The sequence below is a fragment of the Panicum hallii genome, chromosome 4, assembly GCF_002211085.1.
Source record: "Panicum hallii strain FIL2 chromosome 4, PHallii_v3.1, whole genome shotgun sequence".
Lineage (NCBI taxonomy): Eukaryota > Viridiplantae > Streptophyta > Magnoliopsida > Poales > Poaceae > Panicum > Panicum hallii.
In genome coordinates, this window is record NC_038045.1 from 8,810,609 (window position 1) to 8,932,504 (window position 121,896).

At 46.4% G+C, this 121,896-nt stretch overlaps 9 protein-coding genes, 1 long non-coding RNA gene, 1 other non-coding gene and 1 pseudogene across 35 annotated transcripts; 9 read left to right on the forward strand and 3 right to left on the reverse strand.

Annotated features, from left to right (window-relative positions):
• Positions 1–16,870: 16,870 nt before the first annotated feature.
• On the reverse strand, positions 16,871–27,545 carry LOC112890887 (aquaporin NIP1-4-like; the record flags this gene model as incomplete). The annotated part of the gene is made up of 5 exons (XM_025957758.1): positions 27,147–27,545; positions 26,853–27,053; positions 26,688–26,749; positions 26,395–26,572; positions 16,871–16,882 (listed from the first exon to the last, which is right to left on the reverse strand). Coding segments are annotated over exons 1-5 (852 nt in total), but the record flags the coding sequence as incomplete, so codon positions are not given.
• Positions 27,546–35,872: 8,327 nt separating this feature from the next.
• Positions 35,873–40,619, forward strand: LOC112890187. Its single transcript, XM_025957067.1, has 5 exons — positions 35,873–36,192; positions 36,951–37,814; positions 38,719–38,919; positions 39,005–39,200; positions 40,212–40,619. Exons 1-5 carry the CDS (start codon positions 36,031–36,033, stop codon positions 40,406–40,408), a joined length of 1,620 nt encoding a protein of 539 aa, XP_025812852.1. The 5' UTR covers positions 35,873–36,030; the 3' UTR covers positions 40,409–40,619.
• A 1,014-nt stretch (positions 40,620–41,633) lies between these two features.
• On the reverse strand, positions 41,634–44,979 carry LOC112890918 (protein BZR1 homolog 3). The gene is made up of 2 exons (XM_025957799.1): positions 44,509–44,979; positions 41,634–42,905 (listed from the first exon to the last, which is right to left on the reverse strand). The coding sequence occupies exons 1-2, from the start codon at positions 44,752–44,754 to the stop codon at positions 42,084–42,086; spliced, it is 1,068 nt and encodes a 355-aa protein (XP_025813584.1). The 5' UTR covers positions 44,755–44,979; the 3' UTR covers positions 41,634–42,083.
• An 8,043-nt stretch (positions 44,980–53,022) lies between these two features.
• Positions 53,023–53,094, forward strand: TRNAQ-CUG. Its single transcript has one exon. It is a non-coding gene; the product is annotated as a tRNA-Gln (tRNA).
• Positions 53,095–53,137: 43 nt separating this feature from the next.
• Positions 53,138–55,073, reverse strand: LOC112889962. 3 transcript variants are annotated; one of them, XM_025956771.1, is made up of 2 exons: positions 54,338–55,073; positions 53,138–54,184 (listed from the first exon to the last, which is right to left on the reverse strand). In XM_025956771.1, exons 1-2 carry the CDS (start codon positions 54,488–54,490, stop codon positions 53,702–53,704), a joined length of 636 nt encoding a protein of 211 aa, XP_025812556.1. In that variant the 5' UTR covers positions 54,491–55,073; the 3' UTR covers positions 53,138–53,701. The 3 variants fall into 3 exon arrangements, with proteins under 3 accessions (XP_025812556.1, XP_025812557.1, XP_025812555.1); XM_025956772.1 differs by having other exon boundaries at positions 53,138–53,735; positions 53,939–55,073; XM_025956770.1 differs by having other exon boundaries at positions 53,138–53,735; positions 53,840–55,073.
• Positions 55,074–62,755: 7,682 nt separating this feature from the next.
• Positions 62,756–66,598, forward strand: LOC112889368 (ras-related protein RIC2). The gene is made up of 2 exons (XM_025955952.1): positions 62,756–63,115; positions 65,891–66,598. The coding sequence occupies exons 1-2, from the start codon at positions 62,892–62,894 to the stop codon at positions 66,315–66,317; spliced, it is 651 nt and encodes a 216-aa protein (XP_025811737.1). The 5' UTR covers positions 62,756–62,891; the 3' UTR covers positions 66,318–66,598.
• Positions 66,599–67,061: 463 nt separating this feature from the next.
• On the forward strand, positions 67,062–74,245 carry LOC112889756. Of its 19 annotated transcripts, none has more exons than XM_025956528.1 (5): positions 67,064–67,488; positions 70,103–70,174; positions 73,014–73,129; positions 73,527–73,566; positions 73,647–74,245. In XM_025956528.1, exons 1-5 carry the CDS (start codon positions 67,445–67,447, stop codon positions 73,690–73,692), a joined length of 318 nt encoding a protein of 105 aa, XP_025812313.1. In that variant the 5' UTR covers positions 67,064–67,444; the 3' UTR covers positions 73,693–74,245. The 19 variants fall into 19 exon arrangements, 2 of the variants coding, with proteins under 2 accessions (XP_025812313.1, XP_025812312.1); XR_003228185.1 differs by lacking the exon at positions 67,064–67,488 and adding an exon at positions 70,944–72,024 and having other exon boundaries at positions 67,496–70,174; positions 73,465–73,566; XR_003228195.1 differs by having other exon boundaries at positions 67,062–67,488; positions 70,104–70,174; positions 73,014–73,566.
• A 514-nt stretch (positions 74,246–74,759) lies between these two features.
• LOC112890698 lies at positions 74,760–80,141 on the forward strand. Of its 5 annotated transcripts, XR_003228324.1 has the most exons (7): positions 75,055–75,416; positions 75,509–75,901; positions 76,317–76,367; positions 76,522–77,111; positions 77,875–77,946; positions 78,735–79,122; positions 79,687–80,141. It is a non-coding gene; the product is annotated as an uncharacterized LOC112890698 (long non-coding RNA). The 5 variants fall into 5 exon arrangements; XR_003228325.1 differs by lacking the exons at positions 75,509–75,901; positions 76,522–77,111 and adding an exon at positions 74,760–75,048 and having other exon boundaries at positions 75,255–75,416; positions 77,875–79,122; XR_003228321.1 differs by having other exon boundaries at positions 76,522–79,122; positions 79,742–80,141.
• An 11,594-nt stretch (positions 80,142–91,735) lies between these two features.
• Positions 91,736–94,963, forward strand: LOC112890248 (annotated as a pseudogene).
• A 15,045-nt stretch (positions 94,964–110,008) lies between these two features.
• LOC112889645 (translation initiation factor IF-2-like) lies at positions 110,009–111,441 on the forward strand. The gene has a single exon (XM_025956375.1). It carries the CDS (start codon positions 110,319–110,321, stop codon positions 111,126–111,128), a length of 810 nt encoding a protein of 269 aa, XP_025812160.1. The 5' UTR covers positions 110,009–110,318; the 3' UTR covers positions 111,129–111,441.
• Positions 111,442–114,437: 2,996 nt separating this feature from the next.
• On the forward strand, positions 114,438–117,101 carry LOC112890986 (60S ribosomal protein L11). Its single transcript, XM_025957877.1, has 5 exons — positions 114,438–114,570; positions 114,683–114,790; positions 115,484–115,526; positions 115,622–115,817; positions 116,690–117,101. The coding sequence occupies exons 1-5, from the start codon at positions 114,568–114,570 to the stop codon at positions 116,886–116,888; spliced, it is 549 nt and encodes a 182-aa protein (XP_025813662.1). The 5' UTR covers positions 114,438–114,567; the 3' UTR covers positions 116,889–117,101.
• Positions 117,102–119,620: 2,519 nt separating this feature from the next.
• On the forward strand, positions 119,621–121,387 carry LOC112889614 (berberine bridge enzyme-like 27). Its single transcript, XM_025956339.1, has one exon. The coding sequence runs from the start codon at positions 119,641–119,643 to the stop codon at positions 121,204–121,206; it is 1,566 nt and encodes a 521-aa protein (XP_025812124.1). The 5' UTR covers positions 119,621–119,640; the 3' UTR covers positions 121,207–121,387.
• Positions 121,388–121,896: the final 509 nt, after the last annotated feature.

Below are 121,896 nucleotides of genomic sequence, written 5' to 3' on the forward strand. Positions count from 1 at the left end.
GAGGAGGTGGAAGGGCTACAGGAGGACATTGTAAGTATGACACAATATCAACATATAGCAATACAACAAAGCAGTAAGCTCTTACCCGGTAGATTCGAGTTCCTGCGCCTTTCGTTTGCGCACCAACCGACGGCCTTGCGGCACCAGCGGCAAAGCGCCGGTCAACTCCACGCTTTGCTCGGAGGAGTTGTCCCGACGCGCTTCTCCTTCAGCTCCCTCCTCCGACTGGGAGCTCACATCCCCGACGGATCCGCTGCTGCGCAGAGCTGCAGCAATGCGAGTCCTCTTTGCCTCAACAGCGGCACTGGGGAGGAGGTGGTCTGGCTGGGGGATGTCGGGTCGCGGCGGGTAGCTACGGTACAGCTCTGTGTGCCCCTGCAGAAGGTTCTTCAGTTAAGTAATGGAGTAACAGAGGTTATTTTCAACAAATAGAAGTCGAATACTCACCGGTTTGGGCGGATTTCGTGCGGAAAACAATGTTGGCACATACGGCACGGCGTCCACGTCTATCAACACCCGCTGAACTCGCTGGAGCGTGGCTTCATCTGACAATTCCTCTGCGCACATTCGAGAAGGATCAGCGGGGCCTGTGTACTCAAATCCCAGGCGATGGCATTACTGGATTGGCTGGACGTGGCGTTTGAAAAATGCGAACATGACGGAGGCACCGGTCACTCCCTTCATCTTCTGTGCCTCTATGATGTCCAGTAATTCCCTGACTTGGTCCATGTCTCCATCGGAAGGTTCAAGATTCCATTCTAGCCTAATCACAGGCGGTCTGTTTGATTTTACTGGGAGTTGGGGAGCGTGGTTCTCGATATAGAACCAGTGATTCTTCCACCCGGGAAGGTTGGAGGGGAATTTGTATGTGAGATATTTGTCGCCGGCCTCCTGTCGCAGTTGGATGCCGGTGCCCCCCGCAACGGAAAGGTTCTTTGATGTGGGCTGTGGTTTGATGCGGAAGAGGAAGCGAAAAAGATCCCAGTGGGGTTCGATTCCGAGGAACGCTTCGCAAAAATAGAAAAAAATTGAAATGTGGCAGATAGAATTCGGGTTGAGGTGATGAAGTTCAAGCCCGTAGTAATACAGAAGGCCCCGGAAGAAAGAACAAGAGGGGAGGGACAATCCCCGTTCGGTAAAATAGAGAAATGTGACGATTTCGTCAACATTTTCCATGGGGAAAGGTTCACGGTAAGAGGGGCGCCAGTTGACAAGGTTCTTTTCTTGCAGCAACCCCTCGGAAACTAGTTTGTTTAGATCGTTGAGGGAGCACTTACTGTGTGTCCACTCCGCGGTCGATGGTTACGCCTCCTTCTTCTTCCCTTCGATCTCTATCTTCTTGGGCGCCATCTCCGATTCGCTTGCCACGAGATGCTCGGGGGCTGCAGGGAGAGGGGCGGGGAGATCAGGGAGGGGGGATTTCTTTGGGGGGATGGCGGCGGCGTTTGGCTCTGATTGGGGATTTTGGTGGCTCTTGGCAAAATGCAAATTGAAAGCACAGTTTTTCTTACTGTTGCCGCGGGGTTAAATAACCAGCGGGGTGGGGAAAAGTTACTGTTCCGAAGTTCAAGAGTCGTTTCTTTGGGAATATTCCAAAGATGAGGGGTCATTTGGTGGACTGTTTGGATTAAATATTTGATTAATCATTTTTTCAGGGACAATTAGCTCAGAAAAAGAGGTTTTTCGAATTCATGATCTAATTTCCATCACTTGTATCATCACTTTGGTAATCTCTTAAGTTGTCATTTTTTAGCCTGCATACCACGGTTTTCGGATCCTTATCTCCAAATTTGTGGGATTTGGATTTAAGGCTCGTGGGCTGCGGGATACGTGGCATCGACTACTTATTTTTTAAATTTCTTTGAAAGATAAGAAGGATTACAGACTAATGGGACCCTCAGCCTGATTCTCCGATTCAACCTAAGGCTCGGGGGCTACTCTATATGGAGTGCGATTTTTAAATCGCACACCATAACAAAAATTCGGGCATGAGCACCTCATAGCTTCGATGCAGCCAAGCAAGTACTCGAAGAAGGACTTCAAGACGAAGCTTCAGAAGAAGTCGAAGACTGCTTCGAAGGTACTCGATGAGCCTGCAGTACTCAGTTACGAAGAGCTCGGGGGCTTGTCAGACCCGGGGCCACGGGACTGGGTACATGACGTAGTTTAAAGAGGTTTAAGAGATTAAGTCCGTCTTATCTCTTATTTACCTCGTTTATCTCTTATTTATTCCGTTTAAATAGGAGATAAGGCTAACCGATACAGGGGGAATCTACTCGAGATATGTTCTAATATGATTCCTTAGCTGGTGTCGGTTAGTATCTTTGTAACCCTGGCCTCTCGAATATATAAGGGAGGACAGGGACCCCTCTCAAAACACGATCTCTAGATCATTCTACACCAAAGGCAATACAAATCACCATACAGGACGTAGGGTGTTACGCATCTTGCGGCCCGAACCTGTCTAAGCTTTGTGTTCCTAGCACCTTCGAGTTCCTGATCTCGGCGTCTCCTCACCCAAAACTTACCACCTTGGGTATATCCCTCGGTGGGCAGCCGGTTAAACATCGACAGCGGGAGCCCCCTGGCGGAAAGGGAAGCCGAAGGGAAGGCAAAAAGGAACAACTCCCCCGGACCATCCGTGGAGTTGACCGAAACTCTACCTGTGGTTCCGCAGGGTTGTCGGGTAGCGCGCAAGCGGAAAGCGCATGTAGTCAAATCCTCCAGGTATGAAGTTGTTGCCTTGTTGAATTGTCAAATATCGGAATTGTTGCATGCTAACACTGTCTTTTTTGCAGTCCATCTGCTTCTTCTCCCGACCCCAAGCACCAAGAGGTGGCCGAGACCGGACTCGCCGGGGATGATGTTCCAGCAGATGAAGCCGTAGAAACTGCTGGGACGGACCCGTCGATTACTTCCGCAGGAGTAGTGACCATTGCCATGGCGGACACCGCGCAACAAGCTGGTGTAACCCACCGCCAGCAATGAGTACCGTGGTTGAGACACCACGGGCTCTAAGAGTAAAGAAAGCTGTCATGAAGAAATCCTCACTGTAAGATTAGATCTTTTCTTGTATAATGTAGATCCTATTCTTTTCGACTTGTGTAGTAACATAATTGATTCTACTGCATTAGGTCTGTGACTGACATGAGGTATAGGCCAAAGTCCGCCGCGGCTACTCCAGCCCCCGAGCCACCGGCTCGTGAGGAACCAGCCCCGAAGGAGGACCCAACACTGCCCGACCCAACTCCCCTCGAGCCCCAGCAACCCGAAGCCGGAGCTGGTGGTGAAGAACAAGTCGAGGCCACTGATGCCGCTCCTGCAGATGGCACAAGTAGGTGTCTGACCGCCCACGGCTAGCTGCTTAGACCACAGACATTATGTACCGAATGCATCTTGACTTGCAGGTACCCGACGACCATCAACTGAAGATGCTGCAGGGGCCTCAAGGAGCCCCGGAGATCTGCTGGTGACCGGAGGCGGATACCAGAACATCATCACCACAGATCTGGTGGATGATCCGATCCTAAGGGACAACAACATTTGATACTTCAAGAAAATCTCCAAAGAGATGTACAATTGTACCCTGGTAAGGCATGATAACTCCTCTGCCAGTATAAGTTGTCAGGTTGCTTGTCTTAATCTTTCTCCTTATGCAGGATGTGATCAAGCACTCGCAAAAGACAACCGAAAAACTGAAGGCAGACGTGAGTGGCCACCAGGAGCTCATTGCGAAGGAAAAACGCATATCAGAGGAGCTGACGTAGAACATTTATCTTCAAAGAGAGCTCGACAAGCTGAAGCTAGAGCGGACGCGAGAGACATGGCTCCTCAAGAACAATCTTCGAAATCTTGAGAAGGCCAACTCCGAGCTCCAGGAACAACTCAAAGAATAGAAGAAGGCGCACCAACGCAAGCCTTTTCTTCCCCTGAGTACTTTCATTTAACAATTTATCTTGAATTCTAAAAATATCTTCACCGCAGAGCTTAGGAAAATCTTAACATATAAAGAAGAGCTGCTTACTGATGTGAAGAACATACTGTATCGTTGTACAGATGACGTCGAGAAGCTGCAGAACGTAATCGCCGACACTAAACAACAGTTCGCCGATTGCCTTCAGCAGATCAAGACGCTAGGCGAGAAGGAGCAGTGACAAAAGGAGCTGAAGGACCTCAGGGGAGCCACCCAGAAGCTTGTGGACATGGTGGACCCACAAGAACATGGTGAAGCGGACGAGCGGCCCTTGCTGGAGCATCTTCTTGGAGCGCCGCAGAAGGTCCTCAGCTTCCTCACTGAAGCCCCCATCGCGTGTGTCAGCCATGCTCTGAGTTTTGTAAAATCATTTTGGCCAGAGGCTCGACTAGAGGCGTTCGTGTAGGGTGTGGCTGCAGAGTGCTCTGAAGAACAATTCAACGAGTACCTCTAAGAAGCCCAACCTGTAGCAGAAAAGATAGTAAAAAGTGTATTGCAGGATTGAGATGTAAAAACAAATACTCATTTCCTTGTATATATATTTTTATTTGATGTCTCCACTTGTATGTGCCTTAACTAAATTGTCATCCAAGTTCAAAGGCTAAGTAGTAGACACTACCCCAGGTGCAGCGACCCTGGAAGTAGTCGAAGTAGCTCCGAGTAGGAACCCATCCAACAAGTTAGGTATAACCTGAACGAGCAGGTCTAACCAGTTAGGAAAGAACGCGAGCATTGTCGCGTGACTGCCATACTTATGGCAAGAAATCAAAACTACCCTGAGTGCAACGACTATGGGCGTAGTCGAAATAGCTCCTCATGTGAGCCCGTCCAACAAGTTAGGTATAACCCGAACGAGCAGGTCTAACTAGTTAGGAAATAATGCGAGCATAGTCGTGTGACTGCCGTGCTTATGGCAAGAAATTGAAACTACCCTGAGTGCAATGACTTTGGGCATAGTCAAAATAGCTCCTCATGTGAGCCTGTCCAACAAGTTAGGTATAAACCGATCGAACGGATCTAACTTGTTGGGAAAAATGCGATCGTCATCGCGAACGACCATCAAAGGTCATGGCAAGAAGTCGATTCTTATGAAGCATGGACGTGACCATAGCCTCCGTCAAAACTCATGACAAGAAGTTGATTTATATAAAACATGAACGTGGCTACAGCCTCCGTATGTTAATAGAAGAAATTTACATTCCGAATTTTGTAACATGTAGCCTCCAAATTGATTCGGAAGAAAAAGGCCGCCTGGGCATCCGGAGAACAGCTGTCCCCGCACGTATCCTCATGGTTAGAACTTGCGCAGGTTCTGAATGTTCCAAGAATTCGGGACATCTTGGCCCTCGGGGTATTGTAGTCGATATGACCCCGGTCTTGTAACCTGCTTGATGATGAAAGGCCCTTCCCACCTCGAGTTGAGCTTGTGTAAGCAAGACTCATCTTGGATGAGGCGTAGGACCAAATCACGTATACTGAACGACCGTTCCCTAACGTTGCGGTCGTGATATCGCCGGATCCCCTACAGGTATCATGCTGACTAAACAAGAGCGGTGCAGCGAGCCTCTTCGACAGAGTCAAGCTCTAACTGTCTTGCTTCATCTGTCTCGCCTTCATTATACATTTCAACCCTTGAAAATTTCCACATGATGTCAGCCGGTAAGATAGCCTCGGAGCCGTAGACAACGAAGAACAGTGTTTATCCTGTGGCTTTGGACGGTTGAGTCCTGAGCCCCCAGACGACATGTGGCAACTCGTGTATCCACTTTCCTCCTTTCTTGCTATTTTCATCATAGAGTCTTTCTTGAGGCCATCAATTATCATGCTGTTCGCCCTCTCGACTTGACCATTGGCCCTTGGGTGTGCAACAGAGACATATTTGACCTCGATGCACGCATTTTCACAGAACTCCTAGAACTAGTTGGTCATGAAGTTTGATCCCAGATCTGTGATGATGGTATTCGGGAAACCAAAGTGATGCAAGATATCCGAGATGAAATCGACGACTCGATCTGGCGTGAGCTTGGCTATCAGATTGTACTCGATCCACTTGGTAAACTTGTCGATAGCCACCAATACATGGGTGAAACCGCCTGGCGCCATTGTGAAGGGCCCAATCATATCAAGGCTCCAGCAAGCAAACGGTCAGGATGGCGGTATGGTCATCAGACTGTGAGCTGGGACGTGAGATTGCTTGCCAAAGAATTGGTAGTTTAGGCATCTCCGCACGAGGTCCTCAGCATCAGACACTGCGGTGGGCCACCAGAAACCAACTCTGTATGCTTTCCACACCAGCGTTCTTAAAGCTGCATGGTTGCCGCAAATGCCCTCATGTATCTCCCGCAGTATGTCGTAGCCGTCTTCTCTCGTGACGCACTTCATGAGCACCCCTGATCATGCGCCACACCGGTAGAGCTTACAGTCGACTAGGACGAAACCTTTACTTCTGCGCATGACATGAGCTGCCTCTGTGCTTCTTGCGTCCATCCCAGCTAGCAGTCTTTGATCCCAGATGAAGTTGATATAAGCCTCTCTCCAGTCCTCTCCAAGTGTCATAACCTCCCGATCAGGCTGATGAAGGCCAGCATCAGTGGTTACCTGAGGTGAGGACTTGAGGGATGGCTGTTTCAACTCCTGGACGAAGACTCCTGCTGGAACCTGTGTGCGGGTGGATCCTAGCTTGGACAGTATATCTGCACCAACATTATGCTCCTGTACCATATGATGAACCTCCAGGCCGGAAAATTTATTTTTCAGCTTGCGCACTTCTTGTACATAAGTATCCATTGTCTCCTTGTTGCAGTCTCACTCTTTGTTGACTTGCTGAACGACAAGAAGTGAATCGCCATATACAAGTAGTTGCTTGATGCCTAGTGATATCGCCAAATGTAGCCCGTGAAGCAATGCCTCATACTCGGCTTCATTATTGGATACCTCCCAAATCTGGAGGACATACTTCAGTTGTTCGCCTCTTGGAGCTTGGAGAAATAAATAGGACTCTAGCACCGCTACCATCGAGCTTAAGAGACCCATCGAAGTATATGGTCTAGTGCTCTGGCTTGTCGACTGGAGTTGGAATTTGATTCTCTCTCCACTCAGCCATAAAATCGACTAGAGCTTGAGACTTGATCGCAGTGCATGGCTTGAAGTCGATAGACAAAGCCTCCAGTTCCACTGCCCACTTTGATATATGCGTGGCATCTTGATTATGGAGAATATCCGCCAACGGAAAATCTGTAATCACAGTGATCTTGTACTCATCGAAGTAATGGCATAACTTTGTCGATGTAATCAGAATTGCATATAAGAGTTTCTGAACTGCCGGGTACCGTACCTTGGATTCGAAGAGTACCTCGCTAACGAAATACACAGGCCTCTGCACTCCAAACGCATGGCCTTCCTCGCTGTGCTCGACTACAATGGCACTACTGACAACATGAGTTGTCGCCGCAATGTAGAGTAGTAAATCTTCTCCCGGCAATGGTGCTGTAAGGACCGGAGGAGACTGAACGTGATGTTTCAGATCTTGGAAGGCTCTCTCGGCCTCCTCCGTCCACTGGAACTTGTCTTGGCGCTTCAGGAGCTTGAAGAAGGGTAGTCCTCTCTCCCCGAGCGGGGAGATGAACCTGTTCAGGGTTGCCATACAGCCTGTTAGCTTTTGCACATCCTTGATTGTGGCTGGAGCCCCCATATCAGCGATGGCCGTAATCTTCACAGGATTGGATTCAATTCTCTGGTTGCTAATGATGAACCCGAGCAATTTCCCTGATGGTACTCCGAAAACGTATTTAGTTGGGTTGAGCTTCCACCAAAACCTACGTAGGCTGCTAAACGTCTCTTCCAAGTCTGCAATCAGGTCATCGGGATTCCTGTTCTTGATGACCATGTCATCCACGTAGGCTTCAACGTTCCGATGCAGTTGCTCAGCAAAATATATCTGAATCGCGCGCTGATAGGTTGCTCCTACATTTTTCAACCCGAAAGACATAGTTTTGTAAGCGTACGTCCCAAACGGGGTGATGAATGCAGTTTTGATTTGATCCTCCTCCTTGAGCGCAATCTGGTGATATCTTGAATAATAATCAAGGAAGCAGAGGAGTACACAACCTGCCGTCGAGTCGACAACCTGATCGATGCGTGGTAGCCCGAAGTGATCCTTCGGGCAATGATTGTTGAGATCGGTGTAATCAATGCACATTCTCCATTCATGATTATTTTTCTTTACAAGGACGGGATTAGCTACCCACTCCGGATGAATTATTTCTTTAATGAAGCCAGCCGCGAGGAGTTTAGCTACTTCCCTTTTAATTGCCTCACGCTTGTCATGAGCAAATCTTCGAAGGCGTTGCTTTTTTGGCACAGCCTGTGGGTGTACATTCAAACTATGCTTGATCAGTTCCCTGGGCACCCCTGGCATGTCCGCTGGTTTCCACGCGAATATGTCTCGGTTAGCCCAAAGAAAACAGACGAGCGCGAGTTCCTATTTCTCATCTAAGCCTACGCCGATGACGGCGGTCTTGGATGAGTCACACTCCTGGAGCTGGATCGACTTGAGGGCCACGTCGCCGGTCGACTGGATGCTTGACTTGCTGGCTTTTCTCGAAGGGATCTCAAGCCCAGCTTGAGAGAGCTGCTGCGCGGCCGCGAGTACTTCCCCTGAAGCATCTGGCACACGCGTAGTTGAAGCATACTGGATCGCCTCCTGGTTGCAATCATATGACTTCTTCAAGTCGCCTCGGAGAGTGAGTACTCCACTTTGACCTGGCATCTTAAGAAGTAGATAAACATAATGCGGCACTGCCATAAATTTGGTAAGTGCTGGTCGGCCTAGTATGGCATGATAAGAAGATTCGAAGTTAGCAACTTCAAATTTAATGAACTCGGTGCGGTAGTTCTCCCTCGTGCCGAAGGTGACTGGAAGAAACACCATGCCAAGTGGGTGCGCCACATTACGTGGGATGATGCCGTAGAAAGGAGACTTGCTTGGAACCAGCATGTCCGTCAAGTCCAGACCCATCTTCCTCAAACTGCTGGCGAAGATAAGGTTGAGACCACTCCCACCATCGATGAGCACCTTGGTGAGCCTGACTTCTGCCACCACCGGATCCAGAACCAGGGGGAACTTACCAAGCTCCGAGAAGCTTGTCCACTGGTCGTCACGGGAGAACAAGATGGGAACCACTGACCAACGGAGTGGTCGCGGTGCTGCCGGCTCGACGGACATGATCTCCCGGAGAAGCAGTTTTTGTTCCCGCCTGGAACCAAAGTCTCCATCTCCCCCAAAGATGATATTGATGGTCTTTGAGGCATCCTGGAACTTCGCGTTGTGCGACTTGTCCCCTTGGTCGTCAACTTCGGGTTCTTTGTCCACTGGCTTCTTGTTCTTCTTGCCGCCACCGGGATTGCTAAATGTCCTCCGGAGGTGGTAGCAATCAATTGCGGCATGCTTGGCACCTGGATGCCATGGGCATTTCTTCTGCAGGAGCTTTTCAAACTCCTCCTGCGTCGTTGTCTTCTTGCCTCGCGAGGGACGATCCACAGCCGCGATGAGATCATCTGGCTTGCGCTTTTGGGATGGACCCGAGTAGTCCCGCTGGCTCTTGTCATTGCGGTTGTCATTTGGACGCCTCAGGTTGCTATCATTGCGCCTTGGGAATCGCTCCCGCATCTTTTCTTCCTGCTCAGACCAGTCATGCATCATATCATGAAGCCCTGCAAAAGTTTTCGATCTATTCTGCCCAAAGTCTCTGTAGATGCCTGGGTCAGTGATGCCGTTGTAGAAGCAGTCGATGATGTCTTCCTCTGAGATATTCGTAATGGTAGCGTGGACGTTGAAGAAACGGCGTGTATGGGACTGTAGGAACTTGTTACGTTCCTGTTTACATTGAGCAAGATCGTGATGAGTACCTGCGTGAGTGATCGCCCCCTGGAAGTTGTCGATGAAGACCTTCTTGAGCCGCTCCCAGGAGTCGATCGAGTTGTTGCTGAGGCTCTCCAACCAAGTGAGCGGTGTAGGGTCCAAAGCCATTGGGAAGTAGACGACCTTGGTGATGTTGGAGCCCCCTGCGACTTCAATAGCGGTGGAGTAGCAACGTAGCCATTGCTGAGGAGCCTGCTTGCCATCATACTTGGTGATGCCGATCGGCTTGAAGCCCTCAGGGTACTTGTAACTGCTAAATCGTGCAGAGAAAGCTGGAAAACGGTCGCTGCAGTCAGTACCTTCTGTCTCGACTACTTCGCGCTCTCTGCGCCTGGAATCGATTACTGAAGCATCCCCTCAATCGAGGTGACTTAAATGTGATATAAAAATCAGTCCCAGGAGGCTGATACACATTTATTACATCAGATGGTACATTACCGTACAAACCTCCGAGGAGGCGGACACTCGATACAAACGATAATCAGTAATAGAATAGCTATGGTGATACACCAAAGCATGACCCACGCGGGATCCAGCTCGGGTTCAGAGTAACACGCTAGCAGAAGCATCTTGCGGAGGGCTAGCACCACAGGCAAGGTTGGGTGCGGACGCAACCTCTATTTGACGTCTTCAACAACAAAGTCTGGGTCTTCCTCTGAAGAAAACCACAAATATATATAGGGTGAGTACAAAGGTACTCAACAAGTCCCACCACACCCGCGGAGGGGAAATAATAAAGATCATGCACGGGTATATCAAGGATAAGGCTTGGGTTCATTTGCGGTAAAGCGAAATTTTACACATGCAAGGGTTCGTTTAATAAAAGAGTTTTCTCAAGACGGTTTTATAGTAATCGAATAATAAGTGGGGTTGATCTTACACAAAGGATCCTAGTTTTACTGCTACCGGACTCCACGTCCATAGTAGCTTACGGCACAGCGGCCGGGTACTTTTCAAAACAACTCCCGCCACAAAACCAACCATCCCAAAATATCTATTGAAGTGACCATGCCGTAACGCGTCCAATACCATGGACACGGCTATTCGAATAGATTTTTCACTCTGCAGAGGTGGTACACTTTACCCACAAGTAGGGTACCGCGCTACGAACACCTTAATGTCGCGGCGGATCCTAGCAAAGCCATTACCCACCTTCGCTGAATCTAACTAGCCAACACGGAACCTACCATGGGGTTGATGACCCATCAACCAGGTCATAACCGGGACATAACTCACACAGATCGTATTCCTTCTCCATGGTCTCCTGTTGCTCACCCGCTCTCTTTTTATTTTTGGCCAGTAGAACAACTAGTGGGGTTTATGCTAAGCCGTTGCCCACACAACGGTCGAGTGGTTGTACGATAAATGGGTTAGGCAAGATGACACCTCAGGTTATCCTTATATTGACTAGACCGATATCTCCCGTCCATGCTCAACCACAAAGGTACAAGCACGCTAGTGGCATTTCACACAGAAAACACCGTCCATCTCGTCAGATTATGTCTTTCTTTTATTTTTCTCAAAATCCCATTTTATCTTTTAAAACACTCGTACCCTTATTTTTGGTAAATCGCTTGTGGTCATGGTTTAAAATATAATAAAGGAATAATCAGGCAATAAGCATCTCTAGCAGTGGTTAACGTCTAACAGAGCAAATCCTAGGTCATCAAGGAATAGTCTTGGAAATCAAGGGGTGGCTATCCGACCATGTTTTGCAATAAAACGATGCATTTTATAAAACAGGCCAATAGGTTGCATTTATAAAACTGGGATAAATATGCATCAAAGGGTGGAATCAGACTTGCCATTCACAAAGCCTTCCGGGAAGTCCTGATCGAGGCACTGTCCTTCAGGTTCGGGCTCGCGGTACTGGTCCTCGGACTCTTGCTCGCAGTACTTCTCATCGACGGGTTCTCCCTCGGTCACTTCGTGATCTACGGCGCACACAAATAAACATTCCATAAAGAAGAGAAATAAAGATTTTATCTACAAGCCCGAATCAAGAATAACTTAAGAAACAATGGTAGAAAGAATATTTCTGGGAGGTTTCTTGATGGCGTGGCTGGCATTATGTTAGAAATGGCGTGGTAAAGTTTCGGGGCAAACGGAAGGTTTTTGGCGCATAAAATAATAGGCCGAGCAGGGTTTAGGGAGCGAATAAGGGTCCAGGGGTCTATTTGTAATTACTGTTGGGAGGGGAGGGCTTGATTAGAATTTTTGGGAATACCTAGGGTACTCTGAAAAGGGTCAGGAGTTTAATCGTAATTATTTTGTGTATTGGAAGGGTTTATTTTTCTAAATAGGGTGAACATGGGGTCTATTTTGAAAGAGGGAGTAAAGAGAGGGAGAGCTCTTAATGGAATAGGCAGGAGAGCAGGGGGCTCTGGGCAAAATCGCCCTTCTTCCTCCTCCCATTACCAGGAACAGAGGAGGGGGAGAGGAGCCGGCGGCGCCACCGATTCCGGCGGCTCTAGGGCGCGGCGGCGGCTGGGGGCAGGGGCAAAACGGAGAGGGGAGCAAGGGGGACCCATCCCACCACTCACCACGAGCTAGGGCGGCGCGAGGCGGCCTGCCCACGAGGGCCAGGGGCAGCGGGCGAAGGGCCTTGCGGCGGCGGCAATGCAGGGCCGGGGAGGGGGCTAGGGGCTGCGGGGGAGGTTGTGGTGGTGGCGGGGCGCGTCGTGGGGGTATTTGTAGGCCGGCGAGGGCGGGAAGGAGGGGGGGCGCGGTGGAGGCCGGTGGCGGCCAGTAATGGCGGTGGGGGCAGCGGTGGTGCTGGGTCGTCGCTGCGCAGGGCGGCCGGTGGCGCGGGGTCGTCGCTGCGCAGGGCGGGTGGTGGCGCGTAGCGGGGAGGGGCGGCCTGGGGACGTGCTGCGCAGGGGAAAGCGGCCCGTGGCGAGACGACGCGCGGCGGCCGGTTCTGCTCTGCCACGGCACGCCGGGGCAAGCGCGAACGCCGAGGCGGCAAGAGGGTACGGCGCGCGCAGAGGAGGGCCAAGTTATGCAGCTCCTGTGGAGTCATCAATGGGGGGGTGGTGGTGGCCGAGCGCGCGGCGTCGAGCTCTGCTCAGCATCGTGCTTCGCGTGCAGGGGAACGAGGGAAGGAGCAGGAAAGAGGAAAAGAGAAAGGGGAAAAAGAGAAGGGGGGGGGAAAGAGGATAAGGGGAGAAGGGAAGGAAGGGGGGGCTGCGTCGGCGGGTTTCGCGGCGACGGTCGCGAGAGTGCGGCGCGACGCGCGAGGTTGAGCACGCGGGGAAGATGCGTCGGCGGAATTCGCGGCGACGGTCGAGAGCGTGGGGTTGAGCACGCGGCACGGCGCGGGGGTCGAGGAAAAAAAGAAAGGATGGCGGTTAATTTTGGATGTCAGACGGCGAAAGGTCGGGAAATGTTTTGGGCGATTAGGAGCTCGGACGGTAAGGGTTTAGGAGCGATCTGAGCTTGACGAAAGAATTTTTCTAGCGAGCAATTTGTGCTGTAATTGAATGAGGTAAAAACGCGGGCGTTACAAACCTACCCCACTTAAAATGAATCTCGTCCTCGAGATTCGGCTGGTTCCTAAATAGATGGGGAAACTCCTTCTTAAGGGCATCTTCGCGTTCCCATGTAGCTTCTTCCACCCCATGTCTGCTCCACTGAACTCTGCAAATCCGTACTTCAGAGTTTCTTGTCCTTTTTATGACAGTGTCCAAAATCTTGACAGGCACTTCCTGGTACTGAAGATCTGTTTGTAAAGCTATCTCTTCCTCCGGCACCCGTTCCCTCTCGGGTACCCTCAGGCATCTTCTCAGTTGGGATACATGGAATACTGGGTGTATGTCAGCCATTCCTTCTGGTAGCTCTAGACGGTATGCCACAGCTCCAATTTTCTTCAGTATTCGGTACGGTCCAACGTACCGAGGGGCTAGTTTCCCACGTACCTGAAATCTTCGAGTCCCTCGAATAGGTGAAACCTTGAGATAGACGAAGTCTCCTGGATTGAAACTTACTTCTCGTCTCTTTCTGTCTAAGTAACTCTTCTGTCGCGATTGGGCGGCCTTCAGTTTCCCTCTAATTTCGGCCACTCTTTCTTCCACTTCCTTTATGAGTGCGGGTCCAACTAGGGCACGCTCTCCAACTTCCGACCACATCAGGGGGTTCCTGCACTTTCTCCCATAGAGAGCTTCAAATGGTGCCATGCCCAAGCTTGCTTGATAACCGTTGTTGTACGAAAACTCAGCATACGGTAAGCTTTGTTCCCAATCTTTGCCAAAAGTGAGGACACATGCTCTCAGCATATCCTCCATAATCTGGTTCACCCTTTCTGTTTGACCATCAGTTTGCGGGAGATAAGCCGAACTGAAGTCCAACTTGGTGCCCATGGCCTTATGCAAACTTTTCCAAAACCTAGAGGTGAATTGGGTTCCTCTATCCGAAACAATTCTGCTAGGCACGCCATGCAGCTTCACTATGTTGTCCACATAGAGCCGGGCTAGCTTTTCACCACCATAGTTCGTCCGTACAGGTAGGAAGTGAGCGACTTTTGTGAGCCGGTCCACTATTACCCATATGGAGTCATGTCCTTTCTGTGTCTTGGGTAAACCTACTACAAAATCCATTCCTATCTCATCCCATTTCCAAACCGGGATGGGTAAAGGTTGCAGCAGTCCTGCTGGCTTCTGATGTTCGGCCTTGATTCTTTGACAAGTATCACAATGGGCGACGAACCTTGCAATGTCCGCCTTCATTCCATTCCACCAATACTTTTGTCTTATATCCACATACATCTTGGTGGATCCTGGGTGGATGGAATATGCTGAGTTGTGGGCCTCATCCATGATAGTCTGTCGGAAATCCCCTTCCTTAGGTACGCAGATTCTATCTTTGTACCATAAGGTCCCTTTGTCATCCACTCTAAAATCCGGTGCCTTGTTTTCTCCAGTATGCATGCGGATCCTCATCAAGTCCTTATCTGAACTTTGAGCCCTTCTGATCTTGTCCTCCAAAGTGGGTTGAATACGCAACTTGCGACTGGAACTCTGGGGGACGATGTGCATATTTAATCGTGCCATTTCTTCTTGTAGGTGGGCATCCTTAGGTCCATAAGATTTCCAGCTTAAGGCATCTGCTACACGTTTGCTTTACCAGGATGGTAACGAATTACCACATTATAATCCTTAACTAGTTCTAACCACCTTCTTTGCCTTAAGTTCAAATCTGGCTGGGTGAAGATGTACTTTAAGCTTTTATGGTCCGTGTAGATCTCACACTCATTCCCAATCAAATAGTGTCTCCAAATCTTGAGGGCATGTACTACAGCTGCAAACTCCAAGTCATGGGTTGGGTAATTCTGCTCATGAGGCTTGAGTTGTCGGGAAGCATATGCCACTACCTTCCCACCTTGCATAAGGACACATCCTAATCCTTGATGGGATGCATCACAATAAATGACAAAGTCCCGTTGAATGTCTGGCAAGGTTAGTACCGGGGCAGTTGTCAGCCTCCTCTTTAACTCCTGGAAGCTTCTCTCACATGACTCGGTCCAGGTGAACTTCTTCTCTTTCTTGAGTAGCTCCGTCATGGGTCGGGTTATCTTGGAGAATCCTTCAATAAATCTCCGGTAATATCCGGCTAAACCGAGAAAGCTCCGGATTTCACTAACATTGGTCAGTTGCTGCCAATTGGAGACCGCTTCAACTTTTTCGGGGTCCACTGCCACTCCTTCCGCGGTCAAGATATGACCGAGAAATGCTACTTTCTCAAGCCAAAATTCACACTTGCTGAACTTGGCGTAGAGCTTGTGCGCTCTCAACTTTCCCAAAACCACTCGTAAGTGCTGCTCATGTTCCTCGACACTCTTAGAGTAAATGAGTATGTCGTCAATGAAAACTACAACAAACTTATCTAACTCTTCCATAAACACCTTATTCATGAGGTTCATGAAATAAGCAGGTGCATTGGTGAGTCCAAAGGACATCACTGTAAACTCATACTGCCCATAGCGGGTGACGAAGGCCGTCTTCGGAATATCACTTTCCTTAATCTTGAGCTGGTGATACCCTGACCTTAAGTCTATCTTGGAGAAATGCTTGGCTCCCTTCAGTTGATCAAAGAGGTCATCAATTCTGGGGAGGGGGTATTTGTTCTTGATGGTGACTTCATTTAGTGCACGGTAATCCACACACATCCTCATGCTCCCGTCCTTCTTCTTGACGAACAAGACCGGAGCTCCCCATGGTGATGAACTTGGTCTAACGAAACCGCTCTGTTGTAACTCTTCCAGTTGCTTCTTTAGTTCTGCCAATTCAGAGGCTGCCATCCTATATGGTCTCTTAGCTATAGGGGAGGTCCCAGGGACAAGGTCAATGACAAACTCTATATCCCTATCTGGCGGCATTCCCGGGAGTTCTTCCGGGAAAACACCTAAGTATTCATTTATTACTGGAACTTCTTCCAAGCATTTAGCTTCCATACTAAAAACCATTGGGTCAGGTCCACTTCCCCGGGTATGGCAGGTTACTTGTACTCCTTCGGGGTTGGTTAGGTGTACCACCTTGTCAGCACAACTTATAAGGCCATTGTGCAGGCTTAGCCAATCCATTCCAAGGATCACATCTATACCTTTAGATTTTAGTACTACTAGGTCTGCTAGGAACTCTACCCCACTTAAAATGATCCTTACCCGAGAACAACCCAGTCGGCACCTAATGTCACCTCCAGGCGTTCGGGTTAATAGGGGTGTTTTTAGTAGTACTATAGGTATATTGTGCTTTTCCACAAAACTTGAGGATACGAACGAATGTGATGCTCCAGAATCAAATAATATTGTTGCCAAAACCGAGCTGACTAGGAACTCACCGAGCACTACGCCCTGAGCGTCCTGAGCCTCTTGCGTGTTGATGTGGTTGATGCGGGCTCGTCCGAAGGACTGCTGGGGCGGCCCCATCTGTTGGTGGTTGTTGCCGGTATTGTTATTGCGGATGGGTACGCGGTTGGCTCCTGATAAAGCTGGCCTTGGTCCATTCACCGAGTTGGAGAGGGCTGATGCTGCTGGCTTGTTATTGGCATATGGGCAATTGGCAATGAAGTGTCCTGTCTCACGGCAGTTGAAGCATGCTCGGGCATTGCTGCTGGCAGTAACCTGGCTTGCATTGCTTTGTGGGGCCTTTGTGGTGTTCTGACTCTTGAACTGTCTAAGCTGGGTGCTGGGGGCTTGAGAGCCAGTAGCTTGTGACTGGGTCCTATACTGCATTGGGGCTTGGGACTTAGTCACTGGAAAGCCAAAGTGCCTTGGTTTCTGGAAACGGTCCTGCTGGCGGGCCTTGGTTTCTAGGAACTTACGCTTATTGTCTCTCTTTTCCTCTGCCATGGCTCTCTCGGTGATGATAGCCATGTTCATCAGTGTGTTGAAGTCTGGATAGATGCATGGGGAAAGTAGCTTTTTAAGTTCTGCATTTAACCCCTTTCTGAACATATCTTGCTTCTTTTCATCCTTGTCTACCTCTTCTGGTGCATAGCGAGCTAGTTCTATGAACTGGTGCGTGTACTCCTCAACGGACTTGTTGCCTTGTTGCAGCTCATGGAACTCATCTGCCTTGCGCTTCTGGCTGCTGGAATGTGATAACGACGGAATTCATCCACAAACTCCTTCCAAGTGATGGCGGAGGCATCCTGAACAGCTGCACAGTAGTTCTCCCACCAAGCCAAGGCAGTCCCAGTGAGCTGGTGAGCAGCCAAGCGGACCTTGTCACGGTCTCCATGCTCAAATGGTTCGAGCTTTCTCTTGACAGTACGTAGCCAGTCATCTGCATCCAAGGGGTTGTAGGATCCTGCAAAGGTGGGTGGCTTGGTCCTCAGAAAAGCCGTCAGTTTGTCGTTTGTACTCTGCTCACGGGGCCTTGGGTTGGTGATGACATTGGTCAAAGCTGCCAGTAGGAGGTTCTGGTTGTTCAATACTTGCACCAGGTCAATGGCCGGTGGGGGTGGGGCATGACGTGCTCCTACTTGGCTTTCTCCTCCTTGCTGACTCACTTCTTGATCTTCCTGATCTTCATGGCCGGGGGCTTGTCCTTGCATGCCCTGTTGTCTCTCCGTACTCGGAGTGGTATGTGCCTGTCTTTGGGGGGTCCTGTTGTTACGCCTGGGGGCCATCTGTGGATTGGGCAAAACCTTTATGAGACTTAAATTTGGATTTAAGTGATATTTATTTTCGAAAAGGCAGACTCCACTTACTGCCGGCAATCGCACAGACTAACAAGCATCAAGTGCAAATGGTTTTATTTATTACGCTGGGGTACAACACTTGGGAGGGTACGGCTAAAACAAGCACTACACGATCTGGTACAGAGGGCACGACAGATGGGTGGGCACACTCTAAGCTTGGGGCCGGAACGGCTTCATCCCCGGGGTACTTCCAAGGCATGCTACTCGCGGGGCGAGTCGTCTTCCGGGGCGGAGTGCACTTCCAGTGGAATGAGTAGCTCTTCCTCGTCATCCTCGAGGATCCCATTTTCTCGGGGCTGTTCGACAGCTCCTCCTTCTACGGCTGCGGCTGTCCTTCCTGCACCTTCAGGTGAAGCTTGCGGGGTCCTAAGAAGTCCTCCCCATCCTGTGATGGGTGTTCCAATTAGAACTTGGGTCTCCCCGATTGCCGGGACGGGCGTTCCACCATTGGTCCATTCTTGCATGCGCCGATCCTGGATCTGCCTGAGGCTTTCATGAGCGACGGCTTCGCTACTTATAGCAGCCACGGTCCTTGCTTCGGCTTGAGCCACCCGGATTTGGTGCATTCTCACTGCAAGCTCAGCTTGTTCAGCCCGGTGGGTTTCCTCCCTTAAGATTTGGGCCTGCTCGTCGAAGAGCTTATCCAAGGAGACGAGGTAGGCGACCACATGGTACAAAAGGTCTTCCTGATGGCGGCGCCGTTCCAAGTTCCTCATGCAGGCCTGCCAGACTTGCGTCCTGATGACCGGAGGAAAAAGCCTCATTGGTGTGGGAATGAGGTGTTCCTCGAAGATCCGGCACAGGTAGCGGAGAGCCTTTCTGATGGCCAAGGGATAGGCATCCCGATGTTGAAATCCTGTGGCAGTCACTCGCCACGGCTCGATGTCGGGGTGGCGGGTGCTTCTGGCGATGGAGAGAACCACCCTACAGCGGCAAGTACCAAGGTGTTCGTACTCCCTGCTGTAATACCTTGGGCGCTCGGTAACACCGAAGCGCTCCAGGGAGTTGATCAAAAGGCGGGGAAAACCAAGTTCCTCTTGGCAAATGCCCTAGGTCCACCCATTCTCGTCCATCTGAAAACAAAGGTAGAGTGAACAAGCTTTGCGCACAAGGTAGGGTACAAAAGGGACAGATGGTCTTTATTAGGATTGGGTACATTTTCCCAGGATACATTATTACTAAGGTGATAGCTCTAGTTTAGGTATTCTACTCTCCCCAAGGGAATCCTTCCCCGATCCGGTTAGGTCGCTTCTTTGGTGGAAGACATTGCTCCAATGCCTCCCCTTCGGTCTGAGTGCTTTTATCCCAGTGGGTTTCCTCGGGTTCTCCTTCCAGTAACCCAGCTTCTCTTCTGTGTGCTTCGACACGTTCCCTCTCTTGAGCGTTGCTTTTCCATATGTCTCGGAGAGAGGCTAGGAAACTCTCAGCTTGAGCTTCAGCTTCTATTGCTCTCCTGCATTGAATTTCCAACTCTTGCTCTGCCTTTTCTGCCCTACGGATTTGGTGCTTCAGTTGTTGTGTCTGTTCGCTGTAAAGTCGGTCTAGGCCGGTGAGGTAAATGGATAGGTGGGAAACAGTATCTTCTAGTTCTTCTTCTTCCCTCCCTAATCCTCTCATCCGGGCAATCCACGAGCGTCCTCTCCCTCCGGCAGGTGGGAAAAATCCCATAGGAGTTCGCTGAAGATGATGCTTATAGACCACGCGTAAGCGTTGCAGGGCTTTTCGGGCAGCCTTTCGGAAGGTGTCAGGGAACCCAAAGCCAGTGGTGGAGATGAACCAGGGATCCACGTCGGGGTGAAGTGTGCTTTTTCCCACGAAGATCATCAGGTCACACCGAGGGGTCCCTCTGAAGCTGTGCTCCCGGTAGGTGTACTCCGGTGGGTTCACAACTCCGACGCGTCCCAGGCTGAGTAGCAATAATTTCGGAAGGCCAGGCTCTGCGGGACAGATCCCATCATTCCATCCATTGTCAGCCATCTGGAATCAGACAAGGGCCAAAAGTGAGTGTCGTGTGAAAAGGTGGGCTAATTGGGGAAAGACCTAGCGGGAAATGGCTCAGAAAATGTCCTTGGTCTTAAGGGTCGCGTCCTACAGCCAACTTACGGCTCTGATACCACCTGAAGCGTCCCCTCAACCGAGGTGACTTAAATGTGATATAAAAATCAGTCCCAGGAGGCTGATACACATTTATTACATCAGATGGTACATTACCGTACAAACCTCCGAGGAGGCGGACACTCGATACAAACGATAATCAGTAATAGAATAGCTATGGTGATACACCAAAGCATGACCCACGCGGGATCCAGCTCGGGCTCAGAGTAACACGCTAGCAGAAGCATCTTGCGGAGGGCTAGCACCACAGGCAAGGTTGGGTGCGGACGCAACCTCTATTCGACGTCTTCAACAACAAAGTCTGGGTCTTCCTCTGAAGAAAACCACAAATATATATAGGGTGAGTACAAAGGTACTCAACAAGTCCCACCACACCCACGAAGGGGAAATAATAAAGATCATGCACGGGTATATCAAGGATAAGGCTTGGGTTCATTTGCGGTAAAGCGAAATTTTACACATGCAAGGGTTCGTTTAATAAAAGAGTTTTCTCAAGATGGTTTTATAGTAATCGAATAATAAGTGGGGTTGATCCTACACAAAGGATCCTAGTTTTACTGCTACCGGACTCCACGTCCACAGTAGCTTACGGCACAGCGGCCGGGTACTTTTCAAAACAACTCCCGCCACAAAACCAACCATCCCAAAATATCTATTCAAGTGACCATGCCGTAACGCGTCCAATACCGTGGACACGGCTATTCGAATAGATTTTTCACTCTGCAGAGGTGGTACACTTTACCCACAAGTAGGGTACCGCGCTACGAACACCTTAATATCGCGGCGGATCCTAGCAAAGCCATTACCCACCTTAGCTGAATCTAACTAGCCAACACGGAAGCTACCATGGGGTTGATGACCCATCAACCAGGTCATAACCGGGACATAACTCACACAGATCGTATTCCTTCTCCATGGTCTCCCGTTGCTCACCCGCTCTCTTTTTTTTTGGCCAGCAGAACAACTAGTGGGGTTTATGCTAAGCCGTTGCCCACACAACGGTCGAGTGGTTGTACGATAAATGGGTTAGGCAAGATGACACCTCAGGTTATCCTTATAATGACCAGACCGACATCTCCCGTCCATGCTCAACCTCAAAGGTACGAGCACGCTAGTGGCATTTCACACAGAAAACACCGTCCATCTCGTCAGATTATGTCTTTCTTTTATTTTTCTCAAAATCCCATTTTATCTTTTAAAACACTCGTACCCTTATTTTTGGTAAATCACTTGTGGTCATGGTTTAAAATATAATAAAGGAATAATCAGGCAATAAGCATCTCTAGCAGTGGTTAACGTCTAACAGAGCAAATCCTAGGTCATCAAGGAATAGTCTTGGCAATCAAGGGGTGGCTATCCGACCATGTTTTGCAATAAAACGATGCATTTTATAAAACAGGCCAATAGGTTGCATTTATAAAACTGGGATAAATATGCATCAAAGGGTGGAATCGGACTTGCCATTCACAAAGCCTTCCGGGAAGTCCTGATCGAGGCACTGTCCTTCAGGTTCGGGCTCGCGGTACTGGTCCTCGGACTCTTGCTCGCAGTACTTCTCATCGACGGGTTCTCCCTCGGTCACTTCGTGATCTACGGCGCACACAAATAAACATTCCATAAAGAAGAGAAATAAAGATTTTATCTACAAGCCTGAATCAAGAATAACTTAAGAAACAATGGTAGAAAGAATATTTCTGGGAGGTTTCTTGATGGCGTGGCCGGCATTATGTTAGAAATGGTGTGGTAAAGTTTCGGGGCAAACGGAAGGTTTTTGGCGCATAAAATAATAGGCCGAGCAGGGTTTAGGGAACGAATAAGGGTCCAGGGGTCTATTTGTAATTACTGTTGGGAGGGGAGGGCTTGATTAGAATTTTTGGGAATACCTAGGGTACTCTGAAAAGGGTCAGGAGTTTAATCGTAATTATTTTGTGTATTGGAAGGGTTTATTTTTCTAAATAGGGTGAACATGGGGTCTATTTTGAAAGAGGGAGTAAAGAGAGGGAGAGCTCTTAATGGAATAGGCAGGAGAGCAGGGGGTTCTGGGCAAAATCACCCTTCTTCCTCCTCCCATTACCAGGAACAGAGGAGGGGGAGAGGAGCTGGCGGCGCCACCGATTCCGGCGGCTCTAGGGCACGGCGGCGGCCGGGGGCAGGGGCAAAACGGAGAGGGGAGCAAGGGGGACCCATCCCACCACTCACCACGAGCTGGGGCGGCGCGAGGTGGCCTGCCCACGAGGGCCAGGGGCGGCGGGCGGAGGGCCTTGCGGCGGCGGCAATGCAGGGCCGGGGAGGGGGCTAGGGGCTGCGGGGGAGGTTGTGGTGGTGGCGGGGCGCGTCGTGGGGGTATTTGTAGGCAGGGCAGGAAGGAGGGGGGGCGCGGTGGAGGCCGGTGGCGGCCAGTAATGGCGGTGGGGGCGGTGGTGGTGCTGGGTCGTCGCTGCGCAGAGCGGCCGGTGGCGCGGGGTCGTCGCTGCGCAGGGCGGGTGGTGGCGCGTAGCGGGGAGGGGCGGCCTGGGGACGTGCTGCGCAGGGGAAAGCGGCCCGTGGCGAGGCGACGCGCGGCGGCCGGTTCTGCTCTGCCGCGGCACGCCGGGGCAAGCGCGAGCGCCGAGGCGGCAAGAGGGTACGGCGCGCGCAGAGGAGGGCCAAGTTAGGCAGCTCCTGTGGAGTCGTCAATGGGGGGGTGGTGGTGGCCGGGCGCCCGGCGTCGAGCTCTGCTCGGCGTCGTGCTGCGCGTGCAGGGGAACGAGGGAAGGAGCAGGAAAGAGGAAAAGAGAAAGGGGAAAAAGAGAAGGGGGGGGAAGAGGATCAGGGGAGAAGGGAAGGAAGGGGGGGCTGCGTCGGCGGGTTTCGCGGCAACTGTCGCGAGAGTGCGGCGCGACGCGCGAGGTTGAGCACACGGGGAAGATGCGTCGGCGGAATTCGCGGCGACGGTCGCGAGCGTGGGGTTGAGCACGCGGCATGGCGCGGGGGTCGAGGAAAAAAAGAAAGGATGGCGGTTAATTTCGGATGTCAGACGGCGAAAGGTCGGGAAATGTTTTGGGCGATTAGGAGCTCGGACGGTAAGGGTTTAGGAGCGATCTGAGCTTGATGAAAGAATTTTTCTAGCGAGCGATTTGTGCTGCAATTGAATGAGGTAAAAACGCGGGTGTTACAATTACAGACCTCGCATCGTGCCCTTCATTGATTCGCTGGCGCAGGTCTTCTGGAGGGGCCTGATGATTGGCCTGCCGCGGCTTACCCCCTGGAGGTGGCTGCTGCCTCCCGCCAGGGGCCTAACTCCCGCGAGCGTTGTCGTTGTTGCTGCGCTGAGGTCGGGGACAGCCGCCTGCCGTTCGACTATGAGCAAAGGAACAGAGGATCAGAGGACCAGGAACAGAGCTCACGCCACCCGCCAAAGGAGGGTCAATGAGCGCATGTGATCTATGCATCGCGAGCTTGACGCCGAATTCGCTGCCGTAAGTGAGCGGGGCTTCAGGACTCCAGTGGCCAACATCGCCAGGGTAATGGCTATACTCGAGCGCAGTAACGATCCAAAAGTGCGTCAAGCACTTTGCTACGCACAGAGGGCTTGGATTTAGCTTGATCAATAAAATCTAGCGTCTACCCTTAGGGCAACACATTCTGGCACGCCCAGTGGGACCATCTTTATCGACTACATCGACTTCTGCTGGTAGGATGATGAGGGAGGATCCGATCACGTACGAGGAGCTGCCTGCTGAGCACAAGCAGAAATACGACGAGATCAAGGCTCCCTTCGAAGCCGGATCCTGGGATGTTGACCGAGGGACCGGGGCCCACCAGCAGTCCCGGGAGCCTCCCGGCTCCTCGTGTTGCCTGTCGCTGCTCACCGGTGAGTTTTGACCGACAACAGGCACGAAATCTTCATTTTTTGGCATGGCCCGACCTTCTTCGTTGGAAGAATCAAGAGGCTTGCCTTACTAGAATGGGAGTTCGCTGGAATCGGTAGCAGAGAGGAGTAGGCTGAGGTCGAGTACTTTGGAGGATTTCATGCCCTTCCGACACCCGAGCCCGCCCAATGGAGTTGGTATGATCATCGGACCCTGGTGACTGCCTAATAAGGGCGTGGCGTCGTCATCAGAATCCGAGAAGTTGTGAAAGATGGAAGCCCCTCGATGCGCGATGGCTTCTCCTCCTCCGAGTTCTAGTAGGTAATCCAAGTCTTCCTCCAATGCGGAGAGGGACTTGGTAGGTGTGGCCTTAGGCCAAGTCAGACTCAATCTGGGGAGTTTTGGTGCAGCGCGAGTATAAGTCGGGTCGGACCTGGAACTTTGCTCAATTTTCCCAACTAGGTCAGTGGGCAATATCTCGCCGAGTTTGTTGATGAGGTCATCAAAATCATGGTTGAACGCTGCTATGGGCATCTCAGGCTCCTTGGGGTTGGAACACTAGAGGGTAGTCTCTACCAGCTTGATGCACTCGGTGATGCATCGGTCGACCCGATCAATTTCGGAGAAGATGTCGCCTAAACCGGCGAGGGGTGATGATGAATCTCAGAGCGATTTTGGGTCTAGGAACCTGGGTTGCCAGGGTGTTGAAGAGTGGCCCCCGCGAGCTTGATGCACCTAGCAATGTTGCAGCCCACCCGATCTACTCCGGTGATTAGATTGCCAGCATTGATCAGAAGATAGGGGATCGCCCTGAGATGACTTGTATAGTTCCTGACTAAATTGGAAAGTTGAATTTTGCCAGGTATGTCGGCTAGGGTGTCGACGCCATGGCTGGAGGCGGGTGATGGTGCCTCCGGCTTCATGGGGTTGGCAATGTGACTGTCGAAGCTACCTTGGCCGTTGGCGACGCAGACCCAGGGGCTGAAGATGAAGGTTGTACCATCCTCGGGTACCGTGGTGGAGTTGATGATTGCCATCGAGTTCTCCTAGGGATCATCGATGATCACCCCTACATGGCGCACCAGTTGTCGTTGCTTTACCGCCAAGCCCATCAAGGGATACCCCCGAGGTGGTAGGTTGTAGGTGAGGTGTCGCCAAGATCAGGAACTCGAAGGTGCAAGGAATATAAAGATTTAGACAGGTTTGGGCTGCGAGGAGCTTAATACCCTATGTCATGTGTGGTGGTTTGTATTGCCTTAGATGATTGTTTGTTTGAGGGGGTCTCTGACCGCCCTTATATAGTCTGGGGAACAGAGTTACAGATATTCTAGCCAGATATGAGTTTAGGAGTTCTACCCGAGTACTACTCAGGTAGTTTTCTTATATTCCGACTAGTCCTACTCGTATCCGAATAGCATACAACAGGTATAAGGTACGAGACATGCCCCATTCCTTATCTAGAATATTAATACCATGTGTGCGGTCCCGTAGCCCCGGGTCTGACAAGAACCTCCTCTCTAAAATGCCATGGAGAAGAAGAAGCCCGAGTTCAGTCAAATGGTTGGCTTGGGCTCAGGGAGGAAGAAGGTGCTAACATATAGAAGGCACGTTACTAAATGTTCTCTAAACTTAGTACTGGCTGTAGCCACCAGCCGGTACTAAATATTCTCGGCACCATTTAGTACCGGCTGCAGCCTCCAACCGGTACTAAGTTGCTGCCAGGGGGAATCTAGCCGTTGCCCCCGAGCGCTTGTGGCGCACTTTATTACCAGCTGGTGCCTACAACCGGTACTAAATGGCTCCCCGGGGTACTTTTTTTGACCCGATACTAAATGTGCACGTTACTACCGGATGAAAGACAGCCGTTATTAACGGCCGCAGACGATGTTCCGTTTTCTGGCGGTGTAAGCAAAATTATATAGGTTTCTCACTCGAGTGGAATATAGGATTCTCACTGATAAAAATGTCTGCATGTTTACCATATATAACAATTAAAATGCACACCTAGCTGTATATATAATCATAGACAAAACTCTGTAGTATCATTCGTAGAGAAAGCAGTTACCCATAGTACGCAAAGAAGAGACAAGAACACACAAATACTCCCAAACCAGTGCGAGACACCCGGCCGGTACATACACATTTCATATCGATTATCGCCTCATCTGGACTCTCATGGAAGTTCATTTGGAATATATATGCTTCTTATATGCTGATCATATATCGTGGATAATGCAGCACATACGTGCTTAGCTTAATTAGCTAGATAGCCAGACTCCGATCCGATCCGATCCGTCGTAGCTCATCATCGATCAATTCGCCGGCCGGCTGGTGGCGCTCTTGGTGATCTCTCCGAGCGTCCTGTCGGTGCGGCGGACGAGGTTGTACGCCCACGCCCCGGCCGCCGCGCCGGCGAACGGCCCGAAGATGTACACCCACAGCGCCTTGTACTTGCTCCCCACCAGCGCCGGCCCGATGCTCCTCGCCGGGTTCATCGACGCCCCCGACACCGGCCTGTACATGCCGTACGTCGATCAAACCACGCGGCCGGCCATGGATATCTTAAATGACGATTGCATGTGCAGACAGCAGAAGGAAAACCTAATGAAACCAAACGGTTGTCACGTACCCGGCGAACAGCGCGTTGAGCATGATGGTGCCGCCCACCGCGAGCCCGGCCATCTGCCCGACCTGCACGGCAGCAGCGGCAGGCGGCGTTAGAACGAAAGAGCTAGTAGCACACGCTTGGATAGATCAGTCATCCGTTAGATACGACGATCGATTTTATAGTTACCGCTCGGTCGTCGGTGGCGACGGCCATGATGACGAACATGAGGTAGAAGGTGATGATGAACTCGAGGACGAGCGACTGCATGTTGTTGGAGCCGGCCGGCACCGTCACCGGGGCGGCCTCGTGCCGCCCGCCGAACATCAGCCGCAGCATCAGGCTCGCCGCTGTCGCCGCCACCGTCTGCACCACCATGTACGCCGGGACCTGCGTGCGGGCATGGATCATATACGAGGGACGAGGCCATCAAGTTGATGGTAATCAATGCCGACGAGCACCATATGATTACTAGTTGCTTGCCTTTTTCCACGGGAAGCGGCCGGAGATGGCGAAGCCGACGCTGACGGCGGGGTTGATGTGCGCGCCGGAGACGTGGCCGACGGCGTAGATCATGGCCATGACGGTCATCCCCCACACCACGGCGACGCCCGGGAACGTGGCCATGCCGTTCTTCTCGTTCACCGTGATGACCCCGCACCCGGCGAAGATGAGGAAGAAGGTCGCCAGGAACTCCGCGATGAGCTGCTGGATGAAAGCAACTGACGCCGGCACGCCGCAGAGCGCGTCGCCGGCCTCCCCAGACTGCTGCCCGTCGACATCTTCGGCGTACGCCTCCGACTTGTCCTTCCTCCCTTCCTCCACGGACGCCTCCTCGAACACCGACCCGTTGGTGTACGAGTCGTCTTCTCGCCTCGCCATCAGCTGGGATCTCTGCTTCCTTCTGCTACACCTACAGTACTCGCAGGTGATGAACACCGAACAGACAGAATCCAAGTGACCGACTAAGATCTACAAACTGAAGAGAGAAGCAGAGAAACACTTATATATATGAGAATGCAGGTCGCTGTTCCATATGAGGTGCCGATCTTACTCTTGTCGGAATGCCTCAGAGGACTAGCCGTCATGAGCTCGTTTTTCCTCACCCATGCACTGTCGCTTCCTTCCGGCCTTCGGATTCTCAGAGAGTGCGCTTTCGGCGCTCTGCTACTTAACTAATCACTGGCAGTCCGGTGTGAAACAATAACTTGATACAAGATTCATGCCAGAGTAGTAGACGTAGTTGGCAACAAGGTGTTGGCCGGATGAACTGGACAAAAATGAACCGGGAACTCCCACGAGCCAATTGTACAGGTCGTGCGAACAAGGGGCAAGATCAAGGAAGGTTACAAACCCAGGCTCCCCGTCCCATTTGCGTGTAGACACAAATAGCAATCAAGCTTGGCCAGTGCCCATCGAGTAGGTTATTAGGTTAGTAGCAGTGGTGGAGGCTCGGAATGAATATGGTAGTGATGAGAACAGTGGCCCTAAAAATTCCCGTAAAAGTCTACATAGTATCAGAGCCAAATTTAAATGATATATACGGTGACCATCATGTATCTTCGACGAAGTCCACCGGCAGCGACCAGTGGTGGAGCCTGAGCGAGGAGATCACAAAGGTGCTATGTGCGTGGAGGCAGGCGCTAGCAGCCTTGTGGTGATTGGTTTTGTCAATTTGTGGAGAAATGAAAAATCATAGAGGATGTGATCTTGAGTTTGTCCTCTGCTCATGTGGAGTGCCAAGGGGGCAGCAGCAGGCCCAGGATCGGACAAGTGGTCCGGCGGTGGCGTGTGTCGTGTGGGGGAGATGGCAGCAACAGTCTAGCGAATTTTTTTTTATTTTTAACTTTTCCAAAATTTTATTTTAAAAATAACCCACCCAAACAAATATTTTCAGATCTAACCTTTTTGATCACGCCGGTGCGCGTGGCATGACAAAAACAGCGTGTCGCGCCACATGCATTGGCATGACAAGGTGTGCCACGTTGGAGCACACAGGAGGGTCACGCCACTCCTACCGGTCCAGCGTCACGCCATTCCCATCGGCGTGACAGTTCAGTCTTGTCACGCCACTCCCGCCGGCGCAACAAGGTCTCACCTTATAAAAATCTTATCTTTGTCATACGAACTCGTATGAAGATGATTTTTATATGAAAATTATATCTCTCGACGAGATCTACAACTTTGTAGTTTGGAGTTTTTTAGTTGAGGTCACTAAGATGCATAAATAATTGATTTAAACTTCAAACGGCATACTAACCACTTGTGCCTCTATTGGATCGTCTCCAACTTGACATTGACATGTTCATCATGGTTCCACCAAGAAAGTTCTATATAACATTTATATGAAATAGCATAGAATAACTAACAATAATTTGATAAGAACTAATACATTGAAAAATTAAGCTATATGGAATTTAAGGTAATACTCTAGATATTAATGATAGTTTTAAGCTATAACAAGTAACTTGATGAAGGATTAAGATCTTGAAATATGGCTATGATGGTAAAATATATTGCTCTTTATTTTCTTCTGAGGGTTTTGCTACAATAAGATTAATATTATACTAAGTAAAGAGGTACTATGCAAGGTTTATCCAACTAATCAATATAAATAAAACTTTATATGGACTTTCTGACTTAAGTTTTGCTATAAAATTTCACTAAGCGTAGATGCATAAATTTTTAATATTTTATCATCAAGCTTGATTATTAGCTCTTCACGACTAGAACAGAACAACCATGTTTATATAGCTTCCATATGGCAGCATGTGACCAGCAGACAAATATTCCATACTTTCTACTTTAATGAGATGTGCTTTGTTGTTGAAACTTCATTTACAAACTTTTACTTAAAATCTATTCAAACTTCCATGTCATTTCAGCTTTATCCCGAAATTGACAATCTTATCTAGTTTTATCTATTTGATACCAACTCAAATACTTTAATTTTTTATTCAAACTTTCTTCCGTGTTGTAGTACATGATTCATAATACAACTTTTATATTAGCGAAAACTTTACTGCTTAACTACATTTCAAACTTGAAACTTTCCAAAATGACTAATTTGTTGTATTTTGCTTCTTCAAACACTTGCCTAAATTCAATTTTTTTTAACAATTCCTGCACTTGCTTCAGTCATTTTGTTTAGCATTAACCTTGTTCACCTATTTATACTATTTTTTATAATTTCACATTTTATGTTCTCAACTTCCTCACTTTAGACAAATTTAGCTCAAATTTGGCTAGATTTTAACCTTATTATCACATGTGACTGTTTTTCTCTAATGTCACTTAGTCCATTCAAATAATCATTTATAACTTAATCGTTTGTTAAAATCTTGGGGGTGTCACATTTAACCATCTTTTACTCCAAATTTTAAAGTTGTTTTTCGTCCATGCTAAAGCACATGCTACAACTTTTGCATAGTAGGAAATTACAAAATCAATCCCCCTCAACATGGCTACTTGATAACAACTCTAGTACTTAGAAAATTCAGCTAATTATTGTAATTGACACTTTTTTCCAACTATAATTGCGACTTCTTCAAGTCGTATGACTACGACCAAGAGGAGACTTGAAGAAGTCGTATGACTGCGACCAAGAGGCTATGAAGTACGCCTCAACTACACGTGTGCCAGATGCTTCAACTGAAGTATTCGTGGTTGCGCAGCATCTCTCACAGTCGGATATGGTGATTCCAACTAAGAAGTTGAGCCAGTCCATGGTAAAGCCTACCAACGATGTCGGCGTGAAATCCATCCAACTGCAGAAGGGCGACCCATCCAAGACAACCCTAATTGGAGCAGGGCTGAGCGGCAAATAGGAAAGCATACTCATCAGCTTTCTTCAGGTCATGAGCACCTCACAGCCTCGAGGCAGCCAAGAAAGTACTCGGAAGACACCTTCAAGATGGATTTTTAGAAGAACTCGAAGACGCCTTCAGAAGTACTCGAAAGCCTGCAGTACTCGGCTACAAAGAGCTCGAGGGCTTGTCAGACCCAGGGCCACGAGATTGCGCATATAACATAAATATTCTAGAATAAGGGATGGGGCATGTTCCATACCATATACCTGTTGTAAGCTACTCGGACACGAGTAAGATTAGCCGAAACAGAAAGAAACTGCCCGAGTAGCACTCAGGTAGGACTCCTAAACTCGTATCTGGCTAGGATATCTATAACCCTGTCCCACCAGACTATATAAGGGCGGGCAGAGACCCCTTCAAACTAATACACATCTAAAATAATACAAACCACCACATAAGACGTAGGGTAATACGCACATCATGGCCCGAACTGTCTAAGTATTTGTGTTCCATGCACCTTCGAGTTCCTAATCTCGGCGACCTCGGGTGTATCCCCAGGTGAGTTTGGCGGTAAAACACCAACATTATTTACCCTCAATGGTTCCTAGGGAAAGTCTTTTCCTAGAGTTTTTTATCAGAAACTGTAGGGCACATTTTCTTTCCCGTCGAAATTATCCATAGAAATTTTTCCCCACGAAAATTCCTAGGGAAAATGTTCCTCTACAGTTATTTGGTCTTTTCCTAGGATTTAAATCTACAAGGAAACTTGTGTTTTCTAATATTGATCCTCTGGTTAGCGGGACACTCGTCGATCCCACCACTTTCTTGCGCCGGCCAAAACCGTCGCTTGAGGTGCCTCCCATTGAGCGCCGCCGCCGCCCATGTAGCCTCGACTGGCATGGGAGCCATTGTCGCCTCGTCTTAATAACCTCACCACACTCTCCCTACCTCCTCTCCACCTGAATCAATCCTATTGTAAGCACTAGGATTTCGTGGTGATGCTTACCACTCCTTCCCTTGAAATTGTTAATTAAATTATCATTAATATCTAAAGTATTACATTATATTCCATACTTAACAATTTCATAGTTTAATTTTTCATTGTATTAGTTCTTATCAAATTATTATTAGTTATTCTATGCTATTCCATATATCAAATGTTATATAGAACTTTCTTGGTGGAACTATGATGAACATGTCAAGTTGGAGATGATCCGATAGAGGCACAAGTGCTTAGTATGTTGTTTGAAGTTTAAATCAATTATTTATGCATCTTAGTGACCTCAAATGAAGAAACTCCAAACTACAAAGTTATAGATCTCGTCGAGAGATATAACTTTTATATAAAAATCATCTTCATCCGAGTTCGAATGAAAAAGATATAATTTTTCTAATATGAGACCTTATAGCGCTGGTGAGAGTGCCGTGACAAGACTGAACTATCACGTGGAATATACGTTGGCAGATCCCTCCCGCGTGCTCCAACGTGGCACATCTTGTTGTATCAATACATGTGGCGCGACAACCTATTTTTATCACGCCACGCGCACCGGCGCGATCATAACGGTTAAATCTGAGAATATTTGTTCAGGTGGATTATTTTTAAAATAAAATTTTAAAAAAGGCTAAAAATAAAAAAAATTCCAGACTAGCACGGTGAGGCTGTTGGCCAGTCGGTGTTGAAAGGTAGGCTAGAGAAAGACCCTATATATTTGTTGCGTTATGTGCATGAGGAATTGATATTGCCCAGCGGAACTTTGCTATTTGTGCTTGCTTTGAGAAGGAAGGACCTTTTATTTATCGATCTCCACACTTCGGGTCTCTACATATTCCCGTCGATGAAAGTACAACCACCCATTTTCCACACTTCATATCTTAAATTAGCAAATTACCCACATATATAGAGGAAGAGAGATTAGAACTCCATCCTCGACCATTCTTTCGAGTTCTATATTTTGAAGATTCCGGTATCTACTTCCAAGCCCCGATCCTTTGTCTAAATTCTACTTTCATAATGTGGATGGACCAAGGTCAAAGGAAACAGCTTCTCTACACACTACTGTATCAAAAAAACCAATCAAAGGGGAGTTGCGGTTAAGTTGCATGGCTGCTGGTTGCTTGGATTGATTAGCTGCTAAGTGGTACAAAAGAGTAGTGCATCGTCAATGGATTTTATAGTGAGATGCAGTGATTTCCGGTAATCCTATTTGTCACGTGCGCTAATTGGATACAGCATGTCGCACAAACAGCGAACGTAGGTCCAAATACACACTGCCCATGAGAATGTACAGGATTGACCACTTCTTCTCTCTTTTATTTTATTTATTTCATTGTTAGGCAGCAGCGGGCTACAACCTCCTTTGTCTAAGATAAACACACAGACGTTGTAAAAATAAAAATTTGAACAAAACAAATTTATATTTAACAAAAAATTATCCAAATCAATTTTTAATTGAACCATTGTGTTTGTTATGATGAGATTTTCAAAATTAAACTACACTTTACAATATTTAGATGATATTTTTCTAGAATATTTTTATTTGTTCTAGAATATTTGTTTTAGAACAATTTCATTCCTAGAATATTTCGTCTCATTCTTGAAATATTTTGTTTTACTTTTTAAACTATTTTCTATCTATATAACATTTTTATTTGTTTCAGAACTTTTTCTATTGTCGAGGGTGGAGTATTTGTTCCTCTTCACAATGAAATTGTTCCTACTTCACTACCAAATAATTCCAACTATTTACATGTGATCTTTCAGTCCAACCAGAATTCTAATTTGCAGAAGCGCTTTATGAGTTATTAATTTTTTAATGTAGATTGAGTGTGCTAATTATATGTTTACCTTTTGTTCCCTCAATGCATGGGCCCTGCGGTGACTTGCCTTCTCTTGATATCTGATGCGCGGAGAGCATTGGAGGCCTGCCGCCTTCTGCGACGGCACGGCAGCCAATAGTGTGATAGATGCCCCCGTGATTTTTGCAAGGAAAGTGTGTGTTTAAAGTATTGGCTGTTGAATGCAACAAAGATTTTTTTTTTTGGGGGGAGGGGGGAGGGGGAGGGGGTCAGGGGATTGGGGAAGGAAAAACCGGTTGATCCATTTGCCTACTGAGAAGAAGAATGAGGTTCTTCCATCTTCAAGCATAGAAAGTATACCATATATATATATGCAGTCCAGAAATTAGAACTAACGCCAAATGATGTCAAATTGGAAGGCATAAAAAATAACTTGGTTTGGTCTATAAGGGTGCTATCATTGTTAAAGGTGAAGAAACTTAAAGGCTTTGTCAATGGAAGACAGCTTAACTGGTGAAAAGGCTCGGGATGCTACTAACACTTTCGATAGTTGTCTAGTTGTTGAGTTCGATGCTGCCATCTATTGTAGATCAGTAGATACTATTGCTACCACATTTCATATATGGGAACCACTATCAAAAACATACATGGGTGCTGGGAATGTGATGTTGTTGGTGATACATATAATAAGGTATACAATCTAAAACTTAAAGATGTTGTGAGATAATGAATGGATTTCAAATAAACCTTACGTATTTATTAATTTTTGGTAGTTGAATATGCAATGATTGTTCCAAATGGATCCTATGTTGGGGCATGAAAGGAAATTCTTGTCTTTCTCAAAGTAAAGATCAAAGAAGAGAAAAGATAAGCTCACAAGATTATGAAGACCAATGTCAAAAAATCTTGAAGTACAATTTGATATATCTCTATGTGTGTTATTGTTGAGCCTTGATATATGTAAAAAAAAAGATGAGGAATGTCCTTGTTTCAAGTGACCGGTATGAAAGGTCAAAACTAAATACCTTCTTGAAACTATTCAACACTGCATCCTCATCAAGATCTAGCAAGATAAAATGAATAACAGCCATAAGCATATCAATTTATTTATGCTTGAGGATTAGAAAAAGGAAAGCAAGGCATTCATCTTTGTTATTGTCCCTAGTTGGGCTATTTGGGCTTATATAATTTATCATGAGATCCCTCCTTGATACGTACTATGCATCACATGTCATCCATAAAGCCATTGTGCATCAAGTTTGAGGCTCTTTTCCACGAACCAAACCTGATATCCTTTAGAAATAGAAAAAATAAAACTATTTCTTAGACCAACCCATCCAATGAGATACACTACTTATGGAAGATACTTCTTTAGAAATACTCTTCCAAGTTTCTAATACAAGACCAGAGTTTAACACACTTGGAGCATATTATTAGATCAGTCAAGTATGCATTCCTTATCCATTCTTAACAATTTGCTACTGAGCTTAACCCCACCAAAGGTCATACCTCCACAAGCTCATACTCCAATAAGCCGTTGAATATAGAGAAATTATCTATTTATATTTGATACTGGAAAATGCAGACTTCCATATTTGGCTCTGAAAAATTTCAACTTTCTTATTTGACACTTTAGTACATTCCTCCAGTTAACTTGTGTGAATCTAACACATGGATTCCCCCACTTTTCTTGACCAAAGCGATCTCCAAATCACCTCAAAAATTCATAAAATTTTTTACAGTTATATAATAGATGGAATTGAATCCATTTTGTATAAAAACACATATGTATAATTTAAAATTTTAAATCAAAATTCATCAAAATAGGCTAATTTAGAATATTACATGAACTTTTAGGGCACAACATTACTTTCCAAAAGTTATGTAAAATACCTAATGTTCGTACCATAGGATGAAGTAATTACTAAATTACTTTTTGTCGTAAGTTACTCTTAAGAATTTTGAAGTTATTTTAAATTTTACTTTTGTGAGAGAACTTTAAAATTTGTTTTTTGTCAAAGAACTACAAAATTCTCTTTTCTAACTTATGATATAAACTAATTTATGAATTATTTTATCCTACTATAGGAATATTATGTATTTTTCCATAATGTTTGGAAAGCATTTTTGTGCCCTAAAAATTGAATAACCTTCAAAAATAGCCTATTTGGTGAATTTTAATTTTTAATATTTAAATGGTACATTTGTGTTTTTATGGAAAACGTGTTCATCTCTATGTGTTGTATCAATACAAAAGCTTTGTTAAATTTTGTAGGTCATTGGGAGGTCATTTGTCAAGAAAAAGGTGGGATAATTCATAGGCTACTGTTCACACGGGGTAATCGACTGAATGGACATAAGCAGTAAATATATTGAAAGTTAAAGAGTTTTTATTGTCAAATAGAGAAAGCTCTATTTTTCTAGGGTTGAATGTGGAATTGTCTTAAGAAAACAATTAAAAAACTCTGTGTGTGGTGGTGATGGCTGTTAAATTGACTCTTTCTAACTCCAAAAGAAAAAAAAAACATTACTGGAGTAGTTTGCTAGTTTGCCACATAATAACTAGTCTATAATCTATCACGAAATTTTAACTTGTTCCTCCCGTCTCCCTCTCCTCCCCGGCTTCATCATCCTCACCCCCTTCCTCACGAAACAGTATTCCAATTTCCGGAAGCAAGTCCCGCCCGATTGCCAATCCTCCCCGAACTCCCCCCACGCGATTCGATCGGCCGGAATTGGAGCCGCCGAGCACTTCCGACATGGCGAAAACTGCTCGCCTCTACCCTCCCATCGAGCCGTACGACCTGGAGCCCCCGCAGGTGCCTGCCGGGGGCGGCGGCGGTGGCGAGGAGAAGGCTAGGTCTTCCGACCAGCTGGTGATGTGGGACGAGGAGCCCGACGCGTCGCCCGCCCCTGAAGCGGTAATCGACCACTCCCAGTTCGATTCATCTGATACCGGGTTTGAGTTCGCCTGCCCGGTAGATTGGAATAGCTTCAATATGATTTGTTCCTAGATTGGTGAGGTGAAGTACGGTTCTCGGTAGCATTGGTACTCGTGGTGGAAAAGGTGGGAGCTTTCGGGCTTCTGCTTGTTAAATTTGTGCAACGCTGTTGGTGTGCTCTGTTGCTGGTTAACGTGTTGTCACGCAGGTGCAGCGTTGTAATTTGCCTTGGCTCTAGAGCCGAGTGTTACCATAGGATTGATAAACAAAAATGCATGTTTGCCAAAATGCCAAGTAGTTTTTTTACTGTTTTCTATTTTTATCTGTGTTCGATACTTCGGTGTATATTTTTTTTACTGTTCTCTATTTCTATCCTATGTTTGGAAGCATGGGATGTATGTTCTTAGGAATGCAGTCCTATTTCCTAACCCATGATTAGTGTCTGGACTTGCTCCTTACTTTCTTAAATCTTCCAAAAGTGCCCCTACCTCATTTAGTTTGTGTAAAAGTTAAGCTATATTTTCATTAATCAGAAGCTCAGAATGAGGATTTAGGAAACCTACTATTTCATGATGCAGTATGCACACTTCTTAGTACACTTCTAAATCGTTGAATACGACGATAGTGCGATGCTCGGTTGGCTTAGATTGTGTATTTTAGTTATGCCTCCAGAAGGCTATCTGTATGTATGTATTGTCACCCAGATTATTTATGGTTATGTTTCTTGCAAAAACCAGGGCCCCCACATATTTGAGCCAGGAGCAAAGGATCGTCCTCCAAGAAATTTCAAGGAAGGAAGCCTTGGTGTTGTCAATGTTTGTGAGTTCAGTGATGAGATGACAACCATGAAAGAATCTGGAGAAAACATTTATGATAGTTTCCCACTATGTGAGCAAACAGGCATGTGGGTGCCTGCTTCTGTGCCACCAATGACAAAACATGATCACGAGGAATGGCAAAAAGGGTTTGGTTATAATAGTGGATGCTTCCCAGAAGAAGAATATCGGTGGGATATTGATGAAGAAAATTTGGAGATGACAATGTGGGATGTGCTTTCTGAGATGGTCGTTGCAGGAAGAAATAGAATATTATCTATTGCGTCATTTGATTTTGGGAGGTATGGCATGTCTATGGTTTCAGATTTTTTCCTTGAGGAGGCTTTGAAGGATAAAGCTCAAACACTTGAAGATATCAGTGCTGGTTCTGAACATGCTCTCCTTGAGACAGAACCAACAAAGTGGTTGCCTGATAGTTCTGCCCCTTCTTGCATGCTTTGCGGAGCACGTTTTCATCCAATAATTTGCACTCGCCATCATTGCCGATTTTGTGGTGGGATATTTTGTGGTGGCTGTTCAAAGGGTAGAAGCTTGATGCCCCCGAAATTCATGACTTCAGATCCTGAAAGGGTATGTGATGTTTGTGGAGTGCGTCTTGAGTGTATCCAGCCTTATTTAATGAATCGATTCAGTCGTGCTTGTCAACTTCCAACTCAAGACTTGACAGACCTGAGCACCTTGAGGTCATGGATAAACATCCCATGGGCAATCAAAATGGAGTATGAAATCTACAAAGCTGCAAATTCCATCTATGGCTATTGTAAGGTATTCATATCATACATATTTGTCTCTTATGTTCTTAATTATTTCATTATTTTTCCCTAGAAACCATTTGTTCCTATGCCTTTGATTCTTCAAACACATTTTCTGCTCAACCAGTGTCTATCCAATGCTATGAGCATTCGTTAGCTGTCAGTTAATAAATCTTATAGACAGTCCCAAATCTCCAGCCTAGCTGAAACTCTATAAATAATTTGCAACTACCATATACAAACAAAAAAAAACTTCTCCTGTTTGAATTTTGTTCCAAGATCAATTTCAACAGTTGTATCCAAAATCTATGGATTGTGGCATTCATGTTTCACAAAAAGGAAATTTTGATTGTGGCATTCATGCTTCCCAAGTATTTGGCAAAACATTTTTCTCTACAAACCTGTAGCAGTGCCTAGCTTCTCAAGGCACCTTGTATATGTGTGGCCAGTTATTACCAGGAACGTTTATCCTAGTTTTCACAATGTCTTGATTGCTCCAAATGTCAAATATTATTGTTCAGCAATTATCTTTAGACATACATAAGCTTTGCTCCACCTTAGGACACAAAATTAAGTGATCTAACCATGTAATATATCTTGGAAACCGCCTCAGGAATGGACTTATTGTTTTTCTTCACTTGTCAACACCATGATTAGACCATCCAAAGTCCACATTTCCCTTTTATAATACACTACTTCTGTAGTGATGCACGGCTGAAGCACTGCATAGATATTCCAGTCTTGTATTTACTCTTTTGCTGATTCCATTTATAAGGTAGTCATTTGCTTCTCAGAATCTCAGGGCCTCAGTAAAGTTTACTCTTTCTTTTGTTTTTATTTTTTGGCTGCATGCTGCTTGTTCGTTTTGCAGTTAATAAGGATGTAATCATGAAATGTTCTTTGCTTGCTGTATTCAGGTGGGAGAGCTAAAAGCTGAGAAGTCAATCCCTGATTCAATTCTCAGAGAAGCAAGAGGGCTTGCAATAATCACTGAGGTAAAGTTTGGAATGATGCTGACGTACAAAATTGGTACTGGACTAGTTGTTGCTCGCAGAGCTGATGGTTCTTGGTCCCCTCCTTCTGCCATCTCTACTTGCGGTCTTGGATATGGAGTTCAGGTGATCTTTTCACCGAGTTGTGTTTTTGTTATAACTAAGGCCTTCTTAACACTTGAAACATTTGTCTGTATTTTGTACCTTTCAGGCTGGAGGGGAGTTGGCTGACTACATTATTGTTCTTAGGAACACGGATGCCATCAAAACTTTCAGTGGAAATGCACATATGTCAATTGGGGCTGGTATTAGTGCTTCTGCTGGTCATCTTGGACGCACGGCAGAGGCTGATTTCCGTGCTGGTGATGGTGGTTATGCTGCCTGCTACACATATAGTTGTAGCAAAGGTATGGTTTGATGAATTTTCCTCTTTTAACTTTTACAATTTGACCACATTGCTGTAGGGAAAGTACTCTCCTAATGTTCCTGATACTGGTCACCAGTCAGTAATTTTTAAAAAATAGACAGGAAAAGGTTTATAGAATACAGCCAGTTTTGTCGTTAGTGACAAGCTGAAAGTTCCTTGACTGACTCACATTAATCTCGTATTGCTTGATTATAAACTCCTTATATCACAGTGGAATTAAAAATATGCCGTAAAGTAAAAGTAAAAAATTACTAATTGCATATTTTGTCAAATTTCAACCAGTTCTATCTATTTACGGGTGAGTTTTTGTCCGAGCAGTATGTTTCTGACAAACAATCAGACACTATACTTCCAAGTTCTCTTCAGTAACAGAATTTGAATATTATAATTGGACTTCAGCCATTAATTTCTTCTTTTGTGCAAAGTAGTTTGTGACTGTTCTTGAGCACATATGTCTAACATTCCTGAAGAGTCCAGTTTTCTATAATCATGCATAGCGTAGACCAAGATTTTCATTTCTGGAAAACATGTGGTCCATAGACCTTTAGCCATGTGGTCACCATGGTGGCCGCATTGGATATTGCGTATGGCAGCTACAAAAAGATGCTGTAGAGCTTCAAATTCCAGGCAGTTGAATAAAGGTAGTTTGATGTTGGAGATAGCTGCCTCGAAGTTGGACACATAGATAATCTATCAACATATGTTTCTGTAGGAAGGTTGAATCACTGTTAGCTTAGGCGTATATAGTGAGTGCTACAGTGGAGTAAAACTGAGCATCATTTGCTATCTTCATTCTTGCAGCATTATACAGTTCATACTATTTCATTAATTATTGATGAACAAGCACAGTGTTTCCAGTTTTCATTTTGATTGCTAATTTTGTACTATTGTGGTCACATGTCAATGATGAACATATCTGTTTAAACTCGGGTAGCGGTGTACTGCAAAAGCTTTGCTTTTTGTCACTATATGTTCTTCATTTCTCTGGCAGGTGCCTTTGTGGGCTGCGCGCTGAATGGAAGTGTGGTGTCCACTCGAGACTCGGTGAATGCCCGATTTTATGGTGGCCCCGTTAAGGCATCAGAAATCCTTCTGGGCTCACTGCCCAGGCCACCTGCTGCAGCCACTCTATACAAAGCTTTATCCGTATTATTCGATAAGATCGAAAAGGAAACCACTTGTCTTTAGTTTCTGCGACACAGTGTACGCCACCTGGTGAATTGTTTCGGGGTCTTCCCTTTGCCCTCTTTACCTTAATTCCTAGCTGGTGATGAAGCAGGTGTACACTTGGCCGTCCATTGTCACATCAAACAGATGTATTTGGGACCGCAAAACCACTCTGTAAATGTTGTAAATATGGCTGCATTTCGTGAGAAAAGAAAGGGAATCCATTTGTTCAGCTGGTGTGCCAAAGCTAACTCTGAATCCATTTGCTCAGCTGGAGCCATCTTCTTTCAGATGCGCAAGGCCTTTGGGTGCATATATTATAATATTATCATTAATGCGTAGTAAATATCTTCCTCGAGTCCTGTTAAAGTATCTTGGTGAGAGGAGACGGGCCGGGGACCATCTGTCGCGAGAACCTGAAGCTGGCAGCAGCGTACAAAGGCAGCCCTGCTCGTGTTTTTCAATATAATCCGTATGAACGATGGCATTAATATGTAGTGCTACAGTTCGTGAGACCCGATTTTATGGCCGTAGCGAAGCCTTTTTGTGTACGCTGCACGTGAGCACCAGTCCAGTGTCGTGCAGATTCAGTTGCCCCCAATCGTGAATTTTTCGTGATGGACAACCTGCAAGGACGGCTGCTTTTTGTCTTCATTGATGCCATGAAATTCAGATTCTGGTTTTGTATGCTGAGGACAAGCTGATCACCACAGAAACACCCCCCACATGATGGGCTGTTCTTTTTTTGGACAAGAAACATGCACTAACATGAAGTAGAATGGGGATTATATGAGCAATAAGGTATCTCCCCGTATATTACAGCAAAGGAGATGGCAAGATCTGTATTAGAAAATAAATAAATACCAGAAATTTTCAAGTCCACATGTCTTTCTCCTTTTTGTTCTGATAAATTTCTAGCCTATACCTTCTTCGGGAAAATATTATTAGTTAACTCGAGCTAAAATTGAGACCAGTGCTATAACAATAACAACACTCCTGCAAGAAAAATGCAAGTGAAATAACCTGACATGACTGGCTGATTCTGAAGAAAAGGATAAAACCAACCTAATACAGTTGCCTCCACGGGAATTTGGGTACCATAAGAAAATCAATGCAACAGTAGAATATGGCAGCACCAGGTGTTATCCTGATGCTGAAAATCCGGGGAAAGGATATCCGAAAAAATGGTACCTAAACTAAACATGTAAACACATTAATCAGCAAAGGCACGAAAGAACCAGTGAACGATCCATAAAATGTACACACTTTCGACACAAGTACAATGACAATAGCCATATCAAGGACAACTGGAGCTAATTTACAAGGGCACATGAATGCCACAGGAATCTCAGCTACTGCTAAAGCCTGACACCATTTCTTCAACTTTTCTTAAGGTTTCCTGCAAGCACTCGTTTCCCTTGCATTTTTTTTCCTTTTCATTTCTTGAGAAATTGAGAAAAAGAGAAACGAAGAAAAAATGAAATAAATAAGTTAAAAGATTTGCTTAGGCTAGAACAAGTTCAGATCCCTGAAAGAGGATGGATATCATCTCCAGAGGACCACGATACGATCTCTGAATCCCTTCTCTCTTTCTACAAACACTGAACCCATAAAATAGAGGAACACCGTCCAAATAAATATGAAAATTAATTCCCAGACGAATAAGAGGCACCATCTCTTGCGGCATGATCAGGACTCAGGAGGGATCGGCACGGGTCTTTGAGCTCCCAAGGGTGAGCTCCAGTTCATGCTCATCTGAGGCGCACTCTTCATGTATCCGTTCCCCCTCCCATGCCTTCACCAGGCCAGGCGATTCATTGTTGCCATTGCTGCTGCTCCCAAAGGCAAAGTCATCCGGTGCACCATCCACCATATTCACATCATGATGGATTGGCACACCACCCATCACCGGAGAACATGTTCCACTCTGTCCAGGGGTGCACATTCTTGAGGTGCTGGCAATTGTCTCCTTGAAAATACCGAAAGGATTCGGTGCCACAAGGCTGTAAGTTGGAGATGAAGGACCAGCAGATGAAATTTGAAAACCTGCTAGCCATGCTGGGTCTGGAGCAACCTGGTGCCCAGGACTTGGCGGTTGGGAGTTGGGAAGAGACGCATAGTTTGACACAGCCCATGGTGGCTGAACACTTGGGTTTTCCCAGTCAGTCTTGATGCGAGGAGTGCGAGTTGGAGAGCTGGATGGAGGTGTTACTGGTGCACTGATGGAGCCACCATTGAAGTAGAGATGATGAAGCTGTGGGAACTTGGAGGAGGAGGCAATTGAGGAACTCGAGGAAAGATTCTTCAGCCACGGGATAAGAGAGCTGCCTTCGACACCACCAATGAAGTTGTTCCCACCAAGAGTGATGTGAGAAGAGGATCCGGAGCTTGGAAAGGAGGAGGATGCAGGGCTCGGGTTGTATGAAGCCCTTGGACTAGGTTGATATGAAGAGCAGGGGCTTGGTGATGCAGACCTTCCAATCGGATCATGACGCTCTGCTGCTGTTGGTTTACATCCCTGAAACATGGAGAAATTCGTCACTTAACAATAAGCAATTAACTGTGCAATTGGTTCCATAAAAAATCAACTTTTAAGTGCACTGAAGAATTGTTGCCAAGCAGAAAATGAACGGAACGGAAATTGTCCTGAAGCAGCTGGCTCTAACAGCAATTAAGATAACAAATTGGACAGAACCATGCCAAGTTTAAACAATAATAACATGATAATTGCCAATGAAGTCAACAACTTTCTTATTCACCATGTTTTTGTAAAGGTCATGTATCAGAAGCAAGTTCAAACAAATTATACAGAAGATTTGGATGAAGTAGTTGCAATACTCTGCAATTTAAATTTCTTGGCTACAACTTACAAACAAGATTTACCTATTTTTCTATATGTAAATCAAGTACAAACCTCCAAATTTTCAGTTCTCAACAATAAATTGACAGAAGCAATTCAAAAGCTTGTAAAACTATCTTCAAATTAGGTTACAATCTGAAGGTAATATACTTGTTCGAGCAAAGCCCACCTCACCATTGGGGGAAAAAACAAGGCTGACACAAATAAGTAAATACAAGTGCTGCAAACTGAATAAACCAAAGACAACCAACCAACACACGGTATGGCAATTTCAAGGACTCTATCCTGGCTAAGTCAAAATTTGTGCTATCTGCCAAAACTGGAACAAGGCTCGAAAGCAAAGTAAAAATGGCTGCTTTTGGTTTCTGAAAGCAATGGCAGCATTTGCACATGGCAAAAAGATTGTAGCAAGAGAATCATTTTGGACTATGCTTTGTGCTTTTCTGATGCCAACCAGTAACCCCTTCTTTTACAGCATCAACCCAGATGTGAAACGCAGCAGTCTGTCATGCTCATGCTAGGTAGCCTATGACTTCACCGTTAACTTCAACCCAACTGACTCCTAAAATGAATCGAACCACCTCCTCTGGGACCAAGGAAATGTTGCAATTGAAAAAAAAAAAGAACTTCAGTTTAGCTCTTAGAAGATTTTGACCATACCATAAACTACAAAACCGTTATGGCAAACAAAGCAGGCCATTCCCAAAAATTGCCTTCAGTGCTTCAAAATAGAAGCATTATTCCTTTGACATATAAAAAGAAATTTTGGAAACGCTAATTTTAGAGCATGCCGAACTAATCAAGCCGCATTGCATTCCCCGTTGGGTGCAAATCGAGCTCCCATTTCCGTGACCCGACAGCAGTACAGCCTAATAGCACCAAGGAAAGCAATGCATCCCCAAGAAAGGAACGGAGCTGGAGCAGCAAAACTGGCTCGAATCCAACAGAATTCAGGGACGTGCACACCACAGCCTGCGCATCCAAAGATGGATCCATCGGACCAGCAAAGTCGCTGCATTGCGTTCCCCATTCGCAAACCCAGAACAGAGCAGCAAGTAAAAAGCCCAACAGAACGAAGCAAGAATCTCCCGGCGAAACTACCAAGCAAGCAAACACGGTGTAGCGCTGCTCAGATCGCAGCAGCGGCAGCCATGACTGCTCACGTTGCAATTGTACCGAGCAACCAAAACAGAAACAAAACGAAGCAGAGGCTAGTCCGGTGGAGCAAGCAAGGGCTGGAGAACAGGACGACGGATTGTACCTTGCGGTAGGTGGTGCCGTCGGGCTCGACGGTCCAGCCCGCCTCGTTGCAGAGCGCCTTGAGCACCTCGTTGTTGTCGCAGTGCTTGGGGAGGTTGTAGTTGCCGTAGGCCCTGAGCCCCGCGAAGATCTTGGCGGCGATCGCGCGTCGGCGGCGCTCCCTGCGGCGGTTATTCTCGCGCTCCCTCCACGTCGGGACCCGGGTGCCCCCGAGCCCGCCGCCGCCGCCCCCCGCGCCGCTCGTCATTGGGCGGCCCGCCGGATCTCGCGGATCTGCCCCGGCTGGCCCCCGAGCTGCTTGCTCCTCGCGGCCGCTGCTGCCCTCGCCCGCCCACTCGCTTTGTTTATTATTTCCGGGGAGGAATTGGGGGGAGGGGAGGAGGAGGAGGAGGAGGAGAGCCGGAGGGAGGGAGGGGAGGAGAAAAAGTAGTAGTCTGAACGCAGCCGCTGCTACGCTGCTGCTGCCCCTGTCCCTCCTTCCTATTGTAAACCCAGCTGGGGAGAGCGAGGGTGGCCGAGCTGAAAGCAAAGCCTGTAACGGTGATGCCAGTTACCGGCTCGCTCTTCCCCCCAGCGGCGCATGACCCTTCTACCCCCGCGACGGGGCCCGGTGGAAGCGATAGTTGCGCGCCGCGTCGCCAGGGGCAGGGACGGGATTCCTGCCGCCCCGGGGCAGGGAGGCGGTTAAACGTGACGGGGCGTGGGGCCCGCGCCCGGCTTTGTGCGAGGTACGACACGTCGCCGCTCCCTGACGCGCGGGGCCCGGGCGGGCGCCCCCATCCCCCCGCCGTGTCGCGGTCAAACGGGGGTGGGTGGTGGGGCCCGCGGCAGCCGCCGTCTCGTCAGAGCGCAATCATCATGCCGAGAGCGCCCCGGTCGGGGCCGCCGGGCCGAGGTGCAGCCCGGCGGGTTCGCGCGACCGAACCGGGCCTCGTCGAGCGGGGGCCGCGTGAGGGGAATGGGCTCTAGCGGCCCGGGCCCGGGCCGGCCGGGACGGGGACGGTTCGCTCGCTTTGCTCGCCCGTTTCTGCGTTTCCTGCCGGTTTCGCCTCGGGTCCGGGGCGGCTCCGTCCGGGCGCGTGGCCGGTGGTGGGGACCGCCCGGCGCGGCGGGGCGGGGCGAAAGGGTGGGAAACGGCTTCGGGATCCGCGGCGCGGGGGAGGCCCCCTACGGTACACGCTGCCGGTCACGCTCGCCACGAGACGACGCCGCCGCTGCCGGGCTCTCCTGCGGTGGCGGGCGCCGCAGTCACGCTGCTGCTGCGGCCAGTCGCCTGGCCGCTGCTTGGTTTTTCCGATTCCCCGGCGTCCGCTGGCCCGGCTTTGCAGGGGGGCCAGTTTCGAAGCGTTCCCGGGCGTTTCGTGCGTGGATCCGGGCGGCTCGACGATGATGCGTGTCGTGCACCGGGTACGGTAGTGTTGTCCGGTGCATCGGTACTGGTAGTGTTGTGCAAGTAATAGTTTTTTTTTCCCTCCGGGGATTGTGTTGCCAAATTAAAAGAACTTTTCTTTAGAGAGAAAAAAACAGTGGCTCGAATGGGTGGATGGATGGATGCTCCGCGCATGGCCTTTGACTTTGGGCGCGGAGCGTGAGCGTGAGAGGACGCGACGGGGTATGTGCTCGGTGGATGACGTTCCCCCTTTATCTCCGTGCTCTTTTACGATTTTGCCTTGCACCATCGTTCCTTTTCTTTCTTTCTTTCTTTCTTTCTTTCTTTCTTTCTTTCTTTTTTCCTTGCAGTGATGAGCATTTTCGGAGCTAAAGATGTGCAAGTCAAGTAGCGGGTAAGCAAATGAAACGGATACTTCGACGTTGCTATACCAGAGGATGATGATCTAACTGCTGTGAACTCCATTGCTTTCCCAGAAGATTTTCGAATGATTGATAGTAGCTATCTCAGGAGAGAGTGTGGAGATGGTTCATCAATTTAAGGCCAAAAGTTATTCTAGATCTTTGGGTCCCTTGTTTGTTGAGTATAAATTTCAACTGTTTTTCTGAGATAGTATATGGGCATAGGTTGTATCAATTGCGGTGATCTACAACTATTTTAGAACTAGTACGGTACTTAATCGAGAGAGAGAGAGAGAGAGAGAAAACTACACGTACATACATGTGCTCATGGAGGAACCATGTTTTTGAAGATCAAGCACTGCGTGTGGGCTAGACAAGTTCACTCTCGAGCCTCAGTGGCTTGGACATAGAGATGAACTCCCAACGTCCTCCTATTCTAGATGCTATCTCACTGCCACACCGCACTTCCACGCACCCTAGCTTGTTCTGTTGCAAACGGACTGTCTGGTCTCTTCTACTCCTACTTGCCTATCCGCCGCCTAGCTCAAAGCCTCAAACGACGTACGTCCATTTGTCAAAGCCTTGCAGACCTTATTTTTAATTAAAAAAAAATTTAGCCTACGACTTGCCATGCCACAGCGCATCACCACCATCGCACAAGCCATGCGTATATTTTGGGAAAAAAAAAGAAAAAGAAAATCACAGGCCATGAAATTGGCGAACGAAGCAGCAGGTTCATGCATGGCCCCTGCTCGCGGTGGTCGGCGAGCTCGATTTGGATGAGGATTAGCTGCATGCGCATGGAAACATCTATCGTTTTCCTGCCGCCATGGTCCGGTGCTCCTTCCCCTTGGGATCCCAAGCCAAATCGTGGTGTTTCTCTCTCTCTCTCTCTCTCTCTCTCTCTCTCTCAAGGCCCACAGCCACTACTGACCTGGGACGTGCCGTGACCACTGGATCCCTCTTCTTTTTTTTTTCTGTTGCTGACTGCTGCCGTCGGCTTCATCTGGCAGCAGTGACGAGCTGCTCTGCATGGTGTGAGAGGTCGCAGGCAGGTCACAGGAACGGATCACGAGGCGGATGGGGCGAAAGAGAGGACTGTAGCGTGGCGCTGGCGCCTGCCTGCCTACGGTATCTCCGTATCTGGGTGGCAGCACTCATGAGGTGACTCGTGAGAGGGGATTTCGCTCGCTGCATCTATGGCCCTGTTCGTTTCCTACCCTCTAAATTTTAGACCCATCACATCAAAAAGAATCTTATCATTTAGAAGTACTAAATAAAGTCTAATTACAAAACTTTTTGCACAGATGGGTGCTAATTCGCGAGACAAATTTAATGAGCCTAATTAATCCATAATTTGCCACAGTGATGCTACAGTAATCATCCGCTAATCATGGACTAATATACCTCATTAGATTCGTCTCGCGAATTAGCCCTAGGGTTCTGCAATTAGTTTTGTAATAAAACTTTATTTAATACTTCTAAATGATAAGATTCTCTTTGACGTGACCCCTCTAAATTTTATACCCCAGGAAACGAACACACCCTATGTATCTATCGATCCTTCCCATCAGACTTCACTTGAGCATGCATGCATGCGCACCATCTCCTTAATTCAATTCCTCTGTTTTATTTTTGGTTTCAAACCAACATTCCAATAGTGTTTCATTTGTTTTTGGTTTGCTCGGTCAGAATCAAGAAATCACCTTCGTTCAGACCTACATTCCAATGGCCAGATCACAACACAGATCATTCTTCACAGAAAAAGGAGTCAAACAGTTCGGAAAGTTCTATTGTATATAGTATTCCCTTCCGTTATTGCCTAAAGCCAAACTCAGACAGCTTTTTTGCCTGGAAGAAACATTATGGAGGGTGCGGTTATACCCCATGAAACAATACATGAGCTTCACACAAAAAAAATAAAATGGAGTAATTTTTAAGATAGACTTTGAAAAGGCATATGACAAAATTAAGTGGGATTTTTTACAGCAAACTCTTAGAATGAAAGAATTTGACCTAAAGTTGTGCTAGTGGGTTAAATTTTTCGTAGGAGGAGGTAATGTGAGGATAAAGGTGAATGATCAAGTGGAACCCTACTTTCAAACTAAAAAAGGATCTTAGGTGGCGGGTGATCCACTATCTCCCATAATCTTTAACATCGTTGTGGATATGTTGGCAATCATTTTGGCTAGAGCCAAAGAGGATGGTCAAGTGAAAGGGGTTGTACCAAATTTAATTGATGGCGGGTTGTCTATCCTTCGGTATGGCATATGCAGATGATACAGTTATTTTTATAGATCATGATATTGAACAAGCAAAGAATTTGAAACTGCTTACTTTGTGCTTTCGAACAATTATTCTGCTATGGGGATGCAAGAGACCATGAATATCAATATTCACAATTATTTGGTTGCAAAATAAGTTCTTATCGCTTTCGTTACTTGGGAATCCCCATGCATTATAGAAAGTTGTCAAACAAGGATTGGAAGGCAATAGAGGGAAAAAAGACTAAGTGGATGGAAAGGAAAACTCATATCCGTAAGGGGCCATTTGATCCTAATAAATTCTATTTTCTCTACCTGCCTGTGTTTATGCTCTCTTTTTTTGAGGTCCCAAGAGGAATCCTCAAAAAAATTGAATAATATAGGTCAAGATTCTTCTGGCAGAATGACGGGCATAAAAAGAAATATAGGTTGGTCCAATGGAACATTCTCCACCAACCAAAAGAACAAGAAGGATTAGGGATATGAGATTTATACGTACAAAACAAATGCCTTTTGAACAAGTGGCTTTATAATTGTGCAATGAAGAAGGTTTTATGGCAAGAATTGCTTAAAAATAAATACACAAAGAATAGAACTTTAAGGCAAACAAGTAAAAAAGCGGGGATTCACATTTTTGGTCGAGCCTAATGGGGGTAAAATACCAATTCCTAAATCTAGGAAGGTTCAAGCTGGTTAGCGGTAACCAAATCAGATTTTGGGAAGACAAATGGTTAGGTAACCAGAAGCTAAAAGACCAATTCCTATGGAGAAAACATGCAACTGTTGCAAAAGTACTTAGTTCGAACCCAGTTAATGTCTCCTTTAGAAGAGCTTTAGTTGGGGATAAGTTAACTGAGTGGTATAGTCTTGTACATATTAATCTAAATGAGGGGATGGATTTATTTATGTGGAATCTAAATAAACGTAGGACATTCACGGTTAATTCAATGTATAGGCACCTAGTCAATAACGGTTTGAAAGCTACGCAATAAATTTGGCGTATGAAGATTCCTCTTAAAATTAAAATATTTATGTGGTATCTTAAAAGGGGAGTGATCCTAACAAAAGACAGTTTAGCTTGAAGGAATTGGAATGGGAATAAAGCTAGTTGTTTTTGTAGTAAGCCGGAAACTATCCAACACATCTTTGTTGAATGTCATTATGCAAATTTCTATGGTGTGCAACTCATCTTGTGTTAGGTATACCACCACCAGTAAATATAGAATATTTTCTCAATAACCGGTCTAAACAGGGAGGGCACAATCACAATATAATGGTATTGACGGGAGCCGCCGCTATATGCTGGTCGATTTGGCTCACAAGAAATGATACTATGTTTAATAATTGTAGATCAAAAACTTTTTTGCAGGTGCTTTCCAGGGGAACATATTGGCTCCGGTTGTGGGCTCTGTTGCAGCACATTGGTGACCGAATGGAGCGGCTAGTCGAAGCATGCCAGCTTCTAGAATCTTCGGCTATGCAGTTCTTCGTGCCCCATGGATGGATGGCCCTTCATTTTACGTATTGGTCTTTAATTTTAAATACAGTGTGGTTTAAACTCTGAATATATGATTGTAATAATTGTGATATGATTGTAATAATTGTGGACTGATGTCTCTCCCTGGAGGGTTCTGAAGCCGGAACTTCTTCCATTGTCTAAAAAAATTGCCCAAAGCCGAAACATGTAGCGCTCGGTTTCTTTCTTCAGCTGCTATCCAGCTCCGGTGCAGCATGACATGACATGATGCCTCGCATTAGACGGATGGGCCTGTCATCCATGGATTTAATTTGATGGTCATGGAGACCCCAATCATAATTAACCTACCACTACCAGTGGCCAGGCATGCATGGAGCGAGCGAGCGAGAGCAGGGGCAGCACGCCATGATTTGCCTCCACATGTTTGGCGACCTAGAGGAGGCGCACATGCAGGGCGTCGATGGCTAGCGCGAGCAGAGGATCGGAGGCAGGCGGCCACAACCACGACCACGATATGATGCCGGTCAAACATACGCCCCCGCCGGGGCCACGAATTAGAATCCAAGATTTTGGCCAATGCATGCTCTGCAAATAGAAAAAGCATCCCGTACCAAACTAGGGGGGGGTCTAGCTGCGACACGACAGCGAGCTGCGAGTCGAGCGGACGCGCGCGACGCCGTTGCGGGTCCGGCCGGGGGCGGCGCGTGCGGCCACCAAGTCTCGCCGGCCGGCGTGCCGCGTGCCGCCGCTGCGGCCGGGCGCGCGCTCATCCGTGGCCGGCACGCGCCTCGGTGGACAGATCAGCCGGTCGCCCTCTTGTCTTGTCCTGCGTCTGCGTGCTTGGGTCGGGGAGAGACCAGGTTCAGCTTGGTGTGTCGTTCGTGCCCTGCCAGTTTAACCCACTGGGTGGCGGAATCGTATGTTTTTGTGAAGAGCGATTGTTCCCTCGCGGCCGACTGGGGGACGGCCGTGGCTAGAGATCGAAGTTGCAGAGATGCGTACTCTACATGGAAGCCCCACCGCCATGTCTTTCTCCGGGTGGTGGCCGAATAGAAAAAGGCGGCCAGGCAAGGGCAAGGCAAGCCCATGTGAGCGTTGGTGGCGACGCAATATCTGTTCCATTCCATTGCTGCTGCTCGCTCTCTCTCTCTCTCTCTCTCTCTCTCTCTCTGGCGCAGGAACCGAACATGCCCGATCGAGAGCCCCACATCTCATCACGTACCAGTGCCTAGCCGTGCGAGTGCCACGCTCTCGGGTCTCGGCAGGATCACATGCGCGGCGCCCGTCGTCCTTGGCGGCCTGGCCACGCACGCCGACCGCGGGGCCCCTGCGGCGCCTTTGCGCTTTGCGCTTTTGCCCGCCCGCCGGCCGGCCACCTCCACCCAGTGACCCAACGCGACCGCCTTTTCCCCACCCCACGCCGGCCGACCTCCCATCCCAAACGTACGCGCCTGCCCGTCCTCGGATCCCCCTCCTCGCGCCGCCCCCGCCGCGCGCACGCACACGACGCCGGCCGCGCGCCGGCATCTACGACGATCGGGCAGGCTCCCCCGTCCGGCGCACACGCGGCGCGGCACGGGGCCGGTGAAAGAAAAGGGCGGCGCGCATGCACAGAAGCCGGGGCAGGGCGCGCGGCGGGCACGGACTTTGGCGCCAGGCGCGTGGCCGCCGGCCCCGGGGCCCGAAAAGCGCCATCGCGTGAGGCAAGCTACGAGACCCGGCCGGGCCGGCGGTCGCGTACCGTCCATCACTGTGCGGGGGCAGTGCGGCTGTGCCACGGCTAGCTACCGGCTGCCGCAGGCAATCAGTCATGGTGGCCGCGCGCCTCGGGATTTGCGGCGGCGAAGGATCTGTCTCGGGGTGGAGGCTCTGTGCGTTTACCGCCTGTCTTATTCGCCTTCGCCCACTCGCATGTTGGGCGAACGTCTTTTCATGCCGCCGCCGGGCAGTGTGCGCCTGCGCCTCGCTCTGAAACGTCGTTTTTCTGGTCTTGGACGACCGGCCGAGCGACTCCTGCATGCTGTGGATCGCCTCGGCAAGTACGGCGGTGTGGGTGCCATTGCTTTGGGTACCAAAGCTGAGCGGCCGGCCGGAACGGTAAACTCGTGGACGGAGCGGCGGCTTTTTTCAACTCGAGTATGGTAAGGGAAAGTGACCGGGGCACGGCCATCGTCTCCCTTTTTTGTGGGTGCGGTAGAAAGAAGAAGAGCAAGCTGACGCGCGGAGGGGCTCGCCTTTTTTTTTTTGGTTCTGTTCACAAGCACAACCACGGATCGAAAAAACTGAAGAGGAATGCGCTCTGTTCTCTCTGTGGATCCCTGCTGGCCCATTGTGCTAGCCCAGCTGCTGAACCGCAGCCGCGGCCTTCGGACGCCGGCGGCTGATCGGGCCGTTTTGCCGGCCGCCTACTGGCTGGGCTCTCCGCTCGCTGCAACTAGCTGGCCCGATGCCGCCGCGGAGCATCACTCTCTTTTCGGCGAGATTCCAGAGGGAAACTTGCTTCACAGGGATGGAGCTTCAGGCACTTCCAGTGTTACAGCTTAAAAGGGTTCTGAGAGTTCAGATGCGTCCGTGCTTGAAGAAAGAATGCGATTTGGATCTACAAATGTTGGTACAATGAGAGGTCAGGAGGGTAAGGTTGCTCGATTGGGCAACAGAAACTTGTGATATCTCTGCACATAACAGCACGACATCTATCTGAAAAAGAAAATAACATGATAGCACAGACTGCAACTGAATGTAACCTGAAAGAATGGAGTCGATCTGCATTTACCACGTCAGCCACCCAGGGCTAAATAACTTGGCAAGTCCAACTCCAGAATCACTTCTGCTGCGGTGCGGCAAGGTCTTTCGGAGACGCCACCCCGTTCGTCTCCGCGGCTCTGCCCCTCCGGTAGGCGCGGCAGCTGAATCCGTGAGACATCCTCACAAGGTAACGGTCCAAGATATTAATACAGGGTTAGTAATGTAGAAAAACGTCAAAGGTCCCATGGTCTAGCGGTTAGGACATTGGACTCTGAATCCAGTAACCCGAGTTCAAATCTCGGTGGGACCTTGTTTTTACCTTTTCATTTTTCTACTTTTTTTTTCCCCTTTCAGCCTGCAAGTAGTTGTGTCCTGGAGTTCCCCTAATCCTTCGATTACTAAGGAACTTTTTGTAGTGCACATATTTTTGACCTTGTGACTTCGTACCATTTTTCACGGGAAACCGTGTAGGCTCCTTTTCCCCTCCAGCTATATTCCCCTCCAGCTATACAGTACAGGGCAGGATCTGTCAACCGTCGCAGAGTGAAGTAGAGGAACATCACAATGAATCTGCATGCTGGTTTTGTCTGTACCAAAAACCAAATGGACCAAAAAACAACGTGCAGCAAGAAGACTCAACAACAACAACAAAGGGTGTGGTTACATTACAGATTTACAGGGTGCATCCGAATGCCAGATGCACATGCCTCCAAGAATCATGAAAAGGCAGTGTACGTGCTGCGCTGCTACTGAATTACACGACACATGTCGTCGTCTTGCGTTTGGACTCTGCAACACCACACGCATAGGTACAAGCCACAGTTCACAAGTATTTGCTCTTGTAGATTGCGGAACAAATGGAGAGAGATTCGGCAGCATCCAGACGAATCATCCGTAGGCCACACCGACACTGCACATCACTCACCACCATCTCCAGCAGCAGCAGAGCGCCTGCACGAGAAGACCCGAAGTGAGCACCACGAACAAAGCCCCCCGCATGCTTCACCGTACCCGCAAGAAGAAAATTCGGTAGAGCGGCCGGAAGGTGCACGCACCTTCCTCCGCTTCCGGCGCCACCGGTGCCGCGGCCGGCCGCCGCCGCGGCGCCGGCCGTGGCCCGGGGACGAGGAAGACTGCGCGGCGAGGAGCAGGACCTCGTGGCGCAGCACCAGCGGCGACCAGAGCCCGCTGCGGTCGTAGTCGAAGTCGAACGCGCTGGTGTCCGCGAACTTGCCGAGGAGCCCGTCCGAGACGCCCCTCGGGACCAGCTGCACCACCAGGAGCCGCTGCTCGCCGCGGGCGACCGCCGGAGACGGCGGGTCATCCTCCGAGGACGAGCCGCAGCTCGCGATATCCGGCGACGGCGGCGGCATTGCACGGCTCAGCAAAGAATAATTATCCTGCACCGCCGCCCGGTGAGCTGTTGCGGTAGCAGTAGTAGTAGTATCGAAGGATGATATAATATATCCGCCTCTCCTTGTCTGCAGGAGGAAGAAAGCAGGGGGGATTCGCGGCAGACCGTGCGGTGGTTGAAGGGAAAAGGACGGACGGACCTGCTCGTGCCCTGGAGGCTGCTCCGACCACCCGTCCGGACGCCTCCTTCCATTCGATCCGTCCGGGCCGGGAGGAAGGAAGCGGCAGCCGTGGAGCCTGCTGCCTCCCTGCTGAATCCGTGCATGATTGCTTGATCGGTGTCGCTCGCTCATGGAGCCATGGTCGTGGGGGGCCACTCCGAGGCCACCTCTTGCTGCTTTCTTTATTGCTGTCTCACGTTCCAGTGTCGTCTCCGATCTCGCCGCTCACCTCTCTCGCAACAGGTGAGGTGACAGTGATACTCATGCGGCGGCCGATCCCTTTCTCTCCGTCCAGCGACCAACCAGCAGGCGCCTCCCCGGCATGTGACGCCTCTAAACACGGCCGCCGCTGGTAGGAGATGACGACGAAGCAGCCTCAGGCCTCAGCTCACTCCTAGCCCAGCCCAGCCAGCCAGTGAGCCAGGAAAGGGCATTAACTCGGGACAAGGAATCAAGGATAGCCGTGATGATGATGATGCTCCGATGGATGGAGATAGCGTGGGCACTACACTCACTGAATGCCAGCCACGTTAATGACAACGCGAATAGGAATCAGTAGTGCGTCGCTGCCATGTTCTTGCACTGAATAAACTAGCTTCCTTGGCAATTATGGGCATCCTTTCCTTTCAGAACGGATCTCGATCCGGCCGGGGTAGCTAGCGGGAGGGTCCACCTCAACCAGGATAGCAGCAGTCGAGCTGAGACTTTCTGTATCCTCGATCAGCTGTGGCCTGTGGGTGTGGCCCTGAGGATCGGAGTGCGAGGACGACAAGTCATGGTGGCAAAAATCTCCACAGGGGTGGATCCTTGCGTGTACCCGCCCCGTTACGAGCGGGGACGGGGAATTGGGGCGGGCCCTGAAATGGAGCTGGGGCGGGGTCGGGGCGGCAGTTTGCCCCGTGGATTCCGTGGGGACCTAAAAATTAAAAATATTGAAAGAAAACCCATATATGACCCAACAATCACTTCTCTCTCGACCTCAGCCTCAGCCTCTCCCTCTCGGCCTCTCCTCCTGACCTCCCTATCCGCCGCCGCCGCCATATCTGCCCGCTCGGACGCTCCGCATCTGCTTGAGCGCCTGACACCGGCGCCGGTGCGCCGCCCCCACCGTTCAGCCATGCCTTCTCCCCGTGCGAATCCCATATGCCCGGCGCCGTCCCTTGTCCTCAACTCCTCATACTCCTCCCCGAACTCCCCATCCGCTGCCGCCGTCTCATCTTCCCACTCGGGCACTGGCCTCGCCGCCTTGACCGTGGGCCGCTCATCACCCGACACTGATGCCTGCGCGCCGCCTCCAACTGTGCCTCCTCCATGCGGGCCCCATCAGGTATCGGGGATCCGTGGGGAACGGGATCAAGGGGAAATTTTACCCCATTAGTGATTTCAGGATCAGAGCAGGGATGGTGAATCGGGATCGCTCAGGGATGGGGATCGCTTCCCCGGCCCTGCCTGGCCCTGTTGCCAACCTGAACGACAAGCCTAGCGGTAGGGACGTGGGTCGTGAGCAACCTACCATTTGGGGCGGACAGGCTAATCGAAGATGATCTCACATCCTTTTCCGAGCCTCTCTCTCTGCTCTGGACAGGGGAGAATATGGGCTAGCTGATGGGACTCGTTATATCCGAGATCCAATTGGAGGATGAACAGGGTGAATTAAGAACGCAAACTGTTAGTAAAGTGAAGATGGAAAGCCACACAGATAGCCATGTTTGCGTCGCTGTCAGCAGTGGAGTGAAGATGGCCCGATCTTTGCGATCCCAAGTAGCCGGGCTTGTGTAGTCCGAAAGTCGTCGGTGCAAGATAACCATATCGCAAACTGTTCGTGAGATTCAGTCGACTGTGATCTCAAAAGCGTATGGAGGCCAGCGTGATCTCAATTAATCTTCATGATGTGCTTCTACGAGTTAGTTCTAGCAGGTAGGCAACGTTATATTATCATGTGAGACAGCCGGATCATACCAACAAAAGCTCTGTCGTAAGTAGTATGACCTCAACGTGATGCATCCAAATCTAGTTGGTTAATTGCTGCCTTATTACCTCTCAGTCCTCTAGGTCAAGACTTTTCATCCTCTGGATACACCAGAAGCTGTCGAGATGTGGAGCTAAAGTAGTTTGTGCCACTGCGGTGACAGAAGTGCAAATATGTTCGAAATAGCGGGCTGAGAAGCTCTCAAAAAATTTGAAACTTCGAATTTATCATGCATGTAGAACATGACAACACTTAGAGCTATGCAAACTTTCTTATGCTTTGAAGGATTTTATGTCATATTCACATGAACTTGCACCATTGAGCACATTTCTTCCTTTACAAAGAAGGCCATTTTCTATTTTAGCCAAAAAAATATTTCTACCAGCTCAAGGCATTTATCACTCCGGTAGTAGAATGACAACAGTAGGGAACTAGATTAAGGGTCTGTTTGGTTTGCACTTGCTTATTTTCAGGGACTTAAGTTTAGTTCCAATAAATCCTTAAAGTGCCAAACATGATGATTTATTGGAACTAAAGGTGCGTAAGTTCATAAGTTCCAAAGTTGTAATTTATGAGAGCTAAAAGATGCTTGATAAGGTATCCTTTATTTATTGTTGTCCCAACCCTCCTCTCTCCCGCACCCACGTTAGATGATCAGAGGTACAAGGGTCTTTGCACAACCACATTAAATGACTTTAGTCCTTATAATTAAACAGGGTGGGACTTAAGTTTAGTCCCTAGAGGAACCAGATGTAGCCTAAACTTAGCTAATTGTCTAATTTACTGTAGAAATTATTTGATCCGTGAATGAACATTAATCAAAAACTAATTCTCTTTGGTTAAAGGAACTGAAGATTGGTTCAATTTATTGACCATGATATACTACCTGGTACACCCCATTTTCACATATCAGGGCTATCAAAACTTTCGGGAAGCAACCAAATTGTATGTGTCAACACAATTTTCCAGCACTTTGAATTTAAGAGTATAACCAAAGAGTGCGAAGCCAAAAAAACTGTTCAGCTATTGAGGGCATCGGAGTTTAACTTGCAACTTTTTAAGAAGCAAAATGGTGAGAAATGTTAAGAGGGTATCTGTGGCAAAACCATCCTGAATTACACCGGCTCAAGTGCACTGATCTTTTCTCGGAAGTCAATAAAGGCTCAACTGCACTTCAAACGGTATAATTCCATGGTCTGTCGGGTAAAGTCTCGATAAAACAACCTAACACAGGATTAAAACAAGGTACCTCGCACGAAGGCGAGTCCAGAGATATAAATGTCAACCATTTTTACATCACAGGTATCATATTACATTAGTATTCAAACATCGTAGCAAGACCTAGCTAGTTAGAATTTATACAAGACTGTTCGGTCAAAGTATCTGCAGCGGAAGAACAAAACGCGACACTACTGGACGTCGCACCATGAATATTGAGTTAAGCCCAAGCTCAACATCACTCGGAAGGACCTGTGTTGGCCGGGGGCGGATCCCACTCCACGGACCAACCATCGGGAAGAGTATAGGGCCATGGCACAGGCAAAGTAGAGTCCTCAGAGGGATTACCTGAAAACAAGCCACAAAGCAAGGCTGAGTATGCTAATACTTAGCAAGGCATACCCGTTTCATGGTATACTTAGCCATATAGCTAGACTTATGAAGGCTTTAATGGTTCTGGGTAGAGTTTCAGCTGAAAAGCAACAAAGAGTAGGTCCTTAATTTTAAATTTTAGCTTTCAGATTCTAATTGATTATCCATTCTAGGTAAGCAACTATAACTATTCAAGTATGGTAGAATCTTTTAAATAAACATCATCTTTGACAATCATAAGGTTGCTTTTGTTACTCTATGTGGCAAAGGGATCAAGCAGTCTCAATCTCCGCGAGAAACGGACGATTCTGAATCGAATTTCACAACCTTGCAAGGGTAAACCTAACTCACACGCTTGGAACATCCAATGATCGTTCCGAAGCAACCGTTTGCCTTTCATTCCGGGTCGTGGATCAGATCCACCACAAGTGACTGCAGAACCATACGCACATCCAATGTGCAGGACATACGTCTGTAGCGCGACCACATGATCGTACTCCTGGTTGCCTTGCAATACGTATTCCCACATGTCGAAGCGAGTAACCGGAAAAAAATAAATACGAGTGGTGGGAAGTATGTCCACTTGCCGGGCCGATTGGTTACTGGGCTTACCGCTTGCCATATTTCGCGGCATGTGGCTATTACTTTCAAACGCTTAACCACCGCTACCACACACTACGACCTTATCAAATTTTCATCAACACAGACGGGGTTTTAACCAAGATCATGAATCATAATCACAACCCCGTCCGTCATCCTTATAGTGGTTGCAGAAATGTAAATATTGCAACTCTTATAAAGCTCGCAAGTGACAGGCAATCGCTCGACTTCTACCGGTCCTATTAGCATAGCAGCTATTCGGACTCAAGTTCTAGTGTTCAGTGCATCGGTTCCTGGGAATATGCAACTAGGGTTTCCAGACAATTCCTAAGAACTTAATGCACAAGTATATATATATATATAAATATAGATTGCAGTGTAAATAAAGTAGCGGGTTTATGTCCGGGGCTTGCCTTCGTTGGTGGAGCTGGGGTCAGAGATGTCAATATCTCCCGAACTTTGGTTCGGGGCTTCAGTTAATTCCTCGGTGACGTTCACTTGATTTCCGGAATTAACTCGTAGGTTCCGTCAGCAAGCGTAGTCGAATCTACATGATATGCAATAATTTAATTTAGATGATTTTTGAGTTAAGAGTCTTACTTCACGATAAAGTTGCAATCTATTCTATGAACACAATGTCACAAAACAAGAAATTTGTATTCAAACCTATTATTTGTATCTCAACTCAATTATCCTAATCAATGTGATTAATTGAATGAAATTAATAAGATGGATTTTTATTCTAAAATCTATAAAAGTTTGGTCTTGAATTCTTATGGGTAAACTTGTTTCTAGCAGAGGTGTTTACTATGAATTTTTCATGATTTTGTAAAAACAAACACTAAAGCATTTGAATTTAGTTCAAATATTAAGTTTAAATTCAAACCTTAGGTAAACAGTGCCATAAATTCTTGAAATATTTATTATGAACTACTTAAATACAGAACACTACATGATAAAAAAATCTAGGCATGAAAAACCTTAATATCATGTTTAAATGAACTTTAACCAATTCAAGCTTGATTTGTATAAATTCAATTTAGTTCAAGCTAGAGTGCATAAATTAAGGTGAAATTTTTACACAATCTTATATATAACTTAAACATGCTTCACACCAAAAATCACATAAAAGTAGGCTAAAATGCACAAGTTATACACAAGATACCCCTTTTGCTAATCATTAGAATAACCAAAAAGTATTCGGTTTCAAACCAAACTCTAGTAACAAAAGTTGTAGAATTGTGTTCAAGGATTTTAGAAAAACTAGTTTGACATTTTTCTGAATTTTCTACAAATTTATATAAATTTCTAAAGATCACTGATTTTGAATTGAGGGGAGGGACTGGAATCTTGTAGCCAGGCCCTCGGGAAGATTCAAATCAACGCAATTGGGTCCTTGCTCATCAGGGCAGAGATGTTGCAGTTCGCCGGCCAAATTCCGGCGACAGCGGTCGCCGACGGCGAGGGGAAATAGGCCAGGAAGATTCAGGGAACTAAGGCCAGGAAGATTCAGGGAACTAAGGCGGTCCTAGCTAGGGGTGATGTGCAGGTCGGGGTTGACCGTAGGAGGTAGAACGGTGGTGAACCGAGGCGGCAGCGGAAGAGCTTAACCACGGTGATGATGTTCCGGTGTGGCAGCTCACCGGCGGTGGATCGGAGGTAGGGGAATAGCTCCACGGAAGTGAGGCGGTTCAAATGATCACCTTGGTGAGGGCTAGGATAGCCGGAGAGGTGGGTTCCCACGGCGACCCGAGACGACGGCGAGAGGAGGAGCTTGTCGGCAAGGTACATGCGGTGCTTAAGGGCGGCTGGAGGGGACAGCGTGGCTTGGGAAGGGGTGGGGTGAGCTGATGATGGCGAGCAGGACTGCGGCGGAGTGGTCCGGTGGAGTGTTGAGCGGAGAAGAAGACGAAGAAGTGAAATACGTTCGCAAGAGTGGGTATAAGTAGTCGAAGCGGGCTCTTGGTCATGCTGTGAAACTAGGAAGAGGCACGGCGAGCACTAGCTGCTGCTGGCGGTCGGCGGCGCATCGTGGCGGCCTGGCGGCGCTCGGGCAGAGGCGGGGCAGCGTGGCGCGTTCGGAAGAGAACCAGAGGGGAGGAGCTAGAGCGGTGGCCGGCCTAGAGGCGACGTAGGGGAGCTACTGGAGTAGATAATGGCGCCAGCAGAGCAGCAGCGGCAGTGAGCAGCGGCGGCCTGTGGCGGCAGAGAGAAGGCAGTTCGGGCGGACGGTAGGGCATCGTGGCGTGCTCTAGGAGGGCCAACAGAGAGGAGCTAGGGCGACGGGCGAGCTCGGGGGCGACGAGTGGGGCGGCGCTGGGGCAGTAGCTGGCCTCGGGTGGCGTGGCAACGGCAGCGGGCGGCGGCGCTGTCGCGCGGCAGAGGAGGCAGAGGAAGAAGAAGAAGGGGAGGGGGTGCCAGGGACTGATTTGTGAACTTCAAAAGCTCCAGGGACTTCTCTATAACTCAAAATTCCCCACTGCTCTAAAGCTCAAATAAAGAGATGGTCAACATAAAAATTGTAGAACTTTTCAAATCCTACCTCTTTTATTTAGGGTTCACATTTCAAAACTCAAAGAATAGGGCTTTATTTAAAAAATTTGGACTCGAATCAAACTTTCCAAAGTATTTGTCCTTAGTTAGATAAATTTCATATAACTTTGGACTTAAGTGCAAGTTCAGGTAAGGTAATGATGACTAATATTTTACACTTTGACCCCTAGTGTAAATTAAGAGTTACCCTTATAATTTAAACATTTTACACAAAAGAACTCATATGTTTGAACTAATTACACACAAGTCCTTATTTTCACATATGCACCCAAATTTCACACATTCATCCAATTTCATTTAATTCAATGTATTTACATTTCATATTCTTCCTAATATTTTACAATTTTGACACCTAGGGTGTCACAGTATCTATCCTTAGTATGAGATAGGAGATTTCTCCTTAATAAACAACGTACAAAGATTGTTAAGTAGTGAAAAATTTTATCCATAAAAAAGTAGTGAATATTTACTTGATCCTTTCCTAATGAATATTCATTTCTTTTATGGGTTACCTAAAACTCATTAAAATATTATTGCTATGTTTGAATAGTTGTAGATAAATTCTAAAAATTAAACTAGGTATAGACATTGTTGCTGTGTTTGAGAAGTCATGGATAAATTCTAAAAATTATTAAATTAGGTATAGATGTTGTTATATATTTTTTTTGAAAAATAGCTGAAACAAAAATTCAGAAATACTTAGGGTTGTGGAGTTACCTTGACATGCTACTATGTGTTAAACGGCACTTTTTCCCAACTATGCCCCCTCTAGGCTGCCTTTTTTTTTTTTGGAAAAAGCACAACTAGACAAAATTACCTCAAGTTGGATTTGAGATTGATTCATGTCAAGTTATGTCTGATTTGTAGTTCAACGGCTATATTAGATGTTGTATAATGGAATTACTCAAAAAAGTTACTTGTTAATATTCTTCAATGTATAACCCGAGAACTTGCTTGCAACTTGTTTAAAACATATCTATGACTTTTCTTATTAATTCTAAAACTTGCTTGGTGTACTATATGCTTGACTCTTTCAAGTCTCTTGGCCGTTAAGAAAGCTCCTAAGAGGGATACTTCAACATAACTTTTTTCTCAACAGTTTCATGTGAAAATCAAAATAAATAGAATTCTACATTCATCATGAAATTTTGAATTCATAGAAGGGATGTTTGGTTCCGGATGACTAAACTTTAGCCCTATCATATCAAAGAGAATCTTATAATTTAGAAATATTAAATAAAGTCTAACTACAAAACTAATTGCTGAACCTCTAGACTAATTTGCAAGACGAATCCATGATTAACGAAGGGTTTTTGTAACATTACTGTTGCAAAATTATGAATTAATTAGATTTATTAAATTTATCTCATAAATTAGCACCATACGTGCAAAACAGATCCTGATTATGGGATCCAAATTTTGCCCTCTGGAACAAAATGGTGCGAGAGTTCAAACCAAAGCTTCAAAACTAAACGCGTTTTCCGCCTTGCTGTCGCGCAGAGAAAAAAAATCAGCTCTCGGCTCGGTTACCACTGCCGTAGCGTGAGGAAGCGGAAACCCCACACGGTCAGAAATGTAGCTCCACCCGACCAAAATCCCCCACCGCCGCACTCCACGCGCCCCCCCACCGCCCGCCGCGCCTGCTGCCGTGCCCGTGCCCCCTTCCTTTCCTCCACCCCCCCCCCCCCCCCGGCTCCTCTCCTCTTTCTTTCCCCACGCCCCCCCACCACTCTCTCTCTCCCCCTCTCCCGCTCGCTCGCCCCCCGAAACCAGATCGGCGCGGAGGGCAGAGGGGTGCCGGCGGCGTAGCGGGCCGGAGCAATGGCGGCGGGGTACCGGGCGGAGGATGACTACGACTACCTCTTCAAGGTGGTCCTGATCGGCGACTCCGGCGTCGGCAAGTCCAACCTGCTCTCCCGCTTTACGCGCAACGAGTTCAGCCTCGAGTCCAAGTCCACCATCGGCGTCGAGTTCGCTACCCGCTCCCTCCAGGTCGACGGCAAGGTCGTCAAGGCCCAGATTTGGGACACCGCCGGCCAGGAAAGGTACGCTCCGTCTCGCCTCGGGTCTGCTCTGCGCAGCTCGCCCTCGTATCTTCTCCTCTCCCCGCGGCCGCGGTAGCCGGTGCTGGCAGATCTGATCTGCGCCGCGGCTCGGTTGCTGGTCGCGTTTCCGATGCACGGGTGCTGCCGCGATTTGGATCTCGCTTGCCGAATTGCGTCGCGTGCTGGTGTCGATAGCCATTCGTAGGGTTCGGTGCTTCCGTGTTGCTGGATCCGATCCTGAAATGGGACCGGTAAGTTACGCGCGGATCAGCAAGTCGGGATCCTGTTCTATACTGAAGGTTTAGGATGCTAGGATGTTCCTCTACTCCCAAAACGGATTTATGATGCTGTTTGGAGCCTGGTTCCCTCGTAGGGTAGCATCGTGAGCGTGGCGTGGACTTGAGAGGACTGTTTGAAGATTATGTCGTTCCTTGTACGCGTGGCTAAGGATGGTCACTTGCTGCGCGAGACGGAGATCAGTCAATTTTCCTTTCTATGCATGCGGCTGCTTCTGTTCAATGGGTTAAAACAGTAAAACGCACACAATTTCAAAAATAGATGGCTCCTGCATACCATTTTTCCAGGCTTCACGCCCTTTCTACGGTTCAGTCACTTTCTACAGTTTCAGCACCTTTGGTACTAGTAAATTCTATGTTACAAACAGATTTGCAGAACATGCTCATCGAAAATTAGGAGTGATGCTTGCGTTTTCTAAGAACATAGCCTAAAGTCTCATTCCATTATCTTCACATCCCATATGTAAGCGTTGTCTTTGTAGGTTTTACTACTTGTGCACCCTAGGAAATGTAATAATGTGTTGAGAACTTGAAATGCTGATAACCAATCAAGATCACTGCATATGGCAGTCTTAGTTCATATGTGTTCCAGGCTTTCAGCAATTAAAAGTTAAAATTCAAAATGAGTTGCAACTTTCACACAAATATTAAGCTAGGAATACATGCAAAGTGCATTTTGAAGTGATTCCATATTGATGACTTATAAGAAACGTTAATTTAACAAAATGGATAAACGGGGTATACAGTGTCCGTTGTCCCTGTTTGAGGAAGCCCTAGGTTTGTGTTCCGGGACTATGGAGCATGCGCTTCAAAGTACCAGCTTCTGCCATTGCAGCTAAGCACCAGATGTAGCCATGATGACTCAGGAGTGTATTGTTTTTTTATTAGAATAGAAATAATAACATGAGTTCGTGTTAGATTGGGAACAGTTGAAGGGGTCTATGAGATGGTTTAAGTTGGTAGCTGCATTCAACATTTTGAAATTGGAGAACTGGAACCTGAATGAATGCAGGATGCCAGGATCTGACAGAGTGACAGGTGCACACAGAAATATGTTTGCATTTTGCATGCAGCAAGAGAAAGGAAAAATGTAGGGTCCATCGAATCAATTGTATTCAACCAAAATTAATAACATTGTCGTGTTTTATCTTTTTGAGTATTCCTTAATCAGTGAGTTTATCCTAGATAAGAACTTTTAATAACTTGAAATGGCATGCATGTGATATAGTCAGATGTACCACTTGATGAGGAACTTTGAGGCAAAGAATTCCCTTTACCTGGGCCGTGATGAGCTAGCTATGATCAGAATGCAAAATCAGCTACGATCCCATTGGGTTGTCTTAGTTTTTCTTGGGGATGAATTCACCAAATCAGAATGTGATTTATTTTCCAAAGTTGGAGGACTGGGACCTGAATGAAATGGTGCAGAGTGCCAGGTCCCGAAAGGTGCACACATAAATATATTTGCGGTTTCGCATGCAGCAAGAGGAAAAAGTGAAGGGTCCATTGAATGAACAGTGTCCAATAAAAAATGTTAATATATTAATATTATCTTGTTTTATCTTTTCAAGTTGTCCCTAATAACTGAGTTTATTTGTGATAACAGTTTCCCAGAATCTGAAATAGCATGTATGTAGTATACTCTACCATATCAATTAATGAACAATTTTAAGGCGATGAACTCCCTTTAGATGGGTGGATAAACTTATTACGGATTTCTTTGTAGTGTTACATCTGCTAGCCATCGAGTTGTCTTATTTGTTTAGTCATAGAATTCTGTATGAAATTTGATATGGATCCTAGGAAATGCTCTTGCCTCAAGTAGCACCATTGCCATTGTCTCATTGATGTTGTTGTAATCGGGTTCTTTGTGCTAACCATCTCAGTTTGAATCATTGTCTTCTTCTCATTGACACGTGATGATGTTTAAATATGATTTAGTGATTTACTCTGAATTTCCTCTGATGATTTTAATCAGCATTTGACTGACACAGGGCTTGGATTCCTTGTCCACCATCCGGTCAAAATAAAGGGAATCAGGATTGCCAAACTTGTAGACAATCAATTCTGAACAGACCAAACCCTAATTAATTTTGTTGAATAATCAATGTGGGATACAGAAAAAACTTGAAGATGACCAGTATATCGAATAAAACGGAAGATTGTGGACATTTGTTTCAGACTTTATTTAGTACTCCCTCCGTCCCTAATTGTAGGTCATTTTGGCAAATCTAGATACACACTGTTTGCTATGTATCTAGACAGTGTATATCTAGGTGCATAGCAAAAGCAATGTATTTAGAAATCCTAAAACGGCCTACAATTTGGAATGGAGAGAGTAGTTTTGACTTTATTGTGTAAATTTTATTAGGGTTCTTCATTTGATGTTTCATGGTACTGAATTTTGTTGCAAGTCAGCAGAGTGCTGTCATTTTGGTTTACTTATCTCACTGCATTTTGGATCTGGATCTTACTGCAGATATCGAGCTATCACTAGTGCATATTACCGAGGTGCTGTTGGAGCATTGCTTGTTTATGATGTCACTCGTCACTCAACCTTTGAGAACGTTGAGCGCTGGCTGAAGGAATTGAGGGACCATACAGATCCCAACATAGTTGTTATGCTGGTTGGCAACAAATCTGATCTGCGCCATCTCGTAGCCGTTCAAACAGATGAAGGCAAGGCATTCGCAGAGAGAGAATCACTCTACTTCATGGAGACCTCTGCGCTCGAGTCCACCAATGTCGAGAATGCATTCGCAGAGGTGTTAACCCAGATCTACCGCATCGTGAGCAAGAGAGCAGTCGAAGCGGGTGAAGACGCAGCCTCTGGCCCTGGCAAGGGTGAGAAGATCAATATAAAGGATGATGTTTCGGCGGTGAGGAAGGGTGGCTGCTGTGGCTGAGCAGCCCTGGTGTATTTTTTGGAGTTGTGTGATGTAGCTTATGTTATGGCTTTTTCCCAGCGACCGAGAATTGTTAGTGGCATTAGCAACTTCTATGTTACCTAGAGAGTTTATTGCCAAACTGGAAAACTGAAGGTTAGATCAGTTTAGATCTTTCTGTTATTGTACTGTGTATCCGGCTATAGGCATGGTATTGATTTTGCTGTGAATCCACTGCTACCATGTTTAAGCTTATGAACTGTTCAAAATAGAAATATGCTTCATGCTTGCCACATTCTCCATTCAGAATGTAAGAAAATTCTGCACATGGGGTGTGCATTTAGCAACTTCATCTCTATTTGTCTCCTTGAAATCTTCAAAGTCATCCTTCTCAATCTATGGACTGGGGATTTACTTGATTCCGCAACACAAAGGTTATATGATTTAGTGAAAATTTAACAAAATATTACTAACTGGGTTGTAAAATTGTTATGTACTGCACTGATTTACTTTCTGATTACAAAATTGTACACTTTGGGAACCACACCTTGATGTGTTAATAGAGGCGTGATACTTCATATACCAGGATTCAAATCATGATAAAAAGGCAGTACGGGCTTTGTTTGAGTGTGTTAATGCATTTTTTTTTTGCTTGTATGTGTTGTGTGCGTGTATGGTGGTATGTGGTATATACGTGTGTGCCATCCTTGTGTAGGGAAAACAAAGAGTTCGACGTTTTTTTTTGTTGCCCAATTTTAATTTAGCAGCAGCTGACAGGTGGACCCTTATGTCAGCTAACGGACACTTATATGCCGTAATAACCAGAACGAAAATTGACTGCCACGGTAGCGCCGGCGGCCGGCGCCTTTCCCGGCGATGGCGCCGCAGGGCTCCTCCGGCGATTCTCTCAACCAGCGCTCTGGCGGCTAACCCCTTTTCCCCTCTCCAGAGTCGCCCGCCTGCCTTTCTCTGTCGCGCTCCGGCGGTGGTTGGGGAAGTCGGGAAGAAATGGTAGGTTCTCTCCCCACCCAACAGGCCACAGCAACGTGTGTCTGCTTGTTTGATCTGATTGCAGATGCAACCCCCACTCGGTATCTCGTTCGATCCATCTGCTGTCGCAACGCTGCACAAGAAAATTTCATGGCGGTATGCAACCTAGGACTACAGGAGGATTGCACCTATCTATTTTCTGGTGAGAATCCTTCCATTCAAGAGATTTATTATGTTTGCAAAACCAGTCAGATGAAATCCGATGTCAAATCTGTGGACCACAGATGAATTCTTGTAATTTTCACGTGTTTCAGTCTTCTGCTGTTGAGTTAACCAGATGCATACACAGTACCATAGATTTGACGCTGATGGCAAATATGCTAGTAGTAGCAGTCCTAGCTTTCATGAACTTTATGTTTGTTGATATTGAGAAAATAACGGTAATGGCTGCCAATTCTCGACCAACACTTGGTTACATGCATGTACATTTCACTTTAGCTGTAGATGTTTACGTCTTCTGTATCCTGGGTATCTTTGTGCCTTGTGTTTAGGCTATATGATTCTGGTAAGAAATTAATGAACACTACTAAGTTGCTAACTCTGCCGGGTAGTTTATCCCCGGTTACACTGATTTGAGGAGGAGGTAATGGGATCACCAAAGCCTGTGCCTGTCATTTGCTTCCATTGAAGTCACTAAGGTGTCCAACTCCAGCCCCTGATCCACGGATTTGTTCCTTAACCTAAATACACAGCGCGGTCCTTTGTTTCACACAAATGAGGTTATGTACTGATCACATAGTTGATGAAGTAATAACTTTTTCAAGCATATCTTTCCTCAAAATATTAAACGTGAAGAGGCCACAGCTCAGCAGACAAATGACTTACTCTTCCATTAGGTTGTTACCACCAAAGCAAGCTTCCATTTGGGCTAAGAGAATTTTACTGACCCCTGGAGAGTGAGGATACACATTTTTCTGCATGTTCGAGAGAAAAGAAGAAAATTACCGTTCCTGGAAAGCCATTTTCTTTTCTCTAAGCTTTCTGCCTTTTGTCCTTCCCAGTTTCATGTAGGAGCAGGTGCAGTTTAACTGTACCTGCTGTTCCATGATGGTCTTAATGGTCAGCAATCAACATAGGCCAACTATAACTGCTTTATGTGTATATTATCCATTAGCAGAGAGAACCATCATATATTAACAGAATGATTGCAATCCAGTTGGTTAAATACTTAAATCTCATCACAATTATTCGTATGTTGAGATGCGGAGATTTAGAGGAGTTATTTTCAAGAAAACAAATGAGTAACAAGTGGAAGACTGCTCAACTATGCTTACAAATCTAATGGTGTTTTCTCCAAACAAACGATGGGCGGTTTTTGCAAAAGCGGAATTCATGAATATTGTTAATTGTTATCCTTTAGAGTTTGGAGTTTGGCTGCTCAATTGTTTGCTTTGATTATAAACCTGATTGCATTTGCATATCTATTTGCATGATTACCATGTGAAAAGTGGTTGTTTATTATGTTGCCCATAGCTAGCATAGTTAGTCAAAGGTCAAACAGTTAGCAAAATGTCGAATAGTATTCCGTGCTATAGAATGCACAGTCAATTGTTATGCTGTTCTTTTTAAGCAATGCTGTTTAGATGTTCATCGTTCTGTGGCTTGAAGTTGGATATTTCAAATTATGTGAATCTTTAGATGGTATGATCAGGGAAACACAATGATATATGGCTTCACAATTTTTATTCATCAAATCTTACCTGGAAGGCTGTAATAATCAGTGTAATTAACCCTTTATGTTATGGGTCCTTAAGCTCTCTAATATGATAGGGTTTCATCATAGGTAAATACATGGGACCAAAATACCTGCAATGTGTCTGTTTAACCTAGGTAAATACCTAGAATGTGTTTGTTTATCTTCACCTCCTCTTCTTAGCTGGCACCTATTATAAAGGTGGTTTTCTTACCTGGCGTTACCTAGGACCAAAAGAACTCGTCACTACTGTGTAATAATTCCTCCTTTGCAACTGTTGACTGAAAGATAGTCACCAATTGTTTCAAAAGTGTACTAATTAGCTTGTCCTAGACGTGATATATTTAAAAATGGAGGGAGTACTCTTCTGCACCTTGATAACCTGGCCCTATGACATAAGAATGCTAATGCAAAAAAGAGAAAAGTAGTTTATACCTTCATTTATTCAGAAGATGGATAGCTAGATGAACAAACAGCTCGGGTATAAAAAAAATCTGCTTCAAGTCACTGAGACATTTATTTGTCCTATTTGAGCAATTTTTAGCTCTAACTTTATCCTTGGCTTGTTAGACATGATGTGCTTTTTAATATAAAGTGTCAAGTAAGAGATGATGCTCTCATTGTGACTTTTGAGGTGTGCACTATACAAAATGATACTCTTAAAGCATTTTCTTTGCAATAATCATTTACGAAGAAGCTTGAATAGGATCCATATGGAATACCTTTGTTGCATCATCCATTTCCACCATTGGTTTTCAAATAGCATTCTGATGGGAGAGCGAAACTGAAGCAGGGGTATATACCGAATGGCAGGGCAATTCTCCTTTGGCAGGGATGGCAATAGCACTGCTCATTCTCCAATGCTTGCTACATTAGCCTCCATGCCAGAGGAGAACCACACTGTGATTCTCACCCTGAAATGCTCCCTATTCATCCTTGATCTCTCTCATTTCTTATTTTACAAGAAAGTCCATCACTCTGCTGTAACTAGGCCTTCATATTCTTCTTTTGTGCTCACTCTGTTTCTTGCCTTGCACCGTATGTTGCCATGGCAAATATATAAGACCAAGATGGGCAAGCAAAATCTGGATATGCTGCTGGATATACTTCCAAATCAGGACAATGCTTTCAGGAGGTATTCCTCTACCCCTACCTTTTTCATTTCTACTCTTTATTGAGTTAAACGGTAGAAAGAGAATGGCCCTTGGTCTATTGGCCTCTTGCCAACTCACCTAAAAGGCATAGGTCTCTCTTGCAATTTTATTCCCTGTCACTATTATTGGAAAAGAAGTTTGATGCTAGAATAAGCACGTTCCATCAATGATACATTTTGCATTAGAGACCAACCTCGTCTATTACTAACAGAAACTAAATCTTCTACCAGGTTATTTTCTAGGAAGTGGTTACCATCTCTATTAGGTTGCTCAAGTTACCTTATTTCCTTCTTTAGGTCATTTCTTTTAATCTGGTTACTGGAATACATCAATACAATTGGAGTTACGTAGAGTTCTCATTGCAGCAATGCTTTGCTGATTGCTATTGACTTCCTATACCTATTTATGGTTGAAAAATTAAAAATCTATAAAGTAATTCATTGTACTGTATTTTTCTTAAATTCTATTGGATGCAAATTTGCGACTATGAGTGTGTGTGCTGAAACATATTTACATTGCTTGAGCTTGAATAGAAGTGACTATGGTGCTAACCAGAAATGACTTTGTTACCATTGCAAAAATGAGACTTGATCTTGTGCCAAAGAACTAGTCCTCATTCTGTCAATTCCAACATGAAGGTCCCTAATTCAGCATCTTCTTCTATCAATTCAAACACCTACTTCCCTAATTACCTATACATGCATTGAATGCACACAATCAGATTGTATCATATTTGTTTATGCCATGAAGGTCCGTTGATATTATGCTTTGTCGCGGAACATCCCCATGGATCTTCTCATTGGTGCTGTTCAAAGCTGCCTCAGTTGAAAAATCCAGTAGGTATCTGATTCCATGAGCTTTGTAGAAAGGATGCACATTCTGCAAGTTGAACTGCTGCGGGCGTCGAAAGGCTGCATAACATTTCAATATATCTAATCTTGGGTCCTACACCCAGATGATTGTTTACATACTATTCCTGGATATTTATCTTTTTTGGAAACTTTGATTCATAAATATGCCACCTGTTTCTGCTGATTCTTTTTCTTGATCATTAAAAGTTCTAATCAACAGTCATCATTGACTACTTTTTTTTTCAGTTCCCCCCACAAGAACTACCATTGACAAGTTATAATACAATTTTGTTTTAACTAGCTAAAATTGTAGGAAGCAACAAGAAAATGACACATAGCAGGAATCATCAAAACATCGTTGTGCCATGTCCATGTCGCAAGTATTAGGTCTCGGATGAACGTGTCGGACCAACTAGTGTGAGCCTGAATTATCAACGTGTCGGACCAACTAGTGTGAGCCTGAATTATAACATCGTCGGAGAATGAATTGCGAGGTGATCCCATGGTGAGGAGAATAGATTGAAATTTTGCTAAGTGGCAAGTGAAAATCAGCAAGGTAGACAAGAAAATGGCACAATAGCATCACACTTTTTGCAGAGTGGAAGACAGTAAATTTTCTGAAGTACATAAGGAGAAGAGCAATGGATCCACCCTTTGAACACACCGAGAGTCTGAAGATGGCAAGTACTACAAACTGGTGGACATTACATTAGTTGCAAGTCAGTCGTTATGTTTACTATTGCAAAAGTGAAAACTTTCAACATGATGAAGATGCCAGTGGTGCTTGGAAAATATGCTTCTTTGTATCTGGAAGGCGCCTATCTGGAAATATGCTTGGTACCATACCTGTCAAGCAAAGAGAAGAGAAGATCAAGTGGATATGCTGATGCCAGCTTCCATGCCATAAGCTACTCTAGCAACGGTACAATGCATATAAATACAGAGTTGGTCGAACCTAGGATGCAGCAGCCAGTCATCAGGTAAGCCAAATAAGAAGAGTGCAATAGTACATTGGTGTGTGCATGGATGCAAGTCAATGATTACTGGGCCATTTTTCCTTGGGCAGAGTGATTAAACCTCTCACTTTGCTGGATCTGGTTTTTTCTGCCAAAGGAGATTTGTCCAGCGATCCACATTTGCAATCTCTTTAGTAACAGGATGGTTAATGTTGGTAGAATGTATTACTTATGTGTGCATATATAATGCACGTTCACCTGTTTGGGTTTGCACACTCATGCTTTAAAATGACGCTAATACTTCAATTTTATTCCGTTTAGTCTTGAATTTATCTCTTATTTTTTGTGAGTGAATATAAGGATATGATTAATATTTCTTCTAGTTTCAAAAAAGTGCCCCCCCTCCCCCCCTCTTAAATGCAATACATTAGAATCTAGTATCGTGACTCATATTTTCATTTACTTCCCGCTTTGGACTGACTGATGCTACTGCAGTACACATGTCATCAAATTTGTTAGATTATCAACGCCATTTTTCAATATATACTTTCAGATAAATGGTTGCCGCAATTCAATAACGGTATTCTTTTTACTAAAAGAGAATGGTTATTTGACTAATATATATTTGACATCATAGTTCGCTTAATTTTAGCTGAAGACTTTTGACTTTTGAGAAGTATTAATGCTAGAGAATATTGAATAAACTAGAAAAAAATTTAAAGAAATCCCTAGGAAACTTGCAGCAATTAATTATACATTGGATTTGCTTTTCATGTAAAGTTTGTAGTTTCAAATACTGGCTAACATTATAACATAACACCTTCAAGACTATAGCCCTAAGGAGATTGTTCCTTGATGGCTCGCTACAGTATTCAGCATAGTTCTCCTTCAATGCTGCCATTTTATAAATTTTGTGGAGAACGTGCATTTTTCATTAAGAGGACCATTTTATACATGGTCATGCATACACTTAGACACACACAAAAAAAAATGCATTTGTACTCCAATTTCAGAGCATACATGGCCTGCTTGGCTCCCCGCCACAAGCTAGTGGCCTGGTGGTTGTGGTGGCGCGACATCCAAGGCGTGGCGTGTTATGGCGTAGAACCAAACACGCAGACACTTATAGGTTCTGACCTGATAATTTCTCTTATAAATTCTTCATCTCATAGAAACTGTTCGTTTACAAAATTTCATTATCAGTAAGTAGAAAATGATCATATTATTTCTAATTAACTATAGCAGTTGTGATTAAAAATCGTATTGTTTATTTCGTTCTCTAGATACAAATGCATTGGAACATGAAAAGTAACATTTACTTAAGCATTTGATTGGCTCCATACCCTTCTCTATGCAATTATTTCTTGGTATTTGATATTGCTTTAATTAGATGGACTTTACTACAGTATAAAAGAACACTCTTTATGGGATAAAATTTGAAAGGTAAACGAACGGTCTTTGCAGGACGGGGACGGAGGGAGTAAGTCATCACATAAGTAACTCATCTATTTTATACACACTTTCAGGTTCCATAGAAGCCACAAAATGGAAGTTTCTTTTGCAATGGTAAATAACCTTATAACTTCTTTTGCTAAAACAGATATGGGGTGGAGCTAAAGCAGACTAAAGATTGTTGCTGGTTGCAGTTGGCTTCCTGATCCTGGTTATCAAACGGTCAATTCAGACATCTAAGCTGCTGCAGCTTTTGGCGAGCTAATTTGAGGAATATTTGACATAGCCCCAGATCAGTAGTCTTCAAATCTGAAGGCACTAGGTTCCATATGGGGCCGAAACACTTAGCTTCTAGTCAACAGTGCATAGGAGAAAGACATGCGATTGGTCAATATGAAATCAAGTGCGTCGGATGGCAGATCAGATCTTCACCCGTGCCTACCTCCTAGGGAGCTGCCTTTGAAGAGCATCTGATCAGCATGTGCCTGAAGTTCTTGAAGGCTGAAGAGCCACCGGATCTTCTAACGGCCGCGTCACACGTGAGACTCACATACATGCCGGACAGAATATAAGATCTCAATCTTGAAAAAGTACGGCTCCTTTGGCCACTTTGAAGCATCTGTTTATGACTGGATACTAGGACCGGCAACTCTTGTCAGCTTCAAGATATTTCCAAAAACGTTAGTTAATTATCAAAGGACAATGCAAGTTTTTTTTAATTTTTTTTTACTATACCTGAATTGCCCCTTCCAAATTGCGCTTTTGAATGAGAAATTTGGTCGATTGGATGAAAGTAGATTTGCTTTGTGTATTTGCTTTTCGCGCCCTTTGTTTGCTTGGCCTCCATTACTCCATGCACGCCGCAGATCTGTTGCTGCTGCTTCCTTGACAGGGACGAAGAAGAATGTCCAGTTGGATATCCGCTCATCAGTCTAATGGCGCGAATTACTTGAGCGTTAGGTGTTAGCTGGGTTGGGACGCGTTGATTTTGCTGGAATTTGCATAGGAAAAGTTTTAACCAAGATCTCCTTACTCCAAACGGGACCCTAAAACTTCTTTTCAGTTGCTCAACAAAATCATCTCCCAACACACAGAGAAGAGTTACATACAGAACATATAGTAGATAAGAATATAGTATCACAGGTAAACAGATGGTACAATGAACATACTCAAAGAACAATAACAGGGAATATTATTTTTAAATTATCATGAAATACTTGGGAAAACAGAATGGAGAAGAAAAGGAAATTAAAAAAGAGGCCAAACCAGCTCTTCCCGTCACTGGGCCACAAAGGAATAATGGGCCGCATGCGGCGTGCCCACTCTCAGCATGCTCTGTGGGCTCTCGTCTTCTCCGGTCGCAGCCTCCCCATCCCTCTAGCCTACCGAACTCGCCGCCCTCAAACACACAAACCGATGCGTCGCCGCTCAAATCTCTCTCCACCCAAAAAACAGAGCACGATCGCCGGATGAGATCGGGCTCTGCTGCAGCGATTTCAAGCAAGATCGGACATCTAACTCAATCTGGCCGGCGGCCGGCTGGGGCGAGCTGCGGGCGAACTCGAGCTCAATCCAGGCACGCGGAATGGTAATATGGTATGATGCTAGTACTGAATTGAGTCAAAATTATTGGTGGGTAGAATTAATTTGTAGATTTCTTTCCCCAATCCTGATGTAGTGGATGGGATCAGACATGCTAGTTTGGGGAAAATCCTCTAGTACTTGAAAAATAAACAGGGGGAAACTGAGAAAAATAGGGGTACTGTTTAAAGCTTGTCACTCATTGGAATTCATGCCTTCAGAATTCAGAATTTTGTGTTGCTCCCAGTACCTTGTTTAAGACGTGCCATCGCGGTCCAGGAAGTATATATATATATGATGCAGCAGGAACCGAGGTGGTTCTCGACGATGATGACTGACGATTGACGACGGCGAAGGCTGGTTCGCAACACATGGGGTACAAGGTTAGTATCCTCACTCATAAATGCTGCTCGGTTACGCCTTGTTTGGATTATAGGATCTCTAAAATATCCTTTTGTCCGTTGATAATGTTTAGCATCAAAGCCAGATGAAGAGGAAGCATACCCTCTATTGTATACATTGGACATAGGGAATCTGATGTAATAAATTCCACTACCACTTACTTTAGCGGTGGTAAGAAAGAAGAAGAGGAGGAATATATACCAGACATGGACACTTATGAATACGTAGGGGATAATTTGGTAGGAAAATCACAATTCCCTATCTTGGACAAGGCTAAGCAAAGCTGGCAAAGTTACTGATTTGAGCTTTGCCTTTCTATTCTTATTACTGGTTGCTGCTGAGTTACCATACTTTGTCACAGAAGAGCCTGAAGATGACAACATCCTTAGTACCAGAACATATGATGTTTGGATAACAAAAGCTCTTTTATCTTGCCTACAGGATTTGGTTAATTTTTTTTTAGTAGGTTAGTCCAACCATACTACGCTTGGTGTATCATGTATAATGACATTTATGTGAAGTCTGTCATAGGTTACATGTGTGTGGCGGACATCTCAAATGCATAATGGTCCAGTTTGTACCATACCAGCGAAGTTCTATGTATTGAACAGCTGGGCCTCTTTACACTTAAATTTCTAAAAACTGCATGTTTGGTGCTTGATGAATTATAATTGGCAACTGGCATAACGTACATCTGATTTGAGAAAGAAAAACCAACAAGTTTTTTAACTAGTTAATGGCTGCTGCCTTTAAGGTTTGCAACTGTTGATTATTGAAGCTTAGATTAACCAATTAGTTCAATTTGCTGTGTGGAAAGCACTGTTAACTTCTTATGTTCCACACTTGAATTGGAAATTATGTAACTAATTATCCTATTGCAGGTATGACGAATACTACCAACTCCAGGTGTCTGGCTTACTGGATATGATGAGGTAAATTTTGGAACTGAAATGCAATTGAGTTTTTGTTTCCTAGAATAGAGTACCCATTTCAGCCAAGTCATATTCAGAGCACGTCAATGCTTGTTCCACCACCTTGGCATAAGTTTCTGCAATAATTCTTGCAATGCCTATTTTCTCGGCACAGTTTATTTCATGGAGTACAGCCTCAGCTCCTGTTTGTAAAGCATCAGATGCATGAGGGATATGGCCTGCACCTGCCGCCAGGGCCTGACCTTCATGCTCCCTGATACTAAATCCCCATCCACCACTTTTGCTTCTCTCCCTAAAAGAGCCATCAGTGTTAATTTCGACCACCTCTTGTGCTGGTGTCTTCCATTGTAACAGGCTCGTTCCCTTTTCAACTAGCTTCTTTTCATGTGCTTTCTTGTATTCAACTGACAGCCTTGAGATTGTAAAGTTGAAATATTCAGTCGATCTAAAAGGATCTCCCTCCTCAGCTTTGTCCCTGTCTGACCACCAAAGCCACATGGAGATTGCAACTTTCAACTGCAGCTCCTTTTCTTGATGAAGAAACTCAGATGAGTTCCCTACTGTTAATACATTTTCCCAACTTTATTCTGGTCTCCTAATCCATTTGAGCTGTTTGCCATCTTTCTTTCACTGGCTTGCATCTGAAGAAAAGGTGACCACCATCCTCATTTAGCCTTTGACACATCGGGCATACTGTATGTGGTCAATCTTCATTCCTCTTCTGACAGGATTTGTTCTGAGAGGGTAGGTTGTTGTGCGTTGGTCTCCATAAGAAATGGATTAGCTTCCCTGGGCATGCCGCTTTCCACAGCTGTTACCGATTAACAGTGGTCTGGTTACCAGTGCCTGCATTCTATTATCTGGACGTGAAAAGAGGAACGTAGGTTATAACTTCAGAATATAGAAAGCTAGATACAAACAGCTAGGGTATAAAAGAACTGATTAAGTCAATGAGGCATTATTTCTTCTATTTGAGCAATTATGTTTGAGGCTTTGAGCATTAACTCTATACTTGACTTGTTTGGCATGATTTGCTTTATAATACGCAGTATCAAGTAAGAAAATAAATGCTCCCATTGTGGCTTTTTAGGCGTGCACTATACAAAACGATACTAAATGCATTGTCTGTACAACAATCATTTACAAAAAGGCTTGAATAGGATCCATATGGAATACCTTGGTTGCATCAGCCGCATCATTGTTTGCAAATGGCATTCTGATGCAAGAGCGAATCTGAAGCAGGATTATACCGAATGGCAGGGCAATTCTCCTTTGGCAGGGATGGCGATAGCACTGCGCATTGTCCAATGCCTGCTACATTGGCCTCCATGCCAGAGGAGAACCGCACTGTGATTCTCACCCTGAACACTCCCTGGCCATCCTTGATCTCTCGTTTCTTATTTTTTCCAGAAACTCCATTACTCTGCTGTAACTTGCCCTTCATATTCTTCTTTTGTGCTCACTCTGTTTCTTGCCTTGCATCGCATGTTTCTATGGCAATATATAGGGCCAAGATGGGCAAGCAAAATCTGGATATGCTGCTGGATATACTTCCAAATCAGGACAATGCTTTCAGGAGGTATTCCTCTAACCCTACCTTTTTAATTCCTACTCTCCCTTTGAGTTAAATGGTAGAAAGAGAATGCACCTTTTTCTCTTGGCCCCCTTGCTGGCATAGGTCTATTTTGCCATTTTATTCCCTGTCACTGTTGTTGGAAAAGAAGTTTGATGCCAAAATAAGCATGTTCCACAGATGATACATTTTGCATTAGAGACCAATCTTCGTCTATTACAAACAGAAACTAAATCCTCTACTGGGTTATTTTATACAAACTGGTAACCATCTCTATTAGGTTGGTCGGATTATCTTATTATGGTTTCTATGACATTTCTTGTAATCTGGACATCTGGTTACTGAAATGCAATTGGAGTTACTTAAAGTTCTCATTGTAGCAATGCATTGCTGATTGCTATTGATTGACTAAATTTATTTTTTTAAAAAAAATTAAATCTAGAAAGCAATTCATTGTACTGTATCTTTCACAAATTATGTTGGATGCAAAACTTGCAACTATGAGTGTGTGCTGAGAGCCTGAGACATATATATTTACATTGCTTGAGCTTGAATAGAAGTGGCTAGGGTGCTAACCAGAAATGACTTTGTGACCATTGCAAAAATGGGACTTGAGGTTGCGCCAAACTAGTCCTCATTCTACTGGAAAAAAAAAAGCTCGGAAATTGCATACTTAATGGGAAAAATATAAGCAATGACTCACCATCTTCTATCAGCTCAACATCTACTTCGCTAATTATACATGCATTGAAGGCACACAATCCGATTGTGTTCTATTTGTTTATGCCATGAAGGTCCATTGGTATTATGCTTTCTTGTGGAACATACCCATGGATCTTCTCATTTGGTGCTGTTCAAAGCTGCCTCAGTTGAAGAATCCAGTAGGTATTCCATGAGCTTTGTAGAAAGGATGCACCTCCAGCAAGTTGAGCTGCTGCGGGTGTCGAAAGGCCGCATAACATTTTAATATATCTAATCTTGGGTCCTACACCAAGAAAATATGCTTCCTTGTATATGGAAAATATTCTCGGTACCGCACCTGTCAAGCAAAGGAAGAGAAGAGAAGATCTAGGGGATATGCTGATGCCAGCTTCCATGCCATGAGCTAAAATCTAGCAACAGTGCAATGCATATAAATACACTGGGTTGGTCGAACCTAGGATGAAGCAAGGCAGTCATCAGGTAAGCCAAATAAGAGTGCAATGGTACATTTGTGTGTGCATGGATGCGAGTCGATGATTACTGGGCCATTTCTCCTTGGGCAGAGTAATTAAACCTCACTTTGCTGGATCTGGTTTGCTCTGCCAAAGGAGATTTGCCCAGCAATCTACATTTGCAATCTCTTTTATTAACAGGATAGTTTTTGTTGGTAGCATGTGTGGTTGTATAATGCATGTACACCTCATTGGGTTTACATTGCGCTTTAAAATAATGCTAATACTTCAATTATTATTTGTTTAGTCTTGAATTTATCTTATCTTTTGGTCAGTGGAATAAGGACATAATAATTATTTCTTCTAGTTCTGAAAATGTGGTAAAATATTAGTGCATTTTTCCTTTTTTAGATGCAATACATTGGAAGCTAGTACTGTGGCTCATATTTTCATCTATTTCCCGCTTTGAACTATTAAAATAATTGATGCTTGTGCACCAAACATTTAAATGGATTTTTGGGTCTGTCAACGTAATTTTCTCATATATTCTTTCAACAAATGTACTTTTTACTAAAAGATAATTAACCTTTAGGAACAAACCCCATCCTCAACCCTTCTAGAGACTAAAAGATTGTCGCTGGTTGCAGTTGGCTTCTTAGCTTGATCCTGGCTATCGAACAGTGAATTCAGACATCATAAGGTGTTGCAGTTTTTGACGAGCTAGTTTGGGCATTATTTGACAGAGCCCCAAATTCCATGTGGTGCCGAAACACTTGGCTTCTAGTAAAAATATATGAAGTTAGCTGTGTTCGGTGGCAGATCTCCACCCGTGCCTGGCTGCCTTTGAACTTTGAAGAGCATCTGCTCAGCATGTGTCTGAAGTGCCACTGGATCTTCCAACGGCCGCATCACATTGAAAAGTACCTCTCCTTTGGGCATTTTGATGCATTTATTTGTGACTGGATACTCGGACCGGCAACTTTTTGTAGCTTCAAGATATTTCCAAAAGCATTAATGAATTATCAAAGGACAATGCAAGTTTTTTTTAAAAAAAATCATTATACTTGTCCATATATTGGAACAAAGTTGAGATGTGCTGGCCTCCGTGCACGCCCCAGATCCGTTGCTGCCTCCTTGACAACAGGAAAAGCTCCAACGGGATCCAAACTTTTCCTCACTGGCTCCGCGAGATCGTCTCCAACACCGAGCAGATGATAATCTGGGCCTGCTTGTGGTTTTGGTTAATGGGCTGTTGGAAACAAATTTGGCCCGTCTCATGATTACAGGGGATAAAAACGGCCTTTTGCCAATCTAGGGTTGTTTTTATTAAAAAAAAGCTATATGATATTTGATAGTCTCTCAGTCCTCGCAAACAATTTTATTTTTTTTTTCTAAGTCAAACTATCTTAAATTTGACAAATTTTATATAACAATACAAAAATTTATGATATTAAATCAATCGTGTTGAGGCTTAGAATTCATGTCACAATCAGTCGTGATTGGACCGTGCCGGCGAGCAGGTGATAGCTCACATCGATCAATCCGGCGGCAACCGATACAATTGAGAGTCTGCCCACTGGTCATTTTCTGTAAATAAGTAGAATTCAGATTTTAAAAATGCCTGCTTGCATTGGTGATCGATTGCTCCACCCCACCAATAACAAGATGCAAATCACGACGATGATGATCACCCCCGGCCGGTACATGCATCTTGCAGCTTCTGAGAATTAGTAGGATTCGGATCACGTAGCAAGCCCAGCTACCCCAAATACAGAATTCCAGTGCAGCTTCTTTTTTGGAAGTGAGGTGGTTTCGTCAAATGCATTGAAGTTTTTTTTTTTTGAAAAAAAAGTTGTGTGGCGTGTCACATGGACTCACGTGCACGATTATTAATTCGCATCTGCAACCGAAGTTTCGTTGCTGCAATTAATTCGACAATTATTTGCGTTTTTCAAGTATGCTCGCGAATGAACCTAACCGGCAAGTGGGTTATACTAAATTCACGTTATCCGGCAAGAGGGCGGCGGAGGCTCAGCGTAACTGCACATAAGTGGCATGCATTTCCGTATAGAGTTCAGACCGCGTAACCACCTGCTCTTGTCAGTGATTACGCCTCTCCACCGATATGCAAGTTGCCGGGGGTGTGAATATTGAATGCTGACCCGGACCATGCATCGGCTTAGCACGATTCAATATTAGAGCAAGTATTATAATAGGCTGTAAGTAGGCTGAATGCTGAGGTGGAGAAGAGAAAGGAGAGGAAAAGTGGGCTGTAAGCTCGCAGCCGGTTTCGACACAGGAAGTAAGAAATTTTACGAGAGAGATAAGTAGACCATGTATTAATGGTGAAGAGCTAACTATTGTATAAATAGGCGGAGAGATAGGCTGCAAAGATGCTTACAGCTAGCAGCCGGCTGTATTATTAACATTGCTCTTAAGAGCGGAACACTGAGCCGGAGATAGTAAATAATCTGCAGCAAGTTGCTGGTTCTTCACTGAATTTCGTTGCTCCGGCCCGTTCGTTCCCTGCCCCCCATTCTTCACTGAATTTTGTACCAAGGGGCAGCTCTAGGTTGCGGTCCTCGCACAGTTTGCGATATAACGTTGGAAAATATATACGAAATAAAGACCGATCGTGATGGTTTGATGGAATTTCAAGGAGCGCTATTATTCTAGGAGGACCAACCAATTCTATTAGAAAAAAACGTCATCCGTGGTTAGTTGGTGAACAATGAGCCGGCTGATGTCATCCGTGGTTAGACGCACTGATCAACAATGGGCCGCAGCCGGTGGGTCCGACCTGAACCATGTGCTACCTTGATCGAGGTGACTCGGCGCGACAGCAACCTCCTGTCCCTCCTACCTTGTTGTCCTTGCCTGCCCGACCTGAGTGCGTGCACAATGACATGGATGCATTGGTTTTGATGAGCTTGCGTGTCTCGTCGTAGCTGCCATCGGCACCATCGCTTTTGCTGACAAGGATCCGATTCCTGTCCTATTCTTTTTACCCGCGGAAAGAAATTCATGCCCGATTTTTTCCTTACTAACTAGACCACGTAAGCCTTACTGTCTACTTTTTAATACTCCCTATATTCCAACTTTTCCAACTTTTAGATTGTTTTAAAAAATCTAGATATATAGTTTTTACTATGTATTTAGACATAACGTATATTTATATTTAGGAGCATATGAAAATTATATATCTAAATTTAGCAAAAACGATCTACAATTTAGAACAGAGGGAGTAATTAATAGCCACCTCTCGTCTCGGTCCGTCTTAATAGACCAAGATATCTCTGGTTCCACAAAAATACACGTCACCTATTGTTAAAAAAAAGAAGACACGGCCAAAAAGAAGATATTGTAGAACACGTAAAAATGTCTCCACTTTACCACCAACTGACATATAGAAAACACTTGGGATGGGATTACCTTTAATTTGGATCTATGGAATTTTGCAAGGACTCATTTATTGTTCACCCTATAGGTGTACGATATAGGAAAAAACATCCAAACACTATCTATAATTTTTTTAATGGTGCTCTCATGTGTAATGGAATTAAGTCCGATAATAGACTAATAGTTCTTCCTCTTCAGATGTTAAGGCTTGTCTGTTTTATCCTTGGGTTGGACTTAAAACAATTCATAGTTCAAACAAATAGACAACCTTTTCTTCTATAAAATTTCACAATCTATATCCCCAGAATCAAGAATCTACCCATTAATATTTTTCACCAGCTTTTATTACACTAGGTAACAAATATTTAGCCAACATACTATTACAAATATAACGCATACCAGTGAGCTTCCCTCCATCGCCCACACATGCCGCCGTGTTGTTCCAGGCTTCTAGCCCGTGCTGCTCGTCTGCCCACACCAACAAAAGAGGAAGTAGAAGAAAACAAAAAGAGATTGAGTCCACTGGAATCTAGATTCTTGGTGGGGGCATGTGCCCCCTGGACCCTCTACCTATACTATAGTTTAAAGTTGCATAGAGAAGCATGTACATATCATCAAAGGAGCACGCAATGCTATCCACAGAAACACTACTTCCCTGCTTTCCAGGTTGTTCCATCAAGTCCTGTGGAGATTACATTAAATCGGTCAAAACAGATGGCTTTACTGCGATGAGCCAAAGGATACAATGTTAGCGCCAGGTGATAGGTAGATTGGGGAAAACCACTCTGGTCATGAATTATTTTTAGCGTGATTAGACCAAATTCCATGTTCATGCGTGGATCACACCGTCATAGGACTACGCAAATGAAGGCTTGCTGAGGGTACTGCTTAAAAAAAAGAAGGTGCATAAACGACTAGCCTGGCTACCTTTTCCTATATATACGTGTTGAGAAAGAGGATACCCTCGTACGTGAACAAACAGCTACCAGATTTCCGACCTGCGACTTCTACAATCTAGCCTTTTCACAATCTGTGATATAGATTTTGAAAATAGCATAATAGCCTTTTAGAAATGTGTCTTTATAGACATATCCGAGCAACCAATTATCTTTTTTAGCGACCATGGTTGGGCATATTTTTCATTAAGAGGCGATAGAGCAACAAAATATGATAAATAAGATGATATTTAGGAGCTATTTGGAAGAGCTTCTTCCAAAAACTTCACCGGTGAAGCCAAAGTTGTTGAAGCTAAAAAAGGTAGCTTCATCTGCCTTCTAGTTTATTTTTATCCTGACTTGCAAAACAGTTTCACGCTACAGTATTTTGATTTGCACAAACAGATAAAGCCAAAGTCGGTAAAAGCTCTCCCAAGCGAGCGTAATCGGGTTGCTCGGCGACGAAGACTGTGTAGCCTGTGACTCTGTACACTAGCATTTTTGTATAGATCCTTGAGATCCTGCCAACGTCAGAGAGAGACGGCACCTCTCCGCCCAAGATATAGGGCTTCGTGTCACATTTACTCTAGGCTATGCTACGGATCTTGTCAAGCTCGACCCACAGTAAAAGCCCTAAGCTGATAAAAGTGTTAAACATGATTATCAAACATTAACCATGATTAGATTATACTTAGGGATGATAAAACTATAGGACTAAGTCCTGTCAAAATTATACATGCGGACGGTCCGCCCCTATAGGACGGACTGTCCTCAGTTAATCAGCACGTCTGACAGAGATCAACGTGATCGAGTCAATTTCTTCACCACGTCAACACCCCGGACAGTCCGTGCCCCACACGCGGACGGCCCGCTAGTGCCATCCTGATGCGTGTCAAGCGTGTAGAACTTTGATGCCACGTACCCCCACGGGCCCCACACGTCAGCCCGAGCTCCATCTCCACCAGAGCACCTCCTGCTCTCTCTTCCTCCCCATTCACTCAAACGCCTCTCTCTCTAACCCCAAGCCATGAAGAAGCTTCATCTTCTCCCCCACCATTGAAGCCCCTCCACCTCGCCGGAGCTTTACCAGAGGACGTCGGAGATCGGTGCCGACGAGCTGCACCACCTCGACATCATCTTCTTTCTTGGAGCTAGGAGCTTTCCCAAGCTTCTCCCTCCATCTTCTCCCCCTTCCTCAAGCTTCAAGCAGGAAAGACGAGCTCGAGCTTCACCAAGCCTCCTCCATCATCTTGCAGCCCTTACGGGTGTTTCACTTGTCGCCGGCGAGCTCATCCCCTCCCCGATCTATCCCCATTGTTCTAGATTTGGAAGCCATGAAATCGTTCTAGAGCCTAATCACCATTGATGACCTAGAGCTTTGAAACCTTAATGCATGCCTAGGAATCTTTAGGAACAAACCCCATCCTAAACTGTGGCCGGAATCATCGCCGGCCGGCAAACTTGCCAGTGAGCCTCGACCATGGTGCGGAAGATCCACCCATCATAAGCGGACAATCCACTAGTCACCCGACCCGACCAACAGAGCTTCTGGATATTTTTCGGTCGGCCTCCCAAAAATTTGTATGGCGGACGGTCCACACCTGAGGGGCGGATGATCCGTAGATCATTTTTCAGCACTACATAGAAACACACAGAAATCTTATTTTCAGCCAAAACAGTTCGTGGTTAACCAGTGGACGGTCCGCTTCTTCCAAGTCGGACGGTCCGCCTTTACTCATTTAATACTCATGCACTTACCCATAAATAATCCACCTATGTACTATATCTCTAGCTGCTTTTATCATAGTTTTGCCATGTTTAAGCATACCTTCTCATATCATTGCAATCATTCATGGCATATTTATTTATCAAGCATCATTGCACTCGTATAGAGACCGTGACGCCGCAGCAAGAGGAGGGTGAGCACGAGTCGGAGGTCGTGGGAGACGACACCCCGTTAAGAATCAAGGCAGGTACCTATGCATCTTTTCATCTATATTTTGGATCAATGAAGTATATATGTCTTGTTTGTGCATGAGTCACTATATGTATCAATGATTGCTTAGAACTTAATTGATGCATTATCAACTTTGCTTAGAACATTATTTCCTAGTTGAGCATGCTTGTTAGATGTCACAAATTATATTCTTAGCCATGCTTAGCTACCGTAGAAGACGAGAGGTGGCAAGGTCACTACCACACGCGAGCTGTGATTAGTCAAGGATGAATAAAATATGAGCAACTATTAATGATGATTCGAACTTGAGCAAGTATGGTAGAGCCATGTTGGGAGTGGAACTCAAATGGTTAGACTTGCTTAGGTTAATTAAGGACCGATGCGTAATCGCTTTGATACTTGAGCACTTCTCCGAACAAACCACATATTTAATAATGGGATGGTAAGCTCGGTAGTATAAGTGACACCTTGCCTTGAGTGGATTCGGTGCGGGTTGTGATGGAGTGTGATCGGCGGTTCTGGTGCACTTGTCCCTCGCGACCGTTCGCTCATAGCCGGGTATGTGTATGTGAACGGTTAAGGCACGAATCAACACTTATTCTTAGCCGTGGTATGGTCGTTGGTCTTGTTCTCGTGTGGAAAAAGTTGCACACCCCTGCAGGGTTCTTGATCTATTGCAATAGCCGCGCTCTCAGTCATTGAACATGCTCTTGTACTTTAACTTTAACGTAGAGTTATCGAGGAAGTTCATGAAAGATTGAGCTCATGAATTATGATCACTTTATTTATGCAATTGTTTGATGCTTGAAGTATATAGACCATAGATGCTATGTCTTTTGCTTACTTTCACTTGATCAAATGTAGATCTTTTATGCAAAATTTGTTACCATAATTTTTTTCTTGCTACCTAACCAAATGCATTCTCCTTGAGGTCAGGCAAGTATATACCTACATTGGATTAGTCCTGCGTATACCTTTTGTACTCGTGGTGCTATCTTTAAGTTGATGCAGGTGATCTACAGCCGGAGACCATCACGGAGGTGCGGGTGAGGAGTAGATGGCCAGTGGCTATGAGAAGTGCACTATCGGCATATAGTGTTAACCTTCTTAATTTATGTTATATATTGTATAAGCGCGATAATAGACTTTTCCGCTACAAAACTCTAAGACTTGTGTTATGTAACTTGAACCTGTTTATGTAATGTGAATCTCTGTATGAATATGCTTGCATGTAATGATTTTCAGCTTGTTGTGCTTGTTGAGTGTGTTTAAATCCTGGGTATTGCTTATGACACATTCTAAGGACTACCGGAATTGGTTCTCTTTACTTGAGTTGATCAATGGAGGATGATTAAATGGAATCAATTTGGACCGGTTCCTTACAGCCAGCGCTCGTTATTTCTTTGCCCCTTGGCTATACATAGCTTAATACTCCAATTACATGCGGCAGCATGTAACGAAAGTTGCACCCATCCGACAGCGGCAGGCGTGCGTGGTCAACGCCTATTTCCCACGTGCACTGAATCCAGCTCAAATCCGATCCACTGCCGCTGCCCCTTGGATCCATCGCGTGCCAGCAGCATCGTCTCTTGCTGCAGGCAATTTGCATCCATGTCCGCGCCGGCAGGGCAAGGTCGCAACTTGCTCACATGGTGTATTAGGCAACAGCATCAATTCAAATTGGGATCGTGCGAGCACGCTTGATTGGCCTCCGATCATCATCGATCATATCACCCCCTTTGTTTTTTTTTTGTTATCATCAATTCAGCATCGTCGCCCGTTGTCAAACAAGTTCGTCCGATCCCGTTGACATGGTCGCCGCCTGATAAAAATAACGGGAGTTAGAGGACAGCGTGGCCAATGGATCAGGAGCAACGCACCGTGTCGTTGTTGTAGGGTCTGAAAATCGACACTGGTTAGTTTGACGGGTTCGGATGATCCAAACCATTCAATTCTCCATGCCGTGGAGGGCATGCATGCTCTGGTCTGGTTGCACGAAGCTGCCCGAGAGAGAGAGAGAGAGAGAGAGAGAGAGAGTAGTCTTAATGAGTAGTGTAGCACCGTGTCTTAGAGCAAGAGTTTCCAAAAAAAAAAAAAACTGTAGCAGGGCAGTTCTCTGCATCTGTAATAGCTCGGATATATCTTATGAGAACGTGTAAAGAATGGTTCTCCTGTCTTCTAACGAGTCAGCTCTGAACGCTCTCTTGCCCTTCCGGCACGCATGGTTCGCACGCGAGAGATGGTGGAGACGGCATATCGGCATTTCAGGATGGGACTCCGATGCATCCTGTGCTCCCTCCTCTCGTTTATGGTCCCACGTCGCTTTCAGGCTCGCACAAGCTCAACGCCTCTGGAGAGCCTCGAGGACGTTAGCCCGGTGGGTGACCAGGAGACGGTCGGCTTCACAAGCCTCAAGAGCATGGTGCGGTCCCAGACCACACCACGTCTGCGGTTGCGTCTGCGTCCTCCATGGGGCCCGCCTGTGCTCATGGCGAGGTAGCCGCGCCCACCAGTGAGGGCGCGCCTGGCCGCGAGTCCACAGTGACAGCAAACAGAAGCCCGAACTTGCCGGCGAAGAAGATGGCGAAGACGACGGGCACGCTGGCGTCGAGGAAGGCGAAAAACAAAGCCAACAATCGCATCAATTGACGGTGAGCGTCTCGGCATTGTACCTCACGGGGAGTCGAAGCCGATTTCCCGACGACGAAGAGCGACCCCTCGGTTTCTCCTTCTCTTGTTCTTCTTCTCAGTAGCAAAGCAAAGTGCTGATAACGTGTTTAATCTAATCGCAAGTACACAGTGAAGTGAGAATGAACCGAGAGATTTTCCATTGATCCTTTGGTTACTGTTTATATGGATTAAAGTTGGATACTAAACTTTAACATATATTAGCAATTTTGTCTTTGCTAAAGTTTTTAAGCCTTGCTTAAAGTTTAGTCCACTCTATTAGCACTCCTATTTGGATGGACCAATATTAAATTTTAGCACTTTTAAACATTAGCATTTTGATCCAAACACCCTCCTGGAACGAACTACGTTGAGTTGGGCTCCAAAATACCTTCTGTGGCGCAGCTCGCCTCGCGGCGCGTCGCTCTCGCTAGATCAGACGAGATAGCAATGGCCCCCAACTGCGAGCTACACTCCATGGTCGGCTGGGGTCCGGCGCGTACCTGCGCAGCACGCACTAGGTTAAAACAATATAATGGTGACTCAGCATGAAAGCAACCTCCGGCCATGAGGCCTGGTCCTCCGATCCATGTCCTCCGCCAGCTCAGCTCACCAGGGCACGTTACGTACGTACGGGCGAAGTGACATGGGTGGGTGCCCGGCGGCCTGCTCACCTGATTTTGGGATTTTGGTATCAGTATGAGATGAGTTCTAACCATTAGTTATTGGGTATTTCTGTGTCAACATGAGATGTTGCGACTGTTATTTTGTGACGTTGCACCCGTCATTTGAGATTTCCTTTTACGTCAATACAAGATGTTGCGAGAGGTTTGCAAACTTATTCTATCAATATTTTCTATTCATGGAGTAGTAATTTCTCTTTTTTTTACGAACCAGACAAGAGAATGTCGATTATATAAAAAAGTAGATAAAGCCCACACTGGATAAACAACGGAAAGAAATAAAACTGTAGAGCAACACCGGCTGACTTGATTGGGGCATCAGCACACGCCATATAACGCTATTGAACTACTCAACTGAACTCAACGTCAGGCGGTCAACACGCGCCGAACTCAACTCATCTCCAACAACTACGGTTGATCGGATTGGAACATCGACAGACACCGCACACTGGTCGGTTGGATTGGGGCATCAACGTGATCACACCACTCAAACTCAAGAACAACGACCAGCTATCACCACTTGCACACCACCGCAAATCCATCCACAACTGCTCCAGGAAGCGGACACTAGAACTACCGCCGAGGGTTCCTCCAAAGCAATGCCTCCAACGAGGAAAACGTCATCCTCAAATGTCATCATCGCCGCTCCGACCGGAGCACGGTTCTCACCTAGAGGACCACCCATCAGAGGGAGGGAGAGCAGTCATCAAATCGACGCCTCCAAGGAGAAGTGCGGCACCCAAAGGTGTCACCATCGCAAGGCTTTCGCCTGATGCCGTGCAAACCCTACCGGCAATGTATCAGCTAGGAGCAAAGAGGTAGCCCGATGCTGGCCACCACACCTCCACTGCGTCGCTGACGCGCACCCGCTCAGCCGCAGCTAGCAACGCCACCACGAGGCGCCGCTGTCACACATCTGAGAAGACCACCGGCGGCCACGCCACCACGGTGCAGCAGCCTCTCAAAGCCTCCGCACTGCCGCACCAGCCATCCGCCGCTTGAAACACTACTAGAAAACGGTCTATCGGTACCAGCACGTTAGTGCCGGTCAAAAACGAGCCGGCACTAACGTGCCTCAACAGTGTCAGGCGGGCACGTTAGTGCCGGCTAGAAATACCAGCCGGCACTAACGCGCCATCCCCCCAACTGTCACACGGCTGCCACAACGGTCAAAACGCACGTTAGTGCCGGTCGGCATTTCTAGCCGGCACTAACTTGGTCAATTACAAGTTAGTGCCGGCTGTCAGCTCTAGCCGGCACTAAAAGTAGACAGTTAGTGCCGGCTAAAGCCACCAGCCGGCACTAACTTGCCCCATATATACCGGCCACCACATCCCAGCCCTCCCTCCATTTCATTTGCCAGAGCCCTCCTTCACTCCCATGGCGTGTTACAGGGGAGGTGCTGCCTATTTTTTCCCAAATTTGTGAGGATTTCACCCATCCAAGTGCACCAAAGGTTAGTAGCTTCTTCCACTCTTCTTTCACGGTGTTTATTCTTTGTTTCATGCTTTCTAGATAAAGAAAATAGTGATTTTAAGGTTGAGGAAAAATGAGCATAATTTTCCGATTTGTTCATTAATTTGAGCAAAATAGAATCCATTTGTTACTTTTTAGAGAAGGTTTTCTAGATAGTTTGACCATCACATATTTAGAATAATTTTTTTGAATTATTTCACGGGGACATGTGTATATGTTAATGTGCAAAATTTTAGGAATTTTAAGGATATCACGGCGAGTACATCTATTGGACAACCCGCACACAATAAATGCACAAGCCATATAATAATCTCTAGAAAAATTTCTGCAAATTATAAATATTCCGATGTATGTATAGTTCGAAGCTTTGCAAATAAATCTTGAGTAAAACTACAGAGGCAATTCACTGTAGAACTTTTCGAACTGTACGGCTACTATTGAATGCAAGTTGATAAAGATTTCGTGTATTTCCACTCAATATACATGTACTAGATGTATTTCTTCCTATCCAACAAAAGGAATGATGCCATATCTCATTGGGTTGATATTGCTCCCAAGTCCCAATCAATTCGAACTCAAATCAAAGCAATGGTATGGCATATATTATGAAAAATTGCACATTAACCTTAGATGTCACTACACTGAATAAATCCAAATGGCTGCAAATAAAAATTTCTCAAAACGATATATATGGATATTATTGTCATAATGCAAGGAGATTTATGTACTTAATACATAAGAATGGGAGGGTGTGAAGTGGGCACATGATTGTATTATAAATTTTTTAAGAATCATCAAAATCCTTCCCAAAACCATATTTAGAGGTTTCGAAAATGACATCCAAAAACGCAAGTCGTCACGAGAAAGCAACAGGGCAGTTGTAAAATAACAGAAATGACCCGGAACAACCGCCACCACGAACAAAAACCACCAACAAACTCGCAAAAACACAAGTCATCAACAAAGCAACAGGGCACTTGTAAAATCACATAAAATGACCCAGAACAACCGCAAATTAGAACTCGCAGTACTCGCCACGATTTAGGGTGTGTTCGTTTTCTAGGGCATAAAGTTTAGAGGGGTGACATGTGTATATGTTACTATGCATAATTTTAGGGATTTTAAGGATGAGGGACAATGAGCATGATTCACTAATTTGTTCATTAATTTGAGCAAGGTAGAATTGATTAGTTGCTTTTCAGAGAATGATTATTATATAGTTTGAACATCACACATTTAGAATGATTTTTTTGAATTATTTCATGGTGACATGTGTATATGTTATTGTGCCAATTTATTTTGCTATTTAGTTTAAATTTACTAGATAGGTGGCCTATGACACATTTACATTTTTTTAAATTACTTCATAGTAACCTGTTTTTAGAGATAATGAGCATGATTTTTTTTTAATTTGTACAGATGGACCGGCAATGGATGCACGGAAGCCGGAGCACCTCGGCGTGGATTCAGGGTTTAGATTCTTTTCTCAAGGCAGCAGTGGCAAATAGGTCGCCAAAGGGTTTAATGTGCTGTCCATGCAGTGTTTGCGAAAATAAAAAGGAATTCCGGAAAAGAGAAACTCTATGGAATCACCTGGCCTTGAATGGTTTTATGAGTAACTATAGCCTTTGGACTAAGCACGGCGAAGTTGGAGTTATGATGGAAGATAATGAAGAAGATGACGATGGTGATAACAATCTTCCAGATTGGGCATGGGTTCATGAAACAGGTAGCTTTCAAGATGAACCAATGGACGAGGGTGAAGCAAATGTTGAACAAGAGGAGCCACCTGACGAGCTAGGTCAGGCGTTGCTTGATGCACGGAAAGACAGTGACACTGTGAAGGAGGCATTAAAGTTTGAGAAGATGTTGGAGGATCACAAAAGGCCGTTGTTCCCTAATTGCAAACCGGAGCAGAAGAAGTTGGGTACCACGCTAGAGATGCTGAAATGGAAGGCAAGTAATGGTGTCACCGATAAGGGATTTGGTGAGCTATTAAAGATTGTAAAGAACATGCTTCCTGAGGGTAATGAACTGCCGTCAACAACATACGAAGCTAAAAAGATGGTTTGCCCTCTTGGATTGGACGTGCAGAAGATTCACGCATGTCTTAACGACTGCATCCTGTATCGCGGCGAATACGAGAACTTGGAAGCTTGTCCTGTTTGTAGCGCATTGCGGTATAAGATCAGGCGAGATGATCCAGGTGATGTTGATGGGGAGCCGGTAAAGAAGAGAGTTCCCGCAAAGTTGGTGTGGTACTTCCCTATAATACCACGTCTGAAGCGCTTTTTCAAAAACAAGGACAACGCTAAGTTGATACGGTGGCACAAAGAAGACCGTAAGGAGGATCACATGATCAGACACCCAGCAGATGGGTCCCAGTGGAGAAACCTTAACCGATAGTATCCTCAATTTGACAACGACCCAAGGAATATAAGATTTGCTCTAAGTGTGGATGGAATGAATCCGTACGGTGAGTTTGGCAGCGCTCATAGTACATGGCCCGTGACCCTATGTATGTTCAACCTTCCTCCTTGGTTATGCCTGAAGCGTAAGTTCATCATGATGCCGGTGCTTATAGAAGGGCCAAAAGAACCTGGCAACGATATTGATGTGTTCCTGCAACCCTTGATGGATGATCTCTTACTGCTCTGGAAAGAAGAAGGTGTACATGTGTGGGATGAGTATAAACAGGAGTCTTTCAACCTCCGAGCTTTGCTTTTTGTATGCATCAATGATTGGCCTGCACTTGCAAAACTTTCGGGACAGTCGAACATGGGATACATGGCCTGCACCCACTGTTATGATGAAACCGATAGCATTTATTTGAAACACTGTAAGAAGTGCGTATACATGGGCCATCGCCGATTCCTTCCTACCGATCACCCCCTAAGAACCGAAGGGAAGCATTTCAAAGGAGAGTCCGAAACTCGTCGTAAGCCTCTGTTCCGTAATGGAAAGCGTGTGTTCTCGATGATCAAGGATGTGAAGGTAGTATTTGGAAAGGGTCCCGGTAGCCAACCTGTTCCGAAGGATGACCAGGGACATGTTCCAATGTGGAAGAAGAAATCTATATTGTGGAACCTACCTTATTGGCAAGTCTTACAGGTTCGCAACGCAATTGATGTGATGCATCTATCGAAGAATCTTTGCGTCAACCTACTAGGCTTTCTGGGAGTGTATGGTAAGTCAAAAGACACATTGGAAGCAAGGCGCGACATGTGGATGCTAGCCGGGCGACAAGGCTTGCAACCCGAGAAGAGAGACAAAGGACGCCACTATTTAAAACCTGCCAGCTATAATCTGAGTAAAGAGGAGAAGGAAATCATGTTCGATTGCTTGAACAGTATCAAGGTCCCGTCTGGGTACTCCTCAAATATACAGGGCATAATAAATGTGAAAGAGAAGAAAATTCAAAACTTGAAGTCCCATGACTGCCACGTTCTGATGACACAATTACTTCCGGTTATACTGAGGGGTGTTCTACCGGAAAATGTGAGATTGGCAGTTGTAAAGCTTTGTGCATTCATGAATGAAATTTCACAGAAAGCAATTAATCCAAATAATCTAATAAAGCTGCAGAAAGACATTGTCGAATGTCTTGTCAGCTTTGAGATGGTCTTCCCACCTTCCTTCTTCAATATTATGACACACCTTCTAGTTCATATTGTAACAGAAATAACTATTCTGGGTCCTGTTTTTCTACACAATATGTTCCCTTTCGAGAGATTCATGGCAGTATTGAAAAAGTACGTGCGTAAACGTTCTCGCCCAGAAGGATGCATTGCTAAGGGCTATGGAACCGAGGAGGTCATTGAGTTTTGCGTTGACTATCTTCCCGATCTCAATTCGATTGGGCTCCCCGTGTCACACCATGAGGGGCGATTAAAGGGAAAAGGCACACTAGGAAAGAAATGTAATGTGCACATCCCTTGTAGTGAATTCAGCCAAGCAAACTTCACGGTTCTTCAGAATTCATCCAAGGTGGCTCCATATATTGATGAGCACATGAATATTATACAGTCTGAAAATCCACAAAAGAATCTTTCTTGGATTACACGCCAACATATAAAAACTTTTGACGGCTGGTTTAGACGAAAATTATTGGGCAACAACACAGTTGATCAAGAACTTCAATGGCTGGCTAGGGGACCATCAATCACTGTCCAGCAATACCAAGGGTACGAAATCAATGGGTATACATTTTATACGAGAGCTCAAGACAAAAAAAGCACCAACCAAAACAGTGGTGTCCGTATGTGTATAGTAAACAGTAATGGAGAAAAGAACAACTACTATGGTGTCATAGAGGAGATATGGGAACTTGAATATGGACCCATAGTTGTCCCTTTATTTCGTTGCGAATGGGTGGCTGGAGGAGGTGTAACGAAGGACCGGTATGGGATGACCATAGTTGACTTTAAAAAGATTGGATATAAAGATGAACCATTTGTTCTAGCCAAGGATGTGACACAAGTGTTCTATGTGAAGGACATGTCGAGCAAACCGAAGAAGAAGTCAGATAAGACGTCTGAAGCAGACAAGGCTGGAAATGAGCCGAAACGGCACATAGTTCTTCCAGGAAAAAGAAAAGTTGTTGGAGTTGAGGATATTTCGGACAATTCGGAAGATTATGACCAGATTGATGACCTTCCTCCATTCTCAGTTGACGTTGACCCTAGCATCCTCTTATCCAAAGAGGACACACCTTACTTACGCTGTGATCACGCTCAAGGCACTTTCGTCAAAAGGAAGATTATCAATGTTCCAGTACATAATGATAATGAGTAGTAGTTTTTTGTAAATTATGTATTGAATTCTCTCAATCAGTGATGTAATGTAACGCACCGCATCGTACTTATCTCAATTCTTGATATTATTTCTCCAATTATGACATAATATCATCTTCAGATAATATTATATTTTTGCATGGTATAAATATTATTTACATTCACAAATTTTGTATTACTAGAAGCATTGAAACATTAAATTACAAACAAATAATCAAGTAATATGAGAATTGATTACATCATTGTATAGGGTACTATTGAAAAGTTTTTTTGAAGAATTTTGCATGGATCAAAATGAAGTGTTTTCGATTTATTATCAATAACAGAAACATATACACATATAAACCCTTTACGCTACACATAATTGATAATGGTTGCATATTCGTTAATTTACTTCAATTACTATTATTATTGTGTACATATAATTACTATAATTATTGTGTAGCTAAAAATAAGATATAAATTTTTGTTATATTATTCTAATTATTGAGCCTATGTTGAATAAATTTATGAATACTGCAAATTTAGTGAAAATGGGAACTGGCCACGCCAGTTCCCGCGCGCCAATTCCCGCGCGGATGACACATTAGTGCCGGCTGGTAACCCTAGCCGGCACTAACCGTGGACAAGTTAGTGCCGGCTGGTAACCCTAGCCGGCACTAACTTGCCCACGTGACGTCAGGTGGGGAACTTAGTGCCGGCTAGGGTTACCAGCCGGCACTAACCGCGCCATCCCCCAACAAGTTAGCCCCTTCGCCCAGTTTTCAGATCGACGTCGCCCCAACTTACCCGCCGCCCCCGCCTCCTCGCGCCCCTGCTGCCGCCGCCCGAAGCTCCGGCCGCCGCGCACGTCGTCGTCCTCGCACGCGGCCCCTTCCCCGCAGCCCGGCCGCCCGTCTGCCTCTGCCGCCGGGTCCTCGCGCCACTGCTCCGCGTCCTCGCGCCCCGTTGCTGCCGCCGCCCGAAGCTCCGGCCGCGGCGCACCTCGTCGTCGTCCTCGCGCGCGGCCCGTCCTGCGCAGCCCGGCCGCCCGGCTGCCCGTGCCGCCTCGAGGTCCTCGCGCCACTGCTCCGTCTCCTCGCGCCCCATTGCTGCCGCCGCCCGAAGCTCCGGCCCCCACCGTCGACCCCTCCCTCCGGACCTCCTCCTCGCCCTCCGAGCGCAAAAACGGGTTCGAGGTGAGCACATCAACTTGCGTAAGCATCTGGTTAATTGCACATCAACAATGTGCCAACAATGTGCCGAGTTATGTGATACCCTGCTTCTTACTGTCAATTGCAAGAGATGGTGGTAGTAGACTACCACTGTATGTATGATAATGATACTATGTTTCTTAATATCACCACATTTTGACAGGCATAACTTTGGCTAAATTAACTTTTCCATTTCTTCAGGATAATATATGAGCAATCTGGCAGTTCCAACTTGTATTGGCAGTGTAAAATATATGCATCATGTTGGCTATTGTGGTTGAACAAAAATGACACCAGATTCGGCACATCTTAGTACCTAAAGCAACAAAGTTCTTTTTAATAACTAAGTTTTGGTGACAATACATCTGTGCTAATTGCCAAGTCAAGTGACTTTACCTGAGTTTCCTCTGTCAAACTGTACCCGCAACGAGTCTGCCCTGTTCCTCAAATTGGCATTATCATCAGCAATGTCAACTTCATATGAGGATGATAGGCCATTTTTGTGTTTGTTCTTTTCAGAGAAAGAGCATAGCTGCTGACTGGTATTGAGTTTAGAAAAATATGATTCCAATGCCTTCAGTTGACTTCTTTCTTTCCTTTGAGATGGACTAGAAATAATCTTATTGTCCTCATGGGCAAATCTGGAGCTGCAATTCTCTTCGACATCTTTATTGTTCACCTTGACAATAACACACTGTCTTGCCTTTGGTTGTAACATTGACTTCAAAGAATGTAAAATGAAATTGGCATCCTTCCATTAGTATAAATTGATTTGACCAATGTTCATTTAGTTTCTAAAAGCTACAATGATTATTTGTTGTTCTATGCAAAAAGCAAAACAGCGATTTAGTTTCTCTTTTATATATGCCATTAGTATAAAATTGATTTGACCAATGTTAATGACAGCTCACCTCGTCGTCCTCGGCCATTGCTGTGGCGCCCGAAGCTCCGGCCCCCACCGTCGACCCCTCCCTCCGGACCTCCTCCTCGCCTCTTCGGTAATTGGATCTTCTCAACTTTGATCATTAGTAGATGACTTATATTCTTAGCATCCCAGAGCTTCTCAAGGGAAATAGTTCATTTCTAAAAGCTGTAGATTTCATTTGGAAATTACGCTTTGATGGTTTAATAATTTTATTGCATGGAGTCAAGCTCGATAATGTTTGCTTGCCACCTATTCTAACTGTTGTAGTATGTGAGTGAATCTAGTTGCGCATAGTTTGTGCAAATGGGATACCAGTAGAAAAGTTTACATCATAGAGTTTACTATGTTAGTAGAAAAGTTGTTCTGGCTCAACTTTTTCAGTGGCACTATTTCTCCCATCCTCCCATCCAACATTGTCAACTAATATCATCTTTAACCATATTGATCACCAATATTTCATCTCCTCGAATGTTTCTATTTTCTTGTATTTGGTAAGAGTGAAATCTTGACGTTCGAGTACTAGCATTGCCCTCCAATATGAGTGACGAATGGCTCTAGGTTCTGTTAGTAAATTTGGAGTCTGAATTAAATTTAAGCATATGCATAATTGTGTCATAACATGATTAAAGGTGATCCTATCAACTCATGAGAAACAATGTAACTTCTCCGCATTTTGTAACCTGAAAATTCCACCACAACACAACTGATGAGGAAAATTAGCACAATTGTCTCTTATTGCCTGCACATCCTAAAATGGGACCAGTAGTATCTAGGATGAACCAAGGTGCTTTAATACTATCCAAGAATTTGGTTTGTTCTATATAATAAACCTCACACATGTTTTCTCCTCTTCAGGTTCTTGAGCTAGAGGGTGCTTCATTGGATGGTAATAACAGCACGTGTGCACACTTTTCGATATGCATACGTTCTGGATGGATGAGTTGTAATAAAAATGTTTGGATGTGAAGTCTTGCCTTTTGTTTTAACTAGATGGTTTATATGTTGCTTCCGCTGGCTCTTTTGTTTAGTTCCTTCTTGTTACTAGTGAGGCGTACGAATGTCCTGTTGAGTCAACATATCTATGTCATATTATATTAGTCTAATACAGTCATATTCACATAATCTATTCATTCGTTATCAAATTTCAGGGTATGTGCACATGAGCACTTATGTGTAAGTGGCACATGTATATCTGCCCTATGTAGTCCAGTGTGTAAGGGCCCACGTAGTTTAGTCCAGAATTATTTATGAAAGCTATTCAGTCTGAGACGCACTGGCCCCGATTCGCACACGGGAGGCTCGATTCGCACACGGGAGGCCCGATTCGCACACGGGAGGCTCGATTCGCACACGGGAGGCCCGATTCGCACACGGGAGGCCCGATTCGCACATGTATTTGTTTTGTTCAGTTGTAAAAGATATTAACTTATTCTGGATCTAAATAACCATGTGAGCATTTATGAATATAAACGTGTGTACAATATTTTTGCAAATACATACATTTTATTAGTACTAGAAAATACTTAATGTTTTTTTATTGTTTCGGGTAGTGGAAATGGATCCTACGGACAACCAAGACGAGTTAATGCACAAGCTCATTTGTGGTAGTACTGGGCAAATAGCTCCAGAGTTTCATGAGGACGAGAACGATGGCAGCCAATTTTTAAACTTGCATTATCCTGGCGACCAGGAGCAAGATATTAGTGGGGAGGAAGAAGAAAATGTCGAGGAAGCCGAGGTATGAAATTTAGTGATTCTTCCAGGCATCAGGATAAACGTTTTGTCAATACTTGCCGTGACGTACACTAGTTGCTAGCAACCCGCTTGATAAATTTGCGATTCTTTCAGGCATCAGGATCGACGAGGCCTAAACGGAAACGTGGCTCCAAGAGGAAGATGGTAGGATGTACGACCATCACGGAGATCAACGAAGCAACCGGCGAGCCACTAGCCCCTGGTCAAATTAAGACGACCTTTGTAAATCAATTGGGATATCTTGTTAGGGAGAACGTCCCCATAAAGTACAAGCTTTGGAAGAGAAATAAAGTCTCTGATCGACCTGAAGATATCGTGCCAGATTCAGAGAAAGATTTGTTATGGAAAGAGGTGTCGTTGCACTTCAACTTTCCCCCAGGCAAAGCTGACAAAGTAAAGGGATGGGCATTTAAGAAGATGGCAATTCAGTTCGCCTCGTTCAAGAAAAAATTGGTGGCAAACTTTGTGAACAAGGGCCTCACACCAGATTTTGATAAAGTCTGGAAGAAGCAACGAGAGTGGTGGAATGAATTCGTGAATTACAAGCGCAGTGCTGACAGCATGGCAGCCTCGATTCAAGGCAAAATGAATGCTAGCAAAAAGACAAACTTCCATAGACTTGGGCCTGGAGGTTATAAGGTTGCTGTTCCGAAATGGGAAAAGATGGAAAATAATTTAATTGCAAAAGGAATCGTACCGCAGACCTTGAGTTGGCCCAAACGAGCAAGGTATTACTTCTATGCTCATGGAGGCACACTGGACCCCGACACTGGAATGTTTGTGACTAGCGACGTACTAAGAGAGGCTGCCCAAAGACTTGACGAGGCAATGAGGCGTACGGAAGAAGGAACCTTCCAGCCCAACAGAGAGAATGACGAGCTGACTTACGCTCTTGGGAATGCGGAACACACTGGACGGACCCGAGGCATGGGCGTAGTTCCGTGGAAATATGGCTTTTCCGGAGATCTCGAAACCTACCGAAGCCGATGCAGAAGCAAGGCAGTAGTGGCAGAGAAGATCTGTAGCCTAGAAAACCGGATAATGTCACTTGAGGCAGCAGTTGGGCAACGCTCGGATCAACCAGCTGCCAATGTGGAGTTCAGCACCCCTTCCCAGCGTCGTAGCAGTGTTGCTTCCACAGAGCACCCTGCTTTGGGTGCCGACAGGACGAGGGACCCCATCGACGACATTACCGTTAGGACCCAGTGTGAGCTTCTGGTTCTTTATGGGAAAAAGCTCAAAGTTTGTGCTGAGGGTTATGCGGAAGTCCAAGAAGAAGGCAGTACAATACATTGCCAGCCAATTCCTGAAGGATTCGCCAGAGTCTTTGTTGACCGAATTACTGAAGAACGCTGGGAAGACTTGGACCTCCCGATCCCTATAAGTCCTGAAGAAACAGAACTACAACATGCCGTACACACATGGATTGCGTGGCCAAAGCGCGACATAAGATTGGTGCAAGCAGCCACAGATTCCGCTCGGTGCTCAAGGCAAAGATCACCAACGCCACCTGATGACAGGAATCCTAGTGTTGGCCCACCTTCTCCACCGCCTGCACGGGACCCCAGCATGGATCCGCCATCACCAGCCGCACAAAGCGAGCCAATTTCGGCATCATCACCAGCCGCACAACAGAATCAGAGTCAGCGACAGAAGGCATACACGGTACCTTCGGTCCAGCCATCTCATAAGCAGCAAAGAAAGAAGAAAGCGAAGGCTCCAGAAGAGAAAGAGGCAGAAGAATCGTTTCAAACCTTCTTGCTGAAGCGCAAGCTACTGAGGGAGGCTGCGAACAAGAAGCCAGAAATAGATCCGGCTGCGAAGGCACACTTCGTTAAACACTTCATTAAAGATCCCACCAAGGAGAAAGAAAGGGAGTCGGATTATGATCGGCAGATCAGAAAGTGCTATAACAATCCCAAGAATCGACGGATCAATGCAAAGACCGTTCCCCAGCTCGGAGAGCAGTCAAAACAATCGATCGCTTCGTTGATAGTGCCGCGTGAAGAATGTCCTGATGAATCAAGAGATCCGTTGACCATGGCTGGGATGATATTGCAAACTGATCTAACAAGGGCTCAATTGCTTGGGGAGGCCCTACAGGATGCCCGCGGCAGGAAAAAGTTTGTACTTGGTGAACCTTTGATATGGCCAGAGTTATTACCATTCCTACCAACGAGAATGGCCGAGTTACACAAATGGTATGCCGTGCAATCTAAAGCTAATCAATTAGAGATGTTCCCAGCCCGGATTAAAGATGAGCATTTCTGGCGGGGGGCAGGTGAAGTATATATCGAGTTTGAAGCACTTTACGATTTATACCATCAAGATGCCCTTGACAAGTCCCTCCTGAGTGTATGGTGCATGTGAGTATTGTCTCTCGTTTCATTATTTTTAGCCTTGTGTGTTGACTGATCCCCGTTTTTCTTGTGTCCCGTAGGTCAAAAATTCAAATTTGCCGAAAAAAGAACTTCCATAACGTCGGGTTCTTCGACCCCGATATTATACACGAGAAAACGGTAGAGCAAAGCCCTGAAGAAATAGTCAATATTATATACAGGGGGTTGCGTAAGAATAGCATGTGTCCCTTCATTCTCTTGCCATACAACCATCAGTGAGTCATTCTTTGTTAGCCTCTTGTTTTCAATCCCTTCTTATTAATAATACTATTTAATAACTATTTTAATCAACATTAATTGGTTATGCGTATGTATATGCACAGCTTTCATTGGATATTGCTTTGTATTCGGATTGAGGAGCACAAGGTCTTGGTGTACGACTCGTTAAGGCAAGATAAATCAAAGTACCAAGATCTCATCGAGGTGGTAAATACTGCATGGCATCGCTACCTCCGCAAACACATAGGCTTGCCCATAGGTGAAATCGAGCCTCTTTGTTGGGTGACTGATTTTCCGGTATGAATATACTCTCGCTACTAATGTCATTCGTAATAAACATCAGAAAAATTCTATATCTTAACCCACATTTGTCCATAGTGTTGGAGACAGGGACAAGGAAACAACTTATGTGGATACTACGTATGCGAGTGGATCAACACTTTTGCAAGTGAAAAAGGGCAAATGACAGTGGAGGCATTCAATGTACGTGAGCACAATCACATCTGCTCATCATTTTAATTCATTATCTTTTATTCTCATGTTTTTTCGAAAAATGTGACAGCATTGGCGGATGAAAGAAGAACTCATTGAAATGGCTCGGATCAGGGCAATTCAAGAAGCAATATGCGGATTCCTGCTCGATGAAGTCATAAATCCTAAGGGCGAATTTTATGGCGATGTCCGTACAAGCGTCGCCGAAAAAGATCCGACGACGGGGAATTTGATAAATTACTATAGTTGATGTTCTTACTAATTTGTAATATCTCAAGTACTTTTAAACTCCTAAGTGTTACATACATGATGAATATATATATATATAATATTAGTGTAATATGCTGTCCTAATATTACTGTGCAATGCAAAAAGTACGATTATGTAGTCGCATACGGTACAAATACGCATAGCCATACGTATAATGGAACGAAAAACGAAAAACAAAAGGTAAGAACATCAACCCTAAACCCTAAACCCTATACGTATAAAAATGAAAAACAAAAGGTAAACAAAAAAAGATTTAGTGCCGGCCAGTTATACCAGCCGGCACTAACCTTGCTGCCAGGAGCCGGGCAGGGTCGGGCAAGTTAGTGCCGGCTGGAGTAACAGACCGGCACTAACAGGCGCCAGTTAGTGCCGGTCAATAAAGCCGGCACTAACGGCTGTCACGTTAGTGCCGGCCATTTAGTGCCGGTCACAGGGACCGGCACTAAGTCTCCCTGTGACCGGCACTGATGTGCCTATCTCCGGCAGTGAAACAAGCACATGACCACCACCTTGCCTTGGCAAACTTGCCACCACCGCTGGGAACCCGCGTAGCGCCCCACACCAAAGCCCGCCGAACGGCCGCCCCGACCAAGAGCCGAAACCACCGCCCAGACCGAAGCTGAGGCCGAAGAGCACCACTACGCCGCTCCGCCGCCACCCTGCATGAGGACGCGAAGCGTCCACTGCAGATCCGCGCGGGGCCGTCACCTTAGGGGCTTGCGCCCCTGCCCGACCGCACCGCCAAGCCGGAGCGCCGCCCCCTCTCCACCGCGGTCGCGCGCCGCCCCTCTCCTCCGTGCCGACGCCCACCCAACCAAGCCTCGCGTGGGCGCCTCCCTTCTCCTTTGCGCCCACGCGCCGCAAGACTGGCCCTCTCCTTGCCAAACGCGACAACCTCGCGCTGGCGCACGCCCCCCCCCCTCTCAGATCCACCCAGCACGCGAGCCGAGCAGGAGAATCGACCCCACTGCCGCCTGCCTAGCAGGCCCACGGGTTTTCGAAGCCCTGCTCAGGCAGTGGCGAGGGGAGGCGAGGTTGGGGAGGGGTGGTGGTGGTGGCTAGGGTTGGGGTGCCGCCCATGCCACCCTCGGGAGGAGAGCAACACTAGGGCTCGCGAATATGGCCCGGCAAAGCGGATAAAATTTAGTAATTTCTCTTATTTGTTAACTCTTAGTTAATATGAGATTTTTCTCAAGTAAAAGAAACAGAAAAAGAAAATACACGCAATGTTGCCCGCAACAAAGGTTAATGTTTTAGCGAGTATTTGCACTATCCGATGCTTGCACTCGAGTCGTTCGGAAACTAGCAACTCTGTTTTAACAGTACTCGGTGCTCTTTTCAATTCAACTCAAAAGAGCTGGATTCTTGAATCCACAAGAATATACATGTCGCCTCTTCTTTAGAAAAAAGCACAACAAAAAATGAGACATAGCTGAATCCATAAAAAATCTACAATGCAGCACCTTGACATGTAGAAACACATGGGATAAGAATACCTTTGGATCTATGGAGTTTTGTAGGGACCCATTTATTTTCCATCCTACGTGAAAGATAAAGGAAAGAATCGTCCAAAAACTATTTATGAAATTTTCTAGTGCTGCTCTCGTGCATGATGGAATTTTATCTGATAATAGAGTCATAGTTCTTATTATTCTTCATCGTCAAGTGTCAGGGCATGTTTGTCTCACCATTTGATTATGAATTTAAAACAACCAAAATTCAAACGAAAGGCAGCTTTTTTCTCAGATTTTATAATCTACACCCAATACACAATCTTCCACCAGCTTTTATTAGATTGTGGTACAGATATTTACTATATGCTATTACAAATATAATTCATACCGGCTCATTCCTCTCTCTCATTCGCCCAAGGCAAGAGATAGTCTCGCGGCTTGTATGCACTCACCACCATGTGGTTCGCCCGCACTACCTGCTCGCTGTGCAATCTACCCGTGTGTGCGAGGAAATAAAAAAGAACAAGAGATCATGGGAAATCCGTTTCTACGATTGGATAAGCCCAATTAAATCTATCCAGAATTTTAGTGGGGGCATGTGCCCCTATTAGACAACTGAAACAAATGAGTCCTTAGTATCATGCATGAAGACGATCACAAGTCAGCACACACGTAGGTGGAAGCAACATGGTCGCGCTATGCGGAGGCGGACACCGTGCGAGCTCCACAAGGCGGATCGGAGCTCAAAGCGGCACGGTAGCTCGGAGTGGTGTCGTGGCGAGCTTGGGCGGTGCGGGTGCTCGGGGTGGCGTGGGGCGAACCTCGGTCAGCGCAGGCAGAACTCGGCTGAGGTCCGCGTGAGCGGAGCATTGCTGGCGTGTGTGGAGCCATGGACGAGCGAGGGGGGAGGAGGAGGAGGAAGAGAAGATTGGGTGACCGACATAGGGGTCCCACGTAACGGTGGTTAACAGAGTGATGATAGATCCATTCTCGTACCTCCAACCAAATAAGAAATAGAACGGCTCTATCCTTCTAACCGAACATGTAGTGTAGAATGATCTCATCTCTAAAATCAGGGATGGAACCATTCCGTCCTACCTCGCTCTCCAACTAATTGCTATCCTAAGCAACAACACCAATTGGGATCGAGCGAACATGCTTGATTGGCCTCCGATCATCATCGATGGGATCACCCGCTTGCTTTTTTTTGTCACCATCAATTCAGCATCGCCGCCTGTTGTCAAGCAATGCAAGTTCCTCCTATTCGGTTGACATCATCGCCACTAGATCATAACGGGCGTTAGGCCCTGTTTGGATCACCCTTGCTAAAGTTTAGTTCCCAGATTTTAGTCTTTTTAGTCCATAGGGCTCCAAACACAAGGACTATAAGGGGACTAAAAGTCCCACTTTCCACCCCTGCCCCTTCCACCAACCCTATCCACTCGCGTTGGTGCCTCTCCCCTCGCTCTCTCCCCCTCGCTCGCCAGGACCCGCCATCGCCGCCTCGGTCCTCTGCTCCCTTCATCGCCGCCACTCGCGCACTTACCACCGCCGCCACCCCTCGGTCCTCTGCTCCCGCCACCTCCTCCCCCTAGCGCCTCGCCCCTGCCGTATCTCGCGCCTCACCCTCGGTGCAACATCTCGGTCCTCTGCTCCCACCGCCACATCCCCTTGCGCCTCACCCCCTCCACCCCTCAGTCCTCACCTCCGCCACCCGCCGCTGCTGTCCATCCAACACCACATCCACCATGGCCGGTGATGGGGAGGATTTGGTGGATTTTTTCGCAAGGAAAGACAGTTTGCATGGCGGCAACGACAAGTACGGCTGGTCCTTGTACTCCTAGGCTTCTTCATCAATGCCGGCTACCCCCAACTTATCTGCTTGGCGGGTGGGAATGGAGCACCTCGACCTCAACTCCGATGTCTAGCCCTTCCCTGGACTTGAAGCATACCAGGAGCTCCATCAGCCCGCAGATCCGGCGCTTGCTGGCCATGGGCTACCTCCTCTTCACCGGAAAGGCAGATCCGGCGCCGCTTCTTTCCGTACCCCCTACATGGAGGGAGGTCGCACCAGGACAGGCCGTGGAGCGGTCCAAGGAGCAGGCGGAGGAGGTGGTCGCGGCAAGTCCAAGGCCAGTGGCTCTGCATTTGGCGGACGTATGCGCGGCTCGATCTTCCACGGCGCAGGAGGCAGCGGTGGCCGTGGGGGATCCATGTCCCACAGCACAGTGGGTGCAGCTGGCGGCGGTGGTCGTGGGATGCCATGTCCCTCGGCTCAGTGAGCGCAGCTGGTTTGGCTGGCCGTGGGACATTCATATGTCGCGGAGGAGGTGGCCTGCATGGAGCCATGTCGCACGGTGTAGTGGGTGGTCGCCCAAGGTCGACGTTAGCCTGGGGTGCAGCGGAGCTCGACAGTGATGATGAGATGGAGCAACAAGATGACATCGGCTATTTCCGGGAGGTAAGCTTGGTTTCTATCCTAAGGTTCATGTATAACTTGCATAGGAACTTGTTAGTTTGTTAGCTAGTTTGTGCCATATGAAATAGATTTGTTAGTCTGTTCTTTGATTGTTCCAGTCAAACTATTAGCTTGTTATCTATTAACTTTGTTTCGTTTAATTGAACCATTTTGACAAGGTAAATTGGTCCGAAGAAAATACACTCTATTTCTATGATGCAGCCGTTGAGCAAATTAGAGTAGGAAATTGCCCGAATGGGACAATGACTTCTAGAGGGTACAAGCTAATGAGGAAAATAATTTAAAATTATCTGGACTGAGGCATTCAAGACAATTGAGGAATAGGTGGACTCAAGTCAAGAGCCTCTATGTATTTTGGCTGATGTTGAATAACCACACAGCTTTTGGTTGGGGTCCTAATGGATAAATTATTGCAAGTGAATCAACCTAGAAGGAACACTACCAGGTAATGGTGCTGATTGCTTCATTTATTTGTCATGCTCTCTTAATATTACTTGTGCTAATTGCAATGTTACTTTGTGCTAATTACAATGTACTTTTGCTAATTGCAGAAACAACCAGGGCATAAGAAATTCAAGTACGGGGTCCTATCTACATGGACCAAATGTCAGAGATGTTTCATGGTGTGATAGTAGATGGTTCTTCCTCTTATATCCCTGGAGAGGTGGACCGAACATGTGGGGATGAGGATGGAGATGACTCTGATGAAAATGGGGACGGGGATGGAGATGGAGATGGAGATGGGGATGGATTTGAGAACAGTCCAATGAGCACCAACAGCCACAAGAGGGGAAGCAGCACTACAGATACAGCCACAAGTCCTATAAAGAAAAGCAAGAGTCCAATGGTAAAGATGATGCAAGGGCTCATACAAGAGTTCAGGTTTGAAAGAGAGCAATCAGAATAGCTACGACATCAGTTGGAGTCTCAACTTGAAAGGGCACAAAAAAGGGCTCAACAGAGATGGCAAAATATTAGAACTTGGCTGTGGAGTGTGGTGCAACTGAAGAATCAGTGGAATATTTTGTGGCCCCTAAGTTGTTTGAAAAACAGAGCCGAAGGGCCTTTTTTAAGAATACGAAAACAAATGAAGCAAGGTTTATGTAGTTGAAGAGGCACTGCCAGAACATGAAGTTGTACTAGTGCATGAATGTAGTGTTTTATCTTATGTTTAGCTGAATTATTTTATGAACTTGTAGTGATCTTGGTTATGTAACCCTTTAAATTGTTAAGTGTGGCATGTTAAGTAATTGTTGTGCTGATATTTGATTGTTGTGCTGTTATTTGATTGTTGTGCTATTATCTTATTATCTTGACTGGTTTGATATTACTTCATTGGGCTTTACATTCTTGATAACAACATGCTGTTATATTGTTGTATGTTGCCATTCTTGTGCAAGAAGATGGCTCGGCTGGTGGCAGTCAGGAGGGCCAGGATGAGGTGCACGGTGAGGGCCAGGAGGAGGTGTAGGAGGAGGGCCAGGAGAAGGCCTCACCTGAGGATGAGGGCATTGGTGGGGTGAATGCAGATGTTTTGTTGATGGCCCAGACAAGAGAGCTTTTGGAGAGGTCTCAGTTGAGGAAGAGAAAGTTGATTATGGTTGTTTCCATGATTGGTATATATTACTTTGATACTTACATGAAGAAATCTGAGAGGAGAGTAGCTACGGAGTTTGGAAATGACTGGGTCCTAAGTTCTCTAGACAAACATCTTGCTACAGTATGTTTAGGATGAGTAGGGCAGTCTTGAACAAACTTCATAATTTTCTTGTGGAATCATATGGATTAGAGTCCATTCAGAAGATGTCATTAGTGGAGGTATTAGGGATGTTTTTATGGATACTTGGTGCCCCTCAGTCTACTAGACAAGCTGAAAATCATCTTGTGAGGTCAACTGAGACAATTAGAAGGAAGTTTGAAAAGGTTTTGTCAAGTGTCATCAAGCTTGCAAATGATATAATTAGGCCTATAGATCTAGAATTTATACAGTGCATGAAACGCTACAGTCTCCTCATTTTTCTCCATACTTTGACAATTGCATTGGGGCAATAGATGGGACACATATACTTGTTGTGGTGCCAAGTACAAAGGTAGTTCAACATACGTCAAGAAAAGGACACATCTCAGAATGTCTTGGCAATATGTGATTTTGATATGAGATTCACCTTTGTCGTTGTGGGATGGTCTGGATCAGTTCATGATATGAGGGTGTTTAATGACGCACTTTAAAAATATGGTGACAAGTTTCCACATCCACCTCAAGATATTGACAAGATCAATTGTTCATTCTATTTCATAATTGCAAGACTTTCCATGCAACTAACAATAAGGTTATCATGTGTAGGAAAATTTTTATCTCGTCGACTCGGGCTATCCAAACCGACCGGGTATCTAGCACCGTACAAGGGTACGAAGTATCATATCCCGGAGTTTCGACAAGGCCCGATGCCAAGAGGTAAAAATGAGCTATTTAATTATGCACATTCTTCACTTTGAAATGTCATTGAGAGGTCTTTTGGAGTACTAAAGATGAAGTGGAGGATTTTGTTAGATTTACCGAGTTATTCGATGCCAAAGCAAAGCAAAATGATTGTAGCTTGCATGGTATTTCATAATTTCATTCGTGAAAGTTCTTTGACGGATTCGGACTTCGACATGTGTGATCGTGATGACGATTATGTTCCATTGGCCGAAGCTTCGTCTTCTCAAGGAAATGGAACTAATCCCCATCATGGCGACGAAGACCGAACTATTCATCAATTTCGAGATTGGATAGCTGATGGTTTGTTCGAGCTGAAATTTATGGTTTATTTGAACTTGTGGACCATGCAATTTGTAATCTTCAGCAGTACATTTCGAATGTATGGACATATTTTGTAATCTTGGTTTATTTGAAAATGGAATGCCAATGCACGAGGCCGGCGCATGGGCACCAACAGCAGCAGACCAGGCGCACCAGCACAACACAGCAATGCCGGCGCAGGGGCAGCACGAGTTGGCGCGAGGTGGTCTTTTTACTAGTGCTTTAATGACCCTCAGTCCCTGCTTTCAATCAGGGTAGGGACTGGACTAAAAAACAGTCCATGGAATAAAGGATCCAAACCGGGCCTTAGAGGACAGCGTGGGCAGTGGTTTTAGGGAAAGAAAAAAGAAACAGGTGCTTCTTCTGTGTGTTTCTGGGCAGACGTGGAATCGTTCTCGTCTTCCCGAGTCAACCCTGAACGCTTTCTTGCCCTTCTGGCACACGTGTGTTAGTAGAGATGATGGCATTTGAGGAGATGGGGCTCCATCCTCCTCCTCGTTTTTCTTTTTTTTTCTTTTGATAGTTCCTCCTCGTTTAATTGACCACGTACCAAGCATCTAACCGGCGACGAACCAACTAATAAATGGTCCCGTGTCGCTTTCAGGCTCGGCGGCTCGCGCAACGCAAGTACGCAGCGTCACGTAACCACCGGCGGCGAGTTTCTTAACCGGCAGCGGCAGGTCGCTCGCGCGGTCACGTCCACGGTCGCCCCGCGACCAGCACGCCCGGCATGCTGCCCGTGACCGCTCGGAACATGTCGCGCGCATGACGAATCGACATGGCCCCGGCGCGCGCACGCTTCCCCTCCGATCCTAGCTCCGCGGCGAAGAGTACTCGATCTTGCTGCTTGGAGCACAAGATTCCAATCGGAAAAACGTACTTGACGTGATCACCACGCACCACATTCCGCACCCGGCACATCATCGTACCCCAGCATACGTAAGCGAAGCAGAATAGTACGCGTACGGAGCCGCCATTTTTTTGAGAAGAAGAAAAAAGAAGAGTAGCTTCATTTCACGTAAAAAAAAACCCCCACAAGTGACGTGACGACCGCAACGCGCGAGCCGTAGAACCTTCCTGCGCCCGCGCGCGCCTAGCCGTTGACCCGACCCAGTCCGGCGACCACCCCTCCCTTCCCCGGCGCGTCACACACCCCCGGCCCCGACCGACGCGCGCCGAGCCGCAACGGCGACCGCGCTGGGCTACTGCGGCAGCGAGCACTGTATAAAACCCAGCCGCCACCGCCCGCCCAGCGCCCACAACCCAGTCGCGCCGCGAGACCCAACGCGCGCGCTCCCTTCCTCCCCCCACCCGCCCCTCCCCAAATGGAGCGGCCGCACCAAGCTGCTGCGGCGGTGGCTGTGGCCGCGGAGCGGACCATGGAGATATACGACGCCTGCTGGTTCCGCCGCCTCGTGCTGCTCCCGCCCCCCGCCCCCGCGGCGGCGGCGCCGGAGCGCGAGGCGGACCGCCCGCCGGCGGGGCCGGTTCCCTCGTCGAGCCCCACGGCCCCCGCCGGCGGCGGGCTGCGGCACCGGCGGACGCGGAGCGACGAGGCCACCGCGGCCGCGTTCCAGGGCCTGGAGCCGCTCAGGCTCCCCGACAGCGGCAACCGCGCGCGGCTCGACACCATCCTCTCGGGCAAGGACGGCCTCGTCGCGGCCGCGCCGCAGCCGCCGCCGGAGAGGAGGAGGCCGGAGGCCCGGCGGCCTGCCGGGAGCGGGCGGCGGCGGCGGCGGCGCGGGCGGAGCATGTCGGAGCTGGAGTTCGAGGAGGTCAAGGGCCTGCAGGACCTCGGCTTCACCTTCTCCGACGCCGAGGTGGACGCAGAGCTCGCGTCCATCGTGCCGGGCCTGCGCCGGAAGCGGTCCGAGGAGGAGAACCGGGCCGCCGCATCGGCTCCTGCGGCGCCGCGGGACGCGCCGTCGTCCTCCGCCCTGCCGGTGGAAGCCGCCGCGCCAGCCGCCCAGGCGCCGAGGAGGCCGTACCTCTCGGAGGCGTGGGACGACGAGGAAGAAGAAGCAGAGGTCAGGAGGGCGCTGCGGAACTGGCGGATCCCGCCGCCCGGCGACGGGAACGACCTCAAGGAGCACCTCCGGATGTGGGCGCACACCGTGGCCTCGGCCGTCCGGTGACGCCCGCCGCCGTGAGCAGTGAAGGCCCATCCCAGGTCTTCCCTTTTTGATTGATCCACAAACACACCATTAGTGGTTGCCAAGTTTGGTGACAAAATCAAGTGTAAATATCTCAGCGACGTGCTTGTACATCATTTCTTCAGGTTTTGAGCATCTATCTAGTATTCTAGTGTGTAATAGTCTAGAACCACGAAAGTGGAAATCTTTTGCAAGAAACAAAAGGAAATGAACACGTGAAAAACTAAAGGAGAATGGAAGAAGATGATTTCATCTGGGAAATGAGAGAGAGATCTGATCTGAACTATTCCTATCATTGTCTTTCGTACAAATGCAAGAAAGCATTTTGGCTTGCTTTCAAGCTAAGGGTTCCATAAATTCCAACAAGTCATCATATGATGGCGATGTGATGTCTTTGGAACAGTCTAGGTTTCCCGGCAGCTGATTTGTCAAAAATCCGGTGTGGTCACAGAACGAAAGGCTGCCCTGCAAGCTCCTCCTCCTCACCAGCTGCTGATGCTGATGCTTTTCCAAAATCAAGCTCATCGTTCCACTAACCCCCATGGATGCTTTCCACACCTTCCACGAGATTCCATTCCATTCCACTGCACCAACGGAGGTTGACGACGGGTTTGATCTGTTTCTTTTTTCTTTTACGTGAGAGTGGTTAGCACGTGCTCGTGCAGCACTAAACTATTCCGCGCACAGTGCCTTTTGTTTTTTTGCACGTGAGCTGCGAGGAACGGCTGCACGCAACGGAGGATAGATATTCCCTGTAGCTGGCTAGGTGCTGTGGTTGGGCTTTCAAAGACTCGTTAGAAGCGTGGGTCTCGGCAACAATGACACGCGGGGACCCTCCCCCTCTGCCATAGTCTGGGTCTCTACTGGGGGTGTACATCCGCTGGGGACAAAGCGAGGGTTCATGAACGGAAGTCGGAGATGCTCTTCGCGGTTCGAGCTTGGCAATGATAACTGGTTGTGGCCGCTTGCTTCGGAACCATCGGTCCGTCGGTGTGTGTTTCGTTGGTGGTCTGCTATGGGAAGTCGAAGCTGCTGGCGGCTTTGCTTCCATGCTCGCCAACGATGATCTATGACGGTGTGTCATGTTTTGTGATCAACCGCGTCACCTGGGTTGGTTAGCCCCTCGGAAGTCTACATCTCGTTGGGCTAACCTTTCTTATACATATTTTCTATCATCTTCATTGAGCGGTAGAGCTTCTGCCTTTTGTTTTTTAAAAAAGGACTTGTTAGAATACTGTGGCTGAGCTCTCAAGTATTAAATGGAACATAGTCTGGTATTACTCGGGCAAAGGGAAGCCTAACAAACTGCATTCCTAATCTAGCAAAAAGGATTATTACATTTTTGGAGCTTGGATCACTGTTTGATTCTCTAAGACGAGAGATATCAAAGTAGTAGTTGCGTTAGCATTCTGGTGTTTTCTTTCTTAAAATGGGGTTGGTTGCACCTGTACTTCCTTGTGATAAGTCTTCCAATGGCAAATGCCAGATAACCTGTAGTACTTCCTTCATGAGAATTCGATCTTCTAATGGCAAATGTCAGATAACATGTACTTCCTTGTGAGCTCAAAGTATAGTAAACTGGAGTACATGCGTGTTTCCAGGGCCGGTCCTGAGGTTTCACGGGCCAGGGCGAAACATAAAATAGGGTCCTTTAATTATTAATATCAATAATAATATTTTTATTATTAATAAACACTTAAGGTGCATCAAGAAAAATTGTTCATACCAAGCGTTTTGCCTTAAAAATTTCTAGAGTAACGAGTATATGAAAAAATATCTCCAATTGCAATTCAAAGGAAATACTATATTTTTTCTCTTATAGGCCCTCCTCCTTGTCAAGATTATCATAATTTCTTAGATCATAAATCTCTAAGGTAAAACCAGTTGTTCATCAAGTGCACTACAGTTTAGAGTATCTTTGGAACACAGGTTTCAAAAAATGCAGGAAAATATAAGATGTAGGAACAGAATGCGCCTGCATCTTAACTGCTGTGAAATGAAGAAACAAAGAAAATTGTCAAAATGTTCGTTTGGATTAAACGCAGGAGAAACATAGAGTGCCACATAAGAGAATTTTCCATGATGTTCAACCTCCTGGTTTTTATATGGGCATTATGCGACCAAATCTCGCATTTTTAGCAGTACCAATACCATGGAAAGTTAATTATGCTGATGGCTTCCTAGTCATGTCCTCGGTGCAATCTCTATCTCTACATGGTAAAGGATCGGATGAGCTCAAATTCATCAGTCTAGCAACTATCCGACAAATAGCGTAAAAGAAACGAAAGCTTTTAACCCAGAAAAATGATATTTTTTTTAGCTCGACGAGATCAATGCGATCGATGAGACGCTGCATGCAGTCGCTGAGTCACACATCTAATTCGGTCACCTGCACACTTAAGCCCAAAGACAAAGGGTCCGAGACGAGATATTATTCTCATTGCATATTTGCATCGCGTGGCCCTTAAAGATGGAGCCGTGCGCCCTGCCCTATCAGCATGGCTCGGACGCGACAAGCTAAGGCGACTGCTGCTTGTCATTTTCCTGCACCTGCTTTCTGCTCTTTCCAGGTGGCCGGTTAAACTATAGTAGCAACCATAACCCTAGCCATCGTTAGTGCAAAGCACGGCCACAACTTGGGGTGACGAGGCATGCATTGTTTACGACCTGAACCCAGAGCCGGCCCCCACACTTCTCCTTTCCTGTAAGAAATGGCTGTGGTTGTGGATTCGAAGTGATGGGCTCCCACTCGCGGGAGGCGTCAGGGAAATCAGGTCAACTCGAAAGAAAGATGAGGGGGGGGGGAGATCATCATGGTGTATGATTGGGTTCGTCGGCATGGAGCAGCTGCGTGCGTAGCTGTTGGTTGAAGGTGTTGGTGCGATTCTGACGTGCGAGCTCATAGGGGTTGCCAACCCAGGAGCGGGAGACATCCGTCGTGGACGGGCGCTTTCTGACGAGGACTGGTGAAAACCGACGTGGATATTATCTGCAACGTGTCGAGGAGAAAGAGGGAATGCGCATCGTTTTCTTCAGGCCAGGATCGGCCTAGGTTACCACTGGGCCCAATTATCTTTTTTTTGGTGGAAATGGGCCCAATTATCCTAGGCAGGCTAGTGCAGCAGGCTCGTATCCCAGATTTAATTGGGCCACATCTGTATTTGCACAGGTGGTCTGGGCAGAAGGCCAGGCATTACAGCCCAATTTTTTCTTCTAAGGGTCACATGGAAAGCCCATAGGTAAACCAAGTGGCCCAGCCCAGCGAAAGCCCCCGCTTCTTCCTTCCCACCCCCCAAGCGTCTCGCTAGGGTTTCCCTCTTTTAATCCCCTGCCGCCGCCACCCGCCACTCTCGGCACCCGACCCTCCCATCTCCTCGCTCCGCCGCCGCCGCCACCGAAGGGTCCAATCGCCGCGTCGCCCATGGTGAGCCTCCGCCCTCCTACTCCCACCGTCGCGTTTCGCTGCTCTGACTCTGTGCGGAGCTAACCCCCTTGCCTGCCTGACTGCATGTTTGTGTGTGGTGTTTTTTACGCAGGCGTCGGAGAAGAAGCAGGCGAACCCTATGCGGGAGATCAAGGTGCAGAAGCTGGTGCTCAACATCTCCGTCGGAGAGAGCGGGGATCGTCTCACCCGTGCCGCCAAGGTTGGGTCCGTGCACGTTCTTGAGTGTCAGATCTCTCTCTGAAAGCATTTTTTTTTTGGGTTGCCGACGTCCGAGTAGCTTGCGTTGCCAGTATGTCACGCGCTCGTAGATTGGTTATGATTTTCGCTTTGATACAGTTTTGTAACCTATGGCAATGTGTGCTCGGAGTTTTTCGTATTTTGTGAAGAGGGAATTTTAAATCCTGTTTCTTATCTTATTGCGCAACAATCGCTTCAATGGATTAACATGCATAGCTATCATCGTCGGCCGCCAGTTCATACCAGTATCATGACGTCTCTTATAGTTGTAGGATAACTTTGTTTAGTCATATTAAAAATGTTGGTCATTAACAACAGAATAGGAATTCAAAGCTGAATGATTCTTAACTGCAATTTAATAAAATACACGAGATATAGACATTATTCAGCTTTTTTTGGTGTGGTACAGCTTGCCATGTTCTAGTGCAAGCATAGATTACAGATAAAAAATTTCTTGCAAGTAGTCTCCTGTTGCTGAAATACATTTTAGAAATCATAGTTTTGTGGAGTTTACTTGTTGGCTATGCTAAATCCTGTAATTTGAAAACTAATTTTATTCTGCAGTTACATAGATTTTGATCACTTTTGTCATCACATTTAAATTGTCATACCTACAGCATAGCAGTAAATCCATTGTTTGCTTCCACGCTTGCAGGTCTTGGAGCAACTGAGTGGCCAGTCACCAGTGTTCTCTAAGGGTACACTTGCTTTTCCTATTAGTATTTTCTCTCTTTTTCCTAGCATCTTAGTTTCTTCATTTGTTTAACACTTTGTGGTTGTCCATATCCTTCAGCTCGGTACACTGTCCGTTCCTTTGGTATCAGGCGTAATGAGAAGATTGCCTGCTATGTTACTGTAAGGGGTGAGAAGGCAATGCAGCTTCTGGAGAGTGGACTGAAGGTCAAGGAGTATGAATTGCTGAGGAGGAACTTCAGTGAGACAGGGTGCTTTGGTTTTGGTATCCAGGAGCACATTGATCTTGGCATCAAGTAAGATCTTTAACATGTTGTCTTTCTACCTAGCATTTTTGTTTGGAACTCATTCATATTTCCATAGATATGCATGGTCTGTTTTTAGCATAATAGTATTTCTTGTTGTAAGTGCTCGATCATGCAAAAGAAAGAAGCCGTGGGTTGATTATTTTCACATTTTGCATAGCTCTATGCTACATATGATGTGAACGTATATAGTTCTATCCTACAATAGAACATTCTTTTCCTGGTTGTGATGGGCCAATGACTTGAATTAATTGTCCGTACCATTTGAAGCCTAGCGACTGCTGGTCTACTGATGCACTTTTACTCTGAGGCTTGATTACTTCTTTTTTATTCGTTTATGGAGTTTATTTGTTGGAATTATCTGGTTTTTATTTTTTAAAAATGTTGGAAATCTCTTTGCCATTTTACTGATAACAAATCCAAACTGTTGTACTAATAGTATCTGTTCTGGTTTTTGTTAATTTTGGAACTAAGCATATTAATTCCGGTCTGGTCAGCATTTCATGCTGTTGAATGATATGATCAATGATTTCATTGATTTCTTTTGGTGCTGATTATCTTTGAAGTCAGGGCATTGACATTTTTGAGTTTCTTGTTTCAGTTGCATTGCTTATCTCAGGGCAGTGTTTGACTGGTCAAATGTTTATCACTGTCATATAAGTTGATTTTCTGTATGACAGCTATTGCAGATGACTACAAATAATATGCATGAAAATCAATATTCATTGTCTTCACTATTAGTTCTGTTCATTTGCGTCGAATTTGCATGCTCTGTTTGAATGGCGTTCTAAGTGATATTGCCATGTTCCTTTTCCGCTATGAATTTCCTGGCGATTGATGAACTAATTTCTCGTTGGTATCAGGTATGATCCTTCCACTGGTATTTATGGAATGGACTTCTACGTCGTCCTTGAGCGCGCTGGGTACCGCGTTGCCCGCCGCCGCAGGTGCAAGTCCCGTGTTGGGATCCAGCACAGGGTGACCAAGGAGGACGCCATGAAGTGGTTCCAGGTGAAGTACGAAGGTGTCATCCTCAACAAGGCCCAGGCTAACACTTCTTAGAATCCGCGGTGTGTAGTCCCATCCATTAGACATGTTACCGTGGCAGACGATTTCACCTCTGTGGAAGTTTTCGGTCTACTTTGTGCAATATTATTTACCAAGACTAGGTACTCGAATCAGTTTTGGAGTGAGGACCTTATGGTCACTCTGTTTTGTTTGGTTTGCGCATTGTGGTGCTTGAGATGATCATCGATATGTTAGTGCTCAGCCGTATCTGCCGATGGATGAGTCCCCTATCTGCCGATCGATATGTTGGTGCTTGTACCTAACTGCTTGCTCAACCGTATCATCAATTCTTGTTCGATCTACATGCGAGCATGAATTTATGCGTATCTTGCGTCGATCTCTTCCTACAACCCAAAAAGTGAAGTAAATGGGTTACGGTAATCCAGATCCAAACCTGAATTGGTACTATTCTGTCGGCACGCAAGGTCACCTTCGATCGCCAGATCAGAGGTGCTTGGTTACATAGCGTTTACCCTAATGCTGTACTCGTGCTGCGTTCGTCTAGCCTGGCTAGTTCTGTACGCTCGACGCAGAAGGTTGCTTGTGTAGTCAGGATTCAGAAGCAGGGCGATGTCACCAACACGTCGACGTGCGAGGAGCATTCGTTCGATCCGGGATGTAGAGCTTTTGAAGTCTGACTCTGTTGTGGTCAATGTCCAAAGAGTTTGTATTCGGCCGTTTGGCTTCTGCTTGCTGATGGGCGAAGAGGCCCGATAAAAGAAAAAAAAAAACAAAGCAGAGGGGGGCATTAAATTGTTGACAGCGTTGTACGAACAGAATCTGCACTGACTTTAACAAGATTATCCGTTGTTTCAACGATCACATATATTCCGGTCCAAGTTTTATGCATGCTACCGCGTCCTTGGTGCAATACCTTTCCAAGCTTCGTTCTCAGTACCCTCCTGGCATCGCCGCCATACCCGAAGTCACCGTATGGCTGCTACAGTCTTAGTGACAGTGGCATGTTTAACTTCTCCCTGACTAGCTAAACTGAAGATTGAGACCAGTTGACGTTTACAAGCCCAAAAAATGGGAGTCATGTTTCAAGTAACCTCATGCAATCTTGAGATGTAACAAGGTGGTTCTTCCCGCCGCATAGCATTACTTGCGAGCTAAATATTAACCGCCTACTAGTGTGCTTTTGGTTAATTAAGTTGCTTTGATCGGGGGGCCATTATATTACCAGAGGTGGCCCTTTCCATGATCCTCTACGGTTCATGGGGTAATTGCTAAACCTGTGCAAGAGGTTCACATTTGGTTAATTGCTAACCGACATTTGACAATGCATTGATGTCATAAACCCGCATTCGATATTGACGAACAGAGGTTAACATTGATGTCAAGAAACCCGCATCGTTTGCGAGTTTTTTTTTTTGCGTGGATGGGTGAACGTACTTTGCCTTTTGGTGACCAATAGTAGAGAGGTCGAGGCTGGGATTATTGCTCATCATGTTGTTCACAAGCCAAGTGTCTCCTTTGTAAACTTGTACTTGTCTTTCTTACAGATTGTTAGACAGAGCAGCAGCTCCTAGAGTGATTCTAGGAGAGCTTGTAGGGAATCATCCTCAGATTGATTTTGTGTGGGAGCGGTTATCTGAAATGAAGATGTTGAAGCTCTTTTTTTTTCACTTTCTTAATGAAGTCTGTCTATCCTAGAGCATCAGTTTCAGTTACCGATTCATATCAATCGATCACAGAGAATCACTCCACGTAGAATCACTTGTAGGTTTAACTCTTAACCAAACATGCCCTTAATTTGACAAGGGAGCTATTGGCATTTATTTTCGCTTAATAAAGGTGCCGGGGCATGTCACTGACAACACATAACCACGTCAGCATATGGTAAGTGATTGGGATCAGGATGCCGGATCCTCCGATCCATAAACAACGCGGTTGTAGCCAGCCTCTTGAGCTCATGGGATACGGACGCGGTTGACTTTTTTGAAGCTTGCCCATTATTCCAACTAGACTATAATTTTTTTCCAAGCTCTAGCAGTTTTGTGCGACCATCCTGCACCCAAATAGCTTCGTTCTCGTGATTCTCCTTGCACGGAAAACTCTGAAAGTTCTCCTCGCGCGGCAGTCGGCAACGCAAAAGGTCCAGCAAGTGGTGCTGATGCAATCAGTGCTGTAATATGGTTCCATGTCATTATTTATATGTACAGTAGTACGATGAAACCTAATGATTGAATGATATGTTCATAAACACTAGATAATATGAAGAAAATATTACCCGGGACCATTACTAGACGAAATGTTTCTCTTTCCTCCATATCAGATACCTCTTCTAGATAGCTGACGTATCGCCCATATTTATCTTCCATAGAAGGAAGACTTGCCATCAGCTAGCGGTTTACATGTAGTACTTGGTATCTAACAAAACCACCAAAATGGTCTCTTATTCACATACGTTCAAAATCAAACCTCGTCCAGTCTTCAGATAGACAGTCGCGAAGATGTGACAAATGCAGATTCGTTCGTCCGGTTTTTAAAAGGGGTTCAGGACTTTTACCCGCCCAATTAACCGTCGCCAGATGGATAGCGATGTAGACAGTTGACCATGACTTTTCTGCTCATCCAGCTGGAGTGGCGTGCTAGACTACTACATGGCACGCCCGTTTTCGGATGATGTAGCAGAACCATTTCGCACGTGTGCCGAAGCCGCCACTCGTCGGCTATATAAACGGTCGATCGAGCACGGTGCCATGCAAGCACAACTGCTGCGAAGTCTGCAAGAAAGCAAAACATGGCCATGGCCAGAAGCACGGTGCTCATCATCTTCGCCTTGTTCTGCTGCTACGCCTCCACCACAGCCTCGTCGTCCGACGACGGCTTCCTCAAATGCCTTTCGGCGAGCATCCCCAGCCAGCTCGTGTTCACGCGGAGCTCGCCGTCGTTCACGCCGCTGCTCAAGTCCTCCATCCGGAACCCCAAGTTCTTCACGCCCGCCACGGTGCGCCCGCTCTACATCGTCACGCCCACGAACGCCTCCCACGTGCAGGCCGCCGTGGCCTGCGGCCGCCGGAGCGGGGTGCGCATCCGCGTGCGCAGCGGCGGCCACGACTACGAGGGCCTGTCGTACCGGGCCGTGCGCAACGAGACGTTCGCGGTGCTCGACCTGTCCAGCCTCCGCGCCGTGCGCGTCGACGCGCGGGCGTCCACCGCGTGGGTGGACTCCGGCGCGACGCTCGGCGAGCTCTACTACGCCGTCGGGAAGGCGAGCGGGCTGCTGGGGTTCCCCGCCGGCCTGTGCCCGACCGTCGGCGTGGGGGGCCACTTCAGCGGCGGCGGCTTCGGCATGCTGCTGCGCAAGTACGGCATGGCCATCGACAACGTCATCGACGCCGTGCTGGTGGACGCCAGGGGGAGGCTACTGAGCAAGAACACCATGGGCAGCGACGTGTTCTGGGCCATCCGGGGCGGCGGCGGCGAGAGCTTCGGCGTCGTGCTGTCGTGGCAGGTGCGCCTCGTGCCCGTCCCGCCGACGGTCACGGTGTTCAACGTCCCGGTGACCGCCAGCCAGGGCGCCGTGGACGTCGTGACGAGGTGGCAGCAGGTCGCGCCGGCGCTGCCGGACGACCTGATGATCAGGGTCGTCGTCCAGCAGCAGACGGCCAACTTCCAGTCCCTGTTCCTCGGCACGTGCGACGCGCTCCTGCCGGTGATGAGAAGCCGCTTCCCGGAGCTGAGGTTCAACCGCAGCTACTGCAGGGAGATGACCTGGATCCAGTCCGTGCCCTACATCTACCTCGGCAGCGGCTCCACCGTGGAGGACCTCCTCAACCGGACCACCTCGGCGTCCGTCTTCGCCAGCGGGTACAAGGCGACGTCGGACTACGTCCGTCGAGCCATCCCCCGCGACGCGTGGGCCACCATCTTCGCCAAGCTGTCGCAGCCCAACGCGGGGCTCATGATCCTGGACCCCTACGGCGCGGCGATCGGCGCCGTGCCGGAGTCAGCGACGCCGTATCCGCACCGTGCCGGCGTGCTGTACAACATCCAGTACATGAACTTCTGGTCCATGGCCGCTGGGGACGGGGCGGTGCAGACCAAGTGGATCAGGGACTTCTACGCGTTCATGGCGCCGTACGTGAGCTCCAGCCCGAGGGAGGCCTACTTCAACTACAGGGACCTTGACCTCGGCGAGAACGTCATTGTGGGCAACGTCAGCAGCTACCAGGCCGGCATGGTCTGGGGCCAGAAGTACTTCAAGGACAACTACAAGAGGCTCGCGATGGCGAAGGGTGAGATCGACCCTGAAGACTACTTCAGGAACGAGCAGAGCATCCCGCCTCTTGCGAAGAACAAGTGATGATTCAAAATGGCGCGGCCACCATGGTTAAAAGTTAAAACGAATTTAGTTTGCGTGCTGGCCGCTTTCTTATGCGTACTACATGCATGGTAGCTGCACATTCAATTGTATATCTCTACATGTATTTGTATCTTGAGAAAGTTTCATAAAAGTACACAATGTGAAAGTGCATTTAATTTCCCTTTGACATGGCTTCATCACTTGACCAGATGAATTGATAGGTTGGGAGGCCAAAAAGATTTATTAATTTCTCACCTCTCCAAGTTTGTTCTGATGGAACACGAGAGGCAGGGTCCCTACTCGGTATATAGTATTAAATTAAAAAGAGTTTACGAAGAGGGTCACCCAAGTGCTTTTGCAGACTTAGCGTAGTTAGCACTTGTGTTTGTACTCGTGGCCACAACCCCTCGGTAGTTAGCATCTGTGCACGAGCCTTTGTGTTTCGCCTGCGCATAGCACGCTTGGCGTTCTTTGCCCGTTAGATTCTTCTGCGCTCCTCATCCTCGTTTTGAGGGGCGTCCGCCGTGGCCTCGTCAGCGGAGATGTCCACAAGTAGTTCTTCATCGTACTCCGTTCCAGGTTCGTCGTCGTCGTCGTGGTCGCGAAGAGAGGCCATGAAGACGTGGCGATCCAGCGAGAATTCACCGCTTGAGGAGTATTCGACTAGCTTGGTCTTGTCTTCTCCCTCCT

Excerpts from the sequence above, each read along its gene's own strand:
- LOC112890187 (XM_025957067.1), top strand. The coding sequence starts at position 36,031 with ATGGCGAAAACTGCTCGCCTCTACCCTCCCATCGAGCCGTACGACCTG. Across the intron at positions 36,193-36,950 it reads CGTCGCCCGCCCCTGAAGCG|GGCCCCCACATATTTGAGCC; the intron begins GTAATCGACCAC and ends TGCAAAAACCAG. Across the intron at positions 37,815-38,718 it reads CCATCTATGGCTATTGTAAG|GTGGGAGAGCTAAAAGCTGA; the intron begins GTATTCATATCA and ends TGCTGTATTCAG.
- LOC112890918 (XM_025957799.1), bottom strand. The coding sequence starts at position 44,754 with ATGACGAGCGGCGCGGGGGGCGGCGGCGGCGGGCTCGGGGGCACCCGG. Across the intron at positions 42,906-44,508 it reads ACGGCACCACCTACCGCAAG|GGATGTAAACCAACAGCAGC; the intron begins GTACAATCCGTC and ends TCCATGTTTCAG.
- LOC112889962 (XM_025956770.1), bottom strand. The coding sequence starts at position 54,490 with ATGAGCGAGCGACACCGATCAAGCAATCATGCACGGATTCAGCAGGGA. Across the intron at positions 53,736-53,839 it reads GGCGCCGGAAGCGGAGGAAG|GCGCTCTGCTGCTGCTGGAG; the intron begins GTGCGTGCACCT and ends CTTCTCGTGCAG.
- LOC112889368 (XM_025955952.1), top strand. The coding sequence starts at position 62,892 with ATGGCGGCGGGGTACCGGGCGGAGGATGACTACGACTACCTCTTCAAG. Across the intron at positions 63,116-65,890 it reads GACACCGCCGGCCAGGAAAG|ATATCGAGCTATCACTAGTG; the intron begins GTACGCTCCGTC and ends ATCTTACTGCAG.
- LOC112889756 (XM_025956527.1), top strand. The coding sequence starts at position 71,774 with ATGTTTACTATTGCAAAAGTGAAAACTTTCAACATGATGAAGATGCCA. Across the intron at positions 73,130-73,526 it reads AAACACGCAGACACTTATAG|GTTCCATAGAAGCCACAAAA; the intron begins GTTCTGACCTGA and ends ACACACTTTCAG. Across the intron at positions 73,567-73,646 it reads TGGAAGTTTCTTTTGCAATG|TTGGCTTCCTGATCCTGGTT; the intron begins GTAAATAACCTT and ends TGCTGGTTGCAG.
- LOC112889645 (XM_025956375.1), top strand. The coding sequence starts at position 110,319 with ATGGAGCGGCCGCACCAAGCTGCTGCGGCGGTGGCTGTGGCCGCGGAG.
- LOC112890986 (XM_025957877.1), top strand. Across the intron at positions 114,791-115,483 it reads GTCTCACCCGTGCCGCCAAG|GTCTTGGAGCAACTGAGTGG; the intron begins GTTGGGTCCGTG and ends CCACGCTTGCAG. Across the intron at positions 115,527-115,621 it reads GTCACCAGTGTTCTCTAAGG|CTCGGTACACTGTCCGTTCC; the intron begins GTACACTTGCTT and ends CATATCCTTCAG.
- LOC112889614 (XM_025956339.1), top strand. The coding sequence starts at position 119,641 with ATGGCCATGGCCAGAAGCACGGTGCTCATCATCTTCGCCTTGTTCTGC.